Raw genomic sequence first — 144,179 nt, 5'->3', positions numbered from 1 at the left:
GAGGGTTGGTGTGACAGAGGAGGGTCCACAGGAATGAGGTGAGATGGAGGCAGATGATCCACTGCGGTGATCCCGGAAGGGAGCAGTAAAAAATGAAAAGAGGAAGAAAAATTGCATTGGAGATCGATACCCAACCGAGTGCCTAAGATCTGCCTGCATTCATGGAGCGATTTTGCTGCACACAAAGAAACAAGGCTGGTCCAGAGATCAAAGGGCTCTGGGCTGAAAGATGTGGAAGATCTTCAAGTACTCCAACAGAGTACCATAATGAGATCCGTAATGGGACACAGCAGAGCGTGGAAATGTTAACACTCTGCATAAATGTAACAAGAATCATCACACTTATGAAATACTGAAACAAAAGAAGAGCAACGCACTGAAAGAGTGTCAAGGATGTCAGATCAGAGAAATTGTGCCATGATGTCAGCTGGTGAGTTCTAAAAAGAAGTGAAACAAAAGCAAAAATCGACTCTTTAAGGTTGGCGGTTTGAACTCAAGGAACAGAGCTGAATAAAATCCATACACACAGCCTCAAGGCTTTTTAGGAAAACTGTAAACTTCTTGGAAGTATTTCCTGACCTTTCCTTATCCAATTCAGGGACAACACTCCACACAGTCCATCACAAGGCTGCTCATGCTCACGTGAACAGTCCATCCAGTCCAACTTCACTGACGTTTTCATAATATCCATTTAATTCTGAACACAGACGCTGTGGTGCATGGATTAATAACGAACCACACAGGCGCTTCCAGTCAAATAAAGACTTGGTCAACAATGACAGCATACTTATCATACTACAGACTGTATTTATTCGTACCATTGTTTTCTATAAGGGTCCGGGACATGATTTCCTAGTAGCAGTCTTAAGTTAGCGCTCTTTTTTCCACTCGGTTGAACTGGACCTGTGTTGTTTTCCTGTTATTGTTCATTTATAGAACTGTCTCCTGTGTGTTAACTTGGCGGTTTCCTATTTTACATCCTCCCATACATAAATTATGATATTCTGCTGCTGATAATGAAAGGCTCGCACAAAGAGGTTTTTTGGTCATTATTGAGCTTTTATTGCTTTATTTTCCAAAGATTGTGCGCGGAGATAACGAGGCCATTATTGGAAGTGAATAAAGCCCTGCTTTCGGTGCGGCTGACTGTGAAGAAGTACTTTGTGGATTTTTACTAAGTGTGGAGCAGTGATGTAATGTGTATGCAGGTATAAATATAGAGGTCTGGCTTTGCCGAGTCCATGCAGATCAATGTCGCTCCCGGGCGCTGCTGCCTGCTTCGCTCTGCTTCTCGCTCTTCTCTCTTCACTGGAGAGTCGAACACTGGGAAGCTGCTCTCACAGACGGAGCCGGGATGGGCTCTCTGACGGCCCTGCGGACCGTCCTGGTCCTGGGCCTGGTTGGCAGACTGGCAGGATGCGCTCCCGGCCTGAACGGCACGGCGGACCGCTGGGAAGCCCTTTACTCCCGGTCCCTCGCGCGAATCCAGGGGGAGAAGCGGGAGGAGAGCGGCCGGGACAGCGACTACCTCCTGGGCATTAAGAGGTTGAGGCGGCTCTATTGCAACGTGGGGATCGGTTTTCACATCCAGGTGTTACCAGATGGCAGAATAACGGGAGTACACAACGAACATCGTTACAGTAAGTTTGCGATTGATACTTTATTTCCTCACTGCTCTGACTCTGTGTTTGAACACGAAAAGCAAAGACAACTCCAGAGAAACGACTGAAGAAGTTCTTAGAACAGGAAGCAGTCACCTCAGCTGACTTATGATTGATCGCATTTTCTCTAACTGCGAATAAAACGGGGCCACACACCTGATCCGTCAGACCCGCGCACGTGTATAGTCTGACCCACGCCACAGTACCAACATCTGGAGCGTAGGATTGTGCTGCTGTGACATAAAGGCTGGAACTAAAGTTAGGTCCAGCCTGCGGGCCGTTGCTCGTGCAACTTAAAATCATTTGCAGACACGAAGAATGACTAACTTCTGTTTACTCGCGGGGACAAGACAGCGAAAGCTTGTTTTTATGTGTGTGACTATTCTAAGACGAGGCGTAAAACCTCAGGGATATACATTACATATACATTGCATATATTTACAGAAAACCCAAGCGAGGACTGGAAACCTCTGACACACTCTTTAAAATGATACATGGAACTAAAAGACGCAGTCGGTCAGCAGCCTGTCAAGGCCTGCTGAGGAAACGCATCAGCTGGCGTCCGATTAGCCTCCGCGTGTTTCTGATACCTTTTCAGATATGAGCTGTTCAGCGTTGGGTGTTCCAGGGTAGTGAGCCAAGCTCCAAACACTTCTTGCCTCGCTGTCATTTCTCAAGGTGAAAATATTCAGTTGTGTTCAAAAATGTCAGAGCTGGATTTCATTCAGCCCGACATGACATCACATATATTTAAAGGGAGTGTATTTGTTAGTGTATTAACTTATATTAAGATCAGGGGTGACGGCGCCACAATGTGCCAGGTGTTTTCTCTGGAATTCAAACATGTGTTTACCGAAATTTCAAATGTCAATCTGACCATCCAGCTCACTTCCTTACACAAGCAGTAATGTCGGTGTGCGCGCGCGCGCGCGGGGTAGCACGCAGGGCATCACACCGGCGTGTTGTAGTAAGTGTGCTGCTTTTTGTCTTCAGGTCTCCTGCAGATCTCTCCGGTGGAGAGAGGAGTGGTGACCTTGCTGGGCATTCGCAGCGGACTTTTTGTGGCCATGAACCGACGGGGAAAGCTGTACGGATCTGTGAGTGCACAACGAAAACTCTGATTATATCACACACACACACACACACACACACACACACACACACACACACACACACACACACACACACACACACACACACACACACACACACACGCAGGGAGGTTTGATAAATAAACTTATACACATTTAGTATCATGCAGCTCTGATGTCCGGCTTTATGAAGCGATTCTGAAGTCATGAATCCAAGCTGCTGTATACACGTACCCAGTTCATTCTGGCCAGGATTAAAAAGTCTAATAATTGTTTAAGTGAAAAATTGTATTGAAATCAGTGTCAGATAAGCAATAAAATATAATTTAATCAAATAATCAAATAACCAATTAATAACAATATAATTGGTTAAAATATTGGAATCGGCATACATGCAGTTAACAGCCTTTCTTCAAGTCGCCTGCACTGGAGGGATGGAGGCATTGTTATTTTCAAACTATCCATCTATCAAGTAGCTGCAGGACAAGTAGACCCAGATTATGCCAATGCAATGCATAACAGAGCCACCTTATCTGTAGGATTCATAGGCTAAGGTGTTTTTTTTTTTATCTTTTAATTTGTCATATTTATCCTACAACATCACTTGCTTAGTTTGGTGAGACAGAAGTAGTATGAAATATGTTGATAAAGAAAAGATTAAATTAAAACCTGTTTACTGTTTACTGGTACGGTCACTGTTTACAGACTGTTCACATACAACAGGGAATAAGTATAAAAGGGGTGATGCTCAAGGTTTACAGTAACCAAATAAATACACCTTGGGTGCAGAGATGGTTTTTATAGCTTTAAATAAAAATAAATTATAATTATTTGTTAACATTTATAATTAGCAACGTGCAGCATAGCTGCTCTTAAAAACCCATTTTAATGCCAAATATTAAAAAACTGTATTCTAGATACCTTTTCATGAAAACATTTATCGTATTAGTGTAAAAGTGCAATGAGCTGTTTGATTCTGACTTTTATCCAACACACACAGCTCACCCAGCTCCGGCTTCTGTTGCTGATGGTGCTTTCTCAATAAAAGCCACGACCAGTTCCAGTTAATGTTTTCAATATTGTTCCAAAAGGAGGTACCAGACTGTCAGCTGATAGTATTTCTGATGATTTTGTTGGATGCTTTGCAGCTGATGAAGGTGCATTCACGGTCAGCATAAACGGTGTTTGGATGGTGTGTTTACCTGTGGGACTAGCTAAATGTTTAAATGCACCAATTCATCAAAAAAAAAGTCATTGTTTTGTCTTGATACTGTAGGAACTTGAAAGAGACATACATTTTGAGTATAAAGGTAACAAACTATCCGGACTAAGGATGGTTCCTTTACCAAGCCAGCTGTTGTTAAAAAACGTCTTATTTTGTTTTTTATTATCATTGTTGTTCCAGGTAAAATATTTAGATAGTAAAATGATGGGTTTGTACAATGACCAGCCCAATAACGTTTGTGAGGGGAATGTAAGATATAGTGAAATAAAAGCTAGTCCTCCACCTGAGTTAAATAGATGAAGTGTTATAGCATTTCAAAGTGGTTTTTTAACATATAAGTTTAAATAAGAATTGAAAAACTCAATGGCATGATTAAAACTAACTCTCCACTGCAGAGGTTATGTAGCGCCTTATCATTCCCAATCCAGTGAGCAAAAATGAACCAATCAGACCCTGGCGTCCCGAGTCCTGTAGCACTCACATCATTCATCATTTCACAATGTATTTTTTTTGTCTAAAATCTGCCTGAGATAGCTCCTGCACAATAACAGCCTTGCAGTCAGAAAGAAATCAATTGTTTGATAATGATCAGAATGAACAATGCAAACTGAAACACCCTCAGAAATGTCCCCACATCTTTGTTTTGTGTCTGCCTTCAAACAATCAGCATTTCCAATAATCTCTCTTCTTTTTCAGTTACATTACAACAACGAGTGTAAGTTCAGAGAGACGCTCCTTGCCAACAACTACAATGCTTACGAGTCAGTTGCCTACCCAAGGATGTTCATCGGCCTGAGTAAGAACGGCAAAACAAAACGAGGAAACAGAGTGTCACCCGCCATGACAGTGACACATTTCTTGCCAAGAATCTACTGGCCTCATAAATAGACTTCACCTCAATTTTGAGATTCGGGAAGAACTCCAACATGAGATGCACTTTCACTCCAAGTTTTATGCAAGTGTATCATATTTGTTTTTCTGCTATGTATATATTCATTTTTTATATCTGTGCCTGAAAGCTATTTTCTATTTAGGAAGTCTTTTTCACTGTTGGTAGGAGATGTAAAATGTGTTATTTATGCTGCTCTTGTCATTGGAAGATTTGCTTTTAATTAATTAATTTATTTATTTATTTTTCTGACACAGGAAAAGGGAACAGCAAAATACAACATTTAGAGCTTTAATATGTTCTTTTTTCTGTCTAAGCTTGAAAAAAACAAATGAGTTTCTTTGGTGTGAGAAACAGCACTGATTGCTTAATGCTCCAACTCTTTGTGTGAGGCACTGGACCCTAATTGAAACAGTATCATATTACTAAAGGAAGAGAGAGGATGGAAAGAGGGGAGAGTCAAAGACCCCTATCAACCACTTCTGGTCTGTTTATAGCTCTGCCAGCGGGATGAACTCTGAACTTTTGTGCTGTCAGTCTCAGTGAGATCTATAAGTCGCAAAGAGAGAGAGGGATCCTCTTTGATGTCATGTTAGTAGATAATATGGAGGTTTAAAGGCAAAGTGAAAAAGCTGAAATTGAAGTGGGATTCATGATACTGCATTTGTGTCTGTTTGGGCATCTGGTTACGCAGAGTGAAGGATTTTGGGTATGCAACCAAAGCATGCAGGCACATAGACCAAAGGGGATGACACTGTGCATAGGTTGAAAGCTAACTGGTTGAGTAGTGTGCCTGAACAGCAAAGGAAGCAGCAGTGAAGTTCACCACATAGTTGCCTGAAAAGCAAGGGCAGTGCCTGAATAAACTCTTTTCAACACCAAGGTCCTTTACTGCATTTTTATGCAGACTTGCCGATCTTCTTTTAAGCACATGCGTTTGCTCTTGCCCTGGTGCATAACAGCACCAATGCAAAAGAACACTTTAAGGTCTCTTCACCACTCTGGGAACTCTGAGAAGAGGTCACAGTAGGACTAGTGTTTATCTGATGTAGTTGTCTGACAGATATGTAAAAGGGAAGTAAGGAGTGGCTCTGATAGGTTTAGGACAGTGAAGGACAGTGTCAGTCTCTTGTCTCCACTAATACTGTATGTCAAGACTATCCTACTTTTATAAATGAAAAATAACTCAGGTAAAAAAAAAAAAGTACTTTCCAGTAATTGTCACTTACAGTTACTGTGTAAAAGTATTTCTTTAAAATCATTTTTCTTCCACATTTATTTTATGTATGATGATGTAAAACTTTACAGTCTTTTTTAAAGTTTGATAGTAATATTGATGCCAATCTACTGTTAGTAAATACACCACTTAAAAAATGAAAGGAACACTTCAGCTGTCAATAGGAAAAACAATCATGCTGATATGGACTGGGTAATGTGTTAGGAATGAAAGGATGCCCGATTGTTTGATAAAAATGAAAATTATGAACATACAGAGGTCTGAATTCCCTAAAAATCAAAGTGAAAAACAAAAGATCCAGCACGCTAGTCCGTTTTGACGAAATGTTATTGCAGCAACCTAAAACGGTACTCAGTAGTTTGCATGGCTCCCATGTGCGTGTATGCATGCCTGACAATGTGCTACTAATAACAGATTAAAGATCTCCACCGAGATCTGGATCAGGACATCACTGAGCTCATGGGCAGCCTGAGGTGCAACCTGGTGACATTGGATGGACTGAAACAAAACGTCCTAGAGGAGTTCTATTGGATTTAGGTCAGGCGAGCGTGGGAGCCAGTCAGTGGCATCAATTCCTTCATCCTCCATGAACTGCCTGCATACTCTCACCACATACAGCTGTCATACACCAGGAGGAACCCAGACCCACTGCACCAGTGTAGGGTCTGACAATGTGTCCAAAGATTTCCTTCTGATACCTAATGGCAGTCAGGCCTGTTCTTTGCTCCATGGATATGCCTCCCCAAACCATCCATGGTCCTGGACAGTGAGCATGGGGCCTACCAGTAGATTTCTCATTGTGTGTCAAAGACATTCACACCAGTGGCCTGCTGAAAGGTCAATTTGTAGCCTTGGCAGTGCTCATCCTGTTCCTCCTTGCACAAAGGAGCAGATACCGGTACTGCTAATGGGATAAACCTTCCAGTCATTCTTGTTTTGGGGGTTGTCTCATTGTTGCCCCTCTAGTGCACCTGTTGTTAGTTTTATTAACACCAAAGCAGCTGAATCTGATTAACACCTCCCTCTGCTACTTAACTGGCCAGATCAACGTCCCAGATGTTTAATTAACTTGATGTTATACTTGGATTAAAAAGTGCTCCTTTCATTTTTTTTAAGCAGAACTGAACTAGCTGCACTAAGTGAGCTAGTTCAGCTTACTGCAGCTAGCTAGCTAGCTTAGTGGAGCAATTGAACTAGCTAGTTCAGCTTAGCTTAAAGTCAGAGAATTTCATCAACCAGCACGCCTGATGCTCCCTGACCAACATATGTGCTGTTGGTTTAATTTATGTTATCCTGGGATAATGGCATCAGGTGAACCACAAATAGGCCAACAATGTTGTACACCTTAGCTTATTAAAGTAATCTAAACAAAGATACAATAGTACAAGTGAGATTAAGAGGTAGTGAGGTTGGTTTTCTGGTGCATTTCACCAGCTGTTATTTCCACATGCAGTGCTAATAAAAGAAAAAAATCCTCTCCATCCATCCATTTTGGAGAAAATGCTCTGAAAAACTCTGTCGCTCTTCTGGAACAATCTCTATTTCCTTTAAGTGAATTTGTCTTTTATTTTCCTCTGTATCAACGACCACTTTCAGGTGTTGATTTAATTTCCTGTAGCATTAGCTGTCCCGCCTGGCTCAGTTTTGTGTCTATTTTTGCCAAACCTTGTCTTTCTTGCATTTGTCTCTGTCTCTCTATGTCCCTGTAGTTGACTGCAGCTCAGCACTGTTGGTCATGTTGTCCTAGTTGCTCCTTGTCACGTTCCAGCTATCTTTACCCTGTGATTTACTTTTAGAAAGGATAATCATGGAAGAAATATTTACAGACAGCTGTTGGACTGTACTATATGCTAGGGCCAGTAACCCTATATTTTTCTTTATATATTTTGTAAATATAACCTCTGAGTAACTGAAGGTGCTGGTATTCCTTTCAGGGGGGAGGGTCAGATTTAGAGCAACTGAGTGGTGTGGCGGATACTGCCTGAAGGCAAAAGGTGCTTTTAATTTGTTCACTTTTATGCAGTCATTGAACAACGTCACCAAACATCATTAACCAAGTTTAACAAACACAGAGGAGAAAGGTGAAAGGCGACCTCTTCTTACTTGCTTTAGTTTTTCTTCTCTTGCCTGTTTTCTCATTCAGCCTCTTTGTTGAGAGCTTTGAAATCTCAGTTTCAACATTCCACATACGATGGCGCATACTGTAACCAACTGATCGCTGTTTCAGATTGAACCATTTTCATCACTGGGTTACGGAGCCTTCAGTAGAAGTTACGCTTGATTAGCACATGGTAGAGTCACACTGAATGCACACGCTAACTACTGCAAATAGTTCAGGCAAATATTATGCAAACTGTGTCTGTTGTGGCTTTATGTCCTGATCTCTGGAAACAGGCATTAATCCCAAGACTGACCGAAGCACTGCAGCATCGCTGTGATTTACACTTCAAAAGAAGTGTATAGAAACTACCAAGCCACTCTCTGCTTGTCCTCAAACATATGTTACAGTGTGATGTTTGGACATCCATTTGGATGTCAAAGTTGGACAGCAGTGATTTAAACAAGTACACTGCTGTGCCTGTTGCTCTCAGCTAGGTTAAGTATTCTCCAGTATCACTGATTTGCATGGCAGGCATTATATGTACAGTAAAATACCTTTCTGCCTTGTGTCTCTAACCTAGGGGCCATCCCTCTGTCCCAGCTGCTCATTTGATTATCCAAGCAACAGCAGTGCAGCCTGCAGCTAGTACAAAGTGAGCAAATACTTTTTCACAGCACTGTAAACTCTGGTTAAAGTATGCAAATTGCTCACAGCAGGTTGAATATAAATGCTGACATGTGGCCTGTCTCAGACTGAGGCATTACAGAAAGATGCACTGATTTTATTTATGGTCAAAAGCAACCGAACCCCCACATTTCTTTGCACGTTACTGTTAAAGTAGCTTTTATTTTTATTCTTATTTTATCAACGTGGCTCAATCCATTCAGATGTAACTAATTATGCTTTTGGGACTGGATTTCTTTGTTCAAACTGGTTTATCATGAAGTACAAAACTGGTGATCTGTGATTGTGTGCTGCTTCTGGGCCGCTGTTCAGAAAAAAATGATGACATGATCCTGTACTATGTTTGATTCTGAGTCAACCTACTTTTATCCGATGTCCTGTGGTTTTATACAGGACTTAATAAAGTATACTACAGTATGTGCTGTACACATGGTTAAAGTCCACCGTAAGGGGAAACCCGATCCCCTAAATGTAAAGTTTATGATTGTCTGTACTGTATAATAAGCTTTGATCAATCTGACATTCACATATAAAAATGCAGTATGTATATATGACATGGCATTACACGCGTGTATTCATGTTGTGGGGCAAGTACATAAAACATAACATTTTGTCTCCTCTCTGCAGTAGTTTGTGGCTCATCTTGTTTAATTTTCATGGCCTCTGTGCTCATTTGTTTTGGTTTCTCTTTCCCCTCACACACCCTAACTGCTCACAGCAGATAACCACCACTAGCCCAGTTCTCCTGAAATTGTCTTCCTGTTAAAAAGGAGTTCATTTTCTCCCGCACTGCCATGTTCTAGGTCAGGGATGATCAACAGATCGTTGTAGCTCCATCCATAATAACACAGTACCTTTATCACACAATGTAAAGGAAGTGGAGATATGATTGGGTGGTAACGCTGAATTAAACTGCAGACCTCTGTAAAATACAGGAATTAATTTCTACTTTCCAGGCAATTTCTGCCTTTTTGTTAATATTATCGAAATCCTATTTGTTTCTAGAGGTGTTAAAAGCTCTACACCAGGGTGTCAAACTCATTTTAAATCGCGGACCCACAGCCCACTTTGATCTTAAGCAGGCGGGAGCAGTGAAACTCTCCTTTCTGTCAGTGTAAAGAAGTTACATATTTAACTGTGACAAAGGAAGAAATCTGTCAGCACGACCCTTTGGATGTAAATTGTAAGAAATAAATGTGTAAAATTACAGAAAAAGTCCTGGTAGCTCATTATCCATACTGTCCACTTTGTTTGTTTTTCTTAGTCATAAAAAACAGACATTTCTATAGCAGAAAGTGAAAAACAGAAACTTTTCGGTTTTTCATAATGTTACAGAGGGTCGTTTTGTAATTTGGGGTAGTGTTTGACAGTTGACATTTCTTCGGTATTGCATAGCCGAAATTAGGCTTTCTTGTCAGAGGTCATTTTGGGGAAAAAAATTAAAAAATGAAAATAAAGAAACAGGCCGACAACAGTAGACTGGTGAGTTTTGGTCCAAGAGTGACGAAACCTGCAGTTTCACAATCTGTAAGATGTCGGCTTTCAGCGTTTGACAGTATGTCCGTGTACGTGCCCTCAGGTGAACGATCCATGCTTTGTGGAATTTTTTTTACCTGCTCTTTAATCATTTGTAGTTTTAGCTGTTAGTGGTTCTTGAAATTGTTTTGTGGTCTTATAAGAGTTTTGGACGTTTCTGTGGATACCACACAATTCTATGTTTTTACTAACAGATCTGGCGGTACATTACGTAAACCACATGTTCTCCCTTTCAGGCACTGGGGATCAACAGGATAACTGTTTATTACCGTGAGGTTTTTATGAGTAGGAAAAACTGTAAAACTTGTGAAAATACAGGTAAAAGTCCAACATTTCTGCTTGTGCCTGTTTGTGGTGAGCACCAGATCAAACAAGTTAAGAACTATAAATGGGTTCAAGTGCACATTCAGGCCTGTGAGACTCACTCACACTGAGCCATGGTTCTGTGCTACATGTAGACATTTCTGTATCTCTGCCAGTCAAAGACACTTTGGATAGAGTTTATTGTACGTAATACTCAATACTGAACTTACATACATCGGGTTTAAGGCCTGGACAAGTTTTGAAACCTTTTGTCCTCCACAATGGCAAATGGCTGAAAAATAAAACTGTGATTGGCTGCATGGTGTGCCACACCTGCCTGCATGGATTCTCAGCAGGGCTGAAGATTCGGCTCCCACATACTGATGGGCCATTAACAACTGACATATGAAACTACCCCAAATGCTGGATGTTTGACACCCCTGCTCTACACTATATGGCCCTACTGAAATATAGAAACTCACTTTTTCCAGTGATCATCTAAAAAAGGCCAGTTGAGATTAGAGATGGACCGATCCGATATTACGTATCGGTATCAGTCCGATACTGACCTAAATTACTGGATCGGATATCGGAGAGAAATAAAAAATGTAATCCGATCCATTAAATATCACGAAAGCACCTCAGAAAACTTGCGACACGCTGTAACTCGCCTCATAACCTTAGCACATCGAAGCAGTATGCATCACGTGATAGAGCGGCTGTGGCGTGCCAGGTCTGGTTGAGCATTTGGAGCTTTGCTACCAACCCGGCATTTCATCTCTGACAGAGTGATCCCCGAGAGAAGTAAAGCAAGTGTGTAAGTTCATCTCTGAATGTTTGTAAAGCATTCCCACGTTAAGCTTAACAACCGATATATGGAGCGACTGCCTCTCTCTCTCTCTCTCTCTCTCTCCTGCTGCTACTTCAATCATGAAACTGATCAATGGATCAGCTGATCGGCTTTTCTCTTGTTTGTTTTTGGCCCACTTTGCACCAGAAAGAGGAAACCAGCGGCTGAACAACAGCAGCACGTTTAAGCTTGATCAGCTGCTGTTAGAATGTATTTAATATTACTTTCTACACCAGGATCTTTTTCTACAGCTGACGGCTGTAACTGTGCAGGGGCGGATCTAGCAAAGTTTAGCCAGGGGGCCCGATAGGGCATGAACAGGGAAAAGGGGGCACAAAGACATACTTTTCTTTCTTATTCTCATTTAAAATGTCGAGCTTTTAATAAATAATTATCTGAATCTTACACCCAAACGTTTTAATCTTATGTAAAATATATAGAAGTCCATTACTGTATATAGTAACTGTTAAGTCTAATATACCCTAGTAAGCTATAGTACTTTTTCCTTTGGGAAGGTACCATCTGTGCAGTCTGCAGTTCTGTAGAAGAAAGATGTTGAATCTATTTAATTATTCTTGAAAAATAATTTATTTCTGTGCATTTTTTTTTCACGCTGCATCAAATTAAGGTTGATTACGTCGATTAAGCATCATGAGGTGGAGCGTGAGGGGTGGTTCCCTATTTTTTTTTTTTTTTGTTACTGGGAGTTGGAACCCTATTAGTTAGGTTGCTTAATATTTACACTAAGTACTCTTTAAAATACCAGAATAGGGAGGATGGTGTAGGTTTGAGTTTATTAGATTGATCAGTATTACTGAACTATGAAATATTTTTTTTTGCATACAGGTATAACAGAATAGCTTTAGTGTAGTTGTTTTTTAAACTTGAGTATGAGCTTATACAAAATGCAGAACAGTTTTATTGATTAAAAAACACTATATCGGATTCATATCGGTATCGGCAGATATCCAAATTTATGATATCAGTATTGGACATAAAAAAGTGGTATCGTACCAACTCTAGTTGAGATCTAAGAAGTGATGGAGACAGTCTCAGTCACGGTCCTTACACACATTTAATATAGACCAATCAGGCATAGCATTAAGGCCTCTAACAGGCTTCATCATGGCATCTATATTAGTAGGTGGGATTCATTAGGGAGCAAGTGAGCATTTTGTCCTCAAAGTTGATGTATTATAAACAAAAGAAATGGGCAAGCGTAAAGATTTGAGCAAGTTTGACAAAAGGCCAAACTGTGATGTCTAGACCAGCGGTCCCCAACCTTTTTTGCGCCACAGACCGGTTTAATGTCAGACAATATTTTCACATACCAGCCTTTAACGTGTCACAGATAAATACAACAAAATAAAATGATACGACCAAGACAAAAACTGTGGTATTTTGTAAATATAATAATAAACGTGAATTCACTGTAATTGTGTAACTTTATTAGCAGCGTCCTCCAAAAATGCACCCACAACATTGAGAGTAACATCCTTCTCTCTACGCCTTAATGCTCTCTGGTTGCTATGGTAACATGTAAATATTTCTTTCAAAATAAGATACACAACTGTAACACAGGAAAAGACCCAGGGAAACCGAGTTAACATTAAAAACCCTGAAAACCATAAATTTCACACCCGAGCCTCAACTCTCGCGGCCCGGTACCAATGGCTCAGGGGTTGGGGACCGCTGGTCTAGACGACTGGATCCCGCAACTGCAGTCTGCAGTGGTTAGCATCTATCAAAAGTGGTCCAAGGATGGAACGGTGGTCAACCAGGAACAGGGTCATGGATGGCCAAGGCTCGATAATGCACGTGGGCAATGAAGACTGGCCCTTGTGGTCCGATCCAATAGATGAGCTAGTATAGCTAGCTCCTGTGTTTCTAGTGTAGCTCAAATTGCTGAAAACAGTTCATTTCGGTTCTGACAGAAAGGTGTCAGAATACACAGTGTATCACAGTCTATTGCAATTGGGGCTAAAGAGCTGGAGACCAGTCAGGGTGTTCATGCTAACCTCTGTCAGACCTCTATCCAAGGTGGCCCTGTCGGATAAAGCACATTTTCTTTCACATCACATGGATAGCCAGGTTGGGTGTGTGCCTGGCACCATGATACACTATGGTAAAATATAGTGTGGGCAGTGTGATACAGTGTGAGTGGTACTAGCTGGGCAATTGGAGGGAAATTGATGGCCCTATTTAAAGCCAGTCTCTACCAGATGCAGCAGAGAAGAGAGGTGAGCTGCGTTACCAGATCCATGGTCTGTTGAGTTTTGTTAATTGAGTTGATTTGGGGGGAAGTTTGTTAAGTTACACATTTAATTAAGTTCACTGTAAATAAATTGCTCACCTCTGGAAATCTGAAATGTCTGTGTAGTCTGCTTCCCTACCACCTTCCTTGACGTTCGAGTCTGACTACTTCACAAATGGTGGCAGCAGTGGCTCCAGGCCAGTAGGTAGCAGCAATGCAGAAAGGAGCTAGACCAAAAAAAGCACCAAGTGCCAATGGACTCTGCAAGTGAGGAGCCTCCAGTGTTCAATCAGCTAGAGGAAGTAGAGCAAGGTATTGAACCGCATAACCTTGCTGAACTTTCTAACCTCCTGCGTGGTTTTATGAGGCAACAAAGTGACAGAGAGGCCCAATGGGAACTGGAGAAGCAGCGGCAGGAAGATCGCTGGTGGAAATTTCAGCACCAGTTCACTCAGCTCCAAGTGCAATCAGAACGTCGAGAGCACCAGCTGCTGTTGGAAGGTGCAACAGCTGACACAGAGACACGTTTGAGGCCTACTGCAGTAATGCCTCAGCTACAATCTAGCGTCATGGAGGCCACAACAGCAACTCAGTCTGCCTCCTTAACAAGACCACCAGCTTGGAAAGGGCCTAAAATGCAGCCTTATAACGAGGACAAAGACATTGAGCATTACCTAACAACTTTTGAGAGGATTGCAAGCGGGTGCCAGTGGCCACACGAGGATTGGGCACTACATCTTGCTCCACTTCTCACTGGTAAGGCACGAGCTGCTTTTGTAGCCATGGACATTGATGAGATTATGGACTATGTGAAGGTGAAGAAAGCTGTTCTTGAAAAGTTTGAAATATGTGCAGAGACTTACAGACTCAGATTTCCCTCCACTACGTTGGGCGATGGCGAGACACCTAAAGAGTTAAGGACACGCTTGAAAGAACTGTATGATAAGTGGATAGTTCCTGTCATGGTTCTGGGTCCGTTGGACCCTGTATTTTGAGTTTATTATGTTTTGGTTTACTTTGGCATCATGGATTATTCTTTATGTTTCTCTGGTACTTTGTGTTTCAGTTATCTTGGTGTTTTGGATTGTTTTCTCATTCTCTTGTTGTGATGATGATGATGTTTATTATTAGAGTTTCATGTTTCTGTTTATCCATGTTTTAGGAATTGTGGTTTCATGTATTATTTTCTGTTCGTGCCTTTTAGTAGTGTTTCCTGTTTTATTGTGAAAGCCGTTGTCTTATGTTAGTGTGTGCAGCTTTGTTCCCCCCTGTCTCGTTAGCCCTGATCTCTCCCAGCTGTGTCTCCCTCCTGTTGCCCATTCCCTCATTACTACCCTGTGTATATAAGCCCTGTGTTTTCCCATGCTCGGTGTCGTGTCGTACCCTCAGAATTATGCCTGTGTGTTCAGTTCTCAGTGTCATTGTTCAGTTCACGTTGTCGTTTATCACCAGCAATAAAGCTAAGGTTCTCAGTTTCAATTCAGTCTCAGAGTCTCGCATTTGGATCCTCCTCTCCATCCGCCTGCACACAGAGCCCTGACAGAACGACGCGACCAGTAATGGATCCAGCAGACTCCGTATGGTATCGGCGACCCGCAGTTTCCACCTTCCCCAAGGAGAGGGAGAGGCAGGGGGCTAGGTGTGCCTGGGAGCACGAGTCACCATTCAATGGGTCTCGTTTGGCTCTGGGTGGGCCCCGCAGCTTCCAAACTGCGATGGCTACCGCCGTTCCATCAGCTGTTCCGTCAGGGATGCGAGGGGCCAAGCGCTCTCCCTCGACGGCAGTAGCTCCTCAGTTTTCTGGTGTCACTCCACCGCTGCTCTCAGAATTCAGGCCCTGCAGGAGGGGCAAGCAGCGACGAAAGAAGGATTATGTGGTGGAAGACACTGGGCTTACTCCACTGCAATCCTTTGCTTTGTTTTTGGGACTTCCACGTTCAGAGCTACACAAACTTCCCGCCTCTTCGTCCCAGCCCGGCCCACCGAAAGACTTTCGGCCCGGTCTGCAGGAGGATTCGCAGTCTGGCTTACCTCCCTCTTCCCAGAGTGAGCGCCGCTCATGCAGCCGTCGCTCCGCTTCCTCTGGACAGTCGGCAGTGGTGAGCAACAAAGACTGTCTTTCTCATGCTCCTCCTGACCTCATGAACGTAACAAACAATAAATCCACCCCTAAGATTCTGAAGACTACCTGCCATGCAAGTGGATCTAAATCTACTAACTTAAAGGTAGTTGAGTCTGTGTTTGTTAACCCTGTGAACCCCTGCTCTGAGGATTTAAGAACCTGTTTTCATTCTGCACAATCTGAACCCAGTGTTAAAATGAACAAGACTACTCTACTCAAATCTGGGGGGAGAAATGTTCGAACTGCTGTGAAATTTCCGGAGGCTTCAAGTTCTGTTTGCAAGTCAGCTGAAAGGGAGGTGGTTAATGTTTCTAAGCCAGCCTTTCAGCCATGTACTTTTCAGCAGGGGCACAGGCAGTTGGTAGGGACAGAAATTGCAGGCTGTAACTCAGGCTCTCTGAAGGAAGAGGCTGTCTGTTCCCCAAGGACATTTAAGGACTCTAGTTGCACCTCTCTACAATCTATTAAGACTGTGGCTCTTCCCAGGGACTGTTCTGTGTCCCAGTTGAATGTTTCTGAGGTTGCCCACTCTGCTAAGACTATATGCCCAGACCCAGTTGGTAATATTGGGCATTTTGAGACCATTCCTGAGCTTCTCTCTCCTCCTGTTTCTGCTCCTAGGGTAGCTCGGGCCCAGCGTTCCCCTCCACCCGTTTCAGTTCCTCGGGTGGGAGGGTTTGGTGTTCAACTGGTGCCGGCACCCGTTCCTGTGTCAGCTGGAGGCTCAGGTGAGCCCTTCCAGCAGTTTTTCTCGTGTTCAGAAGGCTCAGGAGGATTAGCTCAGTCACCATCACAACCACCATCACTACAACCTTTATGGCAGTTCCCAGCTCAGTTTCCAGTGTCCCCTGCTCAGCAGCCGTCTGTAGCTCAGTCACCAACTCCACCACCACCACTTTCACCTCAAGTTCAGTTATCCATGGCTCAGTCGCTACCTCAATCAGACCTTTTGCAGACTTTATTACGGTCCATAGCCCAGTCAGTAGCGCAGCTAGTGGAGGAATCGTTAGCTTTGTCTTCTGCTCAGTCAGCCACTCATCTTCACCCTCAGCCAGGGGTCCCAATTGTCTCTGGCCCTGCATCTACTCCGGCTGGAGGGTCCGAGGAGCCCGTCCAGCCTCAGGTTTCGTCAGCTGGAGGGCCTGTGGAGCCTGTCCAGCCTGAAGTTTCGTCTGCTGGGGGTTCGGGAGAACCCAGCCAGCCTCAAGTGTCGTCAGCTGGAGGGTCCGAGGGGCCCGTTCAGCCTCCTGTCGTCAGCTGGAGGGTCCGAGGGGCCCGTTCAGCCTCCTGTCTCCGCTGGAGGGTCCGAGGGGCCTGTTCAGCCTCCTGTCTCCGCTGGTGGGTCCGAGGAGCCCGTCCAGCTTCAAGCCAAGTCAGCTGGGGGTCCTGGAGGACCCAGCAAGCACATCCTCACGTCTGCTGACAGTCCGGGGAGGTCTGTTCAGCCGTCATCTGCTGAATCATCCCCCGCGACTTCTACATCACCGCCTGCAGCATCACCGCCTGCAGCATCACCGCCTGCAGCATCGCTGCCGTCAGGTTCCGCAGCCGTCCCACTGCCGTCAGGTTCTGCCTCTGTGCCTTCATCCACGCCTGGTCCTGCCTCGTCTGGTCCTGCGGTTGCCACACCGCCGTCAGAGCCAGCTCGACCTGTTCCGCCTCGCCTCTGCCGGCCGTTTTCCAGGCCGCTAAGTTGGCATCATGGCCTTCGGGGACGGCCTCCGGAAAGAGTTCGTCGCCGCCGCTGGCATCGCGGCCGACCTCCGGACCTGTTCAGTGGCCGCCACTGCCTTCCATGTGGTCGGCCTCCTGATTGGTTTTGCCTGCGCCGCCGCCGTTGCCGTGTGCACGGTCGGCCTCCAGAACTGTTTGCCCATCACCGCCGTTGCCGTGTGCACGGTCGGCCTCCAGAACTGTTTGCCCGTCGCCGTGTGCACGGTCGGTCCCCTGAACTTTTCACGGACTCCTGGTGAGCGCTAGTTTCGTTTTTGATGTGTTTTCCTGCATTTTTGGACTCTTATGCTCCTTGTTTTTTGTTTGGTTTCTGTCCCTCCGTCCTGGACCCCCTCCGCCCGCCCTGGCCTGGTGCTTTGTTGTGCTTTTTTGTTTGGGGCTGTTGGGAGCCAGCCCTTAGAGGGGGGGTACTGTCATGGTTCTGGGTCCGTTGGACCCTGTATTTTGAGTTTATTATGTTTTGGTTTACTTTGGCATCATGGATTATTCTTTGTTTCTCTGGTACTTTGTGTTTCAGTTATCTTGGTGTTTTGGATTGTTTTCTCATTCTCTTGTTGTGATGATGATGATGTTTATTATTAGAGTTTCATGTTTCTGTTTATCCATGTTTTAGGAATTGTGGTTTCATGTATTATTTTCTGTTCGTGCCTTTTAGTAGTGTTTTCCTGTTTTATTGTGAAAGCCGTTGTCTTATGTTAGTGTGTGCAGCTTTGTTCCCCCCTGTCTCGTTAGCCCTGATCTCTCCCAGCTGTGTCTCCCTCCTGTTGCCCATTCCCTCATTACTACCCTGTGTATATAAGCCCTGTGTTTTCCCATGCTCGGTGTCGTGTCGTACCCTCAGAATTATGCCTGTGTGTTCAGTTCTCAGTGTCATTGTTCAGTTCATGTTGTCGTTTATCACCAGCAATAAAGCTAAGGTTCTCAGTTTCAATTCAGTCTCAGAGTCTCGCATTTGGATCCTCCTCTCCATCCGCCTGCACACAGAGCCCTGACAGTTCCAAAAGACAAGTCCAAAGATGAAATTGGTGGTGTCATTGTTTTAGAGCAGTTCCTGAGAGTTCTCAATCCTGAACTGCGCACGTGGATAAAGGAGCATAACCCAACCACATCTAAGCAAGCAGCAGAGCTGGCTGACGCTTTTCTTGCAGCCCGTCGGCCACTAAAGAGCTATCCAAGTCCTAAACAATTAGCCCCAGTAATAGCAGGTAGGATGGAGAGTGGGAACAGTCAAAAAACTAGGAATTTCAGGCAGGGCTCCCATAATTCCACTAGTAGTCGGGCTAGGGAAACCAAGCAACGTGGGCCTTTAGTGTGTCACTCTTGTGGTCAAACAGGTCACTTTAGAGCAGATTGTCCAAGTCAGACTGTTAGTAAAACATATATGTGTTTTTCTTCAAGGGTCAGGAAGATGAAGTTGAGCCTTTAGCGCCCTCTTCTCAGCATGAGTGCACCACATGCGTTTTTATTGAGGAAAAGCCATGTGTGGCTCTTCTGGATTCAGGAAGCAGCCGTACCTTGGTTAGGCAGGAATGTCTACCCAGGGATGCTACGTTTTGCGGCAAGGTAAAAGTTTGGTGTGTTCACGGTAATGATGTGGATTACCCAATTGCCAACATTAATATTCAGAATGACGGCAAGCTGTATTTAGTTTCAGTGGGAGTTATGAGTAAACTGCCATATCAGGTTTGTTGGGCCGTGATCTTCCCATTTTGCGATGTCTGATAGCCAGGGGAGAGGAAATCAACCCAAGTGTTGCAGCTGAGCCCATGGTAGCAGTCACCAGGTCAAAACATAAGCATCACGCAGAAGAAGGTTTAGGTTGGGGTGAATTTCCATTCGCTAACAGTGATGTTCCTGATTTTGAAGGATCAAGTCAGGGTTGCATAAGAAAGAGCAGAGCCCAGAGGCGACAGGGTAAGGTGAGGGGGACAAAGTTCACTGAACCAGTTCCAGTGCCACAATGTGACGAATTACCAGTCGTACCTGGTGAAATAGCTCAGCTTCAAAGAGAGGATCCATCTTTAGCTCCCCTGTTTTCAAAAAGTGTCACAAACGCAGCAGAGGTCACTGAGAGAGGCAGAGAGCTATTTTTCCTAAAGGGTGAGCTATTATATCGCCGCAGTAGGGTTGGAGACCAGTTGGTTGTGCCTAAGAGTTTAAGATCCACAGTACTGCAGTTAGCCCACTCAGTCCCTTGGGCAGGACACTTGGGTCAAGCCAAAACCTTCTCTCGTATGTCAACTAGATTTTACTGGCCACAGCAGTTTACAGACACTGTGCAGTTTTGCAAGTCTTGTCCAGAGTGTCAGTTAACAGCACCAGGAAGGAAAGGTGACAGGGCTCCCCTGATCCCTATGCCAGTTATAGACATCCCATTCTCCCGTGTTGCGATGGACATCATAGGCCCTTTAGAGAGGAGCAGTGCAGGGCACAGGTATATTTTGGTAGTGTGTGAATACGCTACAAGATATCCCGAGGCTTTCCCCTTAAAAAAGGTTAAAGCTCGTCAGATTGCCAACTGCTTAATACAAATGTTCTTGAGGGTAGGCCTCCCAAAAAAAGTCATTACTGACCAAGGGTCCAACTTTACATCTAACTTCATGAGAGAAGTCTATAGATTGCTGGGGATCAAAGGTATCAAGACAACTCCCTACCACCCACAAACAGATGGCCTTGTTGAACGTTTCACAAAACCCCTTAAAGCTATGTTGAGGAAGTTTGTGAAAGATACAGGAGCGGATTGGGACCAGTGCCTTCCTTTCTTGCTCTTCGCCTACAGAGAGGTACCTCAAGCTTCAACAGGGTTTTCTCCTTTCCAGCTCTTGTATGGCCACGCTGTCCGGGGTCCCCTTGATGTGTTGAAAGAGGCTTGGGAGGCTCCAAATCCCAGAAAACAATGCAATGTTCTTTCATATGTACTGAAAATGAGAGATAAGCTTGAGGAGCTCCAAGAGCTGGCCAATACTCATCTGGTTGGTGTCCAACAACGTCAGAAGCAGAGTTATGACAAAGCAGCTCGTAGGAGGATTTTTCAAGAGGGACAAAAGGTTTTGCTGCTTCTTCCATCATCTGAGAACAGTCTCCTCGCCAAGTGGCAGGGACCGTATGTGATCAGTAGGAAAGTGGGTCCAGTTACCTATGAACTGTACATGCCTGAGCGTCGCAAGAAGCATCAAATATTTCATGTAAATTTGTTGAAAGAATGGTTTGATTGGCCAGCATCTTCACTAGAGTGTTGGGCTCGTGCCGTGGTCGAAGAGGAGGAACCACGGGAGCTGTTCTTTCCTTCTTTAGCAGGTCAACAGCCAGTTCCTGATTTGAGTCATCTTATTTCAGAAAAACAGAAAGAGTTGAAAGCAATTATGCCTGCTGATCTTTTTAGCACCAAACCAGGTTGCACCAATCTCATCCAACATGAGATACGACACTGTCCCAATCAAAAACCTATTAGAGACACCACCTCATGGGTTCCTGCAAAGCTGATGCCAGCATTAAAACAAGAGGTGGAAGACATGCTTGACATGGGAGTCATTGAGCCATCTAGAGGTGAGTGGTGTAGTCCAGTGGTGCTAATGCCAAAGAAAAATGACTCTAAACAGAGATTTTGTGTGGATTTCTCTAAACTCAATGCTGTTTCTGCTTTTGATGCTTATCCGATGCCAAGAGTAGAAGAACTGATTGAGCCTACCCACCTCCTACGACCAAACGGAAAGTGAAATCGTTTTTGGGTCTGGCGGGGTGGTATCGCCGCTTCATTCCCAACTTCTCTGCCAGAGCTGCGGTCCTTAGTGACCTTACTCGTAAATCCAGCCCCACAAAAGTTAAACGGACTGCTGAGTGTGATGCTGCTTTTGTTGATCTTAAACACTGTTTGTGTAGTGAACCTGTTTTGCAGTGCCCGGATTTTACCCAGCCATTCACTTTGCAGACGGATGCTTCCGGAGAAGGACTTGGAGCAGTGTTGCTGCAGGGTGAGGGTGAGGATAAACGACCAGTGGTGTATATAAGCCGTAAGCTCTTTCCTAGGGAAATGAAATATTCCACTATTGAGAAAGAGGCACTGGCAATAAAATGGGCTCTGGATACATTGAAGTACTATCTCATGGGTGATGAGTTTGTTTTGGAAACTGACCATCGTGCATTACAATGGATGAACAGAATGAAAGACTCTAATGCCAGAATCACTAGATGGTATCTGTCCCTGCAGCCATTTCGCTTCAGGATCCAGTATAGACCAGGGCGCAAGAATGTGGTGGCCGATTTTCTGTCGCGTTCCATGGAGGAGTGAGTGCCTTAAGGGGAGGGGGGTGTGACAAAGTGGAGGAGCAGTTGCAATGCTCTCCATTTGTCCCATGTGTGTTTGCCTTTTTTTGCACATTGTACACATTATTCTGTTTCTATGTATTTGCTATGATTTGCTATTTGTCAAGTAACATTGCTTCACTCACTATCCCGGGTTTGTTTGTGTAAGCGTTTTGTTGCCGGCAAATCAAACATTCTGCAAATTAAGCTAAATACTCAGTTACATGTTTCTTTATATTTTATTATGTTACACATTAAGTCATTTGTTCATACTTACTTTGTTTGTCTTTTCAGTCATCATGAGGGTCAGGTGTGGGGAAACACCCACCTGGCATTTCCTCATTTTAAAGTCCTGATGATGCCACATATGACATCAGCAGGTGAAACCAAGTGGAGGGGTTTCTTTTTCCATAGAGATGCTTCCTTTTGTTTGTGTTAAGGTTTAGAGGGATTTGTTGAATGTTTTTCCTTTCGTTAATACTGCCATTTAGTTGTGTAAATGTGCATATTAGAAGTGTGTAGCGGTTTTGTGTTTTTAGATCATCTGTGTAGAGTTTTAGATCCCTCAGTTTGAGTGAGTGGTACTAGCTGGGCAATTGGAGGGAAATTGATGGCCCTATTTAACGCCAGTCTCTGTGACCCAGTCACTCTATGGCCCAAACAAAGAATTAAAACTGTCTGAAGATGCTTCCTCCTATGGACTGGGAGCAGTCCTATTTCAAAAAGAAGGAGAGCAATGGAGACCTGTTGCATATGCGTCTCGTTCTTTAACAGAAACAGAACAGAGGTATGCACAGGTGGAGAAGGAGGCGCTTGGACTAACATGGGGTTGTGAAAGATTCAAAGATTTTCTCATCGGGAGACACTTCTCCTTAGAGACTGACCACAAGCCACTCGTCAGCCTGCTAGGACAGCAAGCTCTAACCGAGCTTCCACCCAGAATCCAACGGTTCCGCCTAAGGCTCATGAGGTACAGTTACACCATCTCACACACTCCAGGCAAAGCACTCCTCACAGCAGATGCACTGTCACGTGCACCCGTTAACCAAGACCCTGATTCTAAGGCTACAGCTGAACTACTGGATGACACGAATATATATGTGGATGAAATAGTCAAATGCATGCCTGCTACCTCGACATACATCGCACAGTTAAAGGAACAGCTTAAAACCGACAGCATATGCTCAGATGTCATGGCTTTTTGTCAGAGCAGCTGGCCAGAATACAGCCATCTCACAGGCCCAATTAAAGAATACTGGCCACACAGAGACACCTTAACGGTACACGACAATCTGCTACTGAAAGGCACCAGACTACTGATCCCCACTGCTACGCGCCACTCTGTCCTCATTGCCCTACACGAGGGACATCAGGGAATGTCGAGATGCAGAGAGAGAGCCAGGGCCTGGTCTGAGTGGGCAAATAAATGAACTTGTGAAAAACTGCACCACATGCATCAAAGAGCGTACCAACCCAGTGCAACCTTTAATGCCAAGCCAACTCCCTGAGAGACCATGGAAAAAAGTTGGAGCAGACCTTTTTACGTTTAACAACAGCAACTATGTGCTTCTGGTGGACTACTACTCTAAATTTGTGGAAATAGCCAAACTTACTCCCACAAGATCGGAGGATGTTATAGTGCATCTAAAATCAATCTTTTCCAGACATGGGATTCCAGAGTTTCTCTACAGTGACAATGGACCTCAGTTTTCAAGCCAACAAAGACTTTGCAGCAGCTTATGGGTTCAGGCATGTAACAAGCAGTCCAAGATTTGCACAAAGCAATGGTGAGGCTGAGCGTCATGTCCAAACTGTGAAAAGTCTGCTAAAGAAAGCAAAAGACCCATATCTTGCACTTCTAGCTTACAGAGCAACCCCATTGGCTAATGGATATAGCCCTGCGCAACTACTAATGGGACGAAGACTGCGCACGTCAGTTCCCCAGCTTCCTTCTTTGCTCAATCTCAGCCTGCCCAACAAGGCTACAGTGTTGACAAAAGCGAGAGAGAGAGTGATGAAGGACAGTGTTGCGTACAACAGGAGACATCGTGTGACAGAACTTCCTCCACTCTCACCAGGACAACCAGTGTGGATTACAGACACTAGGCGTGAAGGGACTGTCATCTCCTCTCACTCCACACCCCGCTCATACATTGTCGAGACCCCTTCAGGAGCCATCAGGAGAAATAGGCATCACCTCCAGCCATTGCCAGATGCCACACCAAAGTTACAAACCCCAATTACGCCTGTCAGTCCAACAAAGAACGCCCTGCCTGCTTCAAACCTATCGGCGACTACAACTTTGACTCCTAAGACAGAAGACCCAGGTCCTGTCAGAACTAGGGCTGGCAGGGTTGTCAAAAAACCACAAAGACTGGACTTGTGAAAATAAATAAAACAAAAAAGAAAAACATGGGTTTAAAAGTAAAGGTTGAAGAGAAAGAAAAGTTTCTATGAAAGGTTCTAAGAAAAAAAAAAGAGTACAGTTTTCATATATGCAGTAAATGTTCTTGTAAGTTTGATGTTTTCAGCGAAAGGAGGATGCGGTGTAATCTGTTTGAGCATAACCTGTTTTATTGTGAAAGGGGGTTCTGAAACAGGAAGTAGACAATAAAGGTCGGAGTTTGAGTGCTCTACAAGGGGTCGCTTGAATCCTTGCCTAAAACCACGACACCAGATGCAGCAGAGAGGAGAGGTGAGCTGCGTTACCAGATCCATGGTCTGTTGAGTTTTGTTAATTGAGTTGATTTGGGGGGAAGTTTGTTAAGTTACACATTAAATTAAGTTCACTGTAAATAAATTGCTCACCTCTGGAAATCTGAAATGTCTGTGTAGTCTGCTTCCCTACCACCTTCCTTGACGTTCGAGTCTGACTACTTCACGAGGCCAAAGTTTAATAGTAAAAACACAAACTATGCGCTCAAGTGCATAAAACGATACATTTTATTGCAAGAGTGCTTGGTACTGTAAACTTTACACTCGTAACTCTAGAAGCTACCATCCAAATGCAAAGGCAGAGATGGGTTCAGTTGTAGAGAAATACACAAGGGAAATTGGTTTCAAGACCTCTAAATGATCTGAAGCAGAGAATCAGCATCATAGAAAAACAGACAACACATGACTGAACAGAAAAGACAAACTGATGTCAGTAACTGATGAGGGTTGGGATGTCATTGTATAATGTCATATTTTGGAGAATTCACAGTGTTCTCGTGTGCATTGAAATGAAAACCTGCATTAGCCTGGATGTATTCCACCATAATCCTCAATCCCAGTGCTATAGTATGTGTTTAATACGGCATCCTAATATATGTATAGCAGCATATTTTGTGCTCTGCAGCTATATAAAGGGTGAGTTTTACAGCCTGTAAGAAAAGATTAAGGAGCCTTCAATTAATTTATTAGATTCAAACTTGAGAGGCTACAATTCTTACCAACAAAGTGGTCCATGCTGAACCTGAAGTGTTAAAGTACAGCTGAGGCACTACTGATAAATTCAAACCACACATGCTCAGATGACAGACTCATACTCCACGTGGTTAATTTAAAACACCCACCACAAACATGAGGCTTCTTTCGGAGTGCAAAACCATTCTTGTCCAGCTGTGTCCCATACGGCGAGCTTAGCTTTATTTCCATCGATTGCAAGTCCACACCTATCGTGGCAGACTGCTCTGGGTCGAAAGTATCGTTTGTGAAACTCAGGAGCAGACTGGACTTTCCAAAGCCAGTTTTAGGGTTGTCAATATGTCTTCATCCATATTTGTTTTGAAGTTAGTTTAACTCTGACTCTGAACTGAAAAAGTGTTTAGAGATATTTTTTACGTGTTTTAGGGCAACACGCCACCCAAAGAATGAGGCCTCTGCCCAAAGGCCTCCAAGGTCTCAATCCAACTGAACATCTGTGCGATATGCTGGACAAACAAGTCTGATCTATGGAGACCCCACATCACAACTTACTTGACTTATAGAATCTGTTGCTAACATCTTGGTGCCAGATACCACAGCATATCTTCAAGGGTCTAATGGAGGCCATGTCTCGACAGGTTAGGGGTGTTTTGGCAGCAAAAGGAGGACCAACACAATATTAGGCAGGTCTGATTGCCGAATTTGTGATACATGAAGGAAATAAAGACACTTAACAGGGTTAATTACAGCTTTTAATTATCCACTAGTAAGCTTAGTAGTAAGCCTTACATGCAGCTTTTGCTCTGGATTAAAATGTTGTCTTCAGCTGAGCTCTTTTTTTTTTTTTTTTTTTTTTTTTTTTTTTTTGGAACATCCAAAAATACGATATGTCAAGTCTTACAGTGTCAGTGTTACATATGTGGTGATAATGGATAATGCAGCTAATCACTGTAACAACAGTTACAGTTGTTACAGTCTCCAGTTGTTACAAGGAGAGTGCACAGCTGACTGGATATTAGTCTTTTTCTCCAATTGATCTTTTTAAGTTAACTTCAGTCACAGTAACATTCAGTCTTAAATATGATCAACCTATCTCTAATAATCAGCTATCTACCACAGGCCTTCAAGCTGGCTGTAGTTGAGCCACACTGTTAAAAAAAACATCTTAAAAAACCGGCTGACTGGAAAGTCGGCTGCTGCGTGTGTTGAGCCAGGAGAAAAATATAACTGTGCATGCAATAAAAGCAAAACGGAAACACGGTGTGTTGGGTCCTTTACACAGCTGTTGATGGTTTAGCTTTGATTCAAGAGTTCAATGCATTTCTTACAAGTAATAAAATTTACTTTTTGTAAAGCAAATTAAGATAAACTCATGTAGCAGTGTAAGTGAAAAGGCACTAAAACATTTTTACTGACTCAGCGCTACTTTGAATACATGTATGAGAAGATACAAGATAATGACTGCACATGTTACTTGTGCATGTATTCAAAGTCATAATCTAATCAACTTCACTTCCAGTTTTGAATGAGATGAGTAGAATTGTCTATTATGCATTTTCTCTCTGAAGAGAGGATTTTCTGTCCCTTTCTATTTTGAAAGTGTGGATGTTTTTGGCCAGAGCTCCTTGGGGTGCAGACATGGCTTATCGTCCTGAGGTTTCTTTCAGCAAAACAAGCAGCACCATCAGTAGCCATACTTCTCAAATGTCCGCCAGTCAACCCACTACATTACTCTGTAATGTAAAGCCGCTTTCCATTGCCTGTTAACAAGCAAACCAATATTCACCAACATTTTTTTCCTTTAAAAGCTAACATTCTAGGGAACATTTAGGGAACTTAGTGGATCCGTTGAATGGGTTTTTCTTTTCTTTTCTTTTTTTATGCCACAGAAATACACACAGATTTATGCCAGGACAGTAATCAGAATACTGCTGAGAACCTTTTCAGGCCTGGGAGCACTGCAAATCTGTTTGAATTAGTTCACTTTAAACCAGTTTAATTTATTTAAATCACAGAAATACTCATCAGAAGAAGATTTATATAGCAAAACACGTTTATTTAAAGAAAAAGGAAGATGATTCCCTAAGAACCGGATTGGGTTACCAGCTGTTTGACAGGAATGATCAGGGCTGAGGCGGAAAAGACAAAAGAAAAGTATAAAGAGACGACAAATGCACACAAAAAGTAGAAACTGAAGGAGAGGGAAGACACTCATTTACATGCAGCAATGGCATATAAATGCACTGAGAGAGAAAGGTACTGATACTGTCGAGCATATCGTTATACTTTGGTGCATTTTGGCACTTTGCTTTGATAGATGCTTTCTTATAAACAGTTTTTCTATTTAGACTTTTTTTGTTGTTGTTTTCATTTCACTTAGCACAGTTTATTTATTTCATAACTCAATTGACCATAAATAACCCTGTGATGCTAAATCGAATAAGTGATGTAGTAAATGGCAGTTAATCATGATGATAAATTGTTTATGATTTTAATGGAATACTTGCCCATATCAGCAATGAAGGCAAAAACAGCAGCATAAATCACACGTTTGTTTTCACTGACAAAATTTAAAGGCCTCGCACCACCCACGCAATCACAAGGTCTGTACTCAGACACTCCATAATGTTAAAATTGGAATGATAAGGTGGAGCCAAAGTCTAATTAGGAAAAACAATGCAAACGTTTTTGTGACTTCCTGAGTGTATAAATCCCAGTGTCCCCTGCATGCTTTAAAGAGAAGCGTTCATATTCTAGTCTGCCATCTAGTGACAGAAGCTGTGTAGACAGATTAAGTGATAGAGAGAGCCTGCCTGCATAGACGTGCAGTTCATGTCCTTATTAACTAGGCAACAAATAGACAGGAAATAGATGGTATTTGGATAAATGAGGATGTAATATTGTTATTGTAATGATATTTAAAATTCAGCAATCATTGGCTCATGAAGTAAGCTTGATAACATTTCAGACTCTTCAGGCCTGTCTTCAGTAATGCTCAGCAGCTTTGGGTTCCACAAAGCTTCTGAAAAATGTTGATGTTAAAAATGATTTCTTTATCCACAATCATCAAAGTGTTTACCTTTCCAGTTTTTATATGGCAACCAGAGCAAGTGGAAATACTGCATAATCAGAAGCAAGAAGAGATTCCATTAAAAAATAAATTCTTGTTGCAAATGTCAAGCAGCAAGTTAAGAATATGAAAGAGAGAAGAGCTTCTACAGGACAATGATCCCAGTAAAACCTTAAAATGCAGCAACTATTCCTACAAACACAAATTAAAATCTTTAGAGTTACTGGAAATCTGCAGGGATCTTAAAAACGGTGTAAGACTGAGACTCTGCAGGCCAAGGAGGTCACTGAACACTAACAGAGGCTGAAACTTTTGCATACCTTTACATTTTAAATGAATTTTACATTTTTGATCAGCTGGAAAAACTGCCATAGCCCAAACGGACATTAACACAATCTGCAGTCAGAAAGAATTAATTTGCAAAGGTTATGGAGGTTTTTCAGATCTGGGCCTCAGGTTTCATTTAGTGAATGGTGATATTTACTCTGATTACAGTTTAACTTGTATGTAAATGCAACACAGAACAGCGGAAGCACCGGCCAGAATGTGATAAGAGCGGAAAAGAAGTCTGTTATTTTAGTGTAGAGTGACCCAGTCTCACAACTTTGCATGGATTCTGACCAATGTGTAGACTTTACCCTATCCTCAAATAATGTGCAATATGACAGTTTATGTAATGTAATTATGCAACACATCATTAATATAATAGATACCGAGGCTATAGGTGTGAGCCGAGATTTCCTTGGATTATGATGGCTTATGGTATTTATGATATTGTGTATATTACTGCGGAGGTTTTTATAGTAAAAGTAAGAAAAGAAAGGTTTTTTTTTCCTGATTTTTTGTTTAAAAAATGAAATGCAGTCTTAATCCACAGTGCTGTGTTGCATTTTTATATGTCCTTCACATTTTGAGTGTGAAATACTTCGTATTCATTCAGCAGCGACTGTGAACAAGGATGCACGACAATATTGGCGATTAATTTACAACATGCAACAGCTAAAACTGAAGTCTCCTACAGTGTTTTTCTGTTACTACAGTGATCTCCTTTTACGTGCTGTTCTTAACATCATATATTGTTCATAAAGAAAAACCTATATGACTGTATTTACAGTCTGCACGACAGTCCGTATATGACGGCACATTCAGCTGATCTTTGACTCTAACATGACTTGGGCTCGGCTGGGGCCAGCGGCGAGCCATGATTCAGTTGGATGTTGTGCAGGGGTGTGTTGTGGTTTGTTTCTGGGAAAAGGGGTTATCTGCAGCTGATAAGAGCCACGTTTAAAAGGCTGCGCAGGAAGAGGTCCACTTACTTCACTACCAGCTGGAGGGAGCCACAACACGCGAATCATGCTGCTGCTCCTCATCGTATCCACGGTCAATGTGCTGTTTGGTGTTGGAATGGTTTGCATGCCCCTGTCAGACAACGGGCCCCACATCGCCCACGGCTGGGCCCAGGTGGTGCGGCTCAGGCACCTTTACGCCACCAGGCCAGGAATGCACCTGCTGATCAGTGAGGGTGGACAGATCCGTGGTTCTGCCGTCCAGACTCTGCACAGTAAGTGGAACACTTTGAAGCGCAGAGTCAAAAGGCTGCAAACTGCAGTATTTGTTACTAACCGCAGTGTGCTTCGCCGTGGGGAACATTTCCATTTTAGGCCTAATGGAGATTCGTCCAGTGGGTCCAGGCCGTGTTGCCATCAGAGGGGTAGCAACCGCAAGGTTTCTCTGCATAGAAGACGACGGCACACTGTACTCATCGGTGAGCATAATAATAATAATACTAACAAAAGGAGAAGAATACATATTTTTATTTATATCACTTATCAAAACGAGAGATACAAAATTCTTTCCAAAATCACACAAAAAAGACTAAAATACAATGTAGAAGGACAAGAAATAACTTTAGCATATCTAATTAAGTGACACATGCAGTTCATTAAAAACACGACAAATGTCACACACTTGTGTTGTGTGCAGATTGAGTGATGCTGATATCAAACAGTAAAGCATACATGTGTAGTAAAAGTGACACATGCAATGTTTAAGCTCAGAGTGTAAATAGAACAAACAAAATAGAAAAATGGCAACAATGTTATCAATTAATTCAGTTATTGTTTCAGTTCGTGGGTTAAATTTTATATGATAATTCCAAATAATAAAAGTTGTGAGGGAGGGGGGTGTTTTCGTGGTAGCTAACATTTTTTCTAAATGTTACATCTCACGATGGAGTCATGAGCAGCTTCTTCCTCCTCACCTTTCAGCGAGTCCTAGAGCCCAAACAGATTCAGAAAGCAGCTCCAAGCAAAAGTAAATACTCGTTTTGGAAATGTCTGTGAAATCCCAGCACTGGAGAGTTTGTTCTGTATTACCAAGCAAACTACCCAACATGAAAGTAAGAATATGTAACCCCACACATAGACCAAGTTTATATTCATGCTGCTTGTGTACTTTCCTGTGAAACATAACATTTTCACTCTGTGCAGTCCTGTACGACTTTAAGTGCATGCCCTGATTGTAGAGCCACCTTCAGCAGTAATGTTCATCAGGAGGACTTCATTCCCTCACATTACTGTGGAGGAATTTTGGACCACAATGATGTGCAAGTCGCTTTGGTTCATTTGTTTATGCACAGCTCTCTTAAACCTACACCACAGCATGTTGGTTGGGTGGAGTTCTGCACTTTGGCTGGGCCACTGCAACATCTTAATTCATTTTTTTCAGCCATTCTGTTGTAAATGTATTGCTATGATGGGGATCATTGTTCTGCTGAATGACCCATTTTCAGGCAATCGTTCGGCTCAGCTTACTTTGGTGTACAGAAGAATACACGGTTGACTCAGTGACTGTAAGGTGCCCAATGATCAGCGCTCCAGCACAGTGCTCACAGTTGCTTTGAGATATTTGTGTTCATATACTGTGCTCGGTTTTCTCCAAACTCGTGCTGTACATCATGGCCAGACATCTCTACTTGGACTATGTTCCAGATGTTTTGTGGTTTGTTTGTTGTTGCCGTCATGTTCTTTTCAGAGAGAAGAAACAACTTGTTCAGTCTTTTTCTAAATTTGCTGTGATGAATTTTAACGTCTAACATACAAACTGAGGCCTATCGAGTTAGAGATGCAGGTCTCGGGTCTTTTGGCAGTTTATCTGAGCATTGCACAGTCTGACCTTGGGGCTAATTTACTGGATCATCCACACCTGGGAAGACTGAGACACGTTAACACAGACCTGCAAAGTGCCTAAAGTCCTGCTTTTGTGGAGCACCTGGCTGCTGCTTCTCCTCTTAATTCCTATGGAAGCAGTACAGGTGCATTTAAGCTTTCACAGGATTGCACAGCCATGTGAATATTCCTGATCCTTTCTGCCTGTGACGCAACTATGTTATATTTATGTACTGCAACAGCTATAATAGTTACAATACCAACTGCAGTTGCATCTCATCCAGCAGTTGCTAATACGCTTTACCTCACACAGACAATCACAGTGAAACCATGATGACCACAGGTCGTCTAAAACGGAGCCGCGTTTTCTTCTCTTCATATGAGGAGGCACACATGACAAGTAAAATAGAGGCAAAATAAGCTTCTTCTTCATCTTTGTGCTCTTTGTAAAATAGCAAAAACCTGTTGGAAAAAAGTTTTAACTGATTAATCTGATTGATTAATAATTAATCTTTCTCTATTTCATAATCTGCACAGTTCGACTGAAATGCGATTATTACTGGTTTAAACTTTATATTCTGATACAGCACTTTTACTTCAATAAATACTTTAGTTTCACTTGGTGTCAAGCTGACATTTGAACTCTAAGTGGGGAACTGTTATTCCATAAAGAAAGTAGAAGTACGTTTTAACTGCAAACTTCTTCAGCGGCTATTCTAGAAAGGTTTCTGTAGACACAAGTGACGCAAGGTCTGCCGTGCTTGTGATATGTTGTTAATCGTCTCCATATTCACTGCAAGCAGCAGAGTCATTCATTCAAATAGTCGACCAGTTCATCAACCTTTGTTCAGTGTGGTGCAGGGCAGGATGTGTTTGCAAAGTGGAAAAAGCTGAATGAAAAGACCCAGCAGCACCAACAACAACCTTGGCCTCTGGCTGGGTATCTTTGGTCAAAGCAAACAGCCATCGAAGAACTTGCAGTGCCATTTACGTATGTTTTTTTTGTGTGTGTGTGTTTTTGTTAATAGTCCCTGTTAACCCTTACCCCTCTTTGTACAACATGTATATAGGATCAGCAAACAAATGCATTTTGAGTGGAAACAAATGCCAAAAAGCCATATTGTTTTTACTTATTTCAAATAAAGGATACAACAAAGTATATTGTAGAATGTGGAGAGTGATGCATGTGAATGTAATGTGAACTTTTCCAGCATGCCTACAGCAGAGAGGACTGCATCTTCAGAGAGCAGATCTTGCCAGATGGGTACAACATCTACATCTCTGACAGACATGGAGTCCTGCTCAGTCTGGGAAACCACCGGCAAAGACTGCAGGGCTTAGACCGAGGAGATCCAGCCCTGGCCCAGTTCCTCCCCAGGATCAGCACTCTGAATCAAATCCCTTCCCCTGGGGCAAAAATCGGTGACCACATGAAAGAAGCAAAAACAGAAGAACCTGTGGACACAATAGATTCATTTGGAAAGTTCTCTCAGATCATTGACAGCCCCAGCTTCCATAAGAGATGAGCCTGCAGCTCTAAGACACCTGCTAATGCATGTGCCAAGGGGTGTCTGTGCATTCTTCTCCGAGTGTTGTAAAACCAGCGACTGGGTGCAGCATTCCTGTACCGGGGAAAGTACCTGCCCGCACTGTTAAGTCCAAAAGACTCCAAGTGACCCAAAAGACTACAAGAGCAGATCCAACAGAGTGGAGAAGGACAGGTGTAGTGTGCTCTACAGGACACTGGTACGACAAGGTGAGGGTGCTCACTGACCACAGGCAAACAAAACGTAACACAAACACATGCAGGAAAAGGAATTAGTCAGGCTGACTGAGAAGGAGCGCCGTAAATGCTGTAACACTAAAGAAGGAGTCCGACGTATTCCTGAAATATGAAGCAGGATTTAGGCGTAGTGAGGTAACCTCTGCTTTAGCCTTGGGTTTTACTGTCAATGAGGTGCTCTTTTCACATCGCCACAGTAAATTATGCTCTGGAGCAGATAGTGTTCAACATAAGCAATCAACAGATACAAAACCTTGGCGTGCAGGCAATGAGAGGGTTTCTGGTTTGTGAACACTTTTAAAGACTTTTCCTGAAAACCATCAATGGATTTTTTTTTACCCTCTTATGTATACAGGATGTAGCAGTGATGCTGATAAGTTGACACACAACTGGATTTTTTTATTTAATTATTTAATTTCATTTTATCCTAATTTAATTTTTCCCAGCTTTTTACAGACCACTCAGAATGCTTAACGCTATAAACTAAACACTTCTTAATACAACCTTTTTAATATTGCTTAGCCTGATGTTAGTAGTGGGGTAAGTTCAGTCACAGATACAGACTGAACTTACCCCATACAGATGTACAGATGAGGATAATATGGATATGTTGAACTGGCCTCTGTAGGAAAGAAGGCAAGTGGTGACTGAGGGTAGACTATCTGTCTGAACTGAAGATGATGTGTGGAATAAGATCAGCACAAAGGAGGAGGCAGTACCTGTTTGGACATCATGTTTCCACACTGAGCTCTGTCCGGTAATGTCTGAAGAACTTCACGACTACAGTATAAAGTGTAGTTTGTACTGTAAAACTACAGCAAGTGCTTTAGTTTTTAAATATCAGTGTCATTCCTGTTTAATCGTTGTACCTTCATATATACTTACTATGTCCTGTTTCCTGTTACATGTAAGGATGTAGGAGTGGCTCATCCAGCGGTTTGCACCTTAAGCTCGACACTGTACACCAGTTTGTCACAGACACTTTCATCAGTGTGACAGTATGTGTGTGTGATAGATTGTTGTATAAAGCGCTGTGAGTGCTCCAGGGAAGAATCAGTCCCGCACTTTGTCCATCATAGATCATATATCCAGTGAGGTGCTTTATATATGTACTAATTTAATATGATAAACCATTTCATGCTTGGTCACTGTGTAGTTTTGTTGCTCTTAGATATATTTTAATTTTTTTAATATAAATAATCACTTGCACAACACACAAAGTATATCAAAGAAGCACTAGCAGTGTATAATTCCAACAGGCTATGTGCTGCAGGCTTTTAAGGTGGCTATAAATAAACAATTGCTTGAATACCTGGTACTATATCCCGCTGTTAAAGTTCATTACAGGCCAACAGTGCTTTTACTTTGAAACTTCTTAAACGAGCTGTTTTAAATTGTCCATGGTTTATTTGAAGAATTTCAGTGAGGGTTTAGAGCTCATCATGGCACAGAAAAACATTTTAATAAATATGAAGAGGTTAATAAATGAAAGTCTAAACATGATACTACACGCGGCTTAAATCTAAATTGGATGCAGGTATTGTGCTATGGGGGTAAAGATTTTCTTTATCTGTCCTTGTGGTGCTGAGACAGAAAGAGATGTTAGAGTAGAAAGTGTTCACCTGCACTCCCAGTAATTATCCACAGTCACAGAGCTCTGCACGACCTCTGCTTCAGAAAGAGCATCATTGTTGTCAGCTCACATCCAGCTCCAGCACTTTAAGCCTGCCTTGCCTGGATTACAGGTGCTGATGGCCAAATGAAGCTTTGAAGCTTGTGTTGAAATACGGTTCATTACTCGAAGCATTTCAACACAGTCCTCTCTGCTGACATCTGGTGGCCAGAAATATGAAGAGCAGCTTGAAGCTACAAAATAAAACGAGCTGCTTCATTATGACTCTGCAGAGTGGAGTTCTGTCTGATATTGGGCCGCCGTTGTGTTGCTTTGAACATGTATTATTTGGGGTAAAAAAAAATTGTTATGTTTATTTGTTTAATAAATAATTTTCACTCACATTTGCAGTTTGGTCTTTTTACACAATATTTGAAGGGAAAAAGAAAAAGGCACAACATGTTCTGATATATTTGTGGGTCTTTTCTTATTTGTTTGTTTGTTTTGTACTGCCTGAACACTGAAGTGGCCCTCCAATGAGATGACATCCCAGCAGTGGCCCACAGCTCATTTCAGTTTGAAACCCCTGACAGTTCAGATTAGCAGTAAAATGTTTACTACATTGATTTTCTTTCTTTTGTAAAACTAAATAATTCAAAGATAAGGAACGGTGTAAATAAAAGCTTGATGAGGTAAGCCATCTACCACTGCTACAGTTTGTTTGCTTTACAATGAACTCCCAGAAGTGTCCCAGACACTTCGGATTTCAGATGCCCTAATTAAAAGTGGCACTGTACAACTTTTGCTATTTACAACAAAAACTTTCTCCATCTACTTCAGTTAGTGTTTTGCTGCCCCTTCCCCCCGTTTCAAATTATGTAGAATATTAAGAAACCAGCTGCAGAGGTTTGTTATTTCAGTATTTTGTGAAACCTGCAGAAAAACTGTTGTCATTGCTCCTTTCCATTCTTGTGAAGACACTGGGCTCTTAGCACATCACAAGTTACCGACAAATCCGTGTACATGCTGAAAACTGTTCGCCAAAGCGTTTCCAGATGCTAAATGTTCCCTTTCTGTGCACAGCTTCAGTCCGTGTATTGAACTTTTAAAGATCTTACCCCATATTCACAAAGTTTCATGGTACAATGACTTATTCCTAGTGACAAAATTCTGAGACAATTCTTATATTATGTTTTTACCCTCAAACGTTGCCAAAGGCTTAAAAAGAAAATGTTTGAAATGGAGATAATAATAATAATAATAATAAATTTTATTTGTGAGCGCCTTTCAAGTCACCCAAGGACACTTTACAATAGGATAAAACACTTAGTAAAACAATGGCAGAATAAGAACAATAAAATAAAAGCACAAGATAAAATGAACAAACAGTGGATTCACAGTGAATATGCAGATTTGAACAGATGAGTTTTGAGTTGGGATTTAAACTGGGGGAGAGAACCAGTGTTTCTTATAACTGGGGGCAGAGAGCTCCACAGCCTGGGAGCAGAGCAGCTGAAAGCTCTGCTTCCCATGGTGGTGAGGCGGAAGGAAGGTACAGTAAGCTGGACAGAAGAAGAAGAACGAAGTGAACGGGCAGAACAGGTGGTGGTTAACAGGTCAGCAAGGTAAGAAGGAGCGAGGTTATGAAGGGCCTTGAAGGTGAGCAGAAGAAGTCTGAAAATTATCCGGAATTTCACAGGGAGCCAGTGAAGTTCCTGAAGAACAGGTGATGTGCTGGTAGGAGGGGTTCTGGTGATAATGCGAGCAGCAGAGTTCTGAACCAGTTGAAGCTCATGGAGGGATTTTTGGGGGAGACCATGCAGAAGAGAATTGCAGTAGTCAATACGGGAGGTAACAAGACTGTGGACAAGAATGGACGTGGACTGGGTGGAAAGAGAAGGAAGCAATCTGTTAATGTTACGTAGATGGAAGTAGGCAACGTGTAGTGTAATTGGAGCAGTTAATTCATTTTTATTTTGAGCTTAGAAGAAGCATGTTTTGTCACAGAACACAGGTCTTAGGAATTTTGAGTCATTTTCTCCAGAAAGAGACAACGGCTCAGACAATTCATAGAAATGCTGCCAGACATGGCTTACAACTAATTTGCATCTGCAGTCTCTCGGGAGGCTAAATTATCTTGCTGGAGGTCATCACGTACAGTCTATTTTTTTTTGGGCAATATCCCACAGATGTTGGAAAATGTAGCTTTTCTTCTCATCTGGAGCTGATAATAATAACCTGCATGTGTGTTTAGCAGAAGAGTTTGGGTGCTGAACTGGGCTGCCTGCAGTCGAGACTCTCGACCTTTCCCCAGCTGAGAACATCTGGAGCATCGTGAAAATCATCAGACAACAATGGGACAACAATCCTCTCCTCAGTTCCCAGACCTTACCTGCCGATATTAAAGAATAGGATGCTACACAGTGGGAAACTTATCCATGGCCCAAATCTTTTGAGAGCTGTTGCTGCCATCGAATTCAAAATGAGCTCATATTTTTCTTGAAATAGTTCCCAGTTTAAACGTTTTCTATGTTCGTTTGTGAATTAAATATGGGTTTATGAGATTTGCAGACCCCAAACTTAAGATAACCTCTTCTTATTTACTTTCAAATAGAGCTGCCAATTGTTAAGTGGGTCGAATGAACAAGACATGACAGAACACACACACAGACTGAGTTATTACTAATTGTTCATTTTGGATTTAATGCTGGCAATGCATTTCAAAAGATGCTGTCTTTATTTATTATTTTTTTCAAAAACAACAGTCTGAAAAAAACTTCAGGAACTCGAGAAAATGAGTCCTTGAGTCTCCCTGATACAGAATCGACCCGGATACTTTCTGTCTTTTGTGATGCTCATTTTGAACTTGACCATGTCTACATGGAGCTGCTACCACATAATTAGCTGTGTTAGCTCTCAGTTGAACAAGTGTTCCTATTAAAGTGGCTGGTGCCTGTAGATCTTTGATCATTAATGGTGCTGTACAGGTGTGTAAAATACTCGTGACAGAGATGATATAAAGCTACACGGTCTCGCCTCCTCTTTGTGCCCTGGAGGATGGAACATCTGCGTTTCACTTTTTCACTTTTGGTCCAACCAGAAAAGACAGCAGCATTTCTGCGTTTCCCCCAACATGTTTGTAAACAACATTTCAGGTCTTTTGTTGCCCTTTTTTATTTAAATTTGCATAGAAAACAAACAAACACTAAATATTTATGATTTCTTTTTACAGTTTTAATTAAATAGGTTTTACATTTATTCCAAACCATTGCACTTTGTTAAAACATTGTTTTCTTGATAAAAGCTTATTTAACCAACACATTTCCCCTTTGTAATTTCAAATTATTTGTTGAAACAGTTCAGTGAAGAACTCTTTCAGAAAAACTCACTTTGAGGATTCTTGTCCAGTTTTTAAAATCCATAAAAGGAACATTAGCATTTTTTTACAGTGTGATTTGACGTCCTTTGATACTAGAAACCTAAACAAGTATATAAAAAGACTTTAAAGAGACAAGACTGTCTGAGACAGAATACAACATAATTCAAATTTCAGACACCAGCTACGGTGAAACTATGGCACATTCAGTTGGCTTAATTAAGATAATTATGTTGTTGTAAACTCCCTCAGGTCTCTCTGTGTCCTCCACAGTGAATCTAAAATTTGCACAGACATGAGGCCCAGTCTGAACTGACTCGAGCCTCAGGTGTGGTTCAGGTAAGATCGGGTGCAACAGCAGCATCGGCTGACAGCTGAGAGCCTCCAGTGTTAGATACAGCAGCTCAGAAATCCACGGCAGCCACTGATCACCTGCTAGTGAAGAAAGGCTGAGACGCTCACTGGACATCTGGCAGCAAAAGCGCTTTTGTTCTTTGAAACCTGAGAAAAGAGAAGATCCGTCCCTGTAAGTACAGTACTTTACCTCCTCTTGTTAATGAGATGGAGGCTGAGGAGTGACTGCGACAGATTTCCTAACAAGCCGTCTGTATCCAGATGAAGGCACTGCAGTCTTGGTTGTGAGGTCCGATGTTTTTATCGTACTTTCCGGTAGTAAACAAAGGCTACCACCAATACTACTGATGCTAACATGGCTGCCGTCCTCCATCGAGAGAAACCACGGATCACCCCCTCCTGCAAGATCAACAGATCAATATTAGGAGCTGTGGATGTACCTGAGGCGTCCAAACAGAAGACCGCAATGAGCTTTATGAACGTTTAATCACTTACCCAGCCCCCTTGTGCCACAAGCCAGCTGTAGACCTGCTCCCTGATGACCTGGAGGACCCAGCTGATGATCATTTGGATGTTCTCTAAGTGATTGGCGGTAATAGCCTTTAAAGGAGAAACAGATATGGAACAAAGCCATTAACATAAGTCGTAGGAACCCTGCTGTCAAATGTGCATGAGACCCTCCTGCAGGCATTGTTAGCCCTTTATGCACACTTACTACAAGTCTGTATTTCTTTAATTAATGTGAGGAATTTTGACAGAATGCTGAACGTACTGGAACCTCAGTGAGGAAACATTACTTACAGTGCAGAGATTCCACCAGAAAAGCTGTTAAGCCCAGTGGCTGCAACACGTTTGTGCCACAGCAATTGCGGCCCTTTTGTGGGGGCTTTTTCTCACACCCATTATGTTTGTACGTTTGGTGGGTGTGAGAAAAAGACACGCTGGGGAATTCCTTTCCTATATCCAGCATGAAGAGAAAGATTCTGACAGGCAGGGATCACAGAATAACAGCTGTGGCAGATGGTTTACCTTGTGTATAAGTTTACAGGCCAGATGGAAGAGAGCCACTACTCGACCCCAGTTGATGCCATCAGCAAAGATGTTTCTTGCAACTGCCATGAAGACATCTTGAACGCAGTTCCCCTGAACCTGGTTTATCAGTCTGATGGGAGGAAATGGACACATTCAAATATGAGAATGATTTGACTAAACTGATTTACTGACCCAAATTCTTCTTGCAAGTACTGTTCATAGTTAAGATCTGCTCGCTCAGCAGTTTAATCGTATACCGACTTGTCATTCAAGTGCAACACAAACAATCTGAGTTTCCACAAAAGCTTTGAAAAACATTGCTGGCCACCAGCGCTACCCCTCAGCCTCCTGGTATCATTTTGAAAACCTCAGGTGACATCTTTGTCTTTAATGTGTCCACAAGATTTTCAGAACACATGACCTCTGACCCCGAGGATGAGGTCACTGAGATCCGAACTCGACAGAGATTTTTAGTAGCTGCACCCATTAGATTAATGGCAAAATTCTTAAGTTATCGCATTCACAAACTTGAGCACCCATGCTGTCCGTTCACCCAGCACGGTGACCACAATGCCACATCGGCCTTTTACAGCTGAGGAGTTAAAGCAGGGGTGGGCAACTCCAGGCCTCGAGGGCCGGTGTCCTGCAGGTTTTAGATCTCACCCTGGGTCAGCACACCTGAATCACATGATTAGTTCATTACCAGGCCTCTGGAGAACTTCAAGACATGTTGAGGTCATTTAACAATTTGAATCAGCTGTGTTGGATCGAGGACACATCTAAAACCTGCAGGACACCGGCCCTCGAGGCCTGGAGTTCCCCACCCCTGGGTTAAAGTGACTCAATATTTTAATTCACTGCTAGAGAGCAGCAGTAGGTGGAGCCAATTCTCCAGTCAGTACCACTGTGCTACGAGATAGCATCATGGAAAGAGCCATGGTCAAGCTCAAGAAATGACACGTTCCAGTTTGTTTTTCCCAGATTTTCATCGTTACACTGGAAGTATAGAGTGAACTTTAACTGACATGAGTTAGGACATCGCACCGGGATATTAGGAGAGATGGGTGATGAAATCCTGCATTTTAGTGTCACCAGTCACATTCAAAAGTTTGCCTTATATTTACATAATATGTAAAAAATTGCTTTAAACACATTGAACTTTGAAAAGATGAAAAGAAAGTGAGGTTTTGCATTGTAAATCTGCCAATAGTAGTGTCAGCATGATGTGGAAAGAGCATATCAATTAATTGGTATTCAAAGAATCTGCTGAAACAGCTGATGCAGTCACCTCTGAAGCTCGGCATTGCGGTTTAAACTGTCGGCTATCTTGCGCAGCTGTTCTACCACTTCTTTGACTTGTGGATCCTGTTGTTCATCTGGCCTTCCTCCCAAATCCTCAGAAGTCACGTGTCGACTGGGCTCCTCTGTGTTTATATGTGCAATCACATACCTGTAGCAGACAAAAAAACACCCACAATTTTATTATACAAAGATTCTCCTCAGTAAACTTCAAACAACACCAAATCACAGCAGCGGTCACCTCAAGGCGCTTTATATTGTAGGACCCTGCAGTAATACAGAAAAAACAGAAAACCCCAACAATCAGAAGATCCACTATGAGCAAGCAAGCAAAAAAAAATCCCTTTTAACATGGAGAACCCTCCAGCAGAACCAGGCTCAGGGAGGGGCAGCTATCTATTAGGGGGACTGCATCACAGGAAGTAGAGCAGGTCATTTACCAGAGGTGGGACCAAGTCATTGTTTTGCAAGTCTCAAGTAAGTCTCAAGTCTTTATCCTCAAGTCAGAGTCGAGTCTCAAGTCACTGGTGTAAAAGTCCGAGTAAAGTCACAAGTCTGAAACTTTGAATTTCAAGTCCTTTCGAGTCTTTAAACAAAAAAAAAAAAAGAAAAAAGCATGTCGCAGTTATATGCTAAATGTAAATATTAGACCATGTAATTTTTAAATCTGTGTTTTTCTCAACACATGACGAAATAGTGAACTTAGAAAATATACACAAATTGTGAAATTGCACCTCTTTAAAATGCAGCTCAATTAGACCTAGCTCCAAGAATAATTTTCACCGACAGTTCTGAGATAAGCTGCATGTTATTCTTGGATGCGCTTGTAGGACCGGCTTTAAAATCACATGACAAAAATATCACACACATTAAAAAAAACTGTATCACCAACGGAGCCTGGACAACATTTGCTAGTTAGATGAAGTCGTGATCTCATCGTAGCAAGAGAGAAGCACCACCTACCGTTCTTTATGCAACTTCAACTGTCGGACAAAGTTGGAAGTTGTTCCATCTCTGTCTGTGATTCTCTTCTTGCATGTTTTGCATGTTGCATTTTGTTTTTTTGTTGACTACTTCATAGTTTATGTACCTGGAAAAAATAACTCCTTACAGCATTTTTGAGCGTTTTTTTTTTTTTTTTTTTTTTTTTTTTAAATCTGGTTAATGTGATTGGCTGTGCTACAGCTCACGCACACATACGTACGGAGTGTGGTTTGAATAAATGAATTGAATTAATGGTGCACACTTTCTATATAATATGCGTGTTAAATTTTATATTTGGGGTTAGGGCTGCTCGATTATGGCAAAAATGATAATCACGATTATTTTCACTGAAATTGAGATCTCGATTATTTGACGATATTTATTTAACAATAACAATGTGTTGAATAATGACTTTAAAGATTGTCAAAAAATAATATAAAATAGTGTGCAAATACTGATAACAGTGCAAATGTTTGCAATATAAAAAATAAATGAAAAATGTAAACATCTGTGTTTAGTGAACTTTGCAGTGTTGCTCTGTGGTGCAGCTACGACACCGTAGCAAAGTTTACACACTGTGTTTACTTGATCCACGTCTGACTGAACCCATAATGTTTCCACACCACTGAAGTTTTTTTTACCTCTCTTTTCAACCAACAGCAGTCACTCTCCTCTCCAAATAACTTCTGCTTAGCTTTCCGAGCTTCCCTCGGGTCCTCTTAATCAGCGGTCCCCAACCCCCGGGCCTCGGACCGGTACCGGTCCGTGAGTCGTTTGGTACCGGGCCGCGAGAGTTGAGGCTCAGGTGTGAAATGTATAGTTTTCAGGGTTTTTATCGGTTTTCAGCGTTATTTTGTTATCGTTTTTATCGTTTACTCGGTTTTCCTGGGTCTTTTCACGTGTGTTATGAATAAATCTTCTTTTTTTCGGTACCGGTACTGGTTTTATTTTGTTGTATTTATCCGCGACACCTTAAAGGCCGGTCCATGAAAATATTGTCAGGCATAAACCGGTCCGTGGCGCAAAAAAGGTTGGAGACCGCTGCTCTTAATTGTTGTGACACGTGTTCAAAATGCAGAGAGGTGCGCTCGATTTGCCACACGGAGCAGCACAAGAGTAAAGCACGAGGGAGGGGCTAATCAGTGGAACTGGTTTAGCTTTCGTCCGTCAGATACACAACAAAGCACTATTTTTGGTAGCGCATGCTAGCGGGCCGTCGTTATTACCGTGTTGTTTGGAAAATACGGCACACTTAAAATCATCCTTTGATTTTTCTGAAAGTCGACAGAGCCCCTTATAATCCCGTGTGCCTTATGTATGAACTCTGGTTGTGTTTACTGACCTCGAAACGATTTTATGTGCACGGCGCTCGAAAATCTGTCAGATGTTTCAGTACGACTTTGCTAAGCTACGAAGCCGCACCGCTTGATGGATTGTCGGAGCATTACGGCTATCGTAGGCGGAGCCTCGCGGATACGCACATAAATAAAGAGCTGCTTGTTTAAGTGAAAATACATTGATGGGGATTTTTTGCACTAATAAAGTTGTGGAGTTGTAAAGTATTTTGTCTAGTGTCAATTATATCGTCAGTTATATCGTTATCGCAAATTTTCAAATGTATATCGTGATAAATATTTTTGGTCATATCGCCCTGCTCTAGGCTTCAGCCTCCTGCAACCCTGACAACAATAGGCAATCTCTGGCACTCTTCCACAGTGCCTGACCTGTCTTCCTCTCCCATCACCCCCAACTGTTTGCCGGAGAAGGCTGCCCCTCCCTGAGCCTTAATCTGCCAGAGGTTTCTTCGTGGTTAAAAAGGCCGTTTTACCTTCCCACTGTCACCAAACCACTAGTTCACAGGTGGCTATCTCTGTGTTATTGTAGAGTCTTTACCTTACAATATAAAGCACCTTGAGGCAACTGTTGTTGTGATTTGGCGCTGTATAAAGACATTGAATTAAATTGAATTCTAATAGAGTTAATGGATGGAGACTTAAGACTACATCTTTCACCATCTACAGCTCTGTGATTGCAGCCATTCCCCTTCTGCCTGTGAATAGTACTCATGGATAATGATCAATGGAGATGTCAGTTTGCTTAATAGCTATCCTGAAACTGAGCTCATGGCCCACTGTTAGTCAGTCGTGCTAGTTTCAGCCATTGTTCAAATGCACTGTTTATCACGTTGGGCAAACCTGCAGTCAGCTGAGAGTGAACATTTCACTTGGAAGAGTGATGAAATGCTTCTCCCACTGAAAACACTACATCCAGATGAACAGGATCAACTTTCTGTGTCCATCCTCAGTTTAAAATGTAAGATTTTTATGGTCAAACACATGGGTGTGACCGTACCCAACAGCAATGCTGAGACTCACCCTCTAAAGACCACCGCACCTTCTTCGAGGATGGAATCATCAATGACATCTGGAAGAGCAAGCAGACAATTAATAGACTATTTACTCATATTTTTATTCAAGGTGGGGGGAAGGGGCATAAAACAAAACCTTTACAATCAGTAGCAAAGCAATGCCAACAGTACAAAACACAATGAAGTTTTTAAAAACTGCCAACCAACTTATGTCATCATTACTTGACAAAGACTGAATCAAAGAACATGGTGGTTTCTTTCTTAAGAGGTACTTTGAGCTTGCTTTCACTTTCGCCAAGATTCCTGTTTCCAGCTGTAATGTGTCCTGTGGAACAGCTGTTTGCGACAAAGCAGTGAAGAATCGCAGAATTCTGGTTAAAGCAGATATAAAGAAAACATTATTCACGTTCACTCTACCAGCCCACAGTCTCTGATAGTCGCATTATCAGTTAACTACATTAAAGTTAGGCTGTTAAACTTGTCTTCGTGTGACGTCACGACGACGTCATGAGTGGCCATAATTATCAGAGGTGTAGCATAGTCCACACAGGCTTCCTGGTGAAAACTAGCAGGCCGACAGCGGCCTGTTGAGGCTGTAAAGCACACACTGTGTCGGGGCAAGTCCCGCATGGAGTCGGTACAGCCGCTCGGAGCCCGGAGAGGGCTGAGCTGAACCAGACCCGGGTTTAGTGACAGCAACCAAGGTGATCTCCAACACACCAGCCCCTCTAACTACTAAAAGTAGTTAGAAGCAATTCTTTCATGCTAACTTTTTATTCCGGTTCGGACTCGTTATACTTTTGCCTCCGTTTAGCTTTTAACTTCAGCGGCCGAACCAAAAATGTCTCCACCTACCGTCTCCACCCGCGGCGCCCCTCGGCTCCTGCTCCGGATTCTGCGCCCCTCGGCCGTCAGCCATGGAGCCAAACCTCGTGTCCGCGCGGAGATGGACGAGATTTGAGATATTTGAATGTTCAACGCTAACTCGACCTCGTACAACCAAGAAAGTCACGGTTACCTAGTCTGTGGAAACCCGTCTTTCAACAGAAGCACACGGAAGTGATACGGAAGTATCGTAGCGACGGGACCAGCAGTCCGTAGACACGCCTCACAGAAATCCCACAGATGGAGATACTCGCGCAGAAACCTGCCCACAGAGGAGTATTTATCTGTGTTACTTTGTGTTCTTCCACAGTTCAGATACTCCGTACGAACCATCATTGTCAAAGCAGGACACTTGCCCCAAGGCCCGCTTGAAGTGATGTTAGTGATGGCGTTTTGTTTTTTTACTACCGTCCAAGTGAATTCTTCAGGCTGAAGTGACAAAATGTTTCTCCCATTGAAGACGCTACGTCCAGATGAACAGAATCAACTTTTTGGGATTTCCCTGCCTGGATGATTGAGCATGCATCGAGGCATAACGTCACAGTGAAAATCTTTGTAAATTAAAGCTTCTCAAAATAAGAAAAACTTGAGCTGAAATCTAGCTGAAATACACACAAGCTTGTTGAAATCATTTATAATTATCATTTGGCAAATTTATGCATGTGGATCAAATATATTTGACCCACAGAATATATTTAAAAAGGGTTAAAGACTATACCTTCTCAGATAGCATTGTGTTATTTACATGTAATTCAATATCTTAATATGTATTTAATTCTATTTCTGAGCAGTTTGATATGAAAACTCTACCTTATAACTAAAAACAAAAGAGTTGTTCATTCAACAGGGCACAATGCTTTCAGGCAAGCTAACAGACAGTTAAACACAAAACTGTGCACTTGTCCATCTTTGTGAGTCACTAAAAACGTCACAGTCCTGGGCCCATTTGTGGCTGGATTATTCTGTGAAGGTCTGTCAGACCGTGGAGCTGCAGGTGAGAAGTAGGACCCAAATGCAGGACTCTTATAATGAACAGTGAATTTATTTACAAAGTGCACGATGAATAACTCTTTACAAGTCCCAGGCACTCTTATAATGTAAGACAGACCCACGGGCAGGACAAACCACGAGAACCCGGGTTAATCCAAAACACTCAGGACCATGACAGTAGCCTAAAAACCTGGAAAAGACAACAATAGTACCAATAATAGTAACATTTTTAGTATTTTGTTACAATAATAGTAACAAATCACATGAATACTACATTCATGTAGTTGTAAAAAGCATGATAATATATTAAGTAATCCAAAGTATTCAGAATACGTTACTCTCATTGAGTAACGTATCGGAATACATTACAAAATGTATTTTGGGGCATGTAATCTGTAATCTGTAGTGGAATACATTTTAAAAGTAACCTTCCCAACACTGCCTGCAAGCTCCACATGGTGGTGATGTTGAAACGTTTTCTAGCACTCATATTTATTCAGAGGGATGGAACAGCGAGTCAGCGAGTAACATGTGGAGTTGTGTAATGAAGTGTTGAGCCCTCACTCATCACCACACCCACCACTACCGTGTACTACAAAACTAAAACCAGTCAGTCAGGTTTTTTATCAGCCACATCCGAGTGAACGGCCTGAGTAAAACAGTGTGTGTCCTGAGGAGCTGGTAGTTTCCCATTCTGTAAGCTATTAGAGTCACAGTAAAAAACATACTTGCAAGACAAAACAGGCCCCTGCAAATGTGACAACAGTTCATGTATAATGTGAGCCTACTGCAAACACAAAAGTCCTCTTTTCAAAACTTTCTGCACTAAAAAGATGGAAAAAAAGACTCACAGAGGGACAGAACAAATGTAAAGAGTAAAGGTGTGTATATATGAATGAGGCATTGGAACCACATCAAGCTGAAAAGATAGAAGTAGAAACATTTTCTTTTTCTATTTTGAAAATAGATCTGGAGTTTAATGAATAGAGTTGATTACATGACTAAAAGTACTAAATGTTTAGCTTCATTTGACATTCCAAACTTAAAACTCTAATCTGGGCACTCTAATGGTTCTTTTCAGTAGTCTTTCAGTTGCAAGCATATGCATACATCTAGAATTTGTGAAAAGATCTCCCTACTGTCAGTAATGAAAATGTACAAACAGAAAGCAGTCATTATACTAGTGTGCACTCTTGTAGACACCAGAGTTAATATTTTCCACAAACTTAACCATGGCTATATTTTCTAAGATGATGATTGGTATTGGCCAGATTTAGCTCTGAGCTATGGGCAATAACTCTTGATGTAGCTGATGTATGTCCTGTATGGCATATCAACAAAGTGTGCATTTCATTTGTTTGTAAACTTCAGCACTATGCATCAAATTCAATTTTATGTATATTATTCCCCCCAAAAATCATGCTTACTCTAGTGCTGCACTAAATGTTTAACCTTAACATTAAACCGTTTAACATTTAACCGTATTGTTCGGTGGCCCTAAAAGTTCAAATGTAGTGCAACTTAGGATAATGCAGCAAAAGCACACAAATCACAAGAGCTGGGCTGTGTCCCAATCCAGCGACCGCACGCTTCGGAGTACGCACAGTACGCGCACTGCGTACGCGGAAGTGAGAGGCTTGTGAAATGGGACGGTCTACCCATATGGAAAAGAAATAGTAAAAACTTATATGATTTAGTCGTGAAAGTGGCCACTTTCTCATTACTTTCATATATTGTTTTAGTAAGTATCCAAAACAAGTTTCATTATATAATTTTTCAAGGGATCTTATATCTGTTTTCACTCTTGTATGCTTTTCATACAAGTTTCACACAAGACAGATACAAACTTTATAAGATTTATATATATCTTTTCCATATGGGTAGCCTTCGTCGCGCTGCTCAGGTTGCCTAGCAACCATGATACTAACCGCGAGAAACGTTACATACAGCTTTGTGTGACAGAAATGAAGGAGAAAATGTTTTTTTGGTCATTCATTTTTTTATGACATCACTTTGATTAGTTGAGTATCTGAGGCTGAGACCACAGGACTGTAAACATGATTGTTGGGCTTCATGTCTGTGCTGAACAGTCATTTTAAGATTAGTTAGGAAATAACAATTAGCTAATTTTGTTCATGAGACTAAAATCATCTCACTTTGGTAATGTAAATATAATATGGCCAATATTATAGTTATTGTCAGATTATTATGATATATATACAGGGTGGGCCATTTATATGGATACACCGTAATAAAATGGGAATGGTTGGTGATATTAAAGTCCTGTTCGACATGTCAATGGCTGTGAACAAAGAGAAACTTGTAAATAACTCATGAAAGAATAAAGTTATGTTGAAACCAAGCACACCATTGTTGTTCTTGTGACATTACCAATAAGTTTGATGTGTCACATGGTCCTCTTCCTACTGAAAAAACAAAAGTTGTATCCAAGATGGCCGACTTCTAAATGGCCACCGTGGTCACCACCCATCTTGAGGAGTTTGCCCCCTCACATATACTAATGTGCCAAAAACAGGACTTTAATATCACCAACCATTCCCATGTTATTACGGTGTATCCATATAAATGGCCCACCCTGTACATTACAGGATATATTACAGCAGTGAGCTTGAACTCTGTGTCAAAGGTTCAAGTTGCATTTATTTATATATCCTATCACCTTAAATCTTCACTCAAAGACAAGTATCTGTGACAGTGTGTATATAGATGCATTACATATAAGAGACAAATATTGTTCCTTCAGTATGTTGGCATTACTAAATTTGGCTCAATGCTTACATATATGTGTAAAAAGAAAATGTACGAGCTGTGATAACTGTGTCTGATAGAATGAAGAGTAGACTGATATATGAAATATTCCTTTATTGGGTGAGAAAATCAGACCATGTCATAACTGCTTTAAGTCATACAGAATAGATATCAGAGCCTTAAACAGGCTGACTTCTGCTAAATGGGTCAAACTGGGCAGAAAGTCTACAAACACATAACATCCTTATAGAATATGATGTAACACTATAGATCAACTTACCTCAGAATATATAAAGCATATAAACAGTTACAGCAATATGATGCAACAAACACAGCAGCTACTGATCCAAAATCCTCAAAGCTTCATAGAACTGAAACAAACATTTATTTTTAGCTCCATTCTGCTGCTGATACAGACTTTAGGTTTCTGAACATTAAACTTGTTGCTGCCTTTCATAGTGTGTAGCTTGAAGGCCCTGAGTACTTTCTCCCACACTGAAAACACTGGGATGATCACATTATTTGAACATTACCTAATAAGACTGATTCAGCACAGACAGTTATGTTAAACTTTCCTAGCAGTGCTTCACAAACAGGGAACAGTCTGTCTATTCTCTCCATCTGTCAGCTGCTGCTGGCTCTTCCTCCTCCTCTTCCTCACACACTGCTGAGTTTGTCCTGGTGGATCATCAGGGCTGCAAAGCCTCACAGATGATGTGCAGCAGTGGGTCCCTCAGTCTGTCCTCACTCTGGACACTTGCAGTCGTCACACATGGAAATCAAATGTGTGATAAGCTGCAGGATTCAGACACAAGTGTAACTTATAAACACATGTTCATACTTTTATTCCACAATCAGAGAGAAAGAAACAGAGAGAGAGTGCAGGACAGACAGACAGGTGACAGTCTCAGGTGTACACACTGCTACACAACAGCACAAAAGAAGGAGGATTTAGTGTTTGTGTTATTACGAGTGTAAACAAGAAGAGTTCCAGATGGTACAGTGGACACATGTGTGACTGCTGTGATTAAAGCATCTTTCTTTCAGCTTAACGAGTGAACCGTCAGCTCGTTCAAACACACGTTAAAGTCCGTTTGGCTCGACACCACCGAACAGAGGCAGCAATATAACACAGCTCACATTAACAGTGCAGTGGATCCTGCTTGTGCCGTGATGTTCAGGACTGCAAACCGAGCAGCATCACTGACTTTCAGCTTGTTGTGTTTGTGGATATATGACTGACTTTAATTATCCATGAAATCATCACAATCTCTGTAAGATTAAGCTCAGCTATTGAACGGCGTATATTTTGAAGTAAAGGCTTTAAAACAAAGTTAGTACAAACGTCGCTAATGTCACATAACTTTGCCGACATGTGGCCAACAGTAATGTTTTAATGTTCTTTGTTATTAAATATTTGCACATAAATAAGTGACATAATATTCAGTACTTACTTTTGACAGTTCACTCTTCCGCCGCTCCCCTTCTGCCCGGCTAAATTATCCACACCCACCGCCGCGCTATGCATTCTGGGATATGTTGGGCCACGAAGTCTACACCGCCACATCCTTAAAATTCAGGGGAATGAAGGACGCATTTGAGGGCTTCAAATTGACGTAATCGGCCTTAAAATGCGGCCTTTAAGGCTGCAGACCCTGAATTGGGATACAGCCCTCGTCACCTCTGCAGCTGTTCCGTCATGCTATTGCTTCCCCCAAAACAGACCTTCCCAAAGTGTGGGGCAAGGCCATTGCAGGGGGGGCGCGGTATGAAAAGGAGGAAAAAATGCTTGGACACTGCTACCACGGGGCGCCCACACAAACGCAAAGCAGGAGATGAAGCATCGCTGAATATGTTTCCAAACCAACTTCATTCTAAGACAAAGACTAGAAAATATGGTGAAGCAAATCTGCCCTTTGGCTTCACCTGCACAGGTGCTGAGGTAGGTCTCCCTGCAGGATTGGTTTTCCCTGCATCAGGAGCAGCGCTGGGCTGTTTAAATCACGGACAAACAGGATCCCACATTCTTGATTTTTAGTTCACAAACACATCTCATAATGACTAACTACTCCTGACATGTTGGAGATGTTTGCTCTTTATACAGTAAAGTTACAGCAGGATACAAATAACATCGGGCTGATCCTGCCACGATTTGTCCCCTCGGTTCAAATCACAGACAAACAGGATCCCACAGCTGTTTATGTTTTTGAACCCATTTTGCACAGAGAGGCATTTTTTGAAAAATGTATTGACAGCAATGTTGAATATTATTACACAGGAAACAACAACTACATGTAAAATAATGACACCGTGAGGCCTCTGCCTTTGTAAATGGAGGGACAGTAACTGTGTGTAAAACCTGCAGACAGTCAGATTAACAGTATTTTGTCTCTATCTGTCATTCTGCAATTCATCTCCTGTAAACAATAACGTGCACACAGCGTGACGTGAATAAAGGCACATACCTTTGACGCTGCGTGACCAACTCTGTATTCCTCGTCCACACGTTAACGCAAAAAAGGAGTTTAAAAAAAATCTCAGTTCTCAGTGATTCCAAACGCCGTTTATGTGGAGCTGCTTTTTCAAAAATACCCGTGTAGGTGCGGACGCAGCGTAAAAGAGTTACCGGTAGTAGTTTATTTTATTACTGCCTGTAATTTATTGCAGATTACTTGTGTTTGCTTAATTGTTTACTAAATGTTTGAGGTGTGAAATAAACTACAATGGAGCAAAATATGGGCGTGTGTGGTTGGAGGATGTGTTTGTGCGCGTGGGGGGGGGGGCTGCGAACATTTTTCTTGTAAAACAAGGGGGAAGGGGGGCCTAGCAAAAAAATCTTGGGAACTATGGGATCAGAACGATGCCACCTTGAAATGAAACCGAAAAAAAAATATTGTAACTGAAATAAATGTACTGAACAATCTTGTATTGACACTGAAAAAAAAATTGTTAGTGAAAAAAAATTAATTGAAACTGTAATTTTTTTGTTTTCGCTTACAATTTTTTTTTCAGTTTCAAACCATTTTTCACTTTCACTCTGCTGGTATGGGCTCAAAATGTGGTCATAAATATTTTGTACTTCTAAATCAGGATTTGTATGTGTAAAAATAATTTGTGTGTGCATAAAAAAGATTTGTGTGTGGACTTAGCCAAAAAAAAACATGTGAATCTCTGCAAGTTACAAGTACGAATTTTGACCCTATTTTTCTTCCTTTCATCTGATTGGTCAATGTCATGTTAATCACAAATGTAACTATTCAATCAGAGAACAGATGGGTTTGGCTGTCGGAAGGGAGCTTTTTTGAACTGCAGGTCCTTGAAGGGTCATACAGTTTCAGTTAGAAATACCATTATTACTTTAGGATTAGTTTAATACAAAGTCAGGGCTGACCCGGGACCATTGCTGTGAGTCACAGTGCGCAGCATAAAAGTCCGGACGCAGGATGTGCTGCTAATGCTAACTGCTAACTAAAAGCAAAGGATCCAGAATTTGTTGCTGGCTGCTGAGCTCTGTGGGGTTTTGCAGCAGCTCTACCTGTACTAGATGCACCTGCTCCTTGTCGTTTCTATCTCTGACTTTATGTCCTCTACAAGAGTTTCTGTGTTCTTTGCTAGTTCTTCAAATGTTCAATAAAAACATGTATGCTAATTCATAACGAAGAAAGCTTTGTAGTGAAGACTGCCATTTTCAAAACACTGGACCGGCTAGGTGTTGCAAGTTTGGGATGCTTCGCGCACACTTTGCAACTTGTGGTGAATGAGGGACTGCTTGCACAACGTGGTGTATGTGATGCTGTGACAGTGGGCAGAAAAATAGTGGGTCACTTCAAACACTCACCACAGGCATATTCGCGTTTGGAGGACATTCAAATGGAGCTGAACATGTCACCCAAACGTCTGATACAAGATGTGCGAACAAGATGGAATAGCACATATTATATGATCAAAACTCTCATAGAACAGAAGTGAGTCTTGTGTGCATATTCTGCAGAGTATGATCTGCCTGCCACACTTAGTGCACAGCAGTGGGGGTTACTGGAAAAGGTCCTGACAGCTTTAGCTCCCTTTGAGGAGTTAACAAAGGAGGTAAGCGCATCATCCTCATCTGCATCTGATGTCATCCCTATTGTCTGCGTCCTTAAGCGCGTGCTCTCCCGAGAAAATGAGGCCGACGAAGGAATAAAGAAAATGAAAGGCACTCTTCTGTGCCTTCTATTCTATTCTATTCTATTCTATTCTATTCTATTCTATTCTAAAGCATAATTAATCCCGCAGAAAATGTAGAAAACATTTTCTCCGTAATATGGTGGTTCTGAGAGGTTGCAAACAAATTACTTTGAATAGAATAGAATAGAATTCAACTTTATTGTCATTGCACATGCACAGGTACAGGGCAACGAAATGCAGTTTGCATCCATCCAGAAGTGCTTTAGCCATGATATAGATATATTACAATATATATTAGCAATAATATAGATATGTGAGTATATTACAGAAATGGGTCTATTATGGTATGTTATAATGTACACGGTATGAAGTATGTTGTGAATATTCTATAACTATAAGTATGTACAGGCTGTAGTGAGTACAAGCTATGAACAGGCTATGAACAGGATATAAATATGAAATAAAAAACTATACAGAATATGAGATATACAGTTATACAGAAATGTGAACTATGCAGGTTATAAACAGTTGTAGGATTAAAAATTATCGTATGTACAGAATGATTATTTACACAGAGCTATACAGTAGTGCAGTTAAGATAAGTGAGATATGTGGATAATTTCTACAGAGGCTGTATAAAGTGCCAGTGGTTGTGTCAACCTGAAATTCCAAAGAATTGAGTGTACAGCACTACCAATAAAAAAGCCTCTCTAATGGAGCAGATCATAGGCCACAGTCTGGATATAAGATTTGGTCTTAAACTTAGTGTCTTCAGAATAATGTTTTATATGTTATTTCAGCTATACTTGCAATACTCCAACACTAAAAACTGACCGAAGTAACATGAAGCACAAAGTGACTCAACGGGATCATTGCTAGCTTCTGTTACACTGCCTGCTATCCCCCTGAGAGCTAACAGAGCTGTTTTGTGCTTGTCATTGTTGATCAAATAGCTTTTAAATGTGCTAATTTCACTTTCACTGTGCATTACTCTGAGTCAGTAATAAAATCACAGTAACAAGTTCCAATATCTTATTAAGATGACTGAAGACAAAATATCTGAAATGAATGAAAGTTAATGCTCTCCAATAAAAACAGCTTGTTTTGTTTGTTAGATTGAAAGGCACACACTTAGGCCTGTATGAAAGTGTGGATGAGACGAGCTGTAGAAAGCACTTTGGGTGCTCAGGCACAGTAGAAAAGCTCTACACGAGGACAATTTCATTTACCATTTACACACACACACAAACTTACATACAGAATGTTTGCAAGTTGTACCCCAGCACTACTGACTGCCTCTATCTGCATAAGACTGAGAAAATATCCCAACATCAGCGTGTGCTGTGAACGGGTTTAAACTAACAGGCCATTTTAATTTCAGCCTTGTCATGACAGGAAGTTTATCTGTGTGTTTGTATGTGTGTGTGTGTGAGAGAGAGTGACAGAGTGAGGGGGGAGAGAGAAAGAAATAGAAAGTGTGTTTGGAGGAGTCTGGGGAACAGCGGTGGAGAGAATGATGATGGGAAATAGTTAATAGAGCTATTTCTGCAGAGGATGATGGTGTGAGGAGGGCTTCTTGACCTTAGTCCTGTTCACACTGATGCTAAATATGGCAGCAAAGAATTAATATAAGTTGTGACTGCATGTTATTGCAAAAAGAAAAATGCAAGATCAAGACACAAAGAAGACAAAAATTTAAGCTAGATGTCAGTTACACTGACGTCACACATAATTCTCTGACAAGCATCTCATAACTTAAATAAATCCCGTAGGGAACCACCACCATACAGGGGAAGTGTCCGAACTCTTCTTTTCTTTTGTGTGTTTAGTTCCACACAGTGTGATTAAAGTCAGAGAGGAAATTGTACAGTTCTAATATCAACTAGTGCGTGCCACATGTCATCTGCAGAGTCAATGTTGTCTGATATCGGTGACAACAAAAAAGGAAGCCTGGAGTTGTCCGTTCATGTATTTTCCACAGCAGGAAGAACACATACAGTGTAGACACACATGTAATAGCCTCCCTTTCTCTTTTTCTTTAAATTGCAAACATTTTTGTATGATAAAGATAAAGTGTCATAATCACAATTATGCTCTGCCTATCAACAATACTGATCCGATACCGATACTCTGTACAAAAACTTAATATTTCATTGTATTTCATAATACAATATACAATTGTATTATGTAATTGTAATAATAATATAGCTTCATAATCATTACAGGACATCAGACTACTTGTTCTTATTGGTCGCAGGGTCGCAGATGCCAACAGACTTAATAAACTAATCCGTAAGGCCAGTAATGTTGTGGGGATGGAGCTGGACTCCCTCAAGGTGGTGTCGGAGAGGCGGATGCTGTCCAAGATAAAGACAATGTTGGATAACACCTCCCACCCACTCCATGACATGCTGGTCAGTCACAGGAGCTCGTTCAGTGAGAGACTGAGATTACCCATAATGCACCACTGAACGACACAGGAAATCTTTCCTGCCTGTGGCTCCCTGTACAACACATCCACTTAACACACTGTTTACTGCAACAGCTACACATGTTTCTTTTTCAGCTATTTATTTATGAGTGACTTATGTATGTATGTATGTATATGTATATATTGTACTATTCTTAGTTAGCGTATTGTCTGTCTTGTCTTAATGTTGGTTTATGTTGGTTTATAATGGAGCACTGTAACAAAAAATAATTTCCCCCAGGGATCAATAAAGTATTCTGATTCTGATGATTCTGATTAATAACGCAGTATAATCATATAGAAATAAAAAACCTGAGGTTGTGCACTATCTGAGCATGTTGCCTGCCTGCAGCACTTTCCAGATTTACTTTCCTGGATGATTGAGAATGCATCAAGACCTGCAGCACTAAAGGACGAGAGACGTCTGTCTCGCCCCAGCAGCACCCGTCCCTCTCCTCCTCTTCAGTTCGCCTCAACAAACGCTCGTCATATTCTGTGATATGATTTACTCCGAAGTGTTTGATGAGGTCAGTGGTGTTGCCACAACACCTCACTGTCTTTCCACATGTATCACAAACCGCGTCTGGGCTGTTTGTGGAGGTAAAATATGACCGCACATGACTCTGTTTACACTCAGCCATTGTTGTGAGTGCGCACGCCAGGGGCTGCGACACATTTATGACTATGAAAGGCGTAAGAGGAAGTAGTTCCTTCCAATTTAGACGATCCCAATGATGTAGTTTCTTTCCACTGTGTTCCCGTTAATGAAAAACTACAAATTTACCCCAAAGTACTAAAATATCGATATTTTAATATGAGAATCGATTCTAGAACATAAATTACTGGTATCGGAGGAACTGAGATTTCAATATCGATCCGCACACCACTACTGGAAGCTGTGGATTATTTTCGCTGGTGACTGTACGAAGTTTTGTTTCCTCACCAGGATTTTTGTCTCCCTTTTTCTCCGGATCGCCTCGTTTGGTTTGTTTCCCTTTCGGAGGTTTTTGGCAAACAGTACCAAGTAAGTTCTCCAACTCTCGGTAAAGTCTCTTTTATGGTTTTCTCGGTTTCGGGCAAGTCCCTCCTAATTCTCCTGTTCCTCTCCCCTCAGATCGAGTGCCAGTGTGCATCTCCTCACCCGCATGTCCCGGCTCCGCGTTCACATTTTATTGTATAAACACTGTCCCTGAAAATGCATCCCCTTCACTGTAAATAAATTGTTTCACCGCAACTCTGTGCCTCCGTGCGTTCTGCCCGGTATGTTTCATGACATTTAGAGTCATTTAAATCACTTTTCCCCAACTCTAATGCTCGTTTTCAACTTCAGCACATTGTCTTATCCAGGTCTGCATGCCTAACTCTACAGTTGCTGTATATATTTTTGTTAATGGCAGCTGAATGCTTAACAGACGTACCTAATATAATGGCTTGTCAACACAACATTAAAGCTTACTGTTCCACAGCCTAGTAAAGGAGACATTAAAATCACTTCTGTCACAGAAAAAAGTATTTTTAATGTGACAGATTGAACACGTATTCTTGGTGTGTTCTGGTAGCTGCCATTGCAACAGTGTTAAATGGTCAATGAAACAAACTGACACTGACAGACAACCTGCTGGTCACAAGAGCAGCGCCCTGTATGACAGAAACAATGAAAATAGACTTAGCAGCAAATTTAAATGAAGCATAAAAACATTTTTTAAATCACCAGATGCAAGCGCGGATGGACACCTACAGACCAGTGCGCTCTAAAAACGAAAACTGATATTTACTTAACATTTTGGAGGCAACGCCTTTACACTTAAAAATATTGAGTAGATTGGAAACCAGTCAAATCTGTTCAATATACTTGATCAATTGCATAACTAAAGCTTGAACATATTAAGTTGAAATGAATAATTGTAGTTGTTACACAAACATGAAAAAATTGAGTAAATAACACTGACATGCTTGGTCATGTAACTGAAATATAGATGTCAGTTAATCCAAACTTTTGTTCCATTTACTTAATATTGTAAACTGAACGTGATCAAAATTGTACTAATAAATAGTATTTGTATGTCGCTTTACTCAGTGTAACGTGAGGGTTCACTAGATGGTTGGGAATCTCTCTGAATAATTAGGAACAGCAAGACGGAGACGGATAACTTTTTAGCAGCCTCTTTACTTTTTTTGCACACTGCAACAACAACCCACACTTCCTGTGTGCCGCCCTCATGAATACTTCACTGGCCTCTCAGAAGCCAGGAAATCTTATACTCAGATCAAAAACAGGGAAAACAACCAGGTAGATATAACACATACTTATTACTGGTTTGAACATGCATGTCTAAACATTCAAACATGTAAACATGTAAATATCAAAACACGTAACCACCAAATAGCTACATAACTAGCTTTATAACCTTTGTAAACACCTCTTTGTATATCAAAGTAGATTTAAATTTACTTCTACACTTTACATTTTCCTCCCCCCCTCACATAAGAAACGTCCCCGTTTCCCTACAGAAAAGGAAGAAGAAAAAAAAAAAACCCAACATGCTGTGAGCAAAGGGGACAACAATAAAACAACAGCAAAACCAAAAACAAGTTCAGTTCAAAACATAGTCCTTGAGGTATCTGGGAGGCACAACTTGACGTCTCCCACATCGCCGTGAAACACCAGATACTCGATGAGGAGTTGAAGGGACAATGTCTGATTGGTGTATCACCACATGGCCAGAGGGGGAAGTCGTTACAGTCTCAGACCGAGGAGAAGGGGACAAAGGAGAGTGGGAATGGGGTCGTGACTGGTTTAGAGGTGGTGGCTGACAAACCTGAGGGTCTGATGAGGTTGCAGGGCTGCGGCCCTGAACATTCCAGCTCCCTTCAGCTGCAGATTTTGAAGCTGTGAAGGGCAACGCACCTGATAATGCAGTCAACTGTGGAATCTGGGGCTGTACAGGTATGTCACCAGCAGGTGAGTTGGTTCCACCTTTAGGGACAGGTGCTTTGTACGGCCTGAGACGATTGTAGTGAACAATTTGAGTCTTGTCTGAATGGTCCAGGAGGTAGCGAATCCTGTACGTGACACCAGGGTTTTCTCCATCTGTTCCAAGGCACTCCAATATCTCAAAGGGGCCCTTCCAATGTGGAGCAAGTTTCTGCTTTGCTGTAGTGGGGTCATTTAACCACACCAAGTCACCCGGAACATAAGGAGTGTGTTTGATGCCCCTATCGTACAATTGTTTCTGCTGGTTGTGGGCACAATCTCTGTTCCATGCAGCAGTGCTGAAGGCAGACTGAAGTCTCTGAGTCAACTGGGTGACGTAGTCAGCAGGAGAAACAGAAGTAGATGATGCTGACATGTTGGTAGGCAACAGCATATTAGCAGGCATCCGTGCCTCATGTCCATGTGTGAGAAAAAATGGCGTAAACCCCGTGGTAGAGTGAGGACTGGTGTTGTAAGCCAAAGCAACTTGATTGAGGCAGTCATCCCATTCGCCAGGCTGCTGAAGAAGTAACTTAGCTAACTAGTCAATAAGTGTTCGATTGAACCTCTCAACCATCCCGTCGCATTGAGGGTGATATGGGCTGGTCCGTGTCTTCTGGATGCCTAGCAGCTGACACAGATGTTTCACCAGGTCAGATTCAAACTGACGTCCTTGGTCCGTGTGTAGCATTTCAGGGACGCCGTGCTGACAGATGAAGTTGTCAAACAGGCATTTTGCAACTGTTGTGGCACGTTGGTCTGCGATAGCATAGAGATTGACATATTTCGAGAAATAGTCTTGAACAACGAGCACGTACCTGTTGCCACGACTCGTAATGGGGAGTTCAAGTATGTCAGCTGCCACCTTTTGAAATGGCTCCGCAGCAACAATTGTTTTCATTGGAGCTCTGTGATGAGGTGTGGGATTCCGTCTGGCATCACATGGAGTGCATTGTGTGCACCATATTCTGATGTCACGTGACATAAATGGCCAGTAATATAGCTGCTGAGCACGTTTCAGGACCTTATCTGCTGATAGGTGACCGGACACTGGGTTGCCATGCAGCAGCTGTAGGACAGTGTCTTTTAAAGATTCAGGAACAACCAACTGATGCAACACTGACTTTTGGGATGGGTTGAAAGCTTTACGACAGAGTAAGCCATTGTGAAAGGTAAGTCTAGAGTACTCATGCCATAGCACTTTTTCCTGAGGTGGGCATTTTTTCATACGCCAGTAGGGTGGTTTCTGACCCTTAGCTTTCCAGCCAATGACTTCTGACAGTACAGGATCTTTTTGTTGTTCACTTTTGAGATCATCTTCAGGCAGCTCAAGCACAAATGTGGATGAAACAGATAGCGCTGCACACTGCAGTCGTGGATCAGGAAGGTCATTGCATGGAATGTGTTTTTGGTCAGTACTGCAGGTTGGGCGGGTCTGCAGGACCCACGCACCTCTCTTCAGGTTTCAAGGTAGCAGAAGCAGTGCAGACTGTGTCCTGCTCTACGGTTTCACCAGTGACAGGGCGACGTGACAGTGCGTCCGCATTGAGGTGGCGGTGGCCATCTTTATGAATCACAGTCCACTCAAAAGGATCAAGTTCAAGAGCCCAGCGAGCACGGCGACCAGTTCTATCACTGTCAATGGGTATTTTCCGAAGACCCAGGAGGGGCTTGTGATCCGTGACAATAACAAATGGCTGCTTGTAGAGGTAGTGCCGAAAATGTCTAACTGCCCAAACAATGGCCCAGAGTTCTCGATCATAAGTCGACCACTTTCTTTCTGCCTTTGTAAGCGCATGGCTAGCATAGGCAATGACTTTCTCTTGCTGTCCCTGTTTTTGAGCTAGTACACTGCCAATAGCTGTGCTAGAAGCATCAGTATACAGAGAAAATGGCAATGTGAAGTCAGGGAATGAAACCACTGGAGGGTTTGAGAGGGCATGTTTCAGATACATGAATGCATCCTGGCACTGAGAAGTCCATTGAAAAGTTGCATGCTTCTCAGTGAGAGCATGTAGGGGGACACTGTGGTGCGCAAAGTTTTGAATAAACTTGCGATAATATGAACAAAGTCCAAGGAATGACCTTACTTCTGTCGCTGTTTGTGGAATAGGCCAGGCTTGCACACTGTTCACATTTCTGGGGTCAGGCTGGATGCCATGTTTTGATACAATGTGGCCCAGAAATTGTACCTGATCTTTGGCAAAACAGCATTTTGAGGGGTTTAGCTTCAAGCCACTTGCCTGGAATCTGCCGAAAATTTCTTCCAGATGCTGGAGATGTTCTGCGAAAGAGCGGCTGTAAATGAGGACATCATCCAAATACACTAAGCAGGTTTTCCAGGGAAGGCCACGAAGTACCATCTCCAGTAACCGCTGACATGTGGCTGGAGCGTTTGTGAGTCCCATGGGCATAACAGTGAAGTGGTAAAGTCCACTGCCGGTTGTGAAAGCAGTTTTCTCACGATCCTTCTCTTCCAGTTCAACCTGCCAATAGCCATGTTGAAGGTCCATTGTGGAGAACCAGGCAGAACCTGACAGCGCATCCAGTGCATCATCAACCCTTGGAAGAGGATGAGAGTCTTTGATTGTCACTGCATTGAGTTTCCTATAGTCGAGACAGAAACGCCACGTACCATTTTTCTTTCGCACCAGAACAACTGGGGCGGCCCATGGGCTGTAGCTTTCTTCGATGACACCTGCCTTTAAAAGGTTGTCAACTTGAGTCTGTATTTCAGCTCTCTGTTCAGGTGTCACTCTATAGGCTCTTTGCTTAATCGGTGTAGCATCACCTGTGTGAATATGATGCTTAATTATGCCTGTGTGACCTCTGTCCCCTGAGTGCTTACTGAAGATTCCTGAATACTTCTGGAGAAGTGATTTCAGGGACTGAACCTGGGAGTGTGACAAGTTTGTTTCATCTATTTCTACCGGCAGAGTCGAATCATACACAGGTGAAGTAGCACAACATGTCTGCTCCAGTGGAATGATATCAACAGATGAGCCTGAATGAAACTCACCAAGATGCTGTCCAGGGTACAGTTCGATTTCATCACTGGAGGGATTAAGCATTCGAACCACTGTAGTACCATTCTGAACTTCACTGAGAGTGTGAGCCACAACAATGTCACATGTTGGATTAGGGATCAAGACACCATAGTAGTCTGTCGGAACAGGAGAAGCCGGTGTGGCTGCTGACACACAGGCTGTGATCAGAGTTTCGCTCATAGCTGGAATTTTGGTTGGCGCTAACACAGAAACATTACAGCAGGCAGCCACCTCATGTCCTTTGGGCAACAGGGGAATTTTCATGTCCCACAGTTGCAGCACTTTGTTTTTGAGGTCGAGAAGAACATGGTGCCTCTGCAGAAAATCCCAACCTAGAATGACTGGCTGGTAAGCACCTCTGAGGACTTCAAAGTCCTGCTGCCATACCTGAGTCCCAAGCCTAATACCAACGGTTAACTTGCCTAAGATTTCCAGACGTTCTCCATTGACCGAACGAGCTGGCACAGAGGATGCTACCATAGGCCGTTTTTTCAAAGCTGGATGAGCGTTTCGAAAATCTTCACTCACAAGGGAGACAAAGGAACCAGAGTCAATTAGAGCACACACTTCAATGCCCTCAACAATAGCCAAGACGTTAGAGGAGACTGAACCATCAGATTCTGAGGGGAACTGGGGGATGTGGTTTTGGGGCCCTGATACTGTAGCTGATGTTTGCCCCTCAACAGCAGCTAATGAAAGTTTCCCTGTGGGCCGGAGGTGAAATGTGCAGGCCTTTCCGGGGACTGGAAACGAACACCGGTCCTACTGTAGGACGCAGCATCTCTAACTCTACGTGGAGCAGGACTGGGACTGCGTCGGTATCTGTTATTGTCAGGGTAATTGTACCTGGAATACTGGGGGGGGCTGTTGGGAAGGGTATGTGCGTTGATCGTGTTTCTCACATTTGTCCCACTCATTGAACCTCTGGGGAACAGGGGAAGAAGGACGTTCACAGTGAGACTCTGGATCACGATGATAACGCTTCTCAGGCGAGCAATAGTCTCTGGAATGTTGTCTGGCATGATAAGGCGACGGGGACGCACTGCGGGTGCTGTACTGAACATTGGAAGAGGAGGATCTATCACGACTGGAGTCCAAACGTTGGGCAAGGTAACTCTGTTTCTCCCGTAACTGCTGTACTTCATGTTTCAGGCTGGTTACAGTAAGCGTGAGCTCCTCAACCGCTTGAAGAAGTTTAGCATCAGTAGGCTGAGGACGTATCATAGCAACCTGTTCTGAAGACGGAATATGAGAGGATCCTGCAGCTGTAAGTTGCAATGCTGCCCGTGCTCTCTCACAACAGCTGGCAATGCGCAGGGCTCCGTCGAGATCCTCTGCACCCATCTCATGAATCTTAGATTGCAAGGTGGGGTCCAACCCAGCAACAAAACGGCGAAATTTTTCACCTTCCAAGGCATTGTAGTCATAGTTAGGGAAAGCTTCAAGCACAAGACGGGTAATATCCGCGCTGTACACATCTAAACTTTCACCTGGTTTCCGGGGGCGAGCATTCACATGTGTCTGGAAGAATGGCAGAGAATATTTTGGACCGAAAACCTCTTTCAGCTTATCCTTCACTAGATCATAGTCTTTCTGGGCTGATGAAGGCAAACTGTCCCAGTACAAAAATGCAGCATCTGCTAGACGAGTAGGCAGAACAGAGGACATCACAGTTGGCAAATCTACCTCAGGTGGAGTCATAGCTTGCACTGCCACTTCAAAGCGACGAGACCAACTAGTAAAAGATTCAGTCCCATCTCCTTTAAAAACAGGTGGAAGATCTATTGTCAGGGCACTGGAAACGGTATGGTGGGTGGGAGCAGCAACAGTCCGCATTGCATCCACTGACCTCGAATGTGGCACAGGAGAAGAGCGCAGCTCATGCACAGATTCACTCTCGTCAGCCGACATGTTCCCAACAAATATCCAGCTCAAAAAAAAAAAAAAAAAATCACAAAAATCACAAAAACAGAGAGAAAAGCTGCAACAATCCTTACTATCTCCAAAAATTATTACTATTATTATGTTCAGTTCATCAGCTGTTCACAGAGAGGGATAAATCCCAGCGGGAAAAAAAAAAGATCTTATCCGCAGCTTGGGAGTAAAACTCACCAAATACACAGATCCATCAAGAAAATAAATCCCACCGCTGCCACCAGATGTAACGTGAGGGTTCACTAGATGGTTGGGAATCTCTCTGAATAATTAGGAACAGCAAGACGGAGACGGATAACTTTTTAGCAGCCTCTTTACTTTTTTTGCACACTGCAACAACAACCCACACTTCCTGTGTGCCGCCCTCATGAATACTTCACTGGCCTCTCAGAAGCCAGGAAATCTTATACTCAGATCAAAAACAGGGAAAACAACCAGGTAGATATAACACATACTTATTACTGGTTTGAACATGCATGTCTAAACATTCAAACATGTAAATATCAAAACACGTAACCACCAAATAGCTTTATAACCTTTGTAAACACCTCTTTGTATATCAAAGTAGATTTAAATTTACTTCTACACTTTACACTCAGTCCCTATGGACCCCAAAGCGCTTTACACTACATCCAGTCATCCACCCACTCACACACACACACTGGTGACGGCAGCTACGTTGCAGCCACAGCTGCCCTGGGGGGCACTGACAGAGCAGGCGACTGAGACTGTGCCGGGGCTCGAACCGGCAACCTTCCGATTACAAGACTACCTGCCAACTCCTGAGCCACGATCGCCCCCTGACATTCAAACATGAATGTTATTGTATTTCACTGGTAGTCTAAGGCTAAAAAAACCAAACTAATATGTAGTTGTGTGTTTCATAATACATGCATGAAAAACGACCACATGTTAAACATTTTTCCAAATAAAAATTTTATTTTCATAAACATGGCGATAACTTGAAATAAACAAGCACTAAAAAGACAAGAGCCTCTCCCCTTTTAGCTCAAAGCCTGACATACTTGAAGGATGAATGTCAAACCAGGAGAGCAAACACAAACACTCAGAGTATTTAAAAAACAAAATGAACAAAACAAGGAAAAAGGCTCATGGTACTCAATTACTCTACGTTATCGTGTTTTACTTGTTTAATGATTTTAGTCCAAGATACTGATGAGTATAGATACCTATTTCTCAAATATTTGGATTCAATTTTAAACAAAAATATTAAGCACATGCAAAGAAGGTATTCTGTGAAGCACATACGGAATTTTTTGTCTGAGATAAATGTAAATAACAACCTTAATTTAACACAAACATATATGTTAACATTTACTTATCAAACTCAAATAATTACTAAAGGGATAAGAAAGATTTTATCAGGCTCGTCTAACTTATATTTATAGTGATATTTACTAAGCCTCTGAAATACTTAGACTCTTTCAATGATGAGGATGTAACATCCTGGACAAGCAGGAACGCTGGTTTGAGGGCGGAGTCAAGGAGGCCATTTACGTGAAAAGAGAGAGACCATCTCTGAATGGAGGAGGGGCCTAAGGGTACATCTGTCACCATCTTACATGCTGTGATTGCAGCCATTCCCCAACTCTCTGTGAATGGTACTCATGGACATTGATCAGTGGTTGCTGATCAGTGGTCATGACAATTTGCATATTAATGATCAAAAAACTCCCATCACAGCCCATTCTTCACCAGTGGTGGTCGTTTCAGTCGTTATACAAATGTACTGTTTATAACACAGGGGTTCAAACTTGCGGCCCGGGGGCCACTTGCGGCCCACGTCACCCCTACTTGCGGCCTGTATATTTACGTAAAGAAATTAGTGCTGTCAGTGTTAATCTCATTAAAATGACGTTAACGCCATAATCGCATTAACTTAATTAATTAAATCTCTGTTAGCGAGTTAACACGGATCGCCCTGTGCGTGGGGCTGCACGGCGTCAACACGTTAGCACCTTAGCACCGTCCAGCCCCAACCACGGGATGATCCGCGTTAACTCGCTAACGGAGATTTGCCACGTTAACAACATTTTTTTCAGATTAACGCTGACAGCACTAAAATAAATATGATGCAATTTGGCCCTTGAAGTTGTGAAGTTGTGCTAATGTGGTAGTGTTTTTGGTAGTTCAATGAAAGGCTTCAGTCAGTTAAGAGTGAGGAAAACACAAAAGATCTGCACTCACGTTTGCAGTTTTGTCTAAAAAACAAAGAAAACGTTACATTTTTGGATATATTTCTGGGTGTTTTCTTGTTTGTTTGATTTTTTTTGTACTGCTTGAACAACACTAAAGTGGCTCTCCACTGAGATGACAGTGGCAACAGTGGCCAACAGCTCATTTATGCTTGATACCCCAGGTTTATAAGGTTGGGGAAACCTGCAGTCAGCCGACTCTGGATGAGTGACGCAATGTTTCTCCCACTGAAAACGTTACGTCCAGATGAAGCTTTTGGGATCAGCTCAGAAAGTGAGCCACAGCTGATCAGAATCTAGCTAAAAAGACAAGGGGAAAGTAACAGTAAATGGGCTTAGCCCTGGGTCTGTGGCCCAGTGTGTGTTTTCTAGTTTAATTAAAATGAGTTCTAGCTCTTAGGTTCTTGTTCATGTAATCTGTATAACACAGATTAACACATATTCTGGCTCTCTTGGTCTGTGTTCTCCCCAGCCTGTCGTGTCTCTCGCCCTCTCTGTCTCCTTGGTCTGCCTTGTTCCCATGTCTCTGTCCCCAGTGTCCCCAGTCCCAGTGTCAAGCTTTTATCTTTTAGTCTGCATCTCAGTGTGTTTCTTGTTTTATTTTGAAAGCCTCTCGTCCTGTGTTCAGTGCGTCCAGTTTTGCTTCCCCCCTGCCCAATTGTGTCTGATTACTTCAAGATGTGTCTGTGAAGGTTCTCAGTCATCCAGGTCATTGTCTAAGAAGCTTGGAAAGAAAAGTGTCTGAATTTCTTTAAGTTTCCTTAACCTCCCAGGACCTGGTGTCCACATATGTGGACATCAGATTTTGGGTTGTCTACACCAAAATACACTGGAACCCCGACTTACGAAATTAATTCGTTCCAGACGGTCTGTCGTAAGTCAAAATTTTTGTAAGTCGAAGCACCTTTTTCCATCGCCTTTTGAGTGAGGCGATGCTGGCTGAAGACGAAGTTCTTGGTGGAGGTGGTGGAGGTTGAAGAAAGCATACGTATGCATGCATACATACGTACGTGTGCATGTACATAACATTATGGAATTTCATTTCATTTTTTTAAGTTTTCTATTTTATCTATTTCGTTACGCGGGCATTTTGCCGTACCTCGGGCAGACATATTGCTTTTAAGTGCCTTCGTAACTTTAATTTTTCGTTAAACGGGGTCTTCGTAAGCCGGGGTTCCACTGTGTTGTAAAGATCCAGGTTTTAGCACATCCCAGCACACCCACTCACTTCACCAGATGCACCTTGTTTACTTCTCTCACCTTTGATTGGGTGTGGTGCTTGTCCTTAATTGCACTCACCTGTCACACATTAGGACTGCATTCACTTTTGGCTCGCTCTTTCTTCACTCCCACACGGGGCCCCAGCAGAGGTGAGGTTCTGTTTGGGGGTTTTATTTTATTTTATGTATTGTTTAAGGTAATGAGTAACTTAAATCTGTTTTCTTTCAGCATTGGCAGTCCACGTGTGTCTTTCCTTCCTTCTTTGCTTTATTGATTTGGAGAATAAAAGGAGAACCCTGTGAATGATTAGATGACTGCTTATTCTTATTCTAATCGGATGAGCCCATGATGCTGATTACTTAAGCCCTGAGCCTTCCTTCCTTCATAACACGCTGTATTACGTTTTGCTCTACAAGGGCCTGATATCCACTTACGAGGACATTAAACTGCCACTGTTCTATTGAAATTTTAAACAAATATCCTTATATGTGGATCTCATTTTTCTCAGAAACAAAAATTAGGTAAAAAAAAAAATCTGGTAATTCTTTGTTTTTACATTCATCAGGTGCCAATCAGTCCAAATATCAAAGAGAAATTTAAATGAATGTCATGGAAGAGTTTGGGTGTTAGGCGGTTAAAGATATTTCACCTCTCATCTGAGAAGCTTCTTCAGTTCTGAAGAACTGAAACGTCTTCAAGGAAACTAAAGAAGCCCAGACACTTTTCTTTTCACGCTCCTTAGATTTCAAGATGTTTTCCCTCCTGTTTCCTGTTCTCTCGTGATCCTCTGTGTTTTGAAGTCCTCTGTTGTCGTGTTGTCCCTTATTGCTACTCCCTGCTCCTAGTTTCTAGTTCCCAGTTTCTTAGTTTACTGTTCCTAGGTTCTAGTTTAGGTTTCGTTTTGTTTGTATTGTTTGAATTTTTCATAGCAATAAAGCTCCCTCTTTTTGTTTATCCCTTTGTGTTATGAGTCCTGAGTTTGGGACCAATTTCTCACATGACAAGACAAAAGGAAGTACCAAAATAAAACAAAGCAACTAAAAATAATAGGGACTTGGCATCAAAGCACTGTAGAAACTAGCCCAATACCAGAATGAGTAAACTGAAAACAAAATGACAGTTCTAACAGAACCCAGAAATACTAAAATAATCATGAAAACAATAACAAAACTCCATTTACAATAATAACGAGAACTAATTGTCATAGCAACAAAAAACTAATTTCGAATGGTCAATAATAACCAGAAACCCCAAAATAAGCCAACAAAAGCCAGACATATTTAACATAACTGGACTACACACTGGGGGATGGTTGAATGAAGAAACTCAGCAACCATCCACCATGACTGCAGTGGTGTCTCCCCAGAGAAGTCTTAAGAAAAACTTGGGTGTGGGCTCTTTAAAGCAACACCCAGGGCAACGAAAGTCTTTTTATTATTGAGAAACACAGTAGGTAGACTAAGCTCATTAAAATGCACACCTTTTCCCTTCTAGCATAGCCTGTTCTGAAATTACCACTGTGAAGGCTTGAGTTTCAGCACCAGTGTCCAAACTGACAGTCATGATGAAAATGTGGCAAATTCTTTGCAAACAGCAGTCCCTGGTTTGATTTGAAGCAGCTGTTATAGGGTTAAAAGCACAGATGCTATAGTCTGACATCAGGCTATACCCCACACAGGTCAGGTTTGATTACTTTCACTGTTGCATTAAGGAACTGTGCATTCACCAACAGTGTACACATGAATTTGCATGCATATGTGCATTTAGTCCTGATGTATGCACGTAAGCAGCAGCACCCAGTTCTGCTCTACAGATGAAAGAGCTTCCTCTTGACAGCGAGTAGATGTAAAATTCCACACTCTGAATACCACCACATCTGCTCCTCCCACTGCAGCTCTTTGCAAATAGTAAACTGAACGTGCTTTTATTTTGTAGGGGCAAAAGTTTACAGTTCAACCATTCATAAGGTGTTTCTGTAATTATTGCAACTGCTGTTACTGCTGCTGCTTTTTCTACTTTTGCTGCTAATACTGCTACTACAACTGCATTTATTGTTGTTCCTATTAAAGGAAGCAGGAGGTCAAAGGACTAAACGTAGAATAGATGGAAATACGACAGGATAAAGTGCATGGTTTAGAATGGCAAATAATATGATAATGCTTGTCCACACTGCTTAAGACAAAGCTATCTTTAGTGATGCACCACACTCGTTCTATAGTCAGTATGAGGTATTATGATCAGGATGGAGTAACAGGACACTATCTTTGCATGGTTTGGACCCACAGAAAAGGATCTAGATCACTTGCTCTAGACCAGCAATGCACAAGACATGCATTCATTTTTTTAGTGGATTTTTTACTACTAGCTCTTCCTTTTCTAAACAGGAAAACTCTGAGGATTACTTCATGCACACAAAGTTGCACTTTGAATAGGGAAATACACATGCTGCTGAAACATTTGGTAGGAAAACATTTAAGAAGGGTTGTTTGTTTTTCTCTGCAATGCATTGTACATTGCCTGGTTGCTGTCAACAAAACAAGACAGTTTCCTACATATATGCAGTTTGTCTGTTCTTTAAAAAATTTGCTCTGTCCTTAAACATGACTTCAGAGGATGTGTGTGTGTTTCAGAACTGGAAAACTACCAGGAGTCTACTGCAAGTCTGAACATGCCTGTATGGGAATGACTGTTTCTGAGTTGCCTCCCTGTCTGCATTTGTGATATTGCCTTGCCTCTGTCCATCCATCCTTAATAAAGAAATTCATGCTATCACATCTATCAGCCTGACAGTCACAGGATGCATGTTTTATTTGCTTTTGGATATGTACTCTGTGGGCTTCGCACCATTCAGTCCCATGCTTGTACAGTGCCACATCACACAACCCACCAATTACTTAATTGTTGTGGGAGGAGAGTCTTTACCTGAGAAGACCAGAGGCACTTCCTCCTCCACCCTCTCTGTACAGGTGAGAGGGAAGTATTAGCTTGTCAGTACTTGCATTTACCTTCTACTAAACTTTGCTCTGCAACTCCGGAAAAACAGGTAAATATTCATTACTATCAACGAGACAGTTTTCCTTTAAACTGGTAGGAAAGTTGCACTTGCTGTCTCCTGCTTTCTTTATGCTTTTTGCAGAATGCAGCTTAGCCTGTTTGTTTTTATGTCATTTGTCTATATGGTGTGTGATAGCTGAGCTCTCTCTCTTTGATTGACTTTAAAAACATGCATTTATTGTCTGTTTTGCGTCAAACGACGAGATACGCGTTTGCCTATGCGCGTTCATTTAAATCTTCGAGAGTCGTGTTTGTGCTGGACCGCGGAAGGAGACGCGCTTACACTTGTTTGCTTCATGAATTACAAAATGGATCGGTCGCGGTTCATTAGCGTCGTTTCCAGTCTCCGAGTTTAGACCTCAATATTCGCGATTAACTCTCCAGAAGGTGTCACAGTGTGACAGTCACACTGAAGGCTGGCGAGCATTCCCCCTGTGGGCACGGAGAGCAGACACACTGCAGTCTAACATGGAGAGAAGAAGCATTTCTTTCTGGTCTGGGTAGAAAATGTCCTAAACTGACAGAGTTCTTTAGAGCAGACCGATATCTCAGACTGCGGCGGCGTTTATAGACATCCATAGCTGCTTTCTGCGGGCTTGGATCAGTCTGTTCCTGATTGCCACTTTACGCTCACCTCGCACCCACTGGAAAAGACCCCAGCTCGAGTAGGCGGCACCAGTTGACTCAGTGATGCTCAGGCTCGACAAAAATGCGGCATTCACATCTGACAGGAAATCATAAGCTCTACAGTTGAAGCAATTCCTGAGCTCCCATTGCATTCCTTTACTTGCTAGTGCACATTTTAAATGTTTGTCATCACAGCTGTTTGTACAGCAGGTCTCTAATCTTACATCCACCAAAATGGAGGGCTGTGGGACAAGGTCGGGTTTCTATTTCCACATGCTGTCTTTTAATGTAATGACAGCATGGATGTAACTTGACCTTCCAATGTGCATGGACTGTTGGTCCTGTGCGCAAAATGCAAATAGAAATCTTGAATCTCACCTGCTTAGCTGTCTTATAAATGACCGTCTCACTGCCATAAATCAACGTTCATATTTATTAGTACTTGTCTTGTGCTTTTAAATGAACAGTCATGTCTTGTACACGCCCTCTCAGCTTGTAAATGACATGTAAATGTCCTCCTCCTCCCCCCTCCTTGAGACTGGTTCTGCCCGAGGTTTCGTCCTCTTAAAAGGGAGTTTATCCTTCCCACTGTTGCCAAACAGCTTGCTCATAGGGGGTCATATGATTGTTGATTATTATATATATTACTGCTACTAATAATGTATGTTAATGAAGCTTTTCCTTTTCCTTTTTGGAGATATTTACGATTCCCAACCGCGAGTGAAACGTTTCCCTGTTTTTATCATGGAATTAAATGCAACATCCTTCTGGGGCTTTTTTCAGCACGATCTTTCGCTGAGCGCCCGCGCGTTAATGCTGTGCTGTTTGTATCCAAAAGACGTGTTCACACACACGGGCATGGTCATTTTGACACATTTCATGTAGACAGGGCTAATTAAATTCTGAAGGACCTCCACTTTTCATCGCAGTTACGTCTCTGGTGCAGTTTCTTTGGAAACAGTTGCTTTTAGTCTCCGAGCTGTCCAAAGCATCGGTAGGTGGCAGCTCTCCGTCCAGCGTTTCCATGCAACAGCGCGGGCGGCTGTGAGGAATAGATGATGCAGCAGAGGGCCATGTTTCTGTAGATTTGGTAGGGTATCTGTGGAACCCTGAGCGCCTTCATATTTCCGATGGACCGTCAGAGGAAGCGGGCGGATAGCTTGGACCAAAATGATAGCGCATTGGAGCTCGGTAAGAGATTTAACATTTTCGCTGGAATGAGTTTGATGATGATGAAATAAAGCTCTATTTTTGTCATCCGGGGAAGACCTTTAAGCCATTTCAGCAGCTTTCGCTGTATTGTGGCTGTAGCTGGGCACATAGGCGCACTGATACAGAGTCGATGGGGCTGTAGTGCTGCGCCATAGTCTTTAGTCATGTTGCTACTTTAAGATGCTGATGGCTTTGAGTGCCGTAGACTTGATGCCCATTTAACTTGCACGCAGGCCTGCTAGTACCGAAGTGAACTCCTATTACTTTACCAGCCTTGACCTTTAAACGGCTAGTTCAGATTTTGTAGTAGAGCTAATAAACAACATGCCATTTTCATTTGAATGGCTTCTCTGATTTAGCCCGCAGGTCCTCTGGGGCTAAATCACAGAATACTGAATACTTGCTTTGCATGTTTCTACGGACCAGAGCGTGACCACATACACAACGTTGCGTTGACACAGTGTCCTACTTTGTCTTGGTCCCTGTTAGCTCCTGAGAAAACTGCCTGGATCTTCAGCTACTGAAGGCTGCACTGGGCTCACCTGTTGATCTTTCCTTTTGTCTGTGAGGTCAGGTAGAGTGCTGTGGCATGTCACAGCTTATTGGTAGGTTCAATTAGGTTGTGTGAAATCTGTGAACCAGAACAGACCGCATCAAAAGGTTTAATGTCAATCTCGAGGAGCACACTGTTTTTATCCTCATGGTCCGGTCACTGAATGAGATGTTCTCGAAAATGTAGATTTCAACACTGTTTTGTGCAGTAAATGAATGTAATGTAACAAATGTATTTCCACATATTAACATAAAAATATGCATTTAATTTTAACATTTTAATTATAGAAATTTCCAAAGAAAGCTGTTGATGTGAAGCTGCACGCTTGTGGTATACACTGCTCAGGAATTCCTGATGTAGCACACAATGACCAATCCACCACGCCATACAAGCAACACCAGTTTCACCTCTGGCATTTCAGGCTCCTGAGTATAAACAGGCAATATTTGTTCTCTTATGGTTTCTGCACACATTACTCGAGGTGTGTCTGTGTGAGCAGGCCAGGTAAGGTCAAGGAAAGTTTAAAAAAACAAAAAAACAAAACTTAAATCCTTAATAAAACAAACAAATTTTGAACTAACTGGGTTTTGAAGTACACGTGTTTTATACAGAATTGTAGAAAGGTGGTCATTTTGAAATGGCTCGGCATTCTGCCACTTATATCTTATTGTATCAGTATTAGTAAATTTTCGCTAATAGAAACTGACAAAGAGGGAAAACTCCTTAATACGTACGTCCATAGCAAAGAGTATGTGCTCGCTCTTTGCCGTAAATGGACACAACCTCTTAAGACACGAGGTTCTTTATATTTCTGTCAGAGAGAGTACTTTAGAATACTTTTAGATGAGGTACATCACTAGGGTTTTCAGTCATTTTCAGAGTTGTGCGTCCACATTGAAACGTCTGAAAATGCTCACGTTCCAGTCCTGCGCATGCGTGAAACCAAGAAGATTCGGCCTGCCTCATTTCTGTCTGCCGCTTATTTACTTTCCAGCTCGTTGAAACGTTGCAGCAAAATGTTGAGGAAAAGCACCGAGTTTTTTTTAAATGGACTAACAATGAGCTGGAGTTGTTGCTGTGAGTAACACAAAAGTACAAAGTTGCAAAAGCCAGTGAGAATTAAAGAATTTGAAGAAAAGCTCTCTGGAGCATGTGCAGACTGATGTTAATCTTTAATAGGGCTGTCAAACCTGAGAGCAAACAAAACAACTGCTGTATAAAGCCCTCCGCTATCTTTGTTTGATTGGTCACATGACTGCATCATATGACTAACGTGTCATCGTTTTGGAAAGTTTGCATTTTCGCTGTCCACACTGCGACGCTTTCAAATGTATGCGTTTTCGAGAGCGCTTTCAAAAATGCTGCCTTTTCCATCAGTGAAAACGGCGTCTCAGTGTGGACGGGAGGCCAAAGCTGAGAGAAAAAGATGCGTTTCCAAATGAAAACGCATTATTGTGAACATAGCCATAAATAGTCTCTGGTTTCCGAAAACTTTGACTCCAGCTTCATATTTAACACAGCACTGTGAGAGTGGCAACCCTCTTCTTGAATTTCAAGTTCTTTCTTCAAAAAGCCAAACATGGGGTGCATATATCTGTGATGTGCTCATAATAATGAAATAAAAATACATCATAGATTAAAAACATCGATCGAATTACCGGTGTTCTTTTGAAATGTATATAGATTTGTATAAGCACGTTGGTGGGCTACAGAGAGCCCTTTATGAACGTGGTAAAGAACTGAACACTAGTATATTCAACTGAATATTACTTATTGGTCAACAGACTGCTCTGCATATCATATTCAAAAACATTATACATGTATTCATAATCACCATTGCTCATTAAAGAGAAAAACATTTTTCTTATCATCTTTTTGTTCTAGTAGACTCAGAGAATTTATAAGAGACGGCTGGTGTGTAGAATACTGTTGAATAAATATTAAGAACCTTTTCTGGAATAGGCCTGGTATCGCTGTTTTGGATATCCAAAGACAGTGTCAACATCACCCATGGGAGTGGCTGTAGCTCAGGAGGTAAAGCAAGTCATCTACTGATTGGAAGGTCAGTGGTTCGACCCTGGCTCCTCGAGGCTGTATGCCAATTATCCTTGGGCAAGATACTAACCCTAAGTTGCTCTCTGATGCATCTATCGGAGTGTAAATGTGTATGAATGTTAGCTAGGAAGCACTAAGAAATTTATAAGAAAGTGCTTGGGTGAATGTGGCATGTTGGATTGAGTGCTCCGGGAGAGTAGAAAACCGCTATATTAGAATCAGTCCACTTACCATTAGATATCACCTAAATGGGGGATAAACAGAGGATATAACTCAGTGAGACGTGTCTGTCTGTAGGGGGTTTCAGGGCTTTAGCTTTGATGAATCCTCAATACCAAATATTCGAAGATTGCACCTTAAAAAAAATCTTAAGTGTATTTTATAGCACAGTAACTTTCAAAGCTTTACACAATTGAGACAATTGATTCTAAATGCATTCCAGGATGCTTCGTTCCGCTATCAGGGATATAGCAAGGCAACCAATCAGATGTCAGGGTCTGCTGATGAGCCACCGTGACAGGTTGGATTATTTGAATGCTTCTCAGTGTAAATGATATGAGCAGTTTCTTGGGAAAGTGGTTTCATTTCAAAAGATGGTGTCGACACTGCTGATTATCACATTATGTTCATTTTCAACAGTTTTAGTGAAATATCAGAGAATAGAGGTCAAAATCAGCGGTGTGCAATACCACAACCTGCGGTGAGACAACAAAGGCAAGATTACCTGAGACAGTTTGAAAAATCTACAAAATTCAGTAACTTGAATTAGTGGTACTAATAGAGCTGCACCATTGTATTCTTATTGTTTACTGAGGCAGATTTAACAGGACTTTCTTTTTCAGGATTCATCAAAAGTGAAATGTTCAGCAGAAACATGATTTGTATTTTAAAAAGCTCTAAATGCATTTCTGATTTCCTCCTCAGATTCTAGCCCCCTATCATCTTGTGAGCACTCAAGCAGCCTGCAGCAGACGCATCCTACAGTTATGAGTGCTGATTATGAGCCGGTCTCTAGTGAGGAGAAGAACCTGGACGTGGATTTTGTCACCAGGGCAAAGAACAATGAGTCTATAGTAGGTATCTGCTATAAAGGTTTCCACAGGTCTCAGAAATACATAGAAACTGTATGATGTGAAGGAGGTGGCTGCAGGAATGTGTTTGCAACTGCTATGCAATTGCAAATTTATAGCACCCTATCCCGTAAATGCAGGGAGGTGTAACACGCAGTGAGTGAAAATAGGTGACTGAAGAAGAAATACTCAATGCATCACGGGAATCCCCGGCAGCCTGGAGCTATTGCAGCATAACTAAGGGAGGATTCAGGGTCACCTGATCCAGTCCTAACTATATGCTGTAGTAAAAACGAAAGTTTGATGCCTAATCTTACAAGGAGAGATAGTGTCTGTCTCTCCACAGAAAGGGCCCTGAAAGCTGAAGGCTCTGCCTCCCATTGTACTTTTAAATATTCTAGGAACCAGGAGTGAAGCGCTCTCAGACTATGAGGTCTTTGAGATAAGATGGGACTTCTTCTTTCAGCAAGACAAGGCCAAATCACACACTCAGGTTGTCAGCAGCAAAAGCTTGAATTAGCTGTACCAAAGACTGATTGGAGTCGTTTGGACGTAGATGTTTGACCTGATGCATCATTTGCAATAATAATAATGAAGGGATGACTGATGTTTGCAGTAAATTGATAAAGGAAAAAAAATCAATCATCAAAAATTTCCAAAGAACAGAAAACAAATGAAATAGAAAAAAAAAACAAATAAAAAAATCAGATGAAACTAAAACAGAACAAGTAGACACAAGAACAAAAATTTAAAAAGGCCTGGAACTCAAATTTTAATGCAATCGTAGCATCCCAGGCTCGACAGTTACTAGAGTCAATATCTTTTTCTTAATTCATGTCCATGAAATCAGTCGAGCTTTTTTTTACTCCACCCAGTGTTACCAATTAATGCTACACAGACACTCTTCACAATAAAAGCCAAAGAATCGAAAAATGTAGTCAGTATTATTATGCACTAAAATAAGATGCCTTGGAGCTTGATTATTATTTCTCACTGTCGAGTGGGGCTGCCACGATTAGTCGACTAGTCACGATTACGCTGACTATCAAAATCGTCGACGACTGATTTAATAGTCGACGCGTCGTTTGAAGCTTTGTAAGATCCCAAAAGACGCAGGAATAAGTAGCAGGATTTAAGAGTGTAATAACGGACTGAAACAGAAGATGGCAGCACTGCATGTACAAGGATGCCAGCTGCCGTTAAACCCCGAAGAAGAAGAAGAAGCTGTGTCCCAGAATTCATAGCGCAGCCCAGCTCAGTTTCCAACAATGGCGGCAGCTAGTTAGTTTTAATGTTACTCTTATTATTCTTTCTGGGTCACAAAATAAACGTTTAACATATTTTCAGGCGAGAATGTAGCTGTGTAAACCTCAAATATCTGCTCAGTTTATCAAGACACCGCATATTTTCAAAAGCGCTCCGACGTTTTCGGAGACGTCTGTTACCCACTAGCTCAATAGCTAGCCGGGGGCTAGGCTAACTAGAGCCGTGAGAACACCGGACTCCCGTCAAATCGTTTTCAAACCCACCGCCGTCTTTCGCTACTCAGGTTAAACATGATATATGAGTCACTTAGATAACTTAAAATGTTATTGTTTGGCTTTTTTTAGTATTTTATTTGTTCCTGAGTAAATCGGTTTGGCTGAGATTAAAGTTATAGTTTTTACACAGCTGAATAAACGTCAAGCAGACAGCTGATTATCAGACGTGTGAGATGCTCGAGAATTTACTCCGGTGTCCTGTTATATTTTAGATAGCAAGGAGTTTATTAAACTTCACCGAAACAATCTGCAAATTTCATTAAAATTTAATAAACTATCATTTTGTCTTTATTGTTAGTTAGCACATACCTTACACACTTAAAGCTGTAAGCTAATGATAGTTATATAAGAGCAGATGCTGCTGGTGCAATAAGCTGTAGTTTTACGTCCAATGGATGATTATCTAAGTAGTCGACTAATCGCAGTAATAATCGGTGACTAGTCGACTATCAAAATAATCGTTTGTGGCAGCCCTACTGTCAAGATTCTCCTAGTTTTAAGTTGAATCCTGTACACGTATTCATAAAATACATCTAAAAGTATTCTAGAGTCAAATATGAAGCATCGGTCTGACAGCTAAAGCTTGCCTGAAATTGGGTCCCCTACTGTAAGGTAAAGACTCTACAATAATCTTGAGATCCCTCCTGAAGTGCTTCAGGTGACCTCAGTAGGTCACATGATAGGTGATGGTAACAACCCATGGCTAATGTGACGACTCGCACCACCTCTCCACACCTGTGACTATCCAGCTTTTGTTTTTAGAACTGAAGAAGCCTCTTGGCTGAGACATGAAATGTTTTCACAAACTTAGAGCAGCCAGTGATTACCTCAACGGTCTAAAGAAAATAGATGGCAACTGGGCTTCTTTAAGTCAACAGTAGGCTCGCAACATATGTTACATTGCAGATGACCAACAGCCAGTTATTGCTAACCTATATGCAGAAGAGTCTCTGTCAGTGTCTGTGTGCACAAGTCAGCAGAATAAAAAGGAAGGATTCAGCGTAATGCAGTGCTGTTTAACAGCTGCACTTCTATTCTCCTCTTCCACCTCTGAGTATGCTGAAGCCCTGGAGGAGAGGAGAACCACATTTCCTGGTGGCTTGGTGAGAAAAGAGATCCTTTTGGTCCGTGATGCATGGACTACTACATCCTCATGGGCCCTCAGAGAAGCAACCTCTGACCTATGCAGCTATGACTACTTCCTTTTAAGAGGGTGTGTGTGTGTGTGCGTGCTCGCTCCTGTAATGCTTCCTATCGCAGACACACACACACACACGGTTGCTGCACACTTGAATGAAAAAAGTGCTCACAAAAGCTAAATCATTGTGAGTTTTATGATTCATTGTTGACCTACAGCTATGAAGAGAATTCACATGTATTCACCTGGATTTCGACATTTGACTAATCTGTGTAATCTAGTTCTATTCTGCACTGTTTTATCTAGTAATATGCAAAAGTCTTGAGCCACCACTCTCTTTATACGTTGATAGAAAAATTGGGAATAGATGCACAGATTTATCGAAAAATGTGAAAATATACATGTAAATATAGTATATAAGGCAACACAGAGTTTAACAAGCTTGAATTAAAATCAGGTACGACTACATTTATTCTTCAACGCAGCCTGAACTCTGAGGCAGTTTTCTTCTGATCTCTTTAAGCAGTCTTTGGGAATAGGACAGCCTTCTTCATGCTCTTCTTTGGGTGTTTCTGCCTTTGGTTCTGTTCTCTGTCAAGCGGGTCCCAGACTTCTTCTTTTTTTTTTTTTTTTTTTTTTTTTTTTTTTGCTGTCCATATTTGATTTAATGGTGTGTTTGTGATCATTGTCTTGCTGAAAAATTAAAAGTTCTCAGACAGATTTTCATGAAATTTTATTTTTATTTATATAGTACCAAACCACAACAACAGTTAGCTCAGGGTGCTTTATATTGTAAGATTTAAGACTTTAAATATGCTTGAATAATTTTCCAACAGGACTGTCTGTTATCTACTTTACCCTCCCTTCTCAGTACTCGCCGCACCTATCAGTCTCCATCTTTGTTTGCATTTCCCCCTCCCCCCACAGTGCAGTCACTATTCACTTTAGCTAAAGTTATTAAGTTAGCTAAAGAGTTGGGATGCTGTGTAAGACATAAATAAAGCTCATACACAAAGGTTTGGACACCGTTTTGCATGTTTCCCTACTGTAGGGGTCTCTGCAAGCATACAGAGGGGGTACTCTGAGAGGGTCCAAGACGACAACTTTGGAATTCTACTAGAAACAATCGATCATATTTGTTTGTCAAAGCTGAATTCAGGGCAAACTACGCTAAATTAGCGTTTTTAGCTAACAGCTACAATAAGCATAACAGTTACTGCACGGCTATCATTTATTAACATGACGCTTGTTCTTATACATGTAATACATTTATTACCAACCTGAGAGTTTATCCGCTGGTCATTCGACATGACGAATGACTTCTGAAGTCTTAATTCAGCTCAAGACGCTGTAGATTCCCGTCAGTAACACTTTCGGTCCGCTAGTAAAACGTAGTTCTATTAATCTGCGCTCATCACTCTCGAACCGGAACCGGATTTAAGTCCCAAAAAGCTGAATTGTAGAACTGAAACTGAATGGTGAGAAGTGAATCTGAAATTATTCGAGAGCTGAATTTTTAAAGGATAAAATGCAGTTTCAAAGCAAATGAATTCAATTTCAAAATATAAAATTCAATTTCAATTTAGTGATGATCATTTTCAAACCAATAAATTGAATTTCAAATTAGGCTAATTCAAATTCAGTTTTTAAAAGCATTTATGCAAGTTACAATTCAGATTCAATCCGAGCAATTCAAATTTAACTTATTCAAATTCAGTTTCTGATGGCACAGATTTCTGCCCATACACTTTTCTGTGCTTCCACACAATGACCTTTCTAAAACATAGTGACTTACAGAATTTAAAATGGGAGGCTATAACTATCAAAAGTTCCTTCCACCTCTCCTGTTCACTCCATCATTGATTTCACTCTTCTCGAGTTAAAACAGAAGTGAAGGAACTAATTTCATTGTTATTTTTAGTGTTAGACACGCGCACACAAACTTACTGCTTTAGCCCTTTTTATCAAGTTTTTGACTGGATGTCCTTACTGGGAAAAGTTATTCCAGGGTCCTTCATTGAGAACATATTAAATCAGGAATAAACTGCTTCTAATTGGTGGATTCAAATGGAGTTCTCTCTGGTCTGTCTCTGCTGGACTGCATTACATCAAAATTCAAATTTTAATGTGGCTGTGGCATAAAGACAATCACACACTCTAACACCCATCTGAAAAACCTTCCATTTAGGTATGGGGGATTATCAGGGAAATTTTTGAGGGAAGAGGAGAGTAGGTTAATAAGAATGACAATTACACAATAATAGGATGATGGCTGTGCCTTCAAACTGGGGGGTGAGTAAGCGCATTCCAGGCAAAAGCTTTTAGCTGTCACCAATGACAGCACTGAGCCTATTTTCCTCCCATGCCATTTGTCAGACAGACGTGTTTTTTTTCTTGTTGTTTTTTTTTTTTTTTACACACCAAAAACAGCTTGCCTATGAGATGAATGCTGTAATTTTTTTTCCAGTGTACATTTTCAGTTTTTTTAATCATTTAAATAAATCCCCCAAATCTCTCTTCAATTCAAGTAATTGAGAAGGTGGGAAGAAGCACCATTCAAAATTTCTCCTCAACTTGCTGCTGTGTCTGCTTAATGCGCCTTATAATCTGGTGTGTCTTATGGCCCAAAAAATACAGTATCTTCTACCTTCATTTACTTCATTTATGTCCAAAAGTCCAACTTTTTGTGCGATGGTTAGCATCTTCCTCTGCCTTTTGGGTGCTACTGCAGGTGCCTTCCCATATGGAAAAGAAATAGTAAAAACTTACATGATTTACTCATGAAAGTGGCCACTTTCTCATTACTTTCATATATTTAGTAAGTATCCAAAACATACAAGTTTCATTTATATAATTTTTCAAGGGACCTTATATCTATTTTCACTCTTGTATGCTTTTCATACAAGTTTCACACAAGACAGACACAAGCTTTATAAGATTTATAAATATTTTTTCCATTTGGGTTTGACGGTGCAAAACGTTTCGTCGACATTGTGTTTGTTGGGGAGAAAACGTACAAACATAAAGTACAGCATTTCAGAGTCACGCTGCTAGCGATCGAAGATTTATGTCAATTCAACAAGCTGAATGCATTCTGTACGGCACGGCACAATACTGATCGACAATGGTCTCCAGCCAATCAGGATGCAGAACACAATGCGCTGTTTAAAGAAAAAGAAAAAAAAAAGCGTGCAAAATTGCACAAACAAATCTGCAAAACAACGAGGCCGCGAAAGGTGAACCGCGTTACAGCGAGGTTTGGAGTCTTTAGTGAATAACTCCACGACTCTACAGGAAGTTGGCGACCTCTGTGCACTATGCGCCTCCGCTCTGTGATTTTACTTGGCCTACTATTTTGTGACTGAGTTGATGTCGTTCCTAATTGCTTACACTTTGTTATAATACCACTAACAGTTGACTGTGTAAAATTTTGTAGCGAGGAAACTCCATGACTAGACTTGCTGCACAAGTGGCATTCTGTCACTGTACCAAGCTGGAATTAACTGAGTACCAGCTGAGTGACCCATTCATTCACAAATGTTTGTAGATGCAGTCTGCATGCATGGTGAACACCTAAATTCAATTTGGATGGAAGACGTTATAAATAAATTAGGGTGGCTCAACACTTTTGTAGAATACTATAGTTATTGTTAATATGAAGCATTTTAAAAGGTTAATTTGGTCTGTCCATTCAGGATATCCAGGTGCTTTTTGCAGCATAATTGAAGCTGCATTGTATCAGTTTTATATTACCGTATATTGAGCTAGTGTCAGAAAAACAAATATGCAGATGCATCCATTCTTGAAACCAAATGAATTATTTCAGTGACATTGCCTTTGACAAAGAATCATCTGTTGTGTGCTACATGTAAAAAAGCTTAACTTCACACAAGGCCTCTTCAAAGCTCATGTAGCTCGTGTGTAAACATGACTCCCAACAGCTACCTGTACTGTTTAGTATATCAACATTGGTCCTGTTTAAATAATAATATCAGTGAGGTTTTCAACATTGAAGGTTAAAACTGTTCAATGTGCCTGACTTGCATTAAAAATACAGAAGAGAAGAAAAATCATATCAAGAATGTCGTATATTTGTCCTCTGATTTTATTGCATACATAATCAGGGACGATCAATGATACTCCCTGTAAGTGTAAAGTAGTTTAAACAAGACTTTGCATTTAATCATCAGTTGTTATTATTCTCTGGTTCCCTTCCACAGTGGGCGATTTGTCTTCCTCCCCTCAGCCAGTTACAGCTCTATGGCCCTTCCTGTTCTGCTGCAGGTTTCCTGTTAAAGGGGAGGTTTTCTCTCCCACTGTCACTAAACCGCTTGCTCAAGGGAGGAAGGGGGGTGTAATTGTTGGGGATTTTTTTTTTTGTATTATTTTAGGGGCTTCACCTTACAGTATAAAATGCTTTGGTCCTATATAATGCTATATAAATACAATTTAATGGAAATGTTTTGAATCTCTGTCTTGCTTCCAGCCAATGAAGGATCTATGCTCAGACAAAGTGCTTGGCCTGTACTTCTCTGATGGGAAGCGACGTGTGGACTATGTTCTGACTTACCATATCCAAAAGTCTGGCAGCACACGAAAACAGTCATCAAAGTTTGGGGATAACAACTTCATACGACGACTTCGGCGCAGCCTGAGCAAGAGAAGCAGCCGAGCTCCGCTACAACCAAAAGAAGACCCAGAGGTTGCCGCACAGGAGCATCAGACTGACTATCATGAGGATGACAAGCGCTTTAAACGGGATGAGTTTGAGGAAAACCTCCAGAAGACAGGGCTAGAACTGGAAAAGGATGAAGGGGTGAGAAGGGAGAGGGCTGGGGTGAGGGAAATTGTTTGATTAGGGTAATGTAATGATGACATCTTGATTTTAACATAATCCTGTTCGTTTTTGCTCAGGTTTATCCCTGCTCTCAGTTAATAACAGGACTGATTTGCTAACAAAAAGTCCTCTAAGCCGGCGGTCCCCAACCCACCACGGACTGGTTCATGTCCGACAGTATTTTCACAGACCGGCCTTTAAGGTGTCAGAGACAAATACAACAAAATAAAACCAGTACCGGTAACAAAAAAGAGAAGATTTATTCATAACACGCGGGAAAAGACCCAGGGAAACAGAGTTAACAATAAAAACCCTGAAAACCATAAATTTCACACCCGAGCCTCAACTTTCGCGGCCCGGTACTAAACGACTCACGGACCGATAGCGGTCCGTGGCCCGGGGGTTGGGGACCACTGCACTCAGCAGTATGTGCTGATTCTTGATAATCAGCTAATGGTGATGTTTCATTTCTTTTGCACTTCAGAAAACTATTAATCCCTAAGGAAATTCATACATGTGGTCAGCTGCTCCCGCACTCAATAAAAGGCAACAGTCACTCTATAACAAGTTGATCCAATAACGAATACAAAATATATTCATTAACAATAATTCAAAATAAGAACACACTTCCTCCTGAGGGTCCAAGTTCACCAACAATTGAGCCTTTTTGATTATTTTATTTAGTCTGTGAATGTTCTTTTTGAAACAGCACCCCCAGCACCACATAGAGAAGCATACTGGGAACCATCGACTGTTAAACTCACTCCAGCAGATGTTAAGATACAAGCCTCCATAGGGAGGTCCTTCCTGTAGAGAAGGTTGGTGTTAGGGGTGGGTTTTGATTATCGGTTTATCGATTAAAATCGATTCTGGCTTGGATAACGTGATATCAATCGATTACAATCCTGAAACGATTTTTAATATAAATTTATTTTAGTCGAAATGCCAGAATCTCAGGTTAAACCTCACAAAATTTCAACAACCGCTAAGACAGTAAATGAGAGCAGGAACACGGATTCTGCACAAAGACGTAAACACAAAGCGCCGAGCCGCCGACAGATCAGAATCAGTGAGATGTGACTTTCTCACGGTCGGGGCTGAAAGCCGACAGCTCGCTGATTCTGATGTTTCGGCGGGTCGGCGCTTTGTGTTCACGCCCTTTTTGCGCTGATTCTAAAGCTGTTAGTTTGATCTCTCTCCAAACAACATTGACTGAACCAGATCCAAACTGCGCTTCACATAAACATCGTCATGAATTCACTCTGACTTTTGCTGTTTTGCTTCCACCAGGATAAAACCACACGTCATGCACAGCTCTCTCTCTCTCCCCCCCCCCCCCCCCCCCCCCCCCCCCCCCTTCAAGAACAGTTTCCCGTCTAAAAATCTGTTTCCTGCATTATTAGCTTGCTTGTTACGCACCAGTCTACCGTTGTTTACAGGCTGTCGGCCGACGCTTTCTTTCCTTGTACTTCCTTCCGAAAAGAAAGCCTCATTTCTGCTCTTCAATACTGAACAAATTTAAACTTTAAAATTATGCAAAATTGCAAAACGCTGTGTCTCTAATAAAACCGCTGTAACTTTGCTCTGCTTCACGTCAGCAGCATCAGGTAACGTTCATATGTTGATTAATGGTTTTCTTTTGTTTTTGATCTACTGCAGAATGTTTTTATAAAATCCCAGGCCAGGAAAATCACCTTCATGTTTTTCTGTGTTTTATGCTCAGACACCTGCTCTGATGCTCACACCTTTGACAAAGTCCCACAAGTGTCAGCTTTCTTTTTATAGATATAAAATTATCTGAATTATAATATTTCTGACTGTCTGAGGCAAAATTTCCCCGATTCGAATTGAATCGAATCGTGGATCAAATCGATTCGGGACCTTGTGAATCGGAATTGAATCGATTCTAGAAATCAGTGATGATACCCAGCCCTAGTTGGTGTTTGGCTCACAGTCCAGTTTATTGTCTAGTAGGAACCCCAGATATTTAGAACGCGAGTATCCCTACAGATGAAGATACTCCAAATTGTCATTCCTGTGGCGTTCAAGAAGACGAGGACTTTGTTTTTGAAGCCCTTCAGTCTCAGATGCCATCTGATGGTTGTGGGGCTGCAGCTACAGTAACTGCCTTAATCTGAGTCGAGGATTGTCCAGTGTCTTGGCGGACAGCCAATTGGATCCTCCGGCTCAGGACTGGTGACATTTTCCACTTGACTTTTTCGTTCCATAACCCTCAGGATCATTTAAGAAATTCCAAATGACTGTCTTCCTGCAACCCACCATCCCAGCAGTGATGGCGTGCTGCAAGAGACCCTGCTTGTGCAGCTGAACAACGTTCAAGAGGGGAAAGTTTCTTTACCTGACAGAAAATGATAGTGAATCCAGATTTTTTTTTTTGCACAGATTTACAGATTTGGCCTTTTAAAGGCATGAGGTCCTAAACTGTAAAACAGCAAAATATTTCAAAATAAATATTTTTCAAGGTAAAAGAGTGCAAATGCATTTATAAAAATAAAAGGAAGAAAGAAAGAAGGAAAATGAAAGGAAAATAAAATTAAAAAGATGTTTTTTCTACTGGGTTACACAGTTTCTCCTGCATTAAGTCCAGATGGGTGGGTGTTTGATGCTACAAAGCTGACTCGGAGCTGTAAAATCCTCCATGAGTATGGTAGGGAACAGATTGCATTATTTAATTGTAATAATAATATAGCTTCATAGTGATTACAGGACATCAGACTACTTGTTCTCATTGCTTAATAATGCAGTATAATCATATAGAAATAAAAAAAATCTGAAGTTGTGCGCTAATTGAGCATGTTGCCTGCCTGCAGCACTAAAGGACTCCGTGAGAGACGTCTGTCTCGCCCCAGCAGCACCTGTCCCTCTCCTCCTCTTCAGTTCGCCTCAACATAAGCTCGTCATATTCTGTGATATGATTTACTCTGAGGTGTTTGATGAGGTCAGTGGTGTTGCCACAACACCTCGCTGTCTTGACACATGTATCGCAAACCGCGTCTGGGCTGTTTGCGGAGGTAAAATACGTCCACACAGGACTCCGTTTACGCTCAGCCATTGTTGTGAGTGCGCACGCCAGGGGCTGGACACATTTACACAACTGTGTTTTGCATATGACTATGAAAGGCGGAAGAGGAAGTAGTTCCTTCCAATTTAGATGATCCAAATGATATAGTTTCTTTCCACTGCGTTCCTTTTAATGGGAAAAACTACAAATTTACCCCAGAGTAATAAAATATCGATATTTTAATATGAGAATCAATTCTAGAACATAAATAACTGGTATCTGAAGAATCGATATTTCAATATCGATCCGCACACCACTAGTCAACACACAAACAAAGACACAAAAGTAATTGGTTGATGTTTACATTTTCTAAAGTATCAGCAGTGATTTAATAACTTTATGACCTCTGCGAAAATAATTTCCACATCATTTACTGTATATAATACAGCATTCAGGGCCTTTGTATCTTATCTTCTGTACCTTTACCACACGTTTGACTAGCTTTAGGTACTGTACAAATTCTACTGATTGAAATATACTGGACATTCAATGCTAAGATTCAGCATACAGTGTTCGGGGCTGGGATTGGATAAATTCATAAAACATTCAACTTTTATGTATTAATTTTCAAATTTGCATTAATAAAGACAGGCATCATGTAAAAAAATAAAACTGCACATTATCCTCGATCATCATTTATCTGCAGAATAAATGTGTGCACTCACGTATTCAAATAAATTAACTTAAATAGTGCCATCTCCAGTCTTAGCAGACACGAGAGAACTGACAGCTATCCGGTTGTTAAGTCTGACGTCACTAGCCGTGTCTGGGCCTAACCTCCGCTGCAGCTCCATATATCAAACGATCACTATGGCATTACTGAGAGTTGAAAAACTGTCTAAAGTCTTTCATCTTTAATAAAATGATCAGCGTTCTGCTCTACCAGGTGTAACAATTGAGTTTAGCATCCACGCATCCATGAAAACGGGATTTATGACATTTAACGGAGTTAGAAGTTAGCAGGGAGTTAGCTCGCTAGCTTCTATCTAAATACAATATAGCATGTCCTGACTGCGGGGTTTTGGAAACAAATTAAAACGTACAGCTCTGTTATCACTTCCAACATAAATGAAGACAGAAAGCTAAACAGCAGCGACGTTTGTAGGGTTACTGAAGTTGGGCTAGCTGGTATATAATGATGTGCTACGTGACCGCTAGCGACACAGCTATGTTAGCATAATATAAACACGCTAACTTTTTTCCACTTGATAAAAGTTAACGTGAGTGTTCTCAGTGGTCAGGAACAAATGTAATCACATGGCAGGATGCTGTAAAAGGACCAAACTTCAGCCAGGAGAACAACTGAGATAATCCATCCACAATACGAGGTTAGTCATTCATATACTGCTGCATGGGCTGGGCTGTAGTTACATCCTAAGGTTTTAAAAACTGAGCTTAAATAAATGATTAGCGGTAATAAAAGCCGAGGGAGGTCAACAGGGATCACTGACTGTTTTAGGAGCTTTTTGAGATTAAATAGAAGAAAATACAAAACATTAAACATGTTAACAACACAAAAGCCATATTAAACGCAGACTACTTTAGGCCCGGAAGTAGGATTCGTCACGTCATCACTTAATGACCGGATTACTTTAATCACTATGTCTCAGTTCTTTTAACTCTTTTAATGTAACTGGGCTCAGTGTTGGTTCAAGCTTTTATTCGTGGAAAGCCCATTAGCTTACAAAAACGGCTTGTACTAAAATATGAATACGTAATATTTGTGATGCTAACTAACATTAGTCATGTTAGCACCTTAACTTCAACAAGCGCACAGTTCTCATTTCACTGCAAAGACGCTTCATTCTTCATATATCCGTGTTGGACAGAGTCTAAATGCCGAAGCTGAAAGACCTTTGCACAAGCACACACACTTCTTAGCTTCGCTGTGCAAAACTATGTGCACAAACAGGAGTGTAAAAAAGGCAGGCAACAAGCCTGTCTGTCTAACCAATCAGAGACCTCCTTACATCGCACTGTGTGGCTAATTTGCATTGCTCCGGGATTTCTGAAATGAGATCCAGTCTTTAAGTGATAACGTGATGAATCCTGCTTCCGGGCCCAAACTACTTTGTGTTTAATGAGCCTTTTATGTTTTTTTTACATGTTTTAATGCTTTGTATCTTGTTCTATTTAATCTCAACAAGTTCCTAAAAACAGTCAGTGATCACTGTCGGCCTCTCTCTGGTTTTATTACCGCTAATCATTTTAAAGCTCAGTTTTTAAAACCTTATGACGTAACTACAGCCCAGCCCATGCAGCACTATATTAATAACTAACCTCGTACTGTGGATGGATTATCTCAGTTGTTCTCCCGATTGAAGTTATTGTTCATTCTCCAGCTTCACTGTTTATATTATGCTAACATAGCTGTGTTGCTAGCAATCACGTAGCGACACAGCTATGTTAGCCAAACTTCAGTAACCCTACCTATGTCACAGCCGTTTAGTTTTCTGTCTGCATTTATGTTGGAAGTGATAGTAGAGCTGTACGTCTTAATTTGTTTCAGAAATCTCTCTGTCAGAACACGTTATATCATGTTTACGTGGAAACTAGCGAGCTAACTTCCTGCTGACTTCTAACTCTGTTAAATTTCATAAATTCGGTTTTCATGGATGACTGGATGTTAAACTTAATTGTTACACCTGGTAAAGCAGCAACGCCGATCATTTTGTTACAGATGAAAGAATGTAAACTGTTTTTAACTCTCAGTGATGCCGCAGTGATCATGTGACTTGGGGACCTGCAGCTGAGTTTGGGCCCAGGCACGACTAATGGCGTCAGACTTAAAGACCGGATAGCTAATCCAATAGTTATTAGTTAAAAAGTTAATTCACAGATTTGCTAATATAATAGCAAGTCTGTGAGCTAACAGGAAAGGGAAAAGCATTTTCAAATGAGGAGTGGAATCACCATTTTTAATGTGATAAATAAATCTTTGATTTTTGAATCCATTTACTTATTTACCTTTTAAATTGTATTTTTCTTTGTTTGTTTTGAAAATAAGTGTTTTTAATTGGGAATTATAAACTGATTTTTGAAATGAGGTTTTTATTGAGAGTTTCATTGTTGATTTTAGAAATCCATTTTTAATATTGATTGATTGGTAATTTATTTCAAACGTGCAAACAATATACAGGTACATTTAAAAAAAAAAAAAAAAAAAAAAAAAAAAAAAAAAGAAAATAAGAGATGGGGGGGGGGAAATATTATCCAAAAAAGATTAATACATTTCAATATAGCTACCGTTCTGATTAATTTACATGTTGAAAGGGAGTGGGAAGAAGTAAACACTTATTTAATCCCACCCCTTTGCCATAAATTATCAGTTAATATTTAGTCAGCTTCCTTACTGATATAATTTGTAATAAAAATAGTGAACAGATTTCTGATATACTATATACTATAATATCACATCATGATTTTTTTTAAAAAAAAAAATTTTAAATAGAGACATTCTCATGATTTCAATATTTTCCTTTTCTTTATAGTTGGAGAAGATCATATTTTTATAACTCTTTTTGAACAGTTTTATGTTTGGACGTTGCTTTAATTCCATATTCAGACTGTTCCACAGTTTCACTCCATGAACAGAAACACAAAAGCTTTTTCTTGTAGTATGTACCTTCCCTGTTTTGAAGTTACAAAAACCCCTTAAATTATAACTTCTTTCAAAAAAACATACTCTGAATATTACCTGGCAGTTCTTTATTTTTTGCTTTGAATAGAATTTGTGCTGTCTGGAATTTTACTAGATCGACTGCAAAAATAGTGAGTTTGTATGTTCCCTGTAACCTGCAATGTGGATGATTCGAATTGCTTTTTTTTTGAAGAGTAAAAAGTGAATGTAATGTGGTTTTATAGTTATTGCCCCAGACCTCTGCACAATAGTTTAAGTATGGTGAAACCAGTGAACAGTATAGAATATGAAGTGATGTTCTGTCGAATATCAAGTATTTATTAATGGATTAATAATTCATTTTGAAATATTGATTTATAAATAGTGTTTTTATTTTTAATTAAATTGCTAAGTAATAAATTACTAATGTTTCAGTACATAAAATAATTAATAATGAATTTACAAATACATATCTTATTGCATAATTCATTATTCAAGCACAGAATCTCGATATGTGTGACTCTTGTGGTCCTCCATGCTCCCTGTGTTACTCCGGGTACACCAGCTTCCTCCCACAGCCAAAAGACATGCACTTAACTGGTGAATCCAAATATCCCCTAAGTGTGAGTCCAAATGGTTGTCTGTCTCTGGGTGGGAGCCCTGCGACAGACTGGCGACCTGTCCAGGGTGTACCCCGCCTCTTGCTGTATGGTAGCTGGCTCCAGCCCCCTGCGATCCTGATAAGGATAGGCTCTGGATAAGAGCCTCTCAAAGTTATTTATTAATTTTGTTTTTGTTTTTTTTAAAAACAAAATCACAAAGGTGTTCTTTTGTGATTTTGCTTCAATCCATTTTTGTAAAATTGTGTCATTAGAGGACATAGCATACATTTTCACTGCTATGCAGGTAATACTCTGCTTTATCTGTTCATAAAGCCATATACCACACCAGTTAGTTAAAACGCGGAAAATTCCTTAAAGACATAAATGAACAGAGTTTTATAGGGGTATGGGCTATCATGATAATGATCAAAATCAAAGCGTACTCTGAACACTCTGTTTCCTGACTTTTGTAGCTGATGAAAAAAATATTTAAAAAAAAATACACCAGGATGCTTCACCTCAGTCTGTGTAAATGGTTTGTGAATTTTGTTGAGATGCTAGGCTTAGATCTTGATGCCTAAAGGTCAAACTGGCTCAGAATTGCATAGGGGTATTTGCATCCTTTTATAATTGCTTATATCTGTACTTGTTATTCTTCACTGTGCATAAGTAATGGTGTATATATAAAAGTGATTTTAACTCTGCCCTTATGGATATAACTGAATTAAGTTTTACTTTAAATGATGAAAAAGGCTCTCTGCAGAAACACATAAGCATGTTTTTAACTTGATTTCTGCTAAGAAAACAGTAGAATGTGTATATATTATATTTGTGCACTTTGCAATTTAGGATGTGCTCTTTTTTTTGGAATTAATCCGTTAGAATTTTTAATTATGTTTTTTTTTTTTTTTTTTACTGAGACTTTTGAAATATCCAAACCTCTGTTGTATTTCAGAGTACTATCCCTGGAGTTGGCTTCTTAAAGATCCATGCTCCTTGGAATGTTTTGTGTCGAGAGGCTGAATTCATGAAACTCAAAATGCCAACAAAGAAGGTACTCCACCAATTATTTCCCATTTCTAAAATATGAACTCAGTGTTGCTGCTGTGCTTTGACTTCAGAAGTGTTCAGATGCTGTCCTGTAGCACAATCCTTTGCACAAAATACAAAATATCAGCTGACTCAGTCCAAAAATATCCACTGTAAAACAAATAATTGGAATAATTATCATACAGTCCCCTATTTGTATTAGTTTGTGCTTTTCTTAAAGTGTCTTGAAAGTATCTCCAATAATGTAATCCAGTTTATGATCGTTGTAGTACCTAAGTAAATTATTTTTAAATTTATTGACCATCAGCCTGTTTTTAATAAACTGACAGCAAAATGTATGTGAAAGAACACAGCAACAGAAAGAACTACAGCTCTCTACACCTCAACCTTTCAAGGCTCTTGAAGTGAATGGCTGGTAAACACAAAATGAAAAAGTATATATTACATTTTAGCTCTTGAAATGAAATCATTATTCAATCAAATTGCTACTTTTGGGTAGTTTTTGGATTGTTTGGTTTTTTTTTTTTTTTTTTTTATTTTATTTTATTTTATTATTTGGATCTCCTCTGCAGGTTTATGAAGTGAAACAAGGCAGCAACGTGGTGGAGAAGATCAGGATGTTCATTCACAAAGTTACAGCTCCTCTCCACCCTAAAGTCGATACCAGCCGATCACAGTGTCAGAAACCCCTCTCTCACCCCTTCTCCAGAGAAAAACAGCACCTGTAAGTAAAATATCTGGTTATAGTTATAAAGACAATTGAAAAATAATACATCTCAAACTTAGGCTTTTACACATGTTCTTAGGCATACACTATAGAACCCGTGTGTGTTGTCTCTGAGTTGTCCAGTTTGTTGACAACCACAAATTTGTAGCTTGTTACTAATTTCCAATTTCAACTCCAAAAGTTGATTCTGTTCATCTGGACGTTTTCAGTGGGAGAAACATTTCGTCACTCATCCAGGTGACTTCTTCAGTACAGTACTTCTTATAAACAGTACAGTAAATGTCCTGTTTATAAGATTGGGGAAACCTGCAGTCAGCTGAGACTGAAGAAGTCACTTTTTACTTTTAACTGCATTTTCACAAGTTTTACAAAAACCCACCCCGTGGTTATTCACAATACAGCAAAGTAATTGATAATTTCTCTAATTTTACACATTTAATTCTTATGGTTTAGGACCAAAGCGTCATGCTTTGACGCTTTGGTCTTAAACTACAGGGAGTGCAGAATTATTAGGCAAGTTGTATTTTTGAGGAATAATTTTATTATTGAACAACAACCATGTTCTCAATGAACCCAAAAAACTCATTAATATCAAAGCTGAATGTTTTTGGAAGTAGTTTTTAGTTTGTTTTTAGTTTTAGCTATTTTAGGGGGATATCTGTGTGTGCAGGTGACTATTACTGTGCATAATTATTAGGCAACTTAACAAAAAACAAATATATACCCATTTCAATTATTTATTTTTACCAGTGACACCAATATAACATCTCCACATTCACAAATATACATTTCTGACATTCAAAAACAAAACAAAAACAAATCAGCACCCAATATAGCCACCTTTCTTTGCAAGGACACTCAAAAGCCTGCCATCCATGGATTCTGTCAGTGTTTTGATCTGTTCACCATCAACATTGCGTGCAGCAGCAACCACAGCCTCCCAGACACTGTTCAGAGAGGTGTACTGTTTTCCCTCCTTGTAAATCTCACATTTGATGATGGACCACAGGTTCTCAATGGGGTTCAGATCAGGTGAACAAGGAGGCCATGTCATTAGTTTTTCTTCTTTTATACCCTTTCTTGCCAGCCACGCTGTGGAGTGCTTGGACACGTGTGATGGAGCATTGTCCTGCATGAAAATCATGTTTTTCTTGAAGGATGCAGACTTCTTCCTGTACCACTGCTTGAAGAAGGTGTCTTCCAGAAACTGGCAGTAGGACTGGGAGTTGAGCTTGACTCCATCCTCAACCCAAAAAGGCCCCACAAGCTCATCTTTGATGATACCAGCCCAAACCAGTACTCCACCTCCACCTTGCTGGCGTCTGAGTCGGACTGGAGCTCTCTGCCCTTTACCAATCCAGCCACGGGCCCATCCATCTGGCCCATCAAGACTCACTCTCATTTCATCAGTCCATAAAACCTTAGAAAAACCAGTCTTGAGATATTTCTTGGCCCAGTCTTGACGTTTCAGCTTGTGTGTCTTGTTCAGTGGTGGTCGTCTTTCAGCCTTTCTTACCTTGGCCATGTCTCTGAGTATTGCACACCTTGTGCTTTTGGGCACTCCAGTGATGTTGCAGCTCTGAAATATGGCCAAACTGGTGGCAAGTGGCATCTTGGCAGCTGCACGCTTGACTTTTCTCAGTTCATGGGCAGTTATTTTGCGCCTTGGTTTTTCCACACGCTTCTTGCGACCCTGTTGACTATTTTGAATGAAACGCTTGATTGTTCGATGATCACGCTTCAGAAGCTTTGCAATTTTGAGACTGCTGCATCCCTCTGAAAGATATCTCACTATTTTTGACTTTTCTGAGCCTGTCAAGTCCTTCTTTTGACCCATTTTGCCAAAGGAAAGGACGTTGCCTAATAATTATGCACACCTGATATAGGGTGTTGATGTCATTAGACCACACCCCTTCTCATTACAGAGATGCACATCACCTAATATGATTAATTGGTAGTAGGCTTTCGAGCCTATACAGCTTGGAGTAAGACAACATGCATGAAGAGGATGATGTGGACAAAATACTCATTTGCCTAATAATTCTGCACTCTTTGTATTTTAAGAGCTACTTTTCTTTCATTGGCAGCATTTCTTTATCTTTGTGGGACAAACACACAATTATCCCATACATGATGTATTTGCCCAAAAACAAGGTTAACAAATCATCACTTAATTTAATTGACGTAAAAGGAACTGTCCAATTAATTATTAATTACATTTATTAACTTGAAAAATGAATGTGTGTTTGACATATACCTTGACATTCAAAGGGCTGTGCATAAAAATATCTAAAAAGAGAATCAAATATGCTGGAGCCTACTTCCATACAGTTAAACAGAAATTGCTTGCATCTTTAATTACATACCAACTGATGATATCCAGGTAAGTAAATCTCCAAAGGTTTATTCTGTTCATCTGGACGTAGCATTTTCAGTGGGAGAAACGTTTCGTCACTCATCCAGGACTGCCTAGAGCTTGGACGTCAGTATGAGCAAACAGCACATAAGATGGCGGATAACAGGAACCACCTGAGATTCAGTCTCAGATGCCGACAAAACAGGATTACTCCTAAAAGTTTGCAAATGAGCTCTTCAGTTAAAGGCTTCCGGGCAACAAAAATCCTCCAGAAGGCACAGCATCAGCTGCTTAATGAACGGGTGAGGCAAACAAATTTTACCATCGACATGCTAAAATCTCAAGAAGAGCGGATGCGACAGAGACTGACAATGCTTCTAGATGAGAATACTCTTAAAAAGGTGAGAAGGCTCGTCTAGCACAGCACACGAAGTCTCAGACCAGGCAACAAAGGAAGTTTGACTTACTTGTTGTACGTCGGAAACCACGGCAAAATACGGAGAGTGTCCTCAACAGCCAGAAGAGAGAAGGATGAAACACCGATGTGGACAAGTGGGTGAAGAATTTGTCTGACAGACAGCTCACCCAAACAGAGAAAAACGTCCTTGCTAAAGGGTTGAGTTTTGCTGTCACGCCGAGACAAATCCAGCTAGTGGACCTGATCACAGCCACAGAAACAGCAGTTTGAAACAACAATATTGCAGAAGTGGAAGCAGAGCAACTACGGACGAAAGTTTTAGCCTGTCTCAGCAATGCAAAGCCCCCAGCATCCAACATCACCATGGAGGAGAGCAAGGCACTCACATCACTTAGTAATGACAACATCATCATCAACCTTCCGGCAGACAACTGTCACTGCTCAGTCATGAAAATACTTATGAGCCCCTGAAACGAGACCCAGGTAGTGGTTATAGGAAGAGGGTGATAGACTGTCTGAAGCAGTTAGAACAAGACAATGTTGTTGACCGTACCTCATACCACAGGCTGTACCCAGGGGGGTCTACACAAAGTCTGTATGGTTTACCAAAGATACATAAACAGGATGCACCTTTAAGACCGATTGTCTGTATGATTAACTCGGTCAAGCCCAAGACAAGGTCTAGAGTGCGGCCCTTGCGTGTTGGCCCAGACACAAATTGTGTGAAGTTTAAGGAATCAAGTACATTCAAGAAATCTTTGACCAGGGGTTTATCCTCACAACACAGATGAATATTAAAGTCCCCCACTATAAGAATCCTTTCATAGTGAGCGATAAAACATGTCAAGAAGTCTGAAAATTACGAAGTAAACAAGTCATTATATTTAGGTGGACGATAGATGACTATAATTAGAACCACAGGACAGCCTAAAGTCAGAAGTTGGGACTCAAATGAGGTAAAAACACCAGGACTTTGTATCTGTTTGCATTTAAAACCGTCTTTGGTGATAGAGGCTACCCCGCCTCCCCTCCCACACAACCTGGGGGAGCTGAAGAAGCTGGCATCGGTGGGGCAAAGTTCCAGCAAGGGTGCCAGTTCACCAGCGCGCAGCCATGCCTCAGTTAGGAGCATGACATCCAGCTTATGAGTACCAAAGAAGTCCCGAAGAACATGAGTTCTATTTGATACGGATCTTGCATTTAAGAGAGCTAATTTAACTCTCTGTCCATCCGTGGTAGCAGGCAGTATTTGTAGGTTGTTCATATTTGCTCCACCTCTCCTCGTATCCCGTCGGCATGGCGACCAATGAAGCAGCCTCGGGTGAGCGTGCTCCGATGACGTCGGGTAAATAGGAAGAAGGCAGCGCTGTTTGAGGCCAAAATAAAGTCCTAAACAGCCAGGGTCACCGATGGTAAGGACCCACCGCATCCGAGTTCTGACCCGAACACGCTTCCCAGAGCGTGTGCCGCGCATTCGTCCACTTCTCCAGCGCTTCCGTTTCAAAGGATTCCAGGGGGGATCACGGCGATGCAGTTCCCCCGGTACCGATGCCAGAGGCGGTGGGAGTCCTCCACATCGCTCGCTAACGCTGGAGAGCTTCAGTAGTGAGTCACGGATGTTAAGCAGCGTCTGTCGCTCATATACCAACAGGGAGTGAGTTTTTAAAACTAGCAGGGACACCACTACGAACATAAAACGTAAACATTGCAGAACCGAGAGACGGCGTGCCATGACATCCGGCGCCATCTTCAATCTATTATTTAAAACAAAATTAAAATGAAGACAACAAAGTATTTGACCCTATGTGAAATTTGCAAGTAAGCTTGCTTACTGGTTTGAGTTTCCAAAAATTCAGTGACGATATATTCAACAGGGATTCAAACCTTACCCAGGGCGCCACCCTAGAGCCAATTCATTTGAAAGCATGTAGGCCTTAACCCATAGGGCCTGGCTGGGCTCAGCTTATATAGGTAAAGACCTACAGATCCCGTATTTTGTGGATTGGTGTACAGTTGAAGGTCTTGGTGATCTAATATACAGCTCCTTTAGGCATATGGAGTGCCACCTCTCTGGTGTGGAAGGAGCCTGAGCTTATGGTTGAGAAACCTCAACCTCATTTCACAGCCTTTTTGCTGAGGAGGCAGCACAGACCTTTCATTATTTGGTAGCTGCTTCTTGTTGTAGCACCAGTACATGATCTACATGGTGGACACCAGAGATGAAAAATGCTGTCAGGTTAAAGCAGTCCTGTTGAGCTTTGTTGGCTTTTGAGATCCTGGATACACCTGTTAGGTACCAACTGAAACAAAACCTTGGTGATTTCTGAAAGACTTTTGTTTGGTTTAAAGTAATTCGGGCAGACCATCAGAAAATTTTGGAAAGGGAAAATTTTCCCTACCCACTGTTTACTGGATTGCTATTGACTTCAACTTAGGATGCATTCAGGCAGTAGCAGCAATTTGAGTTTTCCTAAACAGTACTGACATGTCTGCTGTAGAGAAGGTAGTCTGGAAACACAGGGTCAGCTGAGATCCCTGGGATGGTTAAAAACATGCTTTAAATGTTGGGGGTTATCCTAGTTATTGTCTGAATTGCTGTGGTGGTCCACCTATTAAAAAAGGGGGAACAAATAGTGTGCTTTAACTATATCACAATTCTCCGATTCCCTGAGGAGCTCTATTTGAGGATACTAGAGAAGAACGTCTCCCCGTTAGTCAAATCTTGAATTCAGAAGTTAAAATGTAGCTTTTGTCCCAGTAGTGGGACACTCAAGGCTATTCAAGGATACATGGAAGGTTGTCCAGCCAGTCTTCATCTGTTTTTTGCACTTCAAGAATGTATTCAAATGCATCCTTTGAGATGTACACTACAGGGAGCTTTGGTAATATGGGGTTCTGGGCTTAATGGTTTTGGCTATTTGGACCCTGTGCAACCATTGTGGAAACTTGGTTTTGTACTGCTGGCAAAGAGTAAGACTTCGCTGAGTGTACTGGACTCCAGTCTTTGTCACCAGTTTTAGTCATAATTTATGGATCAAATTTCTAGGCACAGCTAAGAGGTTGGATTCAATTTTCTCTGCATCTAATCCTAGCTTTTTCCAGTTGGTGTGATTCTGTCGGCTTTATGAAGCATTTAGGTTACTCTGGGGTTTCTGCAGCCAAAAGTAGAGCTACTAAGATGTGGATTGGAACTTCTGAGTCTGAGGCCATGGTTCTCAGTTGGAAAAGGTTGCAGTGCCACCTCCAGGTTGGGAATGAATTTCTGCCCCAAGTGAATACATTCAAGTATCTTCGTGGCTTCCTAGAAAGAGCCTAGAAACCCACTTTATACTCAGTAGCAAATAGCAGTAAGATAAGAAGCTATAAGGCTGTTTCTGAACAAGTCGTAAATAACAATTTTCAGTGCCTGCTGTACATTGAAACAGAGGCGATACAAAATGAAAATATAGGTTTTAGATTTATCAAGTGACCAAAAACTAAATTAAAAATATGCTAATTGTGTTTGATGTCAGTTGTGTGTTAATTTTAAACACCTTTAAAATGTGGATAATAAAGAAAGGAAGCTCGATGTATCCATTCAAAAACATTAAATAGTTGAATAAATGAGCAATGTTAGCTGACAGAGAGTGTTCTCCGAGGGAAACAAGAACATTACTATCAGTTTTAGAATTAAAAACCAGAGAGAAGATAACTGAAAATCTGGAATCAGAGAAAAATACATTCACAGGATAGACTTTGATATTTCATATTGTTTTTCTAAACTGAACTGAAGTTGGAACTGGCAATTTTACAACTTTATAACAGGAAAGCTGAAGCTTTCATCATGATCAGGTTCGTATAGTGATCAAATAAAGCTAGTCTACAGCAAACATTTATTTTATCAGCACAATGAAAGAGAAATCACAGAATAAAAGATTTAGAATAACTTGACTAAATATAGGCTGCAGAGGCTTTATGTTCTCTCTATAAGTGAATTTGCTTTTAAAGGCAGTAATAAGAGAACACTAATGTCTTACAGTCATCCTGCTGGGATGTATGGAGGAGAGAGTGGGCAGTGAGCAGCTATATTTGGAGCTCTGACTAACAGCTTGCAAGAGATATCCCTCCACATTTTCTCTGTTATTTAATGTTCAGCTCTGAAATCACTCTAACCTAAGCAACTTTCCTAGTTCTAGATTACAAAATGTATCTTACAAAGCATTTCTGGCTTCATTAGAAATGCTTTTGATTCCTACATATCTCCACAGTTGTCTTGAACTAAATGATGTAATTTCCAAAGAAATGTTACGTTTCTTGGTATGAAACAAGAACACCATTCAACCAATAAAACTGCAGCTGTAACATATTAATGCTGGCTGACAGAGCTGATGGAACTTATAAACAAGGGCAAACAACTACCATATTTACCGCACTATAAGGCTCACCAGGTTATAAGGCGCACTGTTGAAGACTGGCTCTGTTTTCATACATAAGGCGCATCATATTATAAGACTCATTAAGACAAACAAAAAATAACTCGACCTTTATTAAGCTCATTCACAGTAACTCTTAACACTGTTAAGCTGTAACACATTAAATATTGAAAAATACACACTTTTTCCAGTTCATTCAACTTCCACAATTCCCTCAAACTCTTCACCTTCCGTGTCTGAGTTACGGTAAACAGCTGGGCAATTTCAGCATCAAGCATGCCCGGATCCCTCTCACACCGGATTAAAAGGCGTTTAAAGTGCATTCAGCAGAATAAAACAATCGGATGAGTTAAAATTTAACCAACTCATTCACAGTAACGATTAACATTGTTGAGCTGTTAAACATCAAATATTGAACAATACACTTACATTTCCAGTACATTCAACTTCCACAAATCCATCAAACTCTTCACCTTCCGTGTCTGAGTTACGGTAAACAGCTGGGCAATTTCGGCATCAAGCATGCCCGGATCCCTCTCATCATTATCCGAATCAGTCTCGTTGCTGTTACTTAGCTGTTCAGTGATTATTCCAGCCTTCGTGAAAGCTCGGACGACACTTGAGACTGATACCTTAGCCCAAGCATCCACGATCCATTGGCAGGTAGTGGCGTAACTCGCTCGGCGTTGCCTCCCTGTCTTGGTGAATGTGTGTTCGCCTTCTGTCATCCAATGCTCCCACACAGCTCGTAATTTAACTTTGAACGACCAATGGTTGGAGTTCTTTGGTTAATCCACCCGGAATGACGGCAAGCTCCGAATTAGTTTGCTTCACTTGGGTTTTGACAGCCTCGGTGAGATGGGCGCGCATGGAGTCGTAGATCAAAAGAGACGGAGATTTGATTGTGGAAAAAGCCATCCGGTCTCTTGACATAAACTTCCCTCAGCCACTCGCTTATTTTCTCTTCGTCCATCCAGCCCTTTGAGTTAGCCTTGACGATGACGCCGGCCGGAAACTTTTCTTTTGGTAAAGTCTTCCTCTTGAAAATGACCATGGGTGGTAGTTTCTGGCCATTAGCTTGGCAGCCCAGAACTACAGTGAAGGATGACTTCTCGTTCCCTGCGGTGCGTATAGATACCGTACTGGTCCCTGTTTTCTCGACAGTACGGTTCACGGGGATGTCAAAGGTGAGGGGGACCTCGTCCATGTTAGTGATGTGTTCTGGCTGGATCTTCTTTTCAGTGATCTCATTCTGGCAGTACGTGCGGAAAATGGCCAACTTTTCTTTGTAATCGTTTGGCAGTTGCTGTGAGACAGTAGTTCTTGTGCGGATTGAGAGATTATGCCTTTTCATAAAACGGAAGCACCAAGAATGTCCCCCTCAAAAGTCGTTGATCTGCATGTCACGTGCTACCGCTGTTGCCTTGAGTCGAACAGAGACTGTAGAGACACTTCTACCTGCTGTTCTCTGTTCAATAACCCACTGTTCAATTTTGTCCTCTAACTGCGGCCATCGCGCCGTGTTCCCTCGGAAACTCCTTTTGGTCTTCTTTACTTGTTTTAGGTCATCTTCTTGCTTCCTCCACTTGCGCACCATGGACTCATTAATGCCGAATTGTCTGGCAGCTGCTCTATTTCCATTTTCTTCTGCATAACTAATTGCTCGAAGTTTAAAATCAGCTTCGTAAGCGTGTCTCTTCGCGGGTGCCATTTTGGAGTCGTTATACACACACAACACGGTAATGTTGTGTTGAAGCACAGTACGTATTACTCCGCGAGGCTCCTGGCAACGGTAACCGTAATGCTCCAAAAAGTGGCACTAAAAATCTTTTTTTGACAGATTTTTGAGCATAGTGTGCCACATAAAACCGGTTTGAGGTCAGTAAGCACAAACTAAAATTCATACATAAGGCGCACCAGATTATAAGGCGCACTGTCGATTTTTGTGAAGATTTAAGGATTTTACGTGCGCCTTATAGGGCATTTTGATTCCGGAACCATATTTCAATTGGTAATTATGTCTCCAATTTTAAAAAAAGAAAAAGAAAAGATATTTCTAAATATGTTTTACTTTGTTTTTAAGTGGAAAACTTAGGAAGCTATGTATAAGTTTGAGAGTGTAGCTCCACTCCATGCTTTGTTTTCTCAAAAAATGTCTCATTATTATATGAATCCCATGAACTCAACAGCAGATCAATCCCAAAAACTAATTTCACACAATAAAGCAGCAGTTTATCGAGTCAAAAATATTTTTTCCTAAAAGCTATTTCAGGTATTTTTTACAGACCACCTAAGTTGGACGTTTGGCTTTGATGTAAAATCAGAGTTACAAATATAACTAGGGTTCTATGCATTCTGGATAACTGCTGCAGGCAATGTGAAACACCTGGACAGTCACTGCACCCAACTGCGTCTCCTGTCATTTTGTCACGACTCTGAGTAACAGAGTGCAGAGAGTTGTGATCTATGAAGCCTCTGGGAGAGAAAAAATGAGCTCCAACCTTATAGTGCGGTAAATACGGTACTATGAAAAACACAATTGCTGATTGACTGGAATGATTCAAAATGACCAACAGAATATCACCGAGAGGCTAATAAACATCATAGAACTGGAAAGAAGAACACGAGATGGGTGGGAGTGCCTGATCTGAAAAGAAACAGTTCATAATGAAATGATTAATAAATAATAATTAATAAATGAAAAAAAAGCCAAAAGCTTTATTTAAGTTGAGGGTTATCGAGGTAACATGGGGAATAGCTTTGTGGAATTCCTGTCTGATATTGGAATTAAAACGGATTCACTCAGTTCAGACTTTCTGTATGTTTTTCTTTTCCTGCATCTATTATATAGACTACATAGTGAAAAAGAGCACATTTCACAAACATGCCACAAGTGTTTCTTTGCATCTGTAACTCATCTGTGTTGTTTTCTTTTTTCTTTTTTATCAGATTTGATCTCTCTGACAAGAACAAGTTCTTTGACAGCAAGACTCGGAGCTCCATAGTAAGTATTTGTTTTAGTAGATGGATGGTTGAAGAGTTAACCCTGTATATATTGATACATGTCAAAATAAAGAAATAATTATAAGGTTCTAATTCTGTACAACAAGAGAGTGGCTGGAATTTAACCAAAACACTTCATGAATCGGAGTTCCCTGCTTTGTTTTGTGTTAAATGTTCAGCTCCTCATCCTCAAAGAGACAAACTGCATTATTGCTACAGTTTTCTTTTTTGTTGTTTAACGGTCAGGTCTATGAGGTACTGAAGAGGACAAAATGCATGAAACCCAAATATCCCTTGGGTAAGAAATCTGCCTTTCTGATACTAGGAATGAATCAATGTGCAATTAATCCTAGTCTCTCTTTGATTAGTCCCACAGGCCGAGAGCGGTCTTGACACATATAGAATTCCCCATCATGTCCATTTTAACCATATCAGTACAATAGCTGAAATATTAGATGAACGTCAATAATCCCACAGAGGATTTTTGACTGTGTGAGAAACAGAATTGTACTGAAAAAACTCCTTTATTCTAACACGAAAAAACAGCCTAACACAGTAAAACAATTTTTAAAGTCCACTTCTAGGTTTTAACAGCACCTGAAGAAAAATATTAAATTAAATTAAGAATATAAAATGTAGCTGACGGTCACATAACTCAGAGGAAGGTCAGATTTGCACAACAAATGATAATAAAATTGTGACCACCGGCACTGTTATTATCAGCAAAAGTGGCAGTGATCTGCACAACTGTACAAAATACAGAAACTCTGTAGGACAGCAGCTTTGCACTAGCTTTTATTTATGAGCGATTTACTGAATATGTCGATGATCAGAGCCGACTGTGACATTATGCTCAAAAGCAAATCAAGGGCTTCAGATAACGAACTAATGGTTGATCATGCACTCTTTTCTGCATTTAATTATACAACATGGTGTGTGTGTGTGTGTGTGTGTGTGTGTGTGTGTGTGTGTGTGTGTGTGTGTTTGTGTGTTTGTTTGTTTGTTTCTGAATTATAATTCTGTTAAATGTGCCTTCATGCAGGGCTCACCAGTCTGCTAGCCAATGGTGTGTACACATCTGCTTATCCCCTCCATGATGTGAGTATCACACTTTTGGGCTCTCCCATGTTTGACTGAGAAGGCTGATGTTTATACACCACGATAATGATTATAGTTCAGTGGGTTTCCTAAAATCTACAAATACTAAGCTGCTTGTACACTATTATTTAAAAAGAAACAAAAAAAACCAAAACATTGTTTACATTTACTCTCAGCTCTCTGACCAATTGTGATTTATTCAATGTGATTTTATGTATTTTTATGTAGCTCAGTTTAAGACAGTAATATTTTTTAATTGTGATGCTGTAATTGGGGCGGCTGTAGCTCAGGTGGTAGAGCAGGTCACCTAATAACCAAAAGGTTGGTGGTTTGATCCCAGTCTGCTGTGTGACTCGTGAATGTACAAGTTGTGTAAAGTGCTGTGTGTGTTTTTAGTTCATGGTGTATTGACTTTTATTTCCATGGTGTCTTTCTACTGTTTTATTTTATATCTGCTGTGATTTTGTTGTTTAATTGCTTGTAAAATGTAAATAAAATGTATTATTGTTGTTATTTTTACCAATATTCCTTTTCTAAATGTTAACCTAAAGTCAACTAGGGAGGCTGTTATACAGTGGAAATGTGTATAATACTGAATATGAAACCTGTGTGTTACAGGGAGACATTGAAGGGGTGAGTGCAGAACCTAATGACAGGAAGGTAAGTAGAGAATACAAATACTTCTTTGTAACAGTATTACACCAAAACATAGTCTATTAAAAAAAATCTCACTTATATTCAACCTAAACTGACTGATGACAAAACTGTGACCTTACACCCTGTTTTTAACTGACAATGGAGCTTGGAAGCTATCATGGAAGCTCAAGTAAAGTAGAAAAGCACTACGTAATAACTAATAACGAGCCCATTTAGCATTGCAGATACTGAATTAACTATCATGTATCTGGATGCACGCTCAATCTTCCAGGTAAGGAAATCACAAAAGGTTGATTCTGTTCATCTGGACGTTTTCAGTGGGAGAAACGTGTCGTCACTCATCCAGGTGACTTCTTCAGTCTCAGCTGACTGCAGGTTTCCTCTTCCTCTGATGATTGCACATAAATGACACTTGATCAATGGCCATGAGTACCATTCACAGAGAGTTGGGGAATGGCTCCAATCACAGCACTGTGAGATGGTGAAAGATGTACAATTAGACCCCCTGCTCGATTCAGAGATGGTCTCTCTCTTTTCACGTAAATGGCCTCCTTGACTCACCCTTAAACCAGCGTTCCTCCCTGTACAGGATGTGTACATTCTCATTGAAAGAGTGTCCACTGGCCTGTAGGTGTCACCCACATACCTGAATCAGTGACTTGGTCGTGTTCCTGGGTAGGATAACATGGCCCTCTTTTCTACTTCTTCTATGTACAAGTTGGCCACGATGGGTGTAACTGGGGAGCCCACGGCACACCTGCGTTTCTGTCTGTAGCACCGGCCCTTGTATGTGAAATAGGTGGAATGAAGACACCGTTCAAACACACTTGATCGGTGCTGAGAGCGGTCCTGTTGCTGAGATCAGGGTCATCCTGTAATCTCTTACGCACTACGTCGACTGCTTCAGTGACTCGAACACAAGTAAGAGAGACGTAACATCATACAACACCATTGTTTCATCTGCCTCCATAATGACATCTCTCACCTTCTCAACAAAATCTGAAATGTTGTGGATGTGGTGCTCAGAGCTGCCCACCAGTGGGTTGAGGACTGAAGCCAGAAACTTGGAGATGTTACAGGTGACAGAGTGGATCATACAGACTATCGGTCTTAAAGGTGCACCCTGTTTATGTAACTTTGGTAAACCTTTCAGACTTGGTGTAGCTTCCCTCTGGTTATATTAGTGATCAAAAACTGATCTCACAGCCATTGTTCATGTAGTGGGCTGGTTTCAGTCGTTGTCCTGTTGTCCTGTTTATAAGGTTGGGGAAACCTGCAGTCAGCTGAGACTGAAGAAGTCGCTTGGATGAGTGACGAAACATTTCTCCCACTGAAAACGTCCAGATGAACAGAATCAACCTTTTGGGCTAACTGTCATGTGCTGTCCCCCTGCTAGAATTAGGAAATGAGAATGTGCAGAGCTAATGCAGTCAACTGCTTTATAACTGCATCATATAGCAGTTGGGTGTGGGCATGACTATATATGTGAATGGTTGTCTGTTTCTGTGTCAGCCATGTAATAGACTTCTGATCCCCGAACCCCCAATAATGAATGGATGGATGATTATTATTATAATTAAAATCTGGAAACTTTTCTTTTGGCACAATAAATGTTATTGCATTAGGACATATAACGTGAAACTGATAAAAACTGATGAATCTGCAAAAAAATAGCCTCTAATTCTTTAAAAAAAGAAAAAAAAATATATATATATATACACATATATATATTTATTTGTATTTGTAGCATGTGATATATTTATTGAGTCGTGCTTCTGTTCACAGCTCCTGTACGAACAGTGGGCAAGCTACAGTGTCTTCTACAAGTACCAGCCCATTGGACTTATCAGGTGAGATCCATATCTGGCATAAAATTGCTGATAGGAAATGCAGTTTGCAAAACCACAATTTATTTGTCCTCTGATTTTAAATTGAGGAAATTAATTTTAATCAGATAGGTCTTGTAATTATCACTTTAATAGTGGCATACAGTACATGACCTATTTACATGGAATTAAGCTCAACTATTAAGGAATCACAGTTAATTTCGCAGTGATGGATTTGACAGTGATGTGACCTCTGTATCTCCTCTCACCCAGGAAATATTTTGGGGAAAAGATTGGACTGTATTTTGCCTGGTTGGGAGTCTACACACAGATGCTGATCCCTGCTGCCATCATTGGAGTAATTGTATTTCTCTATGGCTGTGCTACTGTCGATGATAACATACCTAGGTACGCTGGACATATTTATTTATTTTTTATTGCCTTTATTGCAAGTGTCAGCTTGCTATGATTCCAATTTTGTCTAAAACTCACCGCAGGTAGGTTACTTTTTTTTTTTTCTCTTTTGTTTTTTGTGACCTGTTGACATTTGCATCACAAACGGAGTGAGCAAATTTCTCATTTTCATGTCTTAATAACAAGAAGAACGTAGCCAGAAGTACAAGAAAGCGTAGGTCTACAGTAAAGAGAGAGGTGGCAATGGAAAAGGCTTAGAGTGAGTTTGTGGAGTATGTGGAGCTAGAAGCTAAGAAACGAGAAAAGGACTTGTACCAAGCCAGAAAGGGTGTGCAACACATTTTAGGTTCGACAAAAATGGAAATGTGCTAAGAAATGACGGAAATGTGTTGAGAAGATGAACGAAGTACTAGAGGACTGTTGGTAAATCAGGAGGTGGAGAGGATTAGTAAGGAAGAAGTGAGAGTAGGATGAAGAGTGCATAGGAAGTATAGCAAGTTGGTCTCAGTAACAGACGGGAAGGTGTCTCCAGCTTTTGGCTTAGACTGATTCATATCTGAAATCTATTCTTTTTTGTTAGCATGGAAATTTGTGATCCCAGAAACAATATTACCATGTGTCCACTATGCGACCAAGCCTGCAGCTACTGGAAGCTGGTAACAGCATGTGGCACAGCCCAAGCCAGCCATCTGTTTGACAATGCAGCCACTGTGTTCTTCTCTGTCTTCATGGCTCTATGGGGTGAGTACAAATTGCTGTCCAAATATATAGGCAACAACCAGAAAATATGCAGACCACCAACAAATAAAGCTCGTGCAGCAAAGCATCGCTAAAACTGTACCAAATTCAAGACTGCATTGTCTGTAAAGGTTCTCAGTCATCCAGGTCATCGTAGTCTAAGGAGCTCGGAACAGAAGACTGTATTATTTTAAAGCTTTGATCTATGGAACCAGCACCTTTGTTTCACTGTATTTTTAGTGCCAAATACTGCCAGACTTTATATTTCATATTTTATATTAAGAAATATGAAAGGTGCAATCATACAAGTGGAGTCATCAGCTGTGAGCAATGTAACATCAGCACATCTTATTATGAACCCCTTATATGAATTAACAAAAAGCATTTGGAGGATTGTAAAATGTACGTGATTTCCAAATAGTTTTATAAATCCGTACTTTTTACATAAAGGCACTGCTTGCTGTTGATTATGTACATTATGTAACAAAACTTGCATAACCTTATATGAACAGGTACAATAAAAATATAAAATGTTCATACTCTCTATGGTTGCCATTTATATATACGGAAAATAGCAAGAAACATGTTGCAGCTGGTGTCCGAGCATGCGTTGAGTTTGTGTATGTCTTATTATGTAGCTGTTCTCTTTATGGAGCACTGGAAGAGGCGGCAGATGAGACTCAACTATGTCTGGGACCTCACAGGGTTTGGAGAGGAGGAGGAGGTGAGATAACCCCACATGTGTTTTAATGCACAGAGCATAATTGTTACCTAGTGTTAATTAGTAAATAGTGATAATGAATAATAAGTTTGCACTTTTTGCACAAGTTCTTTTTCTGTGCAAATATTACTGTCCATCTTTTTAATGTTAATGTGCTAATTATATTTTTAGGACCACAATAACTACAAAACCTGCACAGTTTGTAGTATAAATGTGTGATGCAAGATGCTAGAAACACAATGAAGTAGAAACTTGAAGTTTGTTGTTGCAGTGCCATATGTTCCAGTTGATCTTTGCTCGTTTTACAAAGTGCTTTGGTCAAACATGAAAGCAGATGTTAAGGTTTAACAACACTCTTCTTCAAACAGAGACAAATATGGATATAAAGGATACAGGAATCTTCTATGCAGCTATCTTAAAAACACATTCCTACAGTAATAAGTAACATAATGGTTGAGATAAGATAAGGTTCCCACACAAACCTTTAGGAGTGAATGTCTTTTAAATCATAATGTACACAGTACAATTCAATACAATATCATATCATCATTATATTACTCTTAAAAGACATGAAATGTTTTTAACTTGACACGTAAACTGATATCGCTTTTATGTTCTTATGTGTTTGGTTTACTTCACAGGGGGAACACAAGGTTTGACTTCTTTTTCACTAACTGTTACAGATCTGTTCTGAAACTACTTTTCTTCTCTTTTAAGGTGTCTAACAGTCTCCATGTGGTCTTTTTACCTGACTTTGTCTCTGTGGTTCAGTTGTGTTGTACATCTGGCTTGACTATCTTTTGAGGTTTGTTCTGAAGATGTGGTCTAGTTAATTAGTTGATCAATACAGCAGTCTTGGCATTTCTAGGACTCACAGCTCTGAAGTTGTCTGACTTTTATCTTTTTTATCCATTTTTTTAACTTTTATTTTTTGTGGGAATAACTTAGAAATGACCACATTATGACATTCTTGTTTCTTCCTTGTCACCCTGCTATTACACTGTTATTACAGAGCTGTATTTCCATATTATTACCCCCAGTTTTGGGGCTCTTATTATCCTATTACGGTCATTTCATGGTAATAATACTCAACTGTAACTACTGTTGCTACCATTATATTACCTGCATATTAAGTGGTTATTACTTTAGTAATTGCATAGTAACGAGTTATTACCCCTTTATTACCGAGCTGTAATAGCAAGTGCTACCAATTCTTGACTTTTAATCTTCTTGAAATAAAAATCTCAAATGCAATGAGGATTCAATACAGGCAGGATATTTTGGCCCCATGTTTGATGTGTATTTAAAATGGTTTAACAATTCACTGACTGAGACACGCCTTAGATGAAGGAGCAACTAAGAATGTTCTAGAGAAGCTGCTAGCTGACCTTTGAGTTCAGAGAGAGCAAATGCAGGTAGAAGTCTCTGAGAAGGAAATGGAGCCAAGCTATGAAACATAAAAAGCTTGTAATCAGATGAATTAAGGTAAAGTAATTCAGTGTTATTCATGAGATGCTGTAGCCCAGCACAAGGTCCAGTGTAGTTGGCTTTTGACTGACTTTTCAAGATTAAATGTCTCGAACATGGTGATTAAAACGAGCAGTAAAGCTAGAAAAAGAAGAAAGAGAGCAAAGGTAATTATGTGTGGTTGTTATTACAAACGATAGCCATCCCACCCCCATATTTGAGTTGCTAGGCAGTAGTTAGGGTGGCCTCTCTTTATCAGCGGGATGTGGTATCCCATCCTTTGGCAGGACTCGGTGATGAAGAAAAATCAATGTTGTGAATAAAATACATCTTTGGGACCTCATTAAGTCAACAAAACAAAGAAAAAACCAAACCAGTAGAAAAACTAGAATCGGTGATAAATACAGCTGAAGGTTGTGATGGCTTGCATAAAACACTGAGTTAGCTACTGAAACAGAATTATTAGGGCAGAAATGTCCACGTACAGTTAGGCAGATGCAGAGTAAATGGTGGGGGTTCAGCATGACCTTGTGAAACATGCTGAGGAGGATTGACTTGTAGGATAGGTCGTGCAAGGTTCAGGAACGTTGCAATGCAAATGGCATCATCTGTGTAAGTGGCAAATATGTTGGTCCTTCTTGATCCAAGTCTGCAGGTTATGGGGTTCAGTTAAAGCACTGGCTTAGGTAGGTCCACATAATACAGACTTATGAACTCTTTTAGATCACTTTTAGCTCCGGTGGTACCTCAGTGGACATGTTGGCTGGTAGAATAATCTTATGTCAAATACATGTATTTTCTCCAAAATGGATCAAATAAAAAATCTCAGTGGAAATATGGAAGCAAATACATTCTTGTTGTCTACTTTCTGTAGTTCATACGTCAGTGTTGAAATCGACACTGTGATAATGTAAAGCAGCTTCTGAATTAATGTCTTGTTAAATATCTAGATGAGATGGTATAAAAAAAAAATGGTTACTTGAAAAAGTTCAAGCTATTTCTACTTGATCGGTCCACATGAAAAATAGCCTTGTTCAGCACAGACCAGTTCTTCTGCTTACTCAGCTGTACTGGACAACATTGTCATTTTTCCTATTTGGAAGCTTGCTCATGTGTGTTTCACTGAGCCTGTGTGTCTGTACATTAGTCTGACACATGTACCTTTAGGCCACTGTCTAACCGTCAGCTTTGTTTTCTAGTGATGCAGTTTCTCTTTACGCACAGCTCCTCCTCCGCTGGGTACACATCCATTCAATTCTGGCTGCATATCACATTCCTTAAGATATAAACATGTATTTGTCACCATTAAAGGAACATTTCACCATCAGCTACACACGTCACTATTACACAACCATTTAATTTCATTTGTAAATTAAATGGTTAAGAGTTAAAATTTGGAAGGAAAGAATAAAAATTGGGAACCAATATAATGTTTAAGAATACAGAGAAGAAAAATAACGGTATTAATCCTAAAGGAAAAATTATATGCATCATTAATCATCATTGTTTTAAACTTTATGTAATACTTGTTTGTTCGTTTCTTTGGGGATTTTTGTTTTTTTGGGGGGGGTCCCAGAAATATAAGAAATCCCCAAAATACTGCCTTTTTAATAAAGGCAGTAAATTTCTAAATGAGCTAGAAATATGATGGATTGATGCTTTCCACCTTAACATTCTGTAACATGCCAAAATAGGATAAACAACTGGTGTAGCTGGTGTATTTCTTTCATGGTGAGTTGATACATATCTTCCTTTTCTTGTGCAGAGTTGTACAGAAACCTAAACACCAAGTGCTTATTTTGCAAAACTTTTTGCCACAAGGCTGTTTAACTTATTCCTCTCTCCATTCTGAATTCCAAATGGGATCTTCTCTTGCAAGTTTAACGTCTTGCACATTTAGTACTAATCAACAAAAAGCACCATCAATAAAAGTAACAAGCTAATGTTCTCTTCCAGGACCACAATCGAGCTGAGTACGAGTTCCGGGTCATGCAAAAGAAAGTGAAACTGGAACATTCGGGCTTGATGGTAAAATTAAGTCAATTTTTTTCTGACAAAATCTTTTCATGTTTCCAGTGCTTTATGAAAATATGGATATTGGTTTAATCACAATCCTATTTTATTTACATAGACAGTTGCTGATTTAAAATAGTGTTGGTTCATTGTTTGTTGTCACGTCACCTTTTCCCAAAGTTCAAATTGATGCATGTTAGGTTAACTGGTTATTCTAAATTGCCATTGGATGTAGATATAAGCACATATGATAATGCACTGTGTGCGAAATGGTCGATGTGCGTTTAATGTAAATCACTATGTAATATGTTGTGTTCTGCTATGTAATGACCTGCAAGCCACAGAGGTCACTACATAGTGATAACTTGCTTGGTTTAACTGGTTTTCTGAGTACAGCCTGATTTAATCTAATTGGTTGTTAATGATGTTGCTTTTGAATAAAGATAAGGCTCAGAGTGTAAGATATCCTGAGCCCCCCAAAAAATCCTTGTGTTATATCAAGGACACACCTTTTTCATCCTATAAACATGGAGTCATCTCAGCATCTTGACCCAATTTTAAGTCACTCAAATGTGACACTACAGCTGAGGGCAGATTTAACTCTGCTCCACTGGAGCCACTGATTTGTGTCTATGTTTGTTATATGTGCTTTGTGCAACTCCATGACCAGTGTATAAAGGGCTGCTACTGAAAGACAGAAATAAGGCAGTGGAAGGGGAATTGCACATACTAACAGAACATCTGCATCAGGTCTTAATGCCCTTCATTGTGTGTGTGTGTGTGTGTGTGTGTGTGTGTGTGTGTGTGTGTGTGTGTGTGTGTGTGTGTGTGTGTGTGCGCGCTTAGGATGAAAAGGTGAAGCTGACATGTACAGATAGGCTGCCTGCTTACATGACTACTGTGGTCATGATGGGTTTTATGGTAAGTACCAGTAGTCTCCCACTGTGTTCACCAACATGTGTTTCTGAAACATGAGTGATGATGTCATTGTCCCATATTATTTCTGTTTCTGGCAATACTACGTTGAAAGGTTTTTGTAAATGAGAAAGGCGAGAATATAATGTTACTGCATAAGTTTTAAGATTTGGACGACAATAATGTGCTTAATCACAAAATGAATTCAGGCTCTTATTAATTGAAGTATTGTATTTATATTTGCCTACAAATACTTGAAGATAGGCACACTTCAATACATGGGGGATATTAAACCTGCTTCTTTGGTCCCCATGACAGAACAGAGAAAACCCGACTCAGAGGTCAAAACATTTATAATTGTTTATTCAATCATCAGAAGAGAGAGCCCTGCACAGCCCAAAGCCAGCTGCAGAATCTCTGACATTAGAAGCTAAACACGTGTCTCATATAGGTGTTATTTTGGTCCTTCACACATCGTTTCAATAAAAACAAGTCCTTGTATGTACTAGTTCTGCTTTTCTGTCTGGTTTCATGTATTCATATACCTCTGCAGCTCTACCCTAGACTACCTGTTTTTCAGTCTGGCTAAGCACTTGGTTTATCAAAAGTGGCCTTGCTTTACAAACCTTCATTATTAAAGTACATAAAAACAATATAATCAGAAAATAAGCACTAAGAATATATTAATTACATGACAGTGACAAGTCAGTTTTTACAGAAAACAACTGTGAAAACTGTAATTTAGCAGAAAAACAAGTATTTCCTCATCTCACATCATAAATATGCAGTAGTTTCTGGGCAGGAACTATATTATGGAGGCGATTCATTGTTCATGCGTTTACATCTTTAATAGTCAGTGTTTATATGCTTGATGGATGTTTTTTTAACCCCTCATTTTATCAACGTAAATGTGATAAATGCTGTTCTACCCTACCAACTTACAAGAAAAATGAATACCATAAAAATTTCCTGGCTGATGTGACCTTATAACAATAAAGCCAAGTCTAACTTTTTTTAAATACATTTCACTGTTCAAACATAACTTTCAAAAGGAGTGTTTCCTGTCCTTTAAAATACCTGGACCTTAGGCAAGGTTAAGCCACTCAAAACATGACCTGAAACGTGTACTTTCAGTTTGAAAGTTTTATTTGTCACATACACAATCATACACAGTATGACATACAGGGAAATGCTTATTGTTGTGCAATCTTGTACTGATTAAAAATAAAATACAAGAATAAAGTAAAATTGAAAATCAAGTATAAAATTAAAATAAAAAAATCGAAATTAAAAAGATGTGCAAATCAACAGTGTGCAGATTGACAGTGAACAAAAACAGTTATTGGTCATTATTTTGTTATTAAGTGCATGGAAAGTGTCGAGAGCCCAGTCTTACATGTTTCCCACCCTCACTGACTGGTGAGGATCCACTGACAGTGGTCCTAGTTGGTGAAAAGAGCTGAGGGGATTATACTACTGAACTACGGAAACTTAAAATGTTATTATTGTAAAATGCAGGAAGTTATACACTACTTACATGGTTAATGGCGTGATTTTTATATAGCACTTTATACAGCATGGCATGCAGACTGGAGCAGCCAGGGATCTAACCACCAACCTTATGATTAGTAGATGACCTGCTCTGTCTAGTAGTGTGTTAGCATTCTCTTTTGCCAATCTCAAAGAAATTGTAGACATTTTACCTTTAGCACCACTTTCAGTCATTAATCCTTAAAGACAATATGAACTCCTCCTCATGCCAGTGTCTTAAAAGTTGTTTTTTTTATACCACTTAACAAATGCAAGTACATTCCCATAACAAGGTCCTTAGAATTACAAGGTCATCAAACAACTTGGCTATGGAGCATACATTACCTTTGCAAAGCACTTTATAGGGTATTTATTATGTGATTATGTGGAATGAAATGAAGGCTGCGATTGAATATGCTGTTGTATGAAGATGTGGGTATTTAATAATAATAATGGATTGCATTTATATAGCGCTTTTCTAGACCCTCAAAGCGCTTTACAATTCCACTATTCATTCACACACTGGTGGAGGCAGCTACAGGTGTAGCCACAGCTGCCCTGGGGCAGACTGACAGAGGCGAGGCTGCCATATCGCGCCATCGGCCCCTCTGACCACCACCAGTAGGCGGTAGGTGAAGTGTCTTGCCCAAGGACACAATGACCGAGACTGTCCCAGCCGGGGCTCGAACCGGCAACCTTCTGATTACAAGACGAACACCCAACTCTTGAGCCACGATCGCCCTTAATAAATGTGTCTTCTACAAAAAACTGGAATCAAAATACTGAACATAAGCTGCTACTGAAATTTCATCAAGACCAATCTAAATGTTTCAATATGGTGGTTAGGTTAACTGGTGATTTTAATTTGCCCCTCAAAATGTGTTAGATAAAGCATGCAGAATAATCCACTATGTGCTTAGAATAGAATAGAATAGAAAAGAATAGAATTCAACTTTATTGTTATTGCACATGTCACAAGTACAAGGCAACGAAAAACGGTTTGCATCCATCCAGAAAGTGCTTTAGACATAATATAGATATATTACAGAATGGGTCTATTATGGGTATGTTACAATGTACACGGTATTAAGGTATGTTATGAATATGCTATAACTATATGTACAGGCTATGAACAGGATATAAATATGAAACTATACAGAAATATGAACTATGCAAGTTGTAAACATTTGTAGAATTGTAATTATCGATTGTACAGAATGATTGTCTATACAGCATTTACAGTAGTGCAGTTAAGAAATATGTGGATAATTTCCACAGAGGTATATAAAGTGCTGGTGGTTGTGAGTGGTGGTTCAGTCCATGTTGTTATTGTGTGTATGAGGGTACAGTTGTCCATTTGTTTGTTTTTGTCCATTTTGTGTGTGTTCAGTTATAGGTGGCTGTGTGTGTGTTCAGTCCATGAGTTTAATGTGGGTCAGATGTCAGGAGGCAGAGCTTGAGAGGGCTGTAAGACTAGAAAAGGGCTCTCAAAAAGGCCTGTCCATTAAGTTGTCACTAGAGAGAGTTTTTGATGTAAGGGTCCTTGGAAAGGGACTTGATCCCCTAGAACCCAGAGCGAAGATCATTCTCTGGGAAGTTGGGTTTGTTTTGGTCTCACGGTGTTCACTGTGTGCCGCAGGTTCAGTAGCTGAAAACCAAGCTTTTTCTGTGTGGACACATTTAACCAACACACTTATTAATTCTGCCTCTCTTGTATTTTAGATAATTGTGACGTTTGTTATAGTCTTTGGAGTCATCCTGTACCGGATTAGCATTAGGGCAGCGCTGCACATGAGCAGCCACCCTGTAGTTCGGTATAATATCCGAGCCACAGTCAAAACCACTGCTGCCATCATCAACCTCATCATCATCATCATCTTGGATGAAATCTATGGAGCCATTGCCCGCTGGCTCACTAGACTGGGTGAGGCACATTTTGTTGGATTGATGTTCTTACCAAATATTATTTTCTTCCTACTGTTTGTAGTAGTATTTGTATGCCACACAAAAGGACTTTAGAACACAAAGTGTCATAATAGGCTGTGTGCAGGAAAGGACCCAATCGCAGGACTCTCAAAGACAGGACTTAACTCAAAACGCAGCATCTGTTGCTGGAAAAACTCCTCATGAATAAAACTGAAACAAAACAAAACTCTGCACATAGGAACTGAGCCACTAAACCGGAGTACAAGCCAAAACACACAGCACACAGAGGGTAGCAACATTAACGACGTGACAGAGAGCAAAGAGAAACACAGGGCTTATGTACACAGAGGGATAATCAGGGAATGGGAAACAGGAGACACAGCTGGGAGAAATTAGGCCTAACGAGACAGGGGGAAGTAAAACTGAATACACTGACATAAGACATGGACCTTCAAAGTAAAACAGGAAACAAGAAACAAATAACAAAGACGCAGACGTGACACTGAACTAAATCTAGAACAATAATAATCAAAACAGCACAACTAAAGAATCAGAACATAAATCCTAATACAGAAAAAACACCAAAATATAAGAAACAGGAAATGCTGGGTCAAAATGACCAAGAGCCATGACACAAAGCCTTTCTTTTTATCAGTCCTTTTTAATTTGATTATCGGAACACCCTCCTGCCACACAACAAGTGGCAGGAGGGTGTTCCTGGTACCCTTTTCTCCAGCAGTGTTTTCATTAATCCTGGGCAGAAACACCAATCCCCTTCCAGACCACATGAGAGATAATAAAGAGAATTATGGGTCTTCTCTTAGTGTGGTGTCCATGGTAAGCTTGCCCGTGCCCAAATCTACCCATTATGGACATGCAACAATTACTCTGAGCTGCCTTAAAAGCTCTCTAAGCCTGAGCGCCACCTTAATGAGGCGAAACGTTGTAGCTTCTCGTGTCCATGATATCTTTCTTTCAGACATTACCTTGAGCTTGTGGCCAAACGTGAGCACTAGAATATCTTCAGCTCAACAGTCTAGAACAACAGCTGCATTAGTACAGATGCCATTCCACCTTCTCATTGTTTGTTTAGACATCTTTAAATTTGCTTGGGGCTACAACAGCCCCCACAAATGTGGAAACCATAGAAAGCCGAGGATGTCTCATTGACAGTACAGCATTAGTCTTATAGATTGCATAAATGGTGCTTGACGTAGCAATCTCAGACTAATGTCCCCGACATAGGACGAGAATGGCATCTTAGGAGAGTCTAACACTACATCGACTGTGCGCTTTTTCAGAGGTTCCAAAGACGGACAAGAGCTTTGAGGAACGCCTCATCTTCAAGACTTTTATCTTGAAGTTCGTCAATGCCTTCACACCCATTGTCTACTTGGCCTTTTTCAGGGGCAGGTAAAACAACAGTTTCTCACATAATTTAGTTTCAGATCATTTTAGTCAAACTAAACTGGACTGTAGGGAAATCAAGCACTATAATATGTTACTGACAATGCACACACAACTTTATCCAACTCACTGTTGTCTGCAGATGTTTTGCTGGAAGAAGGAAACATGATGATTCTGTAAAGTCAATGCTTTCTTTGTCAGACTTTGTGACTGTGGTTTTGTTTTTATAGGCTTGTTGGGAGGCCTGGAAACTACTTGTATGTTGTTGGGTCTTACAGGATGGAAGAGGTAATCCACTTTAAATATGCTCAAGAGAAGAGAGGAAGGGAATGGAGCCAGTTGTCTCTAGATAACAATTAACAGCTAGATTAGATGGTGCTTTATGATGACTAAGAGCACACAGTCACCTTTATTTTTAGTTTAACATTCTCATATAAAGATTAAGGGGAAAAAATCCTAGTAACTAATAGTAAGTTAAATTTTACATTTCTTTTCTCAAATGGTCTGTTTCGAATGTTTCACTATTGTCTATTTCTACATTTGTTTACTGTCTCTCCTACAGTGTGCCCATGCAGGTTGCCTCATGGAGCTGTGCATTCAGTTGTGCATCACTATGCTAGGCAAACAGCTCATCCAGAACAACTTGTTTGAGATTGGCTTACCGTGAGTGCAAAACAGAGACTGCAGCAAGCTCAAAAACACACTTGAACACAGATTGAATGAGGGATCGGCATCAAATCAAATCAGTTTTATTGACACGTTACATGTGCTGATACACTGGTACAGCACACATGAGTGAAATTCTTGTGTGCAAGCTTCACAAGCAACAGTGGTGTGCACAGATCCCACTGTGTGGGTTCAGTAAGTCACAGATCACATAATGCACACCCACTCAGTTATATGTATGTCTGAGAATGCTGCTCGTCTAGTTTTCATCTACATTTCCCTGGAAACCAGACAGCACCTTGCCGAACTGTAAGCCTGTAGTCTGCTCAGCCTCTCTGTGCACATACACTGTGACTGAGGTTTATGCCACATGTTTGGCTCTTCCAGCAGTGTTAGACATCCAAATTATCATCCCTAACAATTAAGAACTCAAGACTTTGAAGAATTTACCACTTATCGTAGTCGTAGTATTCATAATAGAGTTCCTGTATTTGTCCAAATGTGGTTAATAATCTCCCAAATTTTGGGATACATAATCCATTAAGTTAAGGAGAAATCTACAACAACAACAACAAAAATCAAAGATGCGCATGCATTTGCACAATAACACTTTAGAAACTGAGTGATGCTTTTACAAATCTCATTGTGTAATTTCTTAATGGATTGTTGGGATTTGCAGGAAGCTGAAAAAAATGCTCCGCAAGAGGAAGTCAGAAATGGTTTCCATTCAAGAGCCAGTGCTGCATAAAACTCTGAAACGCTATGAGAAGGACCAGCTCCTGGGTCCATTTGTTGGCCTCAATCCAGAGTACATGGAAATGAGTAAGTAACAGTTTCATCACTTTTGTTAATCATGTTGTTAGCAAATAAATAAATTACCTGGTTTGCACTAAATGCATTTAAAGAGTAGTGGTGGACAAAGACGAGCAGAGCAAATAAAGTTTGTTTCTGGCATACCTGATTAAGATCAAACTACAGTTACAAGAAACTCAGTAATAATTTTAACATTAGGAGGCAGCCAGAATCTCGTGACTTTAAACATGGCATGCTTAAACAGAAATAGGTTTTCACAACTGCCCACTGTCAAAATTGGCTTTCTTTTCATTTTTAAAGAAATTCTGAAGGAAATTTTTTTATCATGCTTATTTATAGATGTTAAAAATAGTTTTCTGTATTAATTTTCTTTCACCCAATCGAGGATGAGCCATTGCTAAATGCTGTTCTATTTGTCTGTTTTTTCCCTTTTCCTTTAGTAATCCAGTTTGGGATGGTGACTCTGTTCGTGGCCTCCTTCCCTCTGGCGCCTCTCTTTGCTCTTCTGAATAACATAATTGAAATTCGTCTGGATGCTAAGAAGTTTGTTACCGAGCTTCGCAGGCCTATTACAGCTAAAGCCAAAGACATTGGTTCGTTTCTTTTATCCCTATGTGAGATTAAACCCTCTTAAAATTGCAGTAACATCTGCTGTTAAGAAATGTGTTTTACTAATGTTACAAAAATATAAACCCAGTACAAAAAATCCACACAGACTGAAAACAGCACACAAAAGTAGCACATTGCAATTGCTAATAGTGCTCGTTTGTGTATTTTTCTTTTGCAGCCTTTAGTCAATTTAATCAATGAACTAAATTAGCACTCTGTTATTCAGACTTCAAGGAAATATGCCCTAAGATGTCTTCAACAGCATTTCTTTCATTTGGGTGAAAAAAGAGGTGAATTTGCAGTACAGTGTCCCGACAAAATGAAACTAAATACATGTATCCTCACCCTTATGCCCATCTGTCTTTGGAGGTGGCCCCCATCCCATGAACTTGTTTCTGTCAGTGGTTTCTTCCTGTTAAAGGGAGTTTCCCTTCCCATGGTTGTGCACTCAAAGGGGATCATCTCATTGTTGAGGTTTCCTCTCTGTTATTGTAAGGTCTATAGCTTACAATATGAAAAGCCTCAAGGTGACTGTCCTCGTGGTTTGAGGCTATATGAATAAAATACATTTCAATTGATTTCAAATTAAATTTATGACTCATAGTTCCTAGACTCTCACACTAGGCAGAACACATAAAAATAAGGACTGCTACATATGCCATTCTAGTAGCCTGCTGTAAGGAAAAAGACTCTGCTTACAGCTGAATTTCACTACAGCAAACCTATTATGAAGCTAACATTGTGTAGAGTTATATGTTGCAAGACTGAAATCTCTGAAAGCTGGTTTTCTTCACGTAGAGAAGTTAAGTGACACGATTAAGTAGCTTAATCTCAGAACCCGTCTGCAGTGGTATTTCCAATATGCAGAGAACACTCAGCACCAGTGAGTTGCAGTTGTACCAAATCACCCTGTGCAAACTCTAGTCGTGTGCATGTCGGAGCTGCTGTTTTCTCATGAATAACGGCTCTTCTGTCTTTCTGCAGGGATCTGGTACAACCTCTTGAGGGGCCTCAGCAAGGTAGCAGTCATTGTCAACGTAAGTCTTATCAGCAATCTGTATGGTTATACAATGCCAATATAAAAACAATGCCAAGGCTGTCCTGGAAAACGATTTTCACTCAGTTAGGACTACACTAGTACATTGTCTTGGTAAATCTGGGCTCATGCAAAACCCCGAGGACTTTGATAGTGGTAAGTGCAGATGTCTACTACACATTCAGTGAACACCGGCTACAACACTTTACACAGCAGACAAGGAAGGGATCAGCTTTTTATAAGTAGCTATAAATGCCACTGGCAGAATTAAACCTGCCTGGTTTGGTGAGGCCAAATTTCATTTTAATTTAAAGCACATCATATGCTTATGAATTGAGTAATGTAATGAAAACCCAGTTACAGCAATCAGAAGACTCTAATATTAATATTGAATCGCTGTCTAACTTTGCCAAAACAATGTGAGACTCTAGTTTTCTTTTGTCCCCTCCCCAGTCGGACTAGGAGTGACACGTTTAGCCACATTATAACTCTCAAAACTCAAAACTCTCTTAACGCAGTAACTTATAAGCTGGAGAGGAAATGGTGTCTCACTAATTTAGAAGATCGTCATTTAGCCTGGAAAAGTATCTTCCTGCTTTATAGAAAAAGCCCTCCGCAAAGCCAGAACATCTTACTATTCATCACTGATTGAAGAAAATAAGAACAACCCCAGGTTTCTCTTCAGCTCTGTAGCCTGTCGTGTTATTCAATTATACGCGGGTCCACTGTACGATTCATAACCACACTTTATTTTCTTGTTCTTGCTCTGCCCCACATAACATAACATTCTATACAGAAACACACCGGTCTCGCCCTCTAGCTGCCATCAGCCTAACTACACTGACCGGCTGCATTAACATCTACTGTACAATGCAATTACACCACATCTCCCCTTTCTAGAATCAATGGGTAGACTACCATTGACTCACCAGACCTTAGAGGGTTATTCTGCCTCTGTGGCTGGAAGGTCTGGTCCTGCGCTTACCTGTAAGGAATACTATATAATGAAAATCTTAACTCTAATTAACCCGTTAAGTAACACACATTCTTACATGCTAACTTGTCACACCCCCTGCATTTCCCAACTTCTGAACATGCATATTTGAAAATGACAACCTTTTAGCTTTTACACTTTTACCCATATTGTGCAAACAATACTACGGAAGAGGGGTATTCTTGTGTAAAACTGTCCTTTCCATCTGATCCGTCACAAGTCCAATCTGGTTGGTCTCACAACCACTCTTCCGGATCTGGTTCTGGGTGTAGATGGAAGCTCTGGAGAAACTGTCTCTGGCATGTCCGTGGAGCACTGCTCCCCGGCTTCTGCAGATTCTGGCTCCCCATTATTGCTCTCAGTTTGGTCTGGAGAGTGTTTCATGGGAACAAGATGCCGACGATTCCGCCTAATTGTCCCACGAGGTCCCTCCACGAGATATGATCGAGGTGTGGAGTGGCTGCCAATAACGGTGCCGCTGGCTCTCTGGTCTGTTATCCACACTTCTTGGCCTGGAGTGAGCCTGTCGAGGCTGCGTGCGCGATGACGAAGGTTATATGACTGTGCCTCTTTAGTCCTCCTCTCCTTTTCCCTCCGGGTGACAGCCACACTATCAGGAAGTGCGGGGTCAAGCAGAGATGGCAGTATTGGCACTGTGGTGCGAAGCCGTCTCCCCATCAAGAGTTGGGCTGGACTATAGCCATTCTGCAGTGGGGTGGCTCTGTAAGCGAGCAGAGCCAAGTGTGGATCAACAGCTTTCCGCAATAGATTCTTGACAGTCTTAACTGCTCGTTCGGCTTCGCCATTGCTTTGGGGATATTTCGGGCTGCTTGTAATGTGACAGAAGCCATACACTTTTGCAAATGTCTCAAAAGCTGCCCCTGAAAACTGTGGCCCATTATCTGTTACCAGCTGCTCGGGGATCCCATGTCGTGCAAAAATCCCTTTGAGATGATGGATCGCATCCTCTGACCTTGAAGGTGTGAGAGGGGCAATCTCAACAAATCTTGAGGCATAATCCACGACAAGAAGGTAGGTTTTCCCTCTCAGCATAAACAGATCGGCTCCTAGCTTTTGCCACTGGCCGCCCCAGATACTGTGATGGCATCAGCGGTTCTGTGTGGTTTTCTCTCACTTGGCAACATGTCCGACAGTTAAGGACAGGCTCATTTATCTGCTGGCTTAGCCCTGGCCACCAAACCAACTGTCGTGCTCGCTGTCTGCACTTAACCACTCCCTGGTGACCTTCGTGTAGTCTGGTGAGCACATCATTTCTCATAGTTGCAGGTATAACCAACCTGTCCCCTTTGATTAGCAGACCATCATGTACGGTGAGGAATGCCCGTTCTGCCCAGTACAGTCTTAGCGCTGGTTCGCTGTTGAAATGTGTGGGCCATCCTTCCTCACACAGCTGCATCACGCGAGCACATACGCTGTCCCTCTTCAGCTCTTCTCTCAGCTGCTCCAAGAAATTGTTGCTAGCTGGCAGATTGTCCATCAACATGTCCACGTAAATATTTGTGCTCTCCAACAACTCCTTGTCTTGAAGTGTTTCTTTTGCTTTCACTGGAGATCGTGAGAGCATGTCAGCTGTCCACAGGTGTTTGCCTGGTACATGCGAAATCGAGTAGGAATATCGCATGAGGCGCATCCTAAAGCGTTGAATTCTGGGAGGGAGCACATCCAGAGTTTGTGCCCCCAGCAGACTTAGCAGCGGCTTATGGTCTGTCTCCATTTGAAAGTGTCTGTCAATAAGAAAGTTGCGGAACCGCTCACAAGCCCAGGTCAGACCTAAAGCCTCCTTTTCAACCTGAGCGTATCTCTGTTCTGTTGCAGTGAGGGAGCGTGACGCGTAGGCAACGGGTCTCCACTCCTCATCCCATCTTTGAAGCAACACACCCCCTAAGCCATACGATGATGCGTCCGCTGACACCTTGCAGTCACGGCTTGGGTCATACATGGCCAACACTGGCGGTGATGTGAGCGCATCTTTCAGGTTCTGAAATGCTCTAGCCTGGTCAATGTCCCATCTCCAGCAGTTTTTCTTAGACAGTAAGTCGCTTAGAGGTTTGTCCCTCTCTGCGAGCTGTGGGATAAACTTTCCAAGCTGGTTAACCATTCCCAGAAAGCTCCTTAACTCACTCACACTTTGTGGCTCCTTCATCTCCCTCACAGCCTGGGTCTTGCTTGGGTCAGGGCTGATACCGCTGACTGAGAGAACATGCCCTAAAAACGTCACCTGCTGTTTCGCGATGTCGCACTTGTTAATGTTTAGGGTGATGCCAGATTTTTGGATCCTGCCCAGCACAGCGTGTAGGCGAGAGTCATGCTCCTCCTGCGTTCTGCCCCGGACCAGCACGTCGTCCATGTGGCAAACCACCCCTTCCATACCATCTGTGACCTCTGTGACCATCCTGTTCTGGAAATGCTCCGGTGCTGAAGCAATCCCGAAGGGCAGTCTCTTGAAGTAATAATGCCCAAACGGTGTGATGAAAGTGGTGTATTTGGCTGAGCTTTCCGTCAGAGGTATCTGCCAAAACCCCATGTTAGCGTCCAGCTTGCTGAATATGCTGGCACCAGCCAATCTGCCCAATGTTTCCTCCACCGATGGCAGTATGTACTTCTCTCGACACACAGACTCATTGAGGTGTGTAAGGTCGACACATATGCGTACATCTTCTGTCTTCTTCGGTACCACCACCATGCCTGAGCACCAATCAGTTGGCTCCTCAATCCTGCTGATCACCCCTAGTTCTTCCATACGGGCCAGCTCCTGCTTAACTTTGTCCATCAGAGGCAACGGGATTCTCCGTGGCGTCTTCAAGGAAAAAGGTTGAGCTCCAGGTTTCAGTTTGATGTCGTACGGCTGACGTACTTCACCGAGACCACTGCACAGCTTTGGGTAGCACTTTTTAAGCGTCTCTATAGTTACGCTCTCCAGACGAGCCACAAGCTCCAGCTTGCTAATAGCAGGTCTCCCCAGCAAAGCAGTGTGCAGGTGTCTGATGACAAAGACATCCTCACGTATTTCTTTGTCTCCCTTCCTCAGTGCAAGCTCACTGACACCAACGACATCCAAACGACTCCTCCCGGGACCCAGCAGAGCCTTGGTTGATTTGTGGAGACTGGGGGGGTGGTTGTGTCTGTAGAGCTCCTTAAACACCTTAAGGGGTAGGACTGTCACATCGGCACCTGCATCAATTTTAAATGACACGTTTTTGTTGTTTATGCTTAAGTCGACAGTCCACGGCTCACCCTCACACTTAACACTGCCCAGGAACAAACCATGTTCATCCTCTTCAACCTCATGCACTGTTTTTGGTGCCCTGCATACACGCCTGTAATGTCCTTTTTTCCCCACATGCATGGCATTTCACTTCATTCGCTGGACAATCCTGCTGTGAATGAGATGGAGCGCCACCACATTTCTGACAGGTTGGCCCTTTTCTGCCGTCTTCTCGGAATCCACGTGTTTTAGCTTGACGACTATCAGTCTGGAGCGGTTTGGTTCTAACAGGCTTACGACTGATTTTATGCACTCTATCTACTGACTTAGCATCGCTAGCCTCACCTCTAGAGTCACCTCGCAAGGAGGATTGTTGTCGCTTTACCTCTTCACTTTGCCTCGCCATGTTGATAGCCCTCTGCAAAGTCAAATCTGGGTCAAGCTGCATGCGTTCTGACAGCGGTTTGTCCGTGAGACCGACAACGAGCCTATCACATATCAGCTCATCATGTAGCACTCCATAGTTGCAATGTTCTGCTAGCGCATACAGTGCTGTCACAAAAGCATCCACTGTCTCATTGTCTCCCTGTCGGCGCATATTGAATTTGGCGCGCTCATAGATCACATTTTTCTTCACAATGAAAAAAGCCTGGAAACCATCACGTACCCCCTCGTACGTTGTCCTTTGCTCCGCTGTTAAACTCAGACCGCGAAGCACATCGTCCGCCTCGTCTCCCATGCAGTAAATCAACGTGTTGACTTGGTTTTCCTCCGAGCTGACGTTCAAATTACTGGCGAGACGGAATCTCTCGAACCTCCGTATCCATTTGGACCACTCCTGCGGTTTTGAAAAGTCGAAGGATTCCGGTGGCTGGATGCTGAATGTCGCGCTCGGCCCCGCCGGTGCTCTCTGTGCAGTCTCATCCGCCATATTCTCCCCTCGTTTTTCCGCGAGCTCTGCCAGACACGGGTTCGTTCAGTCGAGGTTATATGGATCAGTACAGGACTTCTGACACCATGTCGTGTTATTCAATTATACGCGGGTCCACTGTACGATTCATAACCACACTTTATTTTCTTGTTCTTGCTCTGCCCCACATAACATAACATTCTATACAGAAACACACCGGTCTCGCCCTCTAGCTGCCATCAGCCTAACTACACTGACCGGCTGCATTAACATCTACTGTACAATGCAATTACACCACATAGCCAGGCTGACAAACAGTCAGAGCTCTGTTGAGCCAACCATCCCTTTAACGTTAACTAGTAATGACTTCATGAACTTCTTCACAAATAAAATTTTTATCATTAGAGAAAAAATTACCAGTAATCATCCCACAGATGTAATATTATCTACAGCTACTCTTAGTACCATTGATGTTAAGTTAGACTCTTTTTCTCCAATTGATCTTTCTGACTTAACTTCAATAATTACTTCCTCCAAACCATCAACGTGTCTTTTAGACCCCATTCCTACAAAACTGCTCAAAGAAGTCCTGCCATTAATTAATTCTTCGATCTTAAATATGATCAACCTATCTCTAATAATCAGCTATGTACCACAGGCCTTCAAGCTGGCTGTAGTTAAACCTTTACTCAAAAAGCATCTCTAGACCCAGCAGTCTTAGCTAATTATAGGCCAATCTCCAACCTTCCTTTATATCAAACATCCTTGAAAGAGTAGTTGTCAAACAGCTAACAGATCATCTGCAGAGGCTTATTTGAAGAGTTTCAGTCAGGTTTCAGAGCTCATCACAGCACAGAAACAGCTTTAGTGAAGGTTACAAATGATCTTCTTATGGCCTCTGACAGTGGACTCATCTCTGTGCTTGTCCTGCTAGACCTCAGTGCAGTGTTCGATACTGTCGACCATAATATCCTATTAGAGCGATTAGAACATGCTGCAGGTATTACAGGTACTGTGCTGCAGTGGTTTGTTGCCAGTTAATTTAAAATGTTACAGCCAGAGTACTGGCAGGACCTAGAAAGCGAGAGTATATTTCTCCTATGTTGACTTCTCTTCATTGGCTCCCTATTAAGTCCAGAATCAAATTTAAAATCCTACTTGTTGTTCCTAGAGTATTTAAAAGTAGAATGGGAGGCAGAGCCTTCAGTTTTCAGGCCCCTCTTCTGTGGAACCAGCTTCCAGTTTGGATTCAGGAGACAGACACTATCTCTACTTTCAAGATTAGGCTTCAAACTTTCCTTTTTGCTAAAGCATATAGTTAGGGCTGGACCAGGTGACCCTGAATCCTCCCTTAGTTACTCTGCAGTGGGTCTAGGCTGCTGAGAGATTCCCATGATGCACTGGGTGTTTCTTCTAGAGCAGTGGTTCTTAACCTGGGTTCAATCGAATCCTAGGGGTTCGGTGAGTCGGTCTCAGAGGTTCGGCAGAGCCTTCACCGTGACATGCATGGCTCATTTTGTGCACCAATAAAAAAACATATCTGTCTTGAATTTGAAAAAAAAAATCACATTTTATTTTTCACCAAAGAGGGGTTCAGTGAATGCGCATATGAAACTGATGGGGTTCGGTACCTCCAACAAGGTTAAGAACCACTGTTCTACAGTCACCTTTCTCACTCACTCTGTGTTTATACACCTTTCTGCTTTCAATTATTAGTTATTATTAATCTCTGGCTCTCTTCTACAGCATGTCTTTGTCTTGTCTTCCTCCCCTCACCCCGACCGGTCATGGCTACTCCTGCCTGAGCTTGTTTTTTTTTTTTTTTTGTTAAAAGAAAGTTCTTACTTCCCACTGTCACCAAAATGTTTTCTTATAAGGGTTCATATGATTGTTGTTGTTTTGAGTTGGTGCTATATAAAGAAATTGAATTGAACTTTTTGTCTTCCAGGCCTTTGTCATCGCTTTCACCTCTGACTTCATCCCTCGGCTTGTCTACCAATACATGTACAGTCCTGACGGCACCTTGCATGGCTTTGTCAACCACACTCTGTCATACTTCAATGTCACTGACTTCGATCCAGGCACAGAACCTCTGCAGCCAATGCACCTGGGCTACAAGGTATCAGTATGCAGGTAAGCATTTGCTTTCCTAGGGTCTGGAAACTGAGGCTGCTGAGGTCATCAGACGATATTCATATAATGAAGATTCAATATATCCAAACATATTCAAATTTCTCATTTATCTATTATAAAAGCACAACAACAGTTTGAATAAACTTTATGTAAAAAAGCTTTTGTGTTTTTTACTGCTAGATACAAGGACTACAGAGATCCTCCCTGGTCCAGTACGAAATATGAACTTTCCAAGGAATTCTGGGCCATTCTAGCAGCTCGTCTCGCCTTCGTTATTGTTTTTCAGGTTCGGAACAATGCACAGATAAGATCGCACAAAGCAAACAAACCATTTATGATTTAGTTTATTTCATGAAATAAGTCGTTGATAGAAATCGTCTGAACATAGCCTGTGACATCTCATTTGAAGGTACTCATTTTCCTAACCTGCTGTTTCACAGCCTTAAGTCCAGAGTACTCTTCAGTCATAAAACATTAGTATAAAAACAGGAAGTCAAGTTCTACAGTTGACTTATTGAGGTAGCTGTAATTCAGGAGTTAGAGCATATTATCTGCTAATCAGAAGGTCAATCCCTGGCTGCTCCAGTCTGCATGCCAAGACATGGATCAGACAAGTTCCTCTCCAACGTGTCCATCAGTCTGAAATGTGTGAATGTTAGATAGAAAGCCATTAAGCATAGAAAAGGGTGCATGCAAACCTATATGAGTACATGTGAATGGGGGAATGAGACATGTTGTATAAAGCACGTTGAGTCCTCAGTAGTGTAGAAAAGCACTATATCAGGTCTTATTAGGTGATGAACCTGCTTGCAGGTCCGAACCACTCTGCATTTATTAAGGCGTTTTTAACCTGTTTTCATGGATGCCTGCATGTTAAACTTCATAGTTACACCTGGTAGAGCAGCGACACTGATCATTTTATTAAAGATGAAAGAATTTACAGTTTTTAACTCAGTGATGCTGCAGTAGTCGTTTGACTTTGGGACCTGAAGCGAATATTTGGACCCGGAAACGTCTGATGACGTCAGACTTAAAGGACTGGATAAGAACCAGTCCATTTATTCCTTTAACCTCCTAAAACCCGAACTCTTCCACAGCAGCATTTTTAATTTCTCTTTGATATTTGGGCTGATTGGGACCCGATGAATGTAAAAAGAAAGAATTACCTGATTTTTGTTTTTTTTTTACCTGATTTTTGTTTCTAAGAAAAATGAGAGCCACATATGAGGATATTCATTTAAATTTTGATAGAACTGTAGCAGCATAATGTCCTCGTAAGTGGATATCAGGCCCCTGTAGAGCAAAATTAAGTATTTTGGTCTAAATAACCCAAAATGTGATGTCCACATTTGTGGAAGCAGGTCCTAGGAGGTTAAAACTAATGTTGAGTCTACACAGAGCCATATGAATTATTATGTTCCTGCCATTTTCAGCGATCTTCTCTGAACTTGTTGAACTTTACTTATGCTTCTGTAGATTTGAGATTTCTGTAGAGCTCCTCTCATATGCTGTCTTCCTCCCCTATCTAAAAGGAGGTAAATGATATAACTATTAGTTGATTTAGCACTCTTTGCTACTTCTGTTGCAGCTGACTTGGATTAATGGTTTATTTATTGCACATTTTATTCTTAATGTAAGAGAAGAAGAAGAAAGGTTCAATCACTAATGAGAATTTTTTTATAATGATCTGTGTTCTCTGTTCACTCTGCCCTTTGCAGAATGTGGTGATGCTTATGAGTGACTTTGTGGACTGGCTTATCCCAGACATTCCTAAGGACATCAGCCTCCAGATCCACAAGGAGAAGATCCTAATGGTGGAGCTCTTTATGAAAGAGGAGCAGGGGAAAAGGTTGGCAGCAAGAGACAACCAAGACAACTGCACAGTTCCTCTGTCAGCTAATCAGAGGCCACCACAGCCACGCTCACGCCCTGTTTCACAGGCAAACTGCTCCTAACCTGTTGGTTGGTGGGAAAAGAATCACAAATGGCAATAAGCAAAACAAATTCTTACTGAGCTGTTAGAGCGGTCTGGTTGAGGTACGAGCTAACTGTGTAAAGTCCACATTAACAGTCAGTTTTGTAATATCAGCAAAAGTTTTGCTGCACTTGCATGTGACATTTTCCATCTTAGACCACTAACCATAAATCCTCAACTTATTTTACCAACTTCTTCTTTATTGGATGTAAACAAGGAAAGAAAAAGCCATTCAGCCTTCCGCCTCTCTCTTTAACCCATTCTCTATTCGGCAAATGGAACCTGTCGGCTTTACAGAGCCCAGAAGAAGTGATTTAAACTCTAAAACAATTTACAGCATTTCAGGTGCCATTTTATTTATTTGAAGATTTTGCCAAAGAAAAGCATTTCCCACTACAGCCGCTCACACTTTGCAATTCAAGCTATTATTTTGCATAGCTAGCTATCAACTATGAGTAAGTAAATGTCCTGGTGCATTTTCTTAATTACTAGTGTAGAGTTTGTGTGCTAATAAGGGAAATGAAATGAAATATAGTAGTAAGTGTTTGCGGTGTGCGTGTTATTGTGTTTTTAAAATGTGGAGTGTCAACGAGACAAGAACTTTGCATTTTTTTAAGTTGTTGATGTCTCTGAAAAGTAGGACCAGTGTATCACATAAAGTCACCACAGGAACAGGTTTGAACCCGGTCAAAGCGTTACGAAGTTGTCTGCCTTAAATCACTCAACTCCTCAACAGATTTCCAGCATGAGATGATCATCTTTCTGTCGACAATGATCATTCACCATTTTTCATATATTTGTATTTAAAAACATTACCTTGCAACAATTTTTAAAGCTGCAATTCCAGCTTTTTAAGCACAAAGCATGAATAACGTTGTCTTTTATATTTATTCAATGAATTAGTTTCATGAATCCGTAGGTGACCAGGGATCTACTAACTTTAGCAACTTTCTAAAAATGTATTATTGTTGTCCCAATTTGAATTCATAGTTTTGTAAACAAGAAACTATAACTATTCTTATCACTAACGCGGTGTATCTTCTCTCTGAGCTGTGACAAAAACTGCACATTTTAATTTACCAAATAATTTTCCCATTAGTAATCTCTGGCTTAGTTGGTTAGTAGTCATAGTCATTAATAGAGTACATGTACGGGGTAGTAGTGCCTTTGTTAGCTTAATTTCTTTCCATCACAGCCTTTTATAACTTTGTAAAACCTGATGTCGTACATGAACACCCTCTTTGGATTGCCCTGATGAGATCGTATTCTCCTGTTTTCAACAGTAATGAAACAACAAATGTAACATCCTAGTATTTAAACTAATGTGTGTCAGTGCACATTCATGGCTGTCTTTGATAACTTGTCTGTTTATTATTTATATTTACTGCAAAATAAAAGGTGAATGTCCTCAAGTTGTTTTATGCGTTGAGTAATTTCACATCTTTTGCACAGTTGGAGTGGAGTCAGGGTAGACTTCAAAGTAAACAATCACAAGCATCACATACAACATACAGAGAAGGTCTGATAACACAGGAACGACATTATGGACATACGAGCGGCCGTGCATGCGTCAACAAAGCTAAACCGGGGTAAGCTAACAACATAAATTAGCATATGAAATGAGGGTGAACTCACGCGTTGCATGCGTGGCCTACCGCTCCAATATGGACCACATTAGCTCCTAAATGGTAACATACTACAGTACTGACACGAACAAAGGCAGAATATAACACAGGTCACTACTTACTTGTCATTTACGCACACCTAACATGCCCCAGGAATCAGTGCACCCCCTCCGGACCAACACTGCCCATCCGACATTACACTGCCCACCTTACTAACCGGATGATGTCACTAGAAGGTGGGCTGGCCCAGACAGACAGAAGACTGAATATTAAATGAACTTATATAAACTTATAAACACCAGTAAAACTATTCTATGAACTTTGGGGCCTTTTATACATTTGGAGTTTGTATTATTTGCTCAAGTTGTGACTGCACGAGTCAGCAGAGACAGTTTGTGTTAGATAATAGTTTTATTTGTTTTTAGTGAGATTTTTGAGTTGATATTAACTGATGTGTATCACTAATAAAGGTACGTTTAATACCTTTGTGACATATATTTGTGTGTGTGTGTATAACAGACAACTGAATTGTATCTGTAGGTACTTTGTTACTATAGCAGCCTTTTACAAAACACAGTTTGTTCCAACTTCTTTAGTTAAACCCATGAATATTGACTAACTACTAGTATATTATTTTATTTTCCAACTTAAAATTCTGTTTACATGCTACACTGTGTGCGCTTACTTTACATATGGGTGAAGTAGCTAAAATATGCCTTTTGGGGTCAATCTTGGGAGCACTGTCTGCCACAGCACAACGTTACCATCGCATTATTAAATAATAATTGTAACAACACGTGATTCTATCACAACTGTTTACTTTAATTCAAAGAAAAGTCTTTGGCGGTCTGAGCCGCTGGGATCAGCGGATCAGCGGACCAGCTCCCGTGCGCCCTCGGATCTAGCATAACCGTAACACCGCTCAGCAGACGGCATGCTTACTGCAAACCTTCCCCATCCCCGCAAACACACTCCTCGGTGTTGTACGTGTGCCGCGTTTCCATTGGTTATTGGTAAACGGAAGTTTAACAACAGACACGCCGGATAGACGTAACTCACCGAAATGAAAGTGAAAGTCAACCGCCCAGAGGCTGTGCTGTGTTTGTGCTCGATCCTGTCGACATGAGCGCCTTACAGTTTAACAGCGTTTTGTTGGAGATCTCTAACGCCATGTCTGCTGATCAGCTGAATGAAATGAAGTTCCTGGTTCTACAAGAGATCGGGAAAAGAAATCTGGAAAAGATCGGCAGCGGTCGGGAACTGTTTCAGCTTTTCAGGGAAAGAGGCAAACTGTCAGAAGATAACACGGCCTTTCTTTCAAAGCTTCTCAGAGAAATTAAGCGACAAGATCTCTCGGACAAGATAGACAACTTCAGTATTCAGCCTGAAGCTGACGATGGCCTGAGTGAGGAGGAGAAAGGTACGACATGAACGTGTTCGTGTGAGCACAGTCACAGTGTGGGGAGACAAGAGCAACGATAATAACAGTAATAATAATGCACGTCTGCAGAGCATCGTGCTCCAAAGTATGGACGCTGATTTATACAGAAAACGAGTGACTTTCACTTTAGACACCAGCATGTTTGATTGTATCAACCGCAGACTCGAGAAACACGGCCTTTCTCATTTAGTGCCAAACATTCAAATATTCTTTTTAGGCAATAAAACATGTCGTCTCACAAGCTTCATTTGAGTTTTATACAAAGAGTGCCAAAGGATGCACTGGGTTCCTGTGACTGGGCAGAGTTAGCCATTTATACTGTCTGAGCTTCCACCCATGCTTAACACAGCTGACCACATCTGTGAAGTCGTCTGGTCATTGGAGGGTAAACTGCTGACGAGAAAGGATGCTGTCACAGTGCAGTATGAAAGCTGCTTTGTTTAGCAGTCACACACTTACTCCTGCCACCGATTGCAAAGAGAAAAAAAGAGAAAATGAAAAGTTCTCAATCCTGAAATCTTTCGACCAAAAATGTATTCAGAAGCCTGAGACACTGTTTTTGTGTCGTTCAGTATAAAATCACCCAAATGCCACAATAGTTTCCAGCTGACCTCAAAATCAAGAAATTGTTGTAATGTACAGTAACTTTAGCTTTTTGACGTATTTAACTACGTTTATGGTGTAATTAATATTTCATTTTTTAATTAAGACGTGCCAAAATCTTGTGTTCTTATTAGTAAAAAAGGCCCTGGATGTACCAGGACAATGTTTATCACAAGACTCTGCAGACTAAGTGCACCTCACGATTCAGGGACTTGTGGAACCATGTTCAGCAGCAATAACGTGAACGAATGGTTTTCTGTTTGACTTTCAGTGTTTCACATAATTGTAGAGGAAGTCTTCCCCACTCTTCTTAACAAAGGTTGTGGAGGCATTAATTTACTCTTAGCTGTCCTAACGTCACACCACAGTGTTAGTTAGTTAGGTCGAGGTCTGGACTTTGACTTTTTCAGTGTTTTTCTAACTACACTGACTTGAAATGTAACATTTTTCAGGCCTGTAGAGTGGGTTATGGTGTCTGTGATTTTGGGCTAGGACACACATAAATGATCAAAGAAGTTTTGGTTTTACAGCGTTTGTCACATCTGCTGATAATCAATTAATCACATTTGATTAGCAGCACCTGTCTGCCACATGCCCTCTTAATTTTTATGAAATTGGTAAGGATGCACTTGTGCTAAAGACGTTTATGACACTACTACCCCAGGTTGTAGAGAGAAAGAAAACCCTACCTCACGACCCTCTAAGCGAAAGCATGTAACGACAGTGGGAAGGAAAAAATCTGGAGCAGAACCAGGCTCAGGGAGGGGCGGGGCCATCTGCCATGAACAGTTGGGGGTGAGTGGAGAGAGAAGAGAGCACAGACACACAGCTTAAAAGATGCTCATGGGAGAGAGCCAGAGTTTTAACCCTCTCAGGCCCAAATTAAGTTTTTTGTTGCTAATGCACAACCAAGTCCTGCAGTGGTACTTCTGAGTAAAGAAACTCATAAAATATGTCTGTGGGGTGATCAGGTTGTTAGTTCTTAACGGTTGCAAATCTGCAACGTCTGCCTGGAGAGGGTTAAAAACCTGCTGGGGGGAGTTTTTCCTTCCCACTGTCGTCACGTGCTTTCTCTTAGAGGGTTGTGAGGTAGGGTTTTATCTCTACATACAACAAAGCAGATTTGCACTGTTGTATGTATAACCATAAATACATCAAGAATGTATTGTATTGTCTGCAGACTTATGCCGTCTGCAACAGTCATTGACTAGATAAGTGGAATTATAAGTAGGTCTTTACACAGGGAGTTTTAGATAGGCTTGTTTCTAGTTGTCCCTGTTTGGGGCCACGTTTCATTGTTTCCTGGTAGGGTGTTTAGATGGCTGCCCTGGTTTCCAGAAAGTATCTTAAAGTTGAATCTTTACCCATATCAGAAAAATGTTCTATATTTAACCTGTTAATATGTTTTTCTCCTTTGCAGCAAAACTGAATATTGCCACAGAGGTAATTGCCGAAAATCTTGGAAAGAGTTGGCGAAAACTAGGCCGCAAATTAGGTTTGAGTGAAACCAAGCTGGAGTCCATCTCTAACAGGCGTCCAACAGATCTCGAGGAGACGGCAGTGGAGCTGCTCAAGGAGTGGAGGAAGAGTCAAGGAGCTGAAGCCCAAACAAAGATGCTGATAGATGCTTTGAGAGCTTGCCAGTTGAATATGACTGCTGATAAAGTAGAGGAAAGACTCTAGCAACCTAGAATACACTCTTAAATTGAAAATTGTTGCTCAAGGAAATGGCAAACAAAAAGGTTAAAAGTCTGAAAGTAATTTGAGTGATTGATTGTATCTCTATGTCCTGTTATCGTTATTATTAGTTTGCTGTTTGGGTCTCCTGCTTTGTGAAAGCAATGTTGCTCTCAGTCTTTCAAGGTGACAAAATTGCTCGTGATATTTGTTAATATGGCTCATATATAAAAGTGTTCAACTGTATTGAGGTACAGGATCTTCTCATCAAGCGTTCCAAAATTATGAAAGATATTTTTTATGTCACACTATTCATCCAAGATTTTGCTCTTGATTCAGAATTTAGACGAAAAGGGAAATAATTAGGAAAAGAAGCTGATTTTGGAAAGTAAAATGAGATTTGTGTTGTTGTTCTTTTTATTCTTTGTCAGCAGACAGCTTTGTATTTCAATGCTTTTGCTTGTCTAACCCAAAATATACCCCGAATCCAACTCTTTTCCCTCGTAGGCTTTGATGTCATCAAGGTGGCAGGTCATCTGCCCAGGGTGCAGTTTCTGCAGACAAAAATGGATCTCATTAAGGGAACCTTTCTGTAAGAACCAAAATGGGACTGACAGATGATAACTGTGACACAGTGGGAAGGAAATATTGCCTTTAGCAGGAAGAAGGCTCGGGGACTTACCTGTTGGGAGTGAGGGGAAAGAGAAAAGCAGAAGCACACAAAACAAAAGGCATGAGAGCCAGCGTTTAAAAGGAACGAATAATAATTAAATAGAGAGTGAAATGAGAAAGAAGAAACGACGCCCTAACTATATGCTTCAGCAAAAAAGAAAGTTTTAAGCCTAGTCTAAAGAAACCAGAGGGTGTCTGTCTCCCAAATCCAACCTGGGAGCCGTTTCCACAGAGGAGAGGCTCTGCCTCCCATTCTACTTTTAAATATCCTAGGAACCAAAAGTAAGCCCGCAGTCTTTTCTCACTCTTTTCTGATTACAGTACTATGAAGTCTTTAAGATAGGATGGGCCCCGATTATGCAAGTAGGATTTTAAATCGAATCTGCAAAGGAATGTTTGTAAAGTTAGAGATATTGCACAAAATTAAGCAGAAGCGTCCAACTTTTCAGCTTTTCAGGGAGTTTTTAGGAAATCCTGATAATAATGAATTACAGTCGTCCAGTCTAGAAGTAATAAATGCAGGAACTAGTTTTTCAGCTTCACTCTGCGGATGTTTTTTTATTTTAGAGATATTGCACAAATGGAAAGCAGTCCTACATATCTGTTTAATTTACACATTGAAGGACAAATCCTGGTCGAATATGATCTCACAGTGTTACTGTTAACGCCATCTAACGCAAATATCTGGTCAGACAGGATATTTCTTTGTGACTGTAGTTCAACAATGCCAGGATAATTAATAATGATAACTAAATGGTGTGTCTCATATTGTGTGGGATAGAAACAATTTCATGCTTAAAAACAACGAACCTTTGATTGGATGGTTCACCCTGATCTCCTTTCTGTGTGGCTCTCTGTGTAGCTACAGATGGTGCTAGCATATGAACATGAACTGATGCTAGTTTGGGTCACTTGCAGAAATCTGTATTTTCCTCTTTTGAGGATTTTCGGGGCAAACCTGCTGCAGGGCAGTTCAAAAGAATCCATGCATGAGACTTATTTTCATTTTACATGATATCTACCTGACTTGGTCTGCTAAAGCTTTTTTTAATTTCACTTTAATGTTGGGATATATTTCTTATACAGAATGAAGACCCAGGTTCACCCCCAAAAACTAGAGCTGAAAGTGTAAGAGGAAGGGATTTCCATGCAAGAAAGGAGCTTTAAAGACCTCCAGACTTTGTCTTTTCAGACACAGTTTGTCATTTTAAAGTTAGCTGACTTTGCAGTACAGTATCACTTTGTGTGTTTGTTGTTGCAGTATACTTACAGCACTGGTAGAGCCTGTTCAACCTATCGATATCATTTTTGCTCATCTGAGTGGCCCCACCCAACATTACATTGCTATTAGGAATGGGCACCATAGTGGGTTGGTTGTTCTTGGAGAAGGCATACCTGAAAACAAGTTAGGTTAATTTTTCTGGTGATTTAGCTCCTCAGTACATCATGTTCTAATCTTTGAAAGCATATTTGCACTGGTTTTACTCAACACTCTTGTATAGGACGGTATGCACAGACAAGTTATGATTGTGCACAGGCTCTGCTCTGCTAGCAGTATGCTGCAGGGACAGTTGATGGTTTCTTCATGTGAAAATAATAGGAACACCCAAATTCCTAACTTGATACATAGTTTGCTTGGACTTATGTGTAAAAACAAGTATAAAAGTAACATATGTAAATAAAAGTATGAATTTATTCTTACCTCTCATATTGCATGACAGAGTTGTAGTCATAAGGAGTTCCCTGGTTTAGAGTATCAATCTTATAGAAATTGTACACCATGTCTGTGAGAATAAGGAGATGTGTGTGCATGACGTGTGGGAACTCAAATATCTAACAAATGCACATTTTTATATTATCATTTTAATAAAGCAGCCGTTGAACCGCATCCCATTTAGGGTTGTTGTGATGAACTAATTTTAAGCTAAAAACTAAAATTATGTCTTAAAAAGTAAATCAAATCAATAAAAAATGAACTCCACTAACAATAAAAAATAACTAAAGATTTAAAGTAATAAAACATGGTTGAAAGGGCTGCACCCACTCTGGAGATAACTAAAAGGCTCTAAGCGGTAAATTGATCAGTAACTATATAGCACTTGTCTGATTTAACTAAATGCTCAAAGTGCCTTTTACTATGAGCCTCATTAGCCCATTTACGGTGGGCTACAGCCACGGTGGGGTGGCTGTAGCTCAGGTGGCAGAGCAGGTCAGCCACTAATCAGAAGGTCGCTGGTTCGATCCCAGGCTGCCTCCCGGCTGCATGCCAAATATCCTTGGGCAGGATACTAAACCCGTGTTTACCTACTGGTGGTGGTCAGAGGGCCCGGTGGCGCCAGTGTCCGGCAGCCTCGCCTCACCTTGTCAGTGCGCCGCAAGGTGGCTGTGGCTACAATGTAGCTGCCATCACCAGTGTGTGAATGACTGGATGTAGTGTGAAGCGCTTTGGGGTCCTTAGGGACTAGAAAAGCGCTATACAAATGCAGGCCGTTTACACACACATTCATAAACAGCTTTATTCTAAAGTTGTATTCATCTTTGTTGACAGATTATGCTATCATCTTTAGTTTTTTTTGTTAATTTTATTTACTGAACTTTAGCTCAGTGCAATAAAACCTTAATCTCAACCTTAATTAGACTATTTCTTTCTCTAGAACTGCTTTATGCTTTGAACTACTTTAACACAAAATCCAAATTAGCACAGAAAATGGTGATGGTGACTGACCATCAAGGATGTTTTCCCAGTACACCCTGATGTAGTTGTCCCTGTCAGAGCGGGTCTGTTCGTGATTGAAGCCTAGGGCATGGAGTAATTCATGCTGGACAGTGCTGTGGTAAAGACAGCCCTGACGGCTTAGAGACACAGTTTGACCACCGCCCTGGCGACCCACATAGGAGTAGCAGCTGTTAAAACAGAAAAGTCCAGCAATATTTAGAAATCACAAAAGCCTTTTGTAGATCTGTAAGGCAAGTGCTGCTTTACACACCTCATAGGACAACAATAATGTATTTGAACATATGATGAATTATGTTGAATCCTTATTGTTTAAACTGGCCAGTAGTCACTCATTGGCTGCTTAAAATATTAGTGGTCCCTAAAACATTTGTAATCACTTCCTTTGTAATACAGTGATTAAAGAATGGGTTTTCTTTCATTATAACCTAATGAAAGGAGGAGTTGTGATACTTTAAAATTAAAATAGAAAACTTACAATCTCCAGGTAAATTTTTAATCCTACTAACTGCATGTGGCTCACCGAAGGTGGTAAGAATAAAAAAAATGGTCAGACTCGGAGCTTTACCCATTTCTGGACTCGATGCTCAGCCACTCATGATCGCCATCCTGGTAGGGTCTGAAACGAATGCAGGAAACTGAAGAGAAGGACTCTAGTCCACGAGTGATGATGGCAATCTCACGGGAAGCTGGTAAAACATGGAATTATGTAGTAAACAAAAAAATGTGAAATAACTAAAAGCAAAGGGTGGCTGTTTCTTCAAGAAACAGCCACCCTTTGCTTTGATTGCTGCTTTGCACACTCTTGGCATTCTCTCGATGAGAGAGGTAGTCACATAAAATGATTTTCCAACAGTCTTGAAAGAGTTCCCAGAGATGCTGAGCACTTGTTGACCCTTTTGCCTTCACTTTGTGGTCCTCATCCCCAAACATCTCCATTGGGTTTAGCTCAGGTGACTGTGGAAGCCCGGCCATCTGACGCAGCACTCCATCACTCTCCTTCTTGGTCAAATAGCCCTCACACAGCCTGGAAGTGTGTTTGGGGTCATTGTCGTGTTGAAAAATAAATGATGGTCCAACTAAATGCAAACCAGATGGGATGGCATGTTGCTGCAGGGTGCTGTGGTAGCCATGCTGGTTCAGTGTGCCTTCAATATTGAACAAATTCCCAACAGTGTCACCAGCAAAGTACCCCCACACCATCACACCACCTCATCCATGCTTCACGGTGGGAACCATGCATGTAGAGACCATCTGTTGACCCAAACAAATCTCTTCTGCTTGTTGCTTTTCCTTAGTCGTGGTTTCTTAGCAGCTATTTGACCATAATGGCCTGATTCGTGCAGTCTCCTTTGAACAGTTGATTAACTCTAACTAGAGGTGCTGTTAACTTGTGATTTCTGAGGCTGATGACTCTTGGTCTTCCTTTCCTGGGGTGGTCCTCGTGTGAGCCAGTTTCATCGTACCATTTGATGGTTTTTGCTACTGCACTTGGGGACACATTCAGTCTTTTAGCAATTTTCCAGACTGACTGACCTTAGTTCTTAAAGTAATGATGGACTGTGGTTTCTCTTTCCTTAGCTGATTGGTTCTTGCCATAATATGAATTCTAGCAGTTTAGCACAACACATCTGATGGTCCCAACCCCATTAAGAAGGCAAGAAATTCCACAAATGAACCCTGACAGGCTCACCTGTGAAGGGAAAACCGTTTCAGGTGACTACATCATAAAGCTCATCGAGATATGGCCAAGGGTTTGCAGCGCTGTCAACAAAGCAAAGGGTGGCTACTTTCAGCAATCTAAGATATAATAAATATTTAGAGTTATTTATCAACTTTTTCTTTGCTACATAATTTCGTATGTCTTGCTTCATATATTTGATGTCTTCAGTATGTATCTACAATGTAGACTGTAGTAAAAATGAAGAAAAAAACGTTAAATGAGAAGGTGTGTCCAACCTTTTAACTGGTGCATATGTCAGGTTATTGATTCAGGAAAGTGCTTATGGTATATTCATGTATTAATTCTTAAAATGAAGGTTAGTTGGTATCAAAGGGCAGAGTCTGAAAGTCATTAGATTTAATACAAATAGAAATGTTATAATAACAAGTCAGTGTAAAGATGAATTGTTGTCCACCAGGCATAAACACTGTACATAACTTGGTATTGGCCTGTTCCATGATTAAGAAAACAATACTTACAGTAGTGATTGGCAATGTAGTATGGGACATAGACTTTCCCATCAGTCCACTTTCCCCACATACAGCCTCTGGAGGTGCAGGGGTCAGCATTTCTGTCAGCTTCAGACTTGATAGCAATGTCACCTCCGATTAATGTCGGCTCATCAGTGTCAGGTGCTGTAAGAAAAACAGAGTCATGTCCTTGTCTTCAACATGCAGAATAGCAGTGGTTTATTATAGGTGGCACTGCCGTCATCAGTCATGCAATTCATACATCAGTCATAGCAACTGATGAAAGTTCATATTAGCAGAACTATCTCATGACAAATGACAAAGACCAGATTCAAATGCAAATGTTAAGAAAAACCGATAAAATGCATTTTTACTGGAAAAATCACAACATTGTACGTGGCCCCAGTCTAGGGCGTAATTAAAATAGCCAGTCCAGAGCCATTTCAAATTCAAAATTCAAATTCAAATTCAAATTTTATTTGTCACGTACACAGTCATACACAGTACGATATGTAGTGAAATGCTTGGACAACTGCTCGTGACCTAAAGAAAACAAAAAAGGAAAAGGCTATGAATAAGATAGGAAATAAATATGAAAAATTAAAAAGGGTAAATTTAACTAGGAAGGAATAAAATATAAATTAAGGTTAAAAATGAAATAACTGTACAACACAAATTAGAATGAAGGGTAAATTTAACTGGGAGAATAAGATAAAATATATAAATTAAAGTTGAAAATAAAATAACTGTACAACAAAATACACAATATAGAACTATATAAGAATGTATGAAGAAATATAAATAAATATATACACAATAACAGCAGCATATACACAATAACAGCAGCGTGATTTAAGTAATGAAGTGAAAACAATGTCCAGAATGTCCAGTGTGTGTAAGAACTGTATGTGTGGGTCAGTACTGTGTGGTGGTGTGATTGAGAGACCGTATCGCCTGCGGGAAGAAGCTCCTCCTCAGTCTCTCTATGTTGGTCTTCAGGGAGCGGAATCGCTTTCCTGACCATTTTGCTTGTCTGTTATTAGCACTTGTGATCTGGATCATGTGTAGACCTGAAGCTGCTAAAAAAAGCTTTTTCCTTTAAAAGTCATGTAACATAAAAAGTACAAATTTTGGTCAGTGTTGTTTCCCAGAATAGCTACACATTTTGCATGGAAAGTTTAGTGGCTGTAATTTGCTTTGTATGAGGAAAGATTATGCACTCGGTGGCATAGCTGAGTTAGATTTTGATCTAGTTCTCCATTGTTATTGGTTCAGTTTTTGTTTGTATGAAAATGAGCTGTAGCTGGATGCGCCTTAAATTTCTTGTTCAGGAGTATGTCTTCCTGTGCCTATTATGATGACAACATAAGTTATAGCTATATATAGTATACAGTTTAATATTTGCTTGACCGATAATTCAGTGTGGAGTGAATTACCAGTTAAACAGGAAAAGCCAAAAGACTATCAAACTACATTAAATCCACGTTGCTAACATCCCCACTTCTGTACCACCAATGCTGCTGCAACAAATATGTGCAAGTAAGTTCTAAAACAGGTAACCAACTTACTGTAGTTTCTATTGGCTCTCTCCAGCAGCTGACCTACAGAGAGCTCTCTGGGTATGTCCTCGTCAGTGCTAGGAATCTCTGCATAAGATAATATATTCACAGTAGACATGATCATTTTGAACACCAGCTCAGTTACAGCTGGATAGCTTTTACTTCAAATGGACTGACTGTTGCTTAATTTTCTTTTAATTGATATCCAATAGCACAAAAAGTAGAATTTTAAAAACTGTAATAAATCTTCCCTTACTGGTCACTTTTGAATTATATCATAAAAAGCAATTATTTGTTTCTTACCTTCCTGTACTCAGCCACAGCAACATTACAAAGAACAGACAAAAGAGACATTAGTTTGTAACTGTAACTGAAAAGCAAAGGGACATCGGAAAATTAAAACAACTGAAATATGCATTTCATAATGAAATAAACACGACTAACAAAACTCTCATTATAAAACTGACACAACACTTTGTACCAATTATTTCTTTAATAGCATTTTTTATTTCAAATGTAATACTTTTTTGCATCAGGGGGAATTTGGCCTACACACAATTTAATTTAACACGCATGGTTGTGTCTGGAAGTTTCTACCTGAGCCCAGGAAGAGGATAGTAGCAGCAGAGTGACAAGAGACCAACAGAAAACCAACATGGCTGCAAAAGATTTGTGATATAGACCACATTATTGTATGTTATCAAGCAGCATAGCTCATGCACATTAAAGTACTTAAAATGCAAAATTTCAAGGAAATCAGAAAATTTGCATGTGAACGATGGAGTTTGCGGTGATGACAGAAGACAGGGTTCTTACCTGAAACGCTGATGAGTGAGTGTCTTTCTGTCAAGTTTTATACCGTTCCCTGGCTCGCCAAAGATAACAGGATGTGTCGAAAGGTGCAAACACAAGAGAAAGTGTTATCACTGCAGCTGGTGTGAAACTTTGCATCTGTCACAGGTTTAGTGTACACGAGTGTCATAAGAGCATGAAGTATTCAGATACATATATATACATCATACACACACACACACACATATATATGTATGTAGTGTTTTTCATTTTATTTCATAATGTAAGTTACTGTACTAACTAGAAAAAAAGAACATTTGAGAAAACGTTGTGGAGCATGCTAATATTCCTGAAGAGACATTTTCTTCAAAAGTCTAATAACCCACAGTCTGCATTTACAGGGGTGCTGTAGCTCAGGTGGCAGAGCAGGTCAGCCACTAATCAGAAGGTCGCTGGTTCCGTCCTTGGGCAGGATACTAACCCCATGTTTGCCTACTGGTGGTGGTCAGAGGGCCCGGTGGCGCCAGTGTCCGGCAGCCTCGCCTCTGTCAGTGCGCCCCAGGGCAGCTGTGGCTACAATGTAGCTGCCATCACCAGTGTGTGAATGGGTGGATGTGGTGTGAAGTGCCTTGGGGTCCTTAGGGACTAGCAAAGCACTATACAAATGCAGGCCATTTACCATTTATTAATGTTAATATTAAGGACCTCAATTAACAATATTCATTGAACCTGACAAGCTTTAATAAATCCTTATAGCATTTTCTCAACTTCTGATGTCTGCAGAATTTTTTAATTCTAGCCCATTCCTCGTGCCAAAAGCTGTCAGCTCAGTTTGTATTCTGTGCTGTGACTGTTTGTATAAAACGGCTGAATGTGAGTCAATTCGAGAAAATAAATTTAAAAAACAAGCAGAAAAGTGGACACCGTGAGAGGCTTAACTGGTAGTTGGAATGTTGAACTTACAGGTGAAAAACATGGTTTACCAAGGATGCCATCACCACCCCTACAAACCTGCACAAAATACTTCCAGTGCTTTTGACCGTGTATGACGAAAATGCTGCAAAGAAATACTATTTTCTCAGCTTACATGCATGTAATACCGTTGAAGGTACTGCAGACACAAGTATTTCCACATAGAAATCACTCATAATTCAACTTTGTATTTATTTATCTTTTTGTGGTACAGAGAGCAGATTTCTCCCATATTAGCTTCTCTTCATCGGCTTCCTGTTAAATACAGATTTGAATTTAAAATGTTTCTCACTACTTACAAGTTTTTTGAATAATCAGACCAAATCTTATCTTACTTGCGGTTCCTGGACTATTTAAAAGTAGAA

The 144,179-nt window shown here is 41.1% G+C and overlaps 6 protein-coding genes and 1 long non-coding RNA gene across 12 annotated transcripts; 4 read left to right on the top strand and 3 right to left on the bottom strand.

The window, feature by feature from the left end:
• Window positions 1-1,273: 1,273 nt before the first annotated feature.
• On the top strand, window positions 1,274-5,029 carry fgf4 (fibroblast growth factor 4). The gene is made up of 3 exons (XM_040002210.1): window positions 1,274-1,640; window positions 2,655-2,758; window positions 4,674-5,029. Exons 1-3 carry the CDS (start codon window positions 1,355-1,357, stop codon window positions 4,863-4,865), a joined length of 582 nt encoding a protein of 193 aa, XP_039858144.1. The 5' UTR covers window positions 1,274-1,354; the 3' UTR covers window positions 4,866-5,029.
• Window positions 5,030-29,779: 24,750 nt separating this feature from the next.
• Window positions 29,780-36,267, top strand: fgf19 (fibroblast growth factor 19). The gene is made up of 3 exons (XM_040002139.1): window positions 29,780-30,028; window positions 30,129-30,232; window positions 32,846-36,267. Exons 1-3 carry the CDS (start codon window positions 29,821-29,823, stop codon window positions 33,158-33,160), a joined length of 627 nt encoding a protein of 208 aa, XP_039858073.1. The 5' UTR covers window positions 29,780-29,820; the 3' UTR covers window positions 33,161-36,267.
• Window positions 36,268-38,241: 1,974 nt separating this feature from the next.
• On the bottom strand, window positions 38,242-45,707 carry zgc:153993 (uncharacterized protein LOC767645 homolog). The gene is made up of 6 exons (XM_040002179.1): window positions 45,298-45,707; window positions 44,450-44,498; window positions 41,080-41,241; window positions 39,789-39,921; window positions 39,255-39,359; window positions 38,242-39,158 (listed from the first exon to the last, which is right to left on the bottom strand). Exons 1-6 carry the CDS (start codon window positions 45,359-45,361, stop codon window positions 39,060-39,062), a joined length of 612 nt encoding a protein of 203 aa, XP_039858113.1. The 5' UTR covers window positions 45,362-45,707; the 3' UTR covers window positions 38,242-39,059.
• A 24,319-nt stretch (window positions 45,708-70,026) lies between these two features.
• Window positions 70,027-130,958, top strand: ano1a (anoctamin 1, calcium activated chloride channel a). 6 transcript variants are annotated; one of them, XM_040002216.1, is made up of 26 exons: window positions 70,027-70,159; window positions 75,542-75,690; window positions 82,853-83,182; window positions 91,462-91,560; window positions 92,129-92,280; window positions 102,419-102,473; window positions 102,719-102,770; window positions 103,515-103,570; window positions 104,189-104,230; window positions 106,013-106,077; window positions 106,327-106,461; window positions 107,048-107,208; window positions 107,844-107,929; window positions 108,568-108,579; window positions 111,350-111,421; window positions 112,253-112,327; window positions 115,574-115,775; window positions 117,079-117,190; window positions 117,415-117,472; window positions 117,747-117,847; window positions 118,530-118,672; window positions 119,104-119,256; window positions 120,257-120,309; window positions 127,387-127,571; window positions 127,752-127,857; window positions 129,290-130,958. In XM_040002216.1, exons 2-26 carry the CDS (start codon window positions 75,604-75,606, stop codon window positions 129,524-129,526), a joined length of 2,829 nt encoding a protein of 942 aa, XP_039858150.1. In that variant the 5' UTR covers window positions 70,027-70,159; window positions 75,542-75,603; the 3' UTR covers window positions 129,527-130,958. The 6 variants fall into 6 exon arrangements, with proteins under 6 accessions (XP_039858150.1, XP_039858151.1, XP_039858152.1 ...); XM_040002217.1 differs by lacking the exon at window positions 70,027-70,159 and adding an exon at window positions 70,181-70,203; XM_040002212.1 differs by lacking the exon at window positions 70,027-70,159 and adding an exon at window positions 70,282-71,988.
• Window positions 126,704-134,339, bottom strand: LOC120715303. Its single transcript, XR_005691585.1, has 3 exons — window positions 134,327-134,339; window positions 133,068-133,070; window positions 126,704-127,095 (listed from the first exon to the last, which is right to left on the bottom strand). It is a non-coding gene; the product is annotated as an uncharacterized LOC120715303 (long non-coding RNA).
• fadd (Fas (tnfrsf6)-associated via death domain) lies at window positions 132,236-135,590 on the top strand. The gene is made up of 2 exons (XM_040002220.1): window positions 132,236-132,591; window positions 134,636-135,590. The coding sequence occupies exons 1-2, from the start codon at window positions 132,294-132,296 to the stop codon at window positions 134,896-134,898; spliced, it is 561 nt and encodes a 186-aa protein (XP_039858154.1). The 5' UTR covers window positions 132,236-132,293; the 3' UTR covers window positions 134,899-135,590.
• LOC120715301 (high choriolytic enzyme 1-like) lies at window positions 135,316-142,745 on the bottom strand. Its single transcript, XM_040002219.1, has 9 exons — window positions 142,648-142,745; window positions 142,354-142,357; window positions 142,060-142,137; window positions 140,501-140,656; window positions 138,867-138,987; window positions 138,290-138,468; window positions 137,267-137,348; window positions 136,835-136,959; window positions 135,316-135,446 (listed from the first exon to the last, which is right to left on the bottom strand). Coding segments are annotated over exons 1-9 (807 nt in total). The 5' UTR covers window positions 142,708-142,745; the 3' UTR covers window positions 135,316-135,444.
• Window positions 142,746-144,179: the final 1,434 nt, after the last annotated feature.

The sequence above is a fragment of the Simochromis diagramma genome, unplaced genomic scaffold, assembly GCF_900408965.1.
Source record: "Simochromis diagramma unplaced genomic scaffold, fSimDia1.1 OVJJ01000430.1, whole genome shotgun sequence".
In the NCBI taxonomy this organism is placed as follows: Eukaryota; Metazoa; Chordata; class Actinopteri; order Cichliformes; family Cichlidae; genus Simochromis; species Simochromis diagramma.
The sequence above is the reverse complement of the archived record's forward strand: the minus strand, read 5'-3'. Positions and strand labels throughout refer to the sequence as shown.

Bases quoted from the DNA above. Each gene is read 5' to 3' on its own strand.
- fgf4 (XM_040002210.1), top strand. From the start codon at position 1,355: ATGGGCTCTCTGACGGCCCTGCGGACCGTCCTGGTCCTGGGCCTGGTT. The intron at 1,641-2,654 runs GTAAGTTTGCGA...TTTTGTCTTCAG, and splicing joins ACACAACGAACATCGTTACA to GTCTCCTGCAGATCTCTCCG. The intron at 2,759-4,673 runs GTGAGTGCACAA...CTTCTTTTTCAG, and splicing joins GGGGAAAGCTGTACGGATCT to TTACATTACAACAACGAGTG.
- fgf19 (XM_040002139.1), top strand. From the start codon at position 29,821: ATGCTGCTGCTCCTCATCGTATCCACGGTCAATGTGCTGTTTGGTGTT. The intron at 30,029-30,128 runs GTAAGTGGAACA...TTTCCATTTTAG, and splicing joins TGCCGTCCAGACTCTGCACA to GCCTAATGGAGATTCGTCCA. The intron at 30,233-32,845 runs GTGAGCATAATA...GAACTTTTCCAG, and splicing joins ACGGCACACTGTACTCATCG to CATGCCTACAGCAGAGAGGA.
- zgc:153993 (XM_040002179.1), bottom strand. From the start codon at position 45,361: ATGGCTGACGGCCGAGGGGCGCAGAATCCGGAGCAGGAGCCGAGGGGC. The intron at 44,499-45,297 runs GTAGGTGGAGAC...TTGCTCTTCCAG, and splicing joins GGGCGCCGCGGGTGGAGACG to ATGTCATTGATGATTCCATC. The intron at 39,922-41,079 runs GTGACTGCATCA...TCCTCCCATCAG, and splicing joins CGCAATGCCGAGCTTCAGAG to ACTGATAAACCAGGTTCAGG.
- ano1a (XM_040002212.1), top strand. From the start codon at position 71,928: ATGGACCGTCAGAGGAAGCGGGCGGATAGCTTGGACCAAAATGATAGC. The intron at 92,281-102,418 runs GTAAGTAAAATA...CTTTTTTATCAG, and splicing joins TCCAGAGAAAAACAGCACCT to ATTTGATCTCTCTGACAAGA. The intron at 106,078-106,326 runs GTGAGATCCATA...CCTCTCACCCAG, and splicing joins CAGCCCATTGGACTTATCAG to GAAATATTTTGGGGAAAAGA.
- fadd (XM_040002220.1), top strand. From the start codon at position 132,294: ATGAGCGCCTTACAGTTTAACAGCGTTTTGTTGGAGATCTCTAACGCC. The intron at 132,592-134,635 runs GTACGACATGAA...TCTCCTTTGCAG, and splicing joins CCTGAGTGAGGAGGAGAAAG to CAAAACTGAATATTGCCACA.
- LOC120715301 (XM_040002219.1), bottom strand. From the start codon at position 142,707: ATGTTGGTTTTCTGTTGGTCTCTTGTCACTCTGCTGCTACTATCCTCT. The intron at 140,657-142,059 runs GTAAGTTGGTTA...TTTTTCTTACAG, and splicing joins GAGAGCCAATAGAAACTACA to CACCTGACACTGATGAGCCG. The intron at 136,960-137,266 runs GTAAGAATAAAT...ACTTGTTTTCAG, and splicing joins TCTGTCATGCAATATGAGAG to GTATGCCTTCTCCAAGAACA.